This window comes from Mesoplodon mirus (genome assembly GCF_964341445.2).
Source record: "Mesoplodon mirus genome assembly, chromosome: 20".
NCBI classification, from domain to species: domain Eukaryota; kingdom Metazoa; phylum Chordata; class Mammalia; order Artiodactyla; family Ziphiidae; genus Mesoplodon; species Mesoplodon mirus.
In genome coordinates, this window is record NC_138996.1 from 9,059,009 (window position 1) to 9,186,521 (window position 127,513).

General features: G+C 54.1%; 2 protein-coding genes across 7 annotated transcripts; both read left to right on the forward strand.

Moving 5' to 3' along the window:
• Positions 1-3,277: 3,277 nt before the first annotated feature.
• Positions 3,278-103,775, forward strand: ANK1 (ankyrin 1; the record flags this gene model as incomplete). Of its 6 annotated transcripts, XM_082608495.1 has the most annotated exons (43): positions 3,278-3,639; positions 9,331-9,432; positions 30,271-30,369; positions 34,501-34,599; positions 35,141-35,239; positions 36,220-36,405; positions 37,441-37,539; positions 38,147-38,245; positions 38,521-38,619; positions 41,054-41,251; positions 42,669-42,767; positions 43,183-43,281; positions 44,207-44,305; positions 45,683-45,880; positions 46,422-46,520; positions 47,061-47,159; positions 50,960-51,157; positions 53,535-53,633; positions 55,450-55,548; positions 55,768-55,866; positions 56,871-56,963; positions 57,432-57,504; positions 59,140-59,236; positions 60,657-60,735; positions 62,738-62,835; positions 62,917-63,141; positions 64,099-64,253; positions 64,564-64,775; positions 65,275-65,479; positions 65,765-65,861; positions 66,072-66,303; positions 67,632-67,757; positions 67,884-68,003; positions 69,041-69,119; positions 69,381-69,455; positions 72,764-72,895; positions 74,164-74,310; positions 87,698-88,087; positions 88,184-88,256; positions 91,467-91,725; positions 95,702-95,785; positions 96,730-96,792; positions 97,098-97,199. In XM_082608495.1, 43 exons carry the CDS (start codon positions 3,601-3,603, stop codon positions 97,197-97,199), a joined length of 5,523 nt encoding a protein of 1,840 aa, XP_082464621.1. The 6 variants fall into 6 exon arrangements, with proteins under 6 accessions (XP_082464621.1, XP_082464619.1, XP_082464620.1 ...); XM_082608493.1 differs by lacking the exon at positions 97,098-97,199 and adding an exon at positions 103,156-103,775 and having other exon boundaries at positions 87,698-88,256; positions 96,730-96,867; XM_082608494.1 differs by having other exon boundaries at positions 87,698-88,256.
• A 4,384-nt stretch (positions 103,776-108,159) lies between these two features.
• On the forward strand, positions 108,160-112,325 carry NKX6-3 (NK6 homeobox 3; the record flags this gene model as incomplete). Its single annotated transcript, XM_082608710.1, has 3 exons — positions 108,160-108,541; positions 110,412-110,581; positions 112,104-112,325. The coding sequence occupies 3 exons, from the start codon at positions 108,160-108,162 to the stop codon at positions 112,323-112,325; spliced, it is 774 nt and encodes a 257-aa protein (XP_082464836.1).
• Positions 112,326-127,513: the final 15,188 nt, after the last annotated feature.

Consider the following 127,513-nt stretch of genomic DNA (forward strand, 5'->3'; position numbering starts at 1 on the left):
AGTTGCAAAACCTCAACCCGACTGAGGTCACAACCAGAGTCAAGAATTCTTGGCAGTCCTTGCGGAGCAACTGAGCCCGTGCACCACAACTAGTGAGCCTGCACTCTAGAGCCTGCGAGCCACAACTACTGAGCCCACGTGTCACAACTACTGAAGCCCGCTTGCCTAGAGCTCGTGCTTCGCAACAAGAGAAACCACTGCAATGAGAAGCCCGTGCACCGCAACGAAGAGTAGCCCCCACTCGCCGCAGCTAGAGAAAACCCGCGTGCAGCAACCAAGACCCAGCGCAGCCAAAAAAAAAACAAACACAATTTTTGGCAGTCCTGAGTACTCAAGTCCTCTGATAATACCTCAGTCCCTTTCCCATTCTCTCAACAGTACCATGGGTTGTATTCAGCTCCTGGTCCACTATGACTAGTTCATCTTTTTTCTTTGTGATTGTGTATAACCCATAGCACTTATGGTATAAAGAACCCTGGGCTTAGGAGTTGTACTACCTGGGTATCAGAATTAAGTTGGGAATTTTTGCTATTTAACTTTGAACATTTCACTATACGTGTAAGATCTCAGTTCATCTCACCTTTAAAATAGATGTGCTGTCTAGAAAGAACTCTCAAAATTCAGTAATCAGAAAAGAAACAACCCAATTTAAAAATCGGCAAAAGATTTGAACAGATACATCACCAAAGAAGTTATGTGGATGGCAAGTAGGCCCCTGAAAAGATGTTTAGCCTCATTAGTCATTAGGCAATGCACATCAAAACCACAGTGAAATACTCCTACACATCTATTAGAATGTCTACATTAAGGCTAACCGTACCAAGTGTTGGCAAGGGTAGGGACCAATGGGAGGGGCTACAAAGTGGCAGAAGGAAAGTTTTGGAGGTGATTTTGGAGGCACATTGTCTTGATTGTAGAGATGGCTTTATAGGGAGATATATATATATATATATATATATATATATATACTTACTAAACGGTACATTTTAAATATGCAGTTTATAGTGTCAATTACATTTCAATACAGCTGTTAAAAATGGTCTGTTTTTCAGTTCATCGTGTGAGTCAATTGAATTAGTGCTTTCGAAACTCTTATATGGTTCATATTGTTCAGCTGCCATTTGAGTAGGGCATTTCTCTCTCTCTAAATATTAATGTTGGAACAGTGCTTTGGAATCCCTTGAGATATTGCACTGGGCTATGAGCAGGGCTGTTCCAGTAACCATAATTTATTCATTGAAGCTCTCTATGTAGAGGCTTTTAGCAAATCTGAGAGGCAGTTTTAAGAAGCACAGAGCAAGAGACCTGCAGGGTAACCCGTGTCTTTAAAATGTGTGCATTTTTGTGCTCAGAGAAGGGGCCGTGGCGACTCCCCCAGCCAGACACCTGCCTTTGGTACAGGGGTGTGGCGTTTTCCACCTTTCAGAGGTTGCCAGTCCTCTGATGGTGTCGAGGGTCTCAGGCCTGGAAAATTCTGATGCCGCTGTCTTCAAATTCCAGTGTTTTCATCCACATGGGAGAGGTTAGTTGCATTATACACTTCAGATCACTCTTTTTCGGCAACATCCTGTCCTTCTCTCTTGATCTGTATTTATTCCATTTATTTGGGACGTTCCCCTAATTGTCGAATGGATTTGAAGAGCACCTTACTTTGTTTCTTTTACTTGAAGTAGAGCTAGTTTATAATATTATATTAGTTTTTAGTTTCAGGTGTACAGCATAGTGATTTCATATTTTTATAGATTATACTCCATTTAAAGTTATTATAAAATATCGGCTGTATTCTCTGTGCTGTACATTACATCCTCATATCTTATTTATATTATACCCAGTAGTTTGTACCTCTTAATTCCCTTCCCCTATCTTGCCCTTCCCTCACCCCTCTCCCCACTGGTAAGCACTAGTTTTCTGTATCTGTAAATCTATTTCTGTTCTGTTCTATTCATTTGTTTTATGGTTCCGTTTCCACATATAAGTGAGAAAGCATAGTGTTTGTCCTTCTCTGTCTGACTCAGTTTCACTAAGCATAATACCCTCCAGGTCTATCCATGTTGTTGCCAATGGCAAAATTTCATTCTTTTTCATGGCTGAGTAATATTCCATTGTATATATGTACCACATCTTCTGTATCCATTCATCTGTTGATGGACACTTAGGGGGCTTCCATGTCTTGGCTATTGTAAATAATGCTGCTATGAACACGGAGGTGCATGCAAATTGGTGTTTTTGTTTTCTTCGGATAAATAGCCAGGAGTGAAATTGCTGGTAGTCCTATTTTTAGTTTTCTGAGGAACCTCCATACTGTTTTCCACAGTGGCTCCACCAATTTACAAGAGCACCTTACCGTGGAAAACACTCAGTTTTTTTTCTAACCTCAGGGTATCCCACGCGTTGTCCCCTCCTGGCACTGGGCACACTTGGGCTGGACATCTTGCCATTGTTGCTAATGGAAGGGCTTTGGGTCAGCTGGCCCCTCTGTTTACTGGTCCTGACCTTCACCTCCCTGGGCTCAGTTTCTCCATCCACACAACCACAATAGCATCTTCTACCTCAGGAGGCGCCTGCGACGGTTAACTGAGGTAACGCAATATGTCCACCTAATAGGTACTCAGTGGGTTAATTCTTCCCAGACACACAGCTGTCTGGTGCCCCCCATGCTTCGGGGCAGGAGGGGTGGGAAAAGAGCATCTGGTGTCGTGTCTAAACTGCTATATGAAGAGAGCATGAATCTGGGCTCATGATACAGAACATCCATGTTGGGACAAGCAGTATCGCCAGCGGCTGTGACAATCTCTGTCACTGCTTCTGCTGGCTATTGTTCATCACTCAGCGTAATCCCTGGTGTCTGAATTGTCAGAATGCCCCCCCCACACACACACACACGCTCTTGACATCTGTCCCCGAAATGACCGCACGAAAAGGTGAGGGTGGTCCCGGAGCAGAATCTGGGAGCTTCCTCCGGCCTTGGGTGGCATTCCCTAAAACACCGTCAGACTGGAGGGATGAGGGACACGTAGTAACACATCCGCGTCTCAGCTTCACTCCGCCGCGCGGCTCCCGGCAGCAGCTGGAAGAGGCTGATGAGCTGGCATCTCAGGACACGCTGCAAGAGCTAGAAACATGCGGATCGGTGATGGGGCATAAATAGCCTCTGCTGAGCTCGCCCTGGCCGTCTCCGCCGGCCCCGGGGCCCACTCACCCGGGCGGTCGGGGAGGCAACAGGCAGGGCGGGAGCGCCATGCAGCGTGGGGCTCCCCACCTCGCCTGGACGTGTGCGCCTCCCGCCTGCAGCCGCAGGACGCGGCCCTCCACGCGCCCGCGCCGCGGGGCTCGGCCGCAGGCGCCTCGTCTCCGGAGATCGCTCCGCGTTACCTTTCGCGTCAGACGCGAGGATGAGGAGGAAATGAAGAGGCTCCGCTAGCGGCTGGCGGGCGGGCGCCAGGGTCCGCGCGCCGGAGCCCAGCCGAGCCGAGGCGAGCGGCGGGCGCCTGTATTTTTAGCCTGATGCCGCTTAACTTGCTGGCGCTCCGCGCGCCGCCGAGCAGATAACGGGGGAGGGGAGCCGGCCGCGGGCTCGGATTTCCGCGCCGGCGCCGGACGATGGCAGCGCGACCGCGCAGGTCGGGTCCAGACGCAGCGGTGAGTGCCAGGCCGGCCCGCGCCGGGCGGGGTCCCCTCCGCCGCCGCGCCCCCCGCCGCGGGCTCGCCGGGCGCCGGCCGCCAACTTTCCCGGCGCGGGCGCGGGCGCGGGCGCGGGCGGGAACGCGCGCCAGCCGCCCTTCTGTTGCCTCACGTCCGCGGGCGCTGAGGCTTCCATAGCGGGATCCGGAGGAAAATTCCTCTGGCCTGGAGGCCGCCGCCGCGGAGGGGCTGGTGCCGGGAGGCGGCCGGACCCGTTGCCGGGCGGCCGGGCGGGCGCGCGGAGGTGCCCGGTGGACAGTCCCGCCGGGCTGACTCTGCGGTGGGGGTCGACCGGCCGCCCCTCGCGGGGACCAACTCGGACCCGCGGGGATGCCCCGGCCTTGGCCTTGGCCGGAGAAGGGCCGCCTCGGGCGCCCGCGCCTCGCCTGAGTCCTAGACCTTAGAAACACGAGCGCCCGGAGGTCCAGAGTCAGCGGGCAATGAATGGGGGTGAGAGGGAGCCGGGGGGCCCCCGGCGAGCTGTGCACTGTCCCCATTTTAGCAGTGGAATTGAGGTCTGGGAGCTTGTTCGAGGCACAGCATCAAGTGGTGGAGCGGGGCTTCACGCCAGGTCTGTCCACCGTCAGGGTCCACTGTGGCTTTTCTCACATCCTGCATCACCCAGCCTCCCAGCATGAAGCTGGAAGAGCGCAGGAATGGACGGGGTTTTCTCCAAGGCCTTGTACTTGTGCGGAGAGGGCATAAGAGGACCCGGGACTCTGGCTTACACACCTCGTTTCCTCAGTGACACCTTTCATAGCACAACTTTCTGGAAAGAAAAATGAAAGAAACCTAATGAAAGCGCACACTGGGGCCCAGGGTTCACTTCTGTTTCTCTATCGTCAGTAGCCTAATGCAGGGGCCACACAGGTGTGTGCAGGCGGGCACTGCCTGTTCTTTCTTGGAGGCCCGACCTGGGCTCCAAGGAACAGCCGGGCGCTGAGTATGAAGGCACTCTCCGATGTGTAGGGCCACCCGCATGTACAGGCCAAGCACCGCCTGCTGTACTTGGACTTCTGGATGTGCTGCAGCCCCTCAGGAAAAGGTCCAGAACCTCTACTGGGAGTTCTGACAGTGACCCTGCCTTTTGCCCAAGCAAGACCCTTTGGGAAGGAGATACTGTCTTATCACTGTTTACAGGAATTAATGAGGGCTCAGTTTCCATTCATCTTTTGAGATGAGATTTTGCACTGGGAGACCTTGAAAAAGTCAGTCATGATTTGTCCTGGGAAAACTGAGGCCATCTCAAGCCCCAGAGAAGGGGTGAGGAGGCCCTGGGTTCTCCCACCTGGTCTAAACCTAGACTCCGCCTGGCTCCGGTGTTTCGGCAGCCTCCCCTGCCCCTGGGTGCAGGCTTGCTGACATTTAGCTCCCTGCTTCCGGCTCTCCCTCCCCGGACACTGGAGTCCCCTCTGCTACTTATCTATTGCTATATTCGTATCTGCCCCACTCAGGAAGTGCAAGTTTAATAATAGTCAGGCGTCTCAGGTAACCCAGGGTTCACCTCCCTTTTCCGAACGAGCAGCCCTGATGAGAACTTGAGTCCCAAGAGGAATTCCATTCCCTTCCTTTCCCCTCTGCTGCCTTCCTCCTGAAGCGAGGGCTGAAGTGGGCACAGCCTCTGAGTGCAGGCGGAAGGCTCCCTCCAGCCAGAGCTGAACTGGAGTGGAATCTCTGGGCACTAGGACATGGCTAGTGAGGAAGCACTGCTTAGATTCCTGCCCAGCCAGGATTCGCTGTGTGACCTCGGACAAGATGCTCAACGTCTCTGTGACTCATTTACCTCATCTGTGAAGAGGAGACAATGAAAGTACCTGCCTCTGGAGATGATTGGGAGGAGCCAGTGAAGTCGTTGGTGCAGGGGGCTTAACACATAGGAAGGGCTTTATAAAGGTAACTTGTTTCATTGTGAACAGAAGCTCGGGGACATCACATGGCTTCATCTGTAGGGATGTGGGCCGGGTGTGCAATGAGATGTGTGTGCTCCCTCCTCCCCTCAGTGCTGGCAGTTTCCTCAAGGGTAAAATTAGGTTAAAATAAAGCTCAAGATGAGGAAGGGGCAAAGGCGCAAGTGGGCAGCCTTGCTGTGGGTGCTCAGAGGGGTGACAGCTCTCAGTGGTGGTACAGGGTTTAGGGCCATCGTGGACTGATTTTTCTGGATGCAACGAGCAGCTTTCTTTAGCTCCTCTGGTCTCTCCGCACAGAGAGGCCTCTCCGAGGCTGCCCTGCAGGGACGGGGCACTCAGGGAGGGCCAGGGTCTCTGCTCCAGTTTATCCTAGCGCTGAGATAGTCTGGTTCGTATTTTGTCATTATTGTTGTTTTTCTGGTTGGTATTTACTCGGGTAAATATTCTAAATGGAGCATATTGGATTCTTTGGACTCTCTTTCTGCCCTCCTGGGTTACAGACTGTTCCTAGACGCACCAGGAAACGGCACCTGGGACGGGTCATTAAGTTGCAGGAAATTGAGTTAGAGATTCAGCAGAACAAGATGACGAGAGTGGGTCTCATATTCCAAAGAGGGCCATTTGCTCTGCAGCTGAAATATTCTCCGGCACCTAGGAGGTGCCCACTGCGTGCCTGTGGAATGGATCACTTTCTAACTCTGTCACTTTGTTTTTCAAATCACAAGGGCAGGGACCTATATTCAGAATTTTTACTCTCTCTCTTTGCCCTAGCCCGATTCTGGACTTGAAACAGGACCTCAGGAAATAAGTTGTAGAATTAAAACTGGGGGATACACAGTGGAATGACACCATTATTACCTACAATCCACCTGTAAGATACCCTGAGGATCCTACCTGGGTCCTGACGACTCTATGCCCAGAGAAGACAAAAAGGAAATGAAAAAGCCTTAGCAATTGAACTTCACCTCTAACTATCTAGGTGACCTTAGCTGGTCACTTTGTTTTTACCATCAGTTTTATCATCAGGGAAGGGAAGGACTGGGACTGGATGATTCCTTCCTAGAGACCTGTCTTGGCCTCAACGCAGCAGGTCAAGGTCAGAGCCAGGACCTGCCGGGGACCCTTTCTCTGCCATAGATTCACTGTTTAATTGGGAAAGGCATGGGGGCCCTCCCAGCCCCTACACCTGTCATGGCTTTCTGGTCACCCTCAGGTTTGAAATCGCTGAGAATGCACCTCGGGGTCAAGGGCAGTAGGAAGGTTTTGGCTTGATTCAGGGAGTCCTGGGCTGATCCCTGAGTGTTAACTAACACACAACTTGGGCAAGTTATTAACCTCTCCAAACCTCAGTTTTGTCACCTCTAAAATGGACATAATAATTATACCTGCCTCACAGGTTGTGATCAGGATTGAAAGATAGAATTGATTGATATTAGTATTATAAGTTCATGGTTCAATTAGACACACAACAGAAACTATTGAGCCTTCTTCAGCCTCATCCAGATTGGGCTTCCCCAGCCCTCCGTTTATCTGCTTGTCTGTCTGTCATAAATATTCTCCTTTGCTTCCTAGATTCAATGCTTTGAATCCTGACAGTGTCATTAGTTGGTGTTACATCTATTTGCATCCACCATGCTTAGGTTTTCATCCCACATCCTATGATTGTGCTGCAGAAGATAGTTTGGACAAGTGGGAGATGTGTCTCTCTCTAATAGTCTCATTTTGGGGAAATAATGTACTATATTTTTTTCCAGACAGCTGAGTGCAGACAGGCTTTCTGAACCAGCAGGCACAGGCAGACATTTTCAGAGGGACTGAACCTTGAGCCTGATTTTTCTGGGAATCCAGCTCATGAGGAACCAACAGATAAATCCTCGCCTGCGGTGGCAGGGACGGGGGCACAGGGCAGCCCTCCGGTGTGAAGATCTGTAAGGCTGGAGAATCTGTCCTGCCCTGGATTAACTGTTTAATTGGTGAAGGTGTGCAGGCCTGCTTTGGTTTAATTGTAGGACTCTGAGATTGTTGGCTGTAGATTCTGAATCTAACGTGTTTAGGGACCGTCATCCCTGTGACTGCTCTAACAGAGTGCCACAAACTTGGTGGCTTAAAACAGGAGAAATATCTTCTCTCACAGTCTGGAGGCCAGAGGTCTGAGTCAGGGTGTTAGCAGGGCCACGCTCCCTCCGGAGGCTCCAGGGGAGACTGTTCTTGACCGCTTCTAGCTTCTGCTGGTTGCCAGCTTCCTTGGCTTGTGGCCGCGTCACTCCGACCTCTGCCTACATCTCGTGTGTGTGTGTGTGTGTGTGTGTGTGTTCTTCTGTCTTTTGTAAGGACACTTATCACTGGATTTAGGGCCAACCTAGGTAACCTAGAACAATCTCATCTCAAGACCCATAACATAATTACATCTGCAAAGACTCTTTTTGCAAGTAAGGTCACATTCAGAGGCTCCAGGGGTTAGGGTGCAGGCGTATCTTGGGGGGCCACGGTTCAGCCCACTACAGCACGTTCTTGGAGGAGGGGAGCGTGGAAGGAGACAGCACCCGTGGGTGGAGCTTCTGGAGGAGCGGCATAAGCCCCCCAACCCTAAACTCCCCCCGCTTCACACGTGGCTTGTCACGTGACAGCTCTCACCTGTTAAACTCACCCAGAGTGTACACCGTGTGCAAGCACCGTGCTCAGCTCTTGTGCTGATGTAATAATTATAATCATGTATAACATTTCCTTTCAGCTTCACAGCCAGGGTGTGGGAAAGGCCTTGTCCCCCTCCCTCCCTGGCTTACAGATGAGAACACAGGAGCAGGGGTACCTGCAGACTGTAGGGCCCCCCTAGACGCAGGGGAGCTACTCGGAGCCCCTGCAGTTGTCTGCCATCCCCCCAGCTCTCACTCTCCGGCCATCATTCATCTCTAATACAAATCAATGTCCTGGGCAGGATCTGGATGTGCCTGTAGGTGGCTGAGCCTCAGCATACAGACCCCAAGTGCTTTATCGTCCTTCAGGAAAACTGGCGAGGGGCACCTGCCTGGTCAGATGGCAGAGCCAGACTGCCTGCTGTGCCTCTTCCCTGCGGTGTGAACCTGCACAAGTCACTTGGGCTCCCTGGGCCTCCGTTCCCTCATCTGTAAAATGGGGACGGCAATAGTGCTTACCTCTTGGGGATATTTTAAATGACGAAATGCATCTCTGTGTGTGTGTGTTGATACATATTATATGTCAAGTGCCGATAATGGTTCTGGGCACGGTAGTAAGTGCTACGCGCTGTTTACTTAAAAACAAAACCACAAAATAGCATCAGAGAGCTTGCGTCTGGTTCCTGTGGTGCCTCCATCTGTGACTCAGTGGGTGGGGCCGGGCCGTGTGCTTTGGGCTCCTCAGGAGGAAGGCGGAGCCCGTGGAAGCATCGAGGCAGTGCGAAGCCAGGCCTGCTGAGCGGTCACTGGTGGAATGGGAACCCTCTCGAAGGCCGGCCCCTCCCGGGTCCTAGCCAAGATCGCTTGCTCATAAAAACATCAAAAGGAAGGGAGGCTGGGCTCTGAAGGCCACCCTGCACGTGGGCCGAGAGCGGTCTGTCCAGGGGCTCCAGGCCCGTACACGCCTGGGGACCATGGTGGGCACCTGAACAGGAGGGTGTGCTGGCTGTCGCCGTGACCTTGGCCCTTTTTCACAGCTCTGGGCTTGAATGGTCGTGAGATCTTTGTCACATCTGTGTGACACTCACAGCTGCTCTTTCTCCTCACAGGCCGACGCTGCTACCAGCTTTCTGAGGGCAGCAAGATCAGGTAACTTGGACAAAGCTTTGGACCACCTGCGGAATGGGGTAGACATTAACACCTGTAACCAGGTAAGTGAGATGCAGGGTGCAGGCAGGCATGTGGTCTCTGAAGAGCGGCTCTTGCCTGGTGCCCTTTCCTGAAGGCTTGAATCTGCCTCTATTCACCTTTTCCCAGTGGCCTCAAACATCTCTCAGGGCTCCCGCCCGCTGAAGGCCCTAACCCTGGTGTTTGTGGCCCTGCAGTGGCCCAGGGCCCCATAGAGAAGCGCTGGTGCGCGAACAGTGTGGGCTGCACCCGGCTCCCTCCCCTGCGGCCTCTCCCCTTAGAAGCCTCGGCTGGTCCCTGCTTCGGTCTTAAAATGTGTGGCCTTTGAAAGTGGGCTGGAGGAAGGGCCTTTGAAGGATGCTGTGTCAGTGGTGACATTCATCTCCTTTGTCCACCAGCGGCCTTTGTGGGTGTGCTGCTGGGCTGAGAAGGAAACAGTGCTGAGGACTTGCTCCGTCCTATGCTGACAGAGACTGAGAACTAGTGCGGCTGAAAGGGCTTCTCTGGATGTTTCTGGTGCTGAGTGACAGGGCTTGGTTTGGGGAGGGGGAGGGGACTGAAAGTGTGCAGGGTGGACTGGAAGACAGAGAGTCAGGTTTGGGGCCAGAAATCTAGGCGCTGACTGAATCATCTTACTCCCAAGAAGGAGGCCAGGGGTGTGGCCAGGGCCGTGGATCGGATGACTCTTGTTGTGTTTGTTTGTTTCTGCCAGTTGTTCAGGTACACAGCTGATTCCGTTTCTGGTTGAGAAGAAAGTTACCGATTGTGACTTTTTAAAACATCATCTTAACCATTAAAAAAATTGTTTTAAATTGTGGTGAAAAGCACATAACATAGGATCGACCATCTTCAGCGTTTGTAAGTGTACAGTTGAGTGGCCTTAAGTACATCCATGGATGTCACCACCCTCCATCCCCGGGGCTCTTTTCATCTCGTAAAACGGAAACTCTTCACCCATTAAACAGCAACTCACCCTTCCCTCCTCTCCAGCCCCTGGCGACCACCAACCTCCTGTCTGCCTCTAGGAATCTGACTGCTCCGGGTACCTCATGCATATCAGTAGACACATGCAGTGTATGTCTTTTGTGACTGGCTTATTTCACGGAGCACGGTGTCCTCAGGGTCCATCCGTGTTGTGCTGGACTGGATGACTTTTACAAGCCAGCAGGGGAAATACCAGGAATGCAGCTTCACTTTTCCGCTGGCGGCGTGCCTCTGGCCCCGGCCCCTCAGCCTCACTTTCCTGGCCCTCATCCTACTTAAGACGAACACTACCCTGTGCCAAGACCCCTTTTGGATCCAGTTGGTCTTCTGTGGTCTAAATCCACAGCTGGAAGATCAGAGAGGATGGGGCGGGGGGGAGGGTGTGATGGGAAACAAGTAGGTGTGTGATATGAAGCAGCGGCCATGGCCGTGAACTTCAGAGGGGAGACAGGTGTGTGGACAGACTTGGGGGTGCAAACTAGATGGGGAGAAGCAAGCCCCTCTTGTGTCATCCCTCCACCCAGATATCCCAGCCTGCACGCGTCCACAGGCCTGAGGACATTCGAGGTGATTCTAAGTACATGTACAGCCCTAAAGGTCGCCTTTGGAGAGATTGACACTCTGGACCCATTTCTTTCTGGGGAGAAACAGTAGGAGCAAAGTCTGGGGGCCAGGGGAGAGTCCTGAGATCAGAGGGCTCAGGAGAGGGGCTGTGTGAGTTGTTGTGGTGTCGCCAGCCACCCCCGGCCCCGTGGGGACGCCCGCGGATGCATTTCTGGGCGGCAGGGATGCGCGTTCTGGCTTCCTTTGTTCAGGCCCAGAAACCCAGCTGAGTGTCCGCAGTGCGCCTGCTTGAGACGCACCAGCCCCTCAAAGGCCTGCCTTCCAAGGGTTAAGACGCCAGCTCTCAAACGAGCCACTTAGCAGAAATGGGGGCAACGGCATGTCCCTAAGCCCTGAGCCAGAGCTGATTTTCCGCGTGAAATTGGAAGATTCTGACGACACCGGGAGGGAGGGGCTCGGTCCCGATCGGGCAGCTGCTGGTGAGGCCCCGGTGAGGCCCCGGCGTGTGAATGGCCTGTCCCTCTGCCCTTGCTCCTCTCAGGCACCTCCTCCTCGGTTCATCTCAGGCTCCACGAGCGTGAGGCAATGTTTGCACTTCATGGACACGCTTTCCGATGGGCTTAGCGCCAGAGGAAACTGCTAACTGCTGCAGGCGAGGAAATAATGTGGCGGGCGGCTGTGTGAAAGGAGGGCTCCCCAAGGTGCGCAGCCCCTCCTGCTGGTTGAGCCCCGCGGCTCCTTCACCCCCTCCCCCAGATCTGGGCCCTGCTGCCGCTCTTTGTCTCGTGCCGCCGCAGGGGCGGGGCTGCAGACCCGCCGGGAGTGCCAGCGCTGCTGGGGCCTCCTTCTGGTGTGAACGGGCGATTTGGCTTTGGCTCTGAGTGGAGCGCGTTGGGCGGGGAAGGGGGGAGACGACTGAACGGTGGGGCGCAGCGGGGCCGGGACTTGAACCTTGGTTAACCTCAGCGCACCATCCGGGCAACACCCTTGCCCTGTGATGCGCACAGACCCCTCCTCCTTATGGGATGAGAGCTGCTTCTCTTTAAAGCGCGCGTTCACTGTTTTGAGGAGATAAAAAACCAGGCTCTTGTCCTGGGGTCATGGCTCGAGAATTTGCTTTTGCTTGAATCTTTGGAGCCAGTGGACCATGAGAGCAGTAATACGGCAAATGCTGATCCTTATATAAGCAAGACGCTTTCAAAGAGTATGTTTCGTGGAAAGGATAGGAGTTGTTTGCCATCCTCGGAAATAATTACGCTAAGTAGTGTGGAAAGAGGCTTATTTAAGAGACGTCTGAGTATTCAGGGCAGCTTTCTTACTGCATAGATTATGTCTACTGATTTTGATCACCATGATTACAGTTATAGAAAATTATAGAAAAGAACAAGTCCACACGCAAGGACACATGTCTACATGTGCCTACGCCAGTATCTTTCCATGAATACCTGCATCTTTCATTGATCCAAGCATTTTTCCAGCTTCAGACCCGGGGAGCCAGTGTCTTCCTGGATACCTCCTCACGTGTAGAGCTGGGCTTTAAGAATTTAGTGGTTAAAAAAAGAAAAAAGCCATCATCGTCATCGTCTCTGAACTATAGTCTACTGGCTGTGAGAGCTGTTAAGTCAAAGAATCACGCAAATGGATCTGCAGACCCAACTATGTTAGGAGCCATGAGGAAAGGCAGAGGGTATTAGGAGACTGTGTGAGAAAGATGTGGGGTAGGGCTGGAGGTCAAAGACTCCTAGAAGAGGAGATACTGAGCTGAGGGGTGAGACGGGGTTAATGAGGGAGGGGAGGGAAGAACATTCCAGAGGCAGAGAAAAGCCTGGAGAGTTTAGTGGCGGCCAGAACGGCTGCAGGCGGAGAGAACAGGGACCAGATGAGGCCAGAGAGGTGACCTCAGGGCTGTGCTGGACCCGAGAGGCAGGGGCCGTGGTCACAGCAGCCAACAGCCGGGTCAGCGTGCCCCAGGGCCCGAGCCCTGTGCGTGTGCATCACGAGTGTGGGCACGTGTGTGCCAGGGTTTCCTGCTGCGCCCCACGTTGACCCTCTGGTTGCCGAGTGAGGAGAAGGGTCTTGGGGAGGGACCAGAACTAGGAGCAGGGGACTGACCTAGAAGGATGGAGGGATTTCAGCCTTTGCCCACCTGCACAGCTGCATCCGTGTGTCCTGGTAGAGCATCCACCCGGCTTGTAGACCGGGGTAAGGATTCTGCTCTTTATCCTAAGAGCCGAGGGGAGCGACCACAGATTCAAGCACAGGAGTGACAGGGCCGCAGGTGCCCACTGTGAGCACAACAGGTGGAAGGGCCCACAGGTGGATACAGGGAAGCCAGTTATAACAACGGCCCCCAGCCTTTTTGGCACCAGGGACCGGTTTCGTGGAAGACAGTTTTTCCACGGATGGCGGTTCGGGTGGTAATGCAAGCGATGGGGGAGCGGCTGTGCAACCCAGTTCCTAAGAGGCCGTGAACCAGCAATGCTCCGTGTCCGAGGGGTGGGGGACCCCTGGGTTATAAGATGCCAGCAATAGTCCAGGAGAGACACATCGGAGGCCCGGATCAGGGTCGTGGCCATGGGGATGGATGAGTTGGATGGGGGTGGGAGAGGGGAAGGAGGCTTCAGCAGGGACCCTGCTGAAGGGTGTCTGGCTTGTGCGGGCTGTGGAGGCTGGCACCGCTCATGGACAGAAGAACCGGGAGCAGCCTCGGTGTGTGGAGGGCTGGGCGGGCATCCTCTTAGGGAGTCTTTGAGGAATCCGGTGAAATATACAGTAAGCAATTGCATATTTGAGCCTGGGACTCAGATGAGAGGTCCAACCCAAAGATAGACATTTGGAAGCCACTCAGCACTCAAGGAAGTGGAACACTGGCGTTGGCTGATGAGAACAGGGCTGAGAGGTGTGTTGAATCTAATCCCCCAGTGTCTTTGTGGGGGTCATTTCACACGTATTTATTAAACACCTTGTTTGTGCCAGGTATCAGGCACTGAGCAAGATAGACAAAAGAGACAAAGTCTGTGCCCTCGTGACATTTATAGCTGGTGAAGAAGACAGACAGTTAGCAAGAAAAGGAACAGATATATAACATCAGCTAATGAGACATCCCATGAAGGAGGGAGGGAAAGGGGTCTAATCTAGGGGGTAGTTAAGGCAGGCCTCTCTAAGGGGATGATTTAAAAAGAGGTAGGGGAGAACCACGTGGTTTCTGGAGGTGAGCGTTCCTGGGGGAGGGGATGTGCTAAGGTCCTGGGGCAGTGGTGAGCTTGGTTTGTTTGGGGAAAAGCAAGAACAGCGTGGCTGCGGTGGAAGGATGGAAGGGAGGCACGGTAGGCGTGGAGGTGGGAGAAATTGCCAGGGCGGAATCTTGAAGGGCTTTCGGGCCACAGTGAGGATCTGGATTTTGCTTCAAGGGTGATGGGACGCCTTTGGAAGGTGCTCCATCTAACTTAGGTATTTAAGAGATCGCCCTGGCTGCTGTGTGGAGAATCGACTTGGGGCACAGGGACAGAAGCGGGGAGACTGGTGGGGGGGGAAGCTGAGGCAGGGGACCAGGCACAATCCCGAGGGGGCTCTGAATAAGGGGGGAGAAGGTCGGGAGCGAAGCCCAGGGACTTGCTCCCCCAGGCTTGCAGGGTTGTCGCCCTGGCTGTAGTGGTCTCAGCACACATGGCATGGGGCATGTGGGGACCAGGGGCCTTGACTCAGCCCGGGACTGTGTCATTCTCGCACACGGCAGTGGGCTGGTTGGGTCATGTCTCAGCTCAAAAGCCATTGTGAAGACACAGTTGTCTCCAGGGCCTGAAGCAATGTCCGCTGTCGTCACCCCGATCCTCTCACAGCTCAGCCGTGTCCGACCGTACAGCATAGCAAAGTCGTCTTACCTGTCCTAGTAGATGCTAAGCGACCTGCTGGCGAAGCCCATGGCTGCCTCTGCCCCTCAACACCCGGCACACGACGTGTCATATGGTCGATACTGGCTTGAATAAATGGCTCCATAATTAGACACATGCTAACAGCAGCCTCATGTGTCCAACTTCCAGAATTATTGCTAGATTACTTATATCAAATTAAAATATCTTATTATGGAGGCCATAGCAAGAAAAAAACATACTTTCTGGGATGCACTATTCGACCTTACATGCTTAGCAGTTAACCCAATAAAAAGAGAATGAGAGGACAGCAAGTCAAGAGCCTCTGTTCTTCCAAATTCCTAGAATTGCCGGGTCTACATGGGGCTCCACTGGGAACGGCCAGCTCTAACTCCAGGGGCGAAAAGCCTCACTATTTTAGGTTTCTACTCCGTTCTTATGACGCTCACAAACCCTGGCTCATTGGCCTTCTTGATAGGAATAAAGGAAATTTCACTCCAACTGGAGAAGCCTTGTTGTCTGCAGCGCTGGCATAAGGCAAAGAGTTAGAAGAAGGGTTTTCTGGAGCATCCCAGGCAACCTCCATCCCCTTAGCCTGTCTTATTCTTCTCCGTGGTACTTACTATTGCCTGACTTGCTATGCGTCTGTGTCTCTCCTCATTACTCTCTGTCTTCCCTGCTATAGTGGAGGCACCTGGAAGGGAGAGGACTTTGCTTTATTCAGTGCTCCTTGTCAGGACTCTGCCTTGCGCATAGTAGGTGCTCATAAAATCAGTCGGCAGCTCTCCAGTCTGCTGTAACCACTAATGATGAAACCTTATTTATTTGATGCTTAACCCATGTAGGAACTCCATCTCAGCACTGCCACTTTTTCTTTTTGAGTTTTTAAAATGTATTTATTTATTTTTAAATTTTTATTGAAATATAGTTGATTTACAACATTGTGTTTGTTTCAGGTGTACAGCAAAATGATTTAGTTATACATATATATATTCTTTTTTTTACACTCTCTTCCATGATAGTTTATTATAAGATATTGAGTAGAGTTCCCTGTGCTATACAGTAGGCCCTTGGTGGTTATCTCTTTTGTATACAGTAGTGTGTATATGTTAATCCCAAACTCCTAATTTATCCCCCCCTCCCTTCTGCTCTGGTAACGATAAGTTTGTTTTCTATGTCTGTGAGCCTATTTCTGTTTTGTTAGTGAGTTCATTTGTATCTTTTTTTTTTTTTAGATTCCACATATAAGTAGTATCATATGGGATTTGTCTTTCTCTGTCTGGCTTACTTCACTTAGTAGGATCATCTCTAGGTCCATCCATGTGGTCGTGAGCAGTGCCACTTCTAAGAGCAGCGTGAAATAGTCCCTCTTAGGATGATGACTCTCCTGCCTGATGGTAGTTCTGGCACCAGCCACACTCATCAAATATGTGGCAGTGTTTGCTGCCGTATCCAGAAGCTCGACCATCTGAGCAATCACAAAAACATAAACAATTTCCGACACAGCCCACGGGAGCACGTGAAACCACGCTAGTTCAATCGATGTTCCCTGAATTTCCACGTGCCTTCCACGTGCACCCAGCGTTGCTGTGTACTTGTTTATCTTGAAGGTGAAGGGTTTTCAGCATTTCAAATAAATGGAGCACCTGAACAAGAGCTACAGAATCGTCTTTTCTACAGCAGCCAAGTGCCAAGTCTTTTGATCAGGATTTGTGATAATTGCTACCTTTCCAAATTATAGTCTTAGAACTTAGAGGAGATCTTGGCATTCCACTCTGTGTCACTTTATAGCTCAGAAAGCTGGAGTCTATAGAGGTTACTTCTGAATATCTTCTGAGCTTTATAACTTTGGATTTGGAGAGATGGACTGGCAAAGATCCCCTGAAGTTTCTCTGCTCATTCATGTACTCAACAAACATGTATGTTTACATTTTTCTTTTAATTCATTTTTTTCCTTTTTTTTTTTTAAGATGTTGGGGGTAAGAGTTTATTAATTAATTTATTTATTTTTGCTGTGTTACGTCTTCGTTTCTGTGCGAGGGCTTTCTCTTGTTGTGGCAAGCGGGGGCCACTCTTCATAGTGGTGCGCGGGCCTCTCACTATGGCGGCCTCTCTTGTTGCAGAGCACAGGCTCCAGACGCGCAGGCTCAGTAGTTGTGGCTCACGAGCCCAGCCGCTCCGCGCCATGTGGGATCCTCCCAGACCAGGGCTCGAACCCATGTCCCCTGCATTAGCAGGCGGATTCTCAACCACTGCGCCACCAGGGAAGCCCCATTATTTTCCTTTTTTAAAATGCATTTTATTTTATTGAAGTATAGTTGATTTACAATGTTCTGTTAATTTCTGCCATCCAGCCAAGTGACTCAGTTATACATATATATATATATTCTTTTTCAGATTCGTTTCCATTCTAGTTCATCACAGGATATTGAATATAGTCCCCTGTGCTACACAGCAGGACCTTGTTGCTTACCCGTTCTCTATACCATAGTTCTATAAACATGTACTGAGCACTTAGAACACCCCCAGGACCTTAGTAAACACTAAGTTCATCCATGCCCTGCTCTCAAAGAACTTGGAGACCAGTAAAGAAGTCCAGCTTGTAAATAGAAGGTTACACATCCAGCACCATCCAGCATGAGGCTGTTCTCATTCACTTATTCATTCACTCAACACATTTCTTGAGCTGCTCTACTAAGCCACGCGCTAGCCACTCAGAGTGAGGGCTCCCCCATCACTTCTAGTCTGGGGGTGGTGGCTGGAGTGAGCCAGAGAAAGCCCTGGAAGGAAGAGTGGGAGTTTGCCAGGGAAAGTGGGAACGGGGAACTGCAGCAGGAAGGAGCAGACTGTGCAGAGAGAGGCAGGGGTGGCGGAGGGCACAGGCAGCAGGGAGGTTGGTGAGCTTGGGGTACATGAGACGTAAGAGGGGAGGATGGGGTGATCAGGCTAAGGAGGGCACATCTGGATCAGGGCCAATATGGAGCCTGTTCGTCTTCTCTGGCATCATCTTTTTTTTTTTTTTTCGGCTGCACTGCTCAGCATGCGGGATCTTCGTTCCCGGATCAGGGATCGAACCCAGGTCCCCCTGCAGTGGAAGTGCGGAGTCTTAACCACTGGACCACCGGGGAAGTCCCCTCTGGCATCATCTCTTGCTTAGGAACTGCCGACAGGCGTAGAGATCATGTTCAACTACATTGTTCCCTAATTCTACCTGCACGCCCCAACTCACACAGAAAGCCTCTCGAGACACGGTGTACCATACGATCACACGGTAACATTAAGCCTTCTGGAAATGTGCTGTTCGTTGCAGCTCTGGAATAGTGAAGAAGGAAGGCGAAGGGTGTGTGATTGCAGCCCCCGTGTGGGAGAGTGGTGGTCCGGGGTGTGCAGGTGTACAAGGGGAACACTAGACGCCCCAGCGCCTGGTTCCAGGAACTCTCCTGGAGCTCCGGTTCTTGCTAGAAAAGGGACTAGTGAAAAAGACAGAACCTGAAAACCTCCTTCCCCTGAATTATTTTAAATAGGTAAATTACTTCTGCATCGCGGCAGAAATGAGCTATTTGGTGTTCCTCTTGCTAATTACAGTGGCTAATTTATGGTTGGAAAGGAAGTTGATTGCTTCACATGAATCAGGGTGACCCACGGTGTTTTAAGAATCACAGATTTCAGTTCTCTGGTGTCTCTGCTTTCCCAAGCCCTTCCAGGCACGGCCACTTTGAAGGCTCACATCACCCCTGTGGAGTGGATAGAGCAGGTGCTTGATAAGTGAGGTCGGTGAAGAGACAAAGAGTCTTTCTGAGCCGGAGCCAGGGCCTCCCAAACCCTAGCCTGGCCTCTGTGCACCGAACCCCACAGACGGGCTGACTGGTTTTATTTTCATTTCCCTTCTCTCTTGGTGAAGGGAGAGTTAACTGACTGCTTCAGGTATATAAAGATGTCCACTTGTAGCAACAGCGGGGACATCTCTGGGATCCGAGGGCATAGAAAGGGTGACAGCATCGTCAGGAAGGACCTGGAACATATTACAAGGAAAGCACACCCTCCAAAGTCCACGTTACGGTTTGATTGCTGTGAATTTACAATGTGAACACTAGATATGGCATTCTTAGTCTCAAGAGACTAAGAAGAAAGATAGCTGTGTGTGTGTGTCAGGTTGCATGTGTGTGAATTCAGTTCTGTCATCTCTTAGGCAACACACGGTGTGTGCCAGGCCCGTTTTTGTCATTTGTGACAACCATGTCCCTGAGTGTGTTTTGAGATTTTTCATTTAACAACAAAACGAATGCAGGGTAGTTGTTGAAAAATTCACACTTTGGAGCTTCCCTGGTGGTGCAGTGGTTGAGAGTCCGCCTGCCGAGGCAGGGGACACAGGTTCGTGCCCCGGTCCGGGAAGATCCCACATTCCGCAGAGCGGCTGGGCCCATGAGCCATGGCCACTGAGCCTGCGCATCTGGAGCCTGTCCTCCGCGGCGGGAGAGGCCACAGCAGTGAGAGGCCCGCATACCGCAAAAAAAAAATAAATAAATTCACACTTTACAGAAATACAGAAAGTCAGTCTTCTGTAAGTCTCCCCTTCTGCTCCCAACCCCCGCAAATCACTGTGCACAGTTTGGCAGGAGTCTTGTCGTATGTGTTTCTGCATCTCTATGTGCAAAAACACATTTTTTTTTTTATTGCAGTAAAATTGCTTTACAATGTTGTGTTAGTTTCTGCTGTACAGTGAAGCTACTCAGCTCTATGTGTACCTATATCCCCTCCCTCTTGCGTCTCCCTCCCACCCTCCCTATCCCACCCTCTAGGTCATCACGGAGCACCGAGCTGAGCTCCCTGTGCTATGCAGCAGGTTCCAACTAGCTACCTGTTTTACACATGGTGGTGTACTTATGTCAAACCTCATCTCCCAATTCGTGCCACCCTCCCCTATTTTAGTTGTTTTCTGAGAGTGCGTACACTGATTCTGGAATTGTGGAATTAAGAGAAGCAGGCCTGTTATTTTGAAGATTCACAGGCTGAGGCCTGGCAGGTGAAGTGACACGTCTAGACATCAGGAGGACAGTTTAGGGGCCCTTGTCCCGTGTCGGACGTTCTCGCCTCTAAACCCCACTGCCCTGCTTCTGAAGAGCTGGTTCTTTTTATCCTGTTAAAGGAATGCTGAGATCTCAGCCGTGGATTCTCTTTCTAGTCCACAGGAGATATTCTTAGCTGCTGAGCTGAATTTTAGAGTCCCGTTAGTCCCGTTGTCTCATTAACCTGAGCTCACACTTTGCTCTGTGTCCCCAAGGGCCTCCAGCCCCTGCGGCCGCTGGGCTGCTGAGTACAAGGGGGCTGCCCAGGTGTGTACAGAGAGGTGAGGGAAGGGGACGGGGTCGAGGCATCTCCTCCCGGAGCTCCCAGAGAGGTGTGGGTTTCTGGTTTTTTCTTTCTTTCTTTTTTTTTTTTTTCTTAAGATAATGAAAGCATTCAAGTGTTTTTCTCTCCTTGTGAATATCCAGTAACCTCTAAATCATAAGCGCTGCCGGGATAAGGAGGTAAACTTCGATTGTAATAAAGCAGAGCCAGGGGCACGTGCAGAGCTGGTCCTGTGCCTTTCCCTCTGACCGTACGCCCTCCTCTCAGTTCCTGAGCTTCTTCTACCTTCCCCGGCCCTAGACCGGAGACAGGATGGCAAAGGAGACGAGGGCTGATTTCCCGCCCGGGTGACAGCAATCGTTCAGCTCTTTCTGGCTTCCGATGTGTTAGATCCAGGGTCATATGTTTTTGGCACACCTTTCCCACCAAGCGGTCTCCAGGGAGCCACGCGATAGCCGGGTCAGAAGGAGGCTGCGGTGAGGTGTGCGGGGGCCCTGCCCTGCCCTCTTGTCAGCTGGTTCCCACGTGGGGCTTCGGCTGCTCTCCGTGGTTCTCAGCCTAGAATGGTCTTCTCAACTCCAGTAAAGGCCGCCCCTCGCGGGCCCTGTAAAATAGGAGGGATGTGCGTGCTCAGCCTCTCACTCTGGCTTTGATCCTTACACGCGCGGGAACCCCAACAGGCTGCCCATCCTCTCCCGCCAGAGCCAGAGCCCAGAGTAACGCAGAGCTCTGCGTCCGCTTCTCTGACAACCTCTTCTAACCCTCACACACGGCTCCTTCCTACCCCCCACTTTCTTTTTTAAAACTGTAACATTTCAAACCTATAGAAAATTTGCAAGAACAGTACAAAGAACCCCCCACTTTCTTTTTTAAAATTGTAACATTTCAAACCTATAGAAAATTTGCAAGAACGGTACAAAGAACCCCCACATCTCCCTCACCCAGATTCTCTGCGACCTTTCCTCTCTGTTGATCTGTAAGATGTACTACAGATGATGTAATTCCCCGTCACCCCTAAACAGCCGGCGAGTACACCCCAGAAGTCAGGACACTTTCCCATATGACAGAGTCTCTCCAAGAACACCCTCTGGGATCACTTGTCATGGCTTATCGTCCTCCTTCCACCTGGAATGCTTCCTCAGTCTTGGCCTGTTTCTCCTCTTTCTGACCGTCTTCCGTTCTGTAGTTTGAACCTCAGCTGCGTCTGCTGATGTTTCCTGGTGACCAGGCTGAGACAGTGCATTCTTAGCAGGATCCCATAGAAATCATGGTCCCTTTCCACGCCAAGGATGTTAACCTTGATCACCTGCTGAAGTTGGTGTCGGCCAAGTTTTTCTACTGTGACATCATCCATTTTTCCCTCTGTAGTTGATCAGTATTTTCTTGGGGAGGAATATTCCAATATAATGCCAATATCCTGTTCCTCATCAAACTCCCAGCCACCACTCCTGGCATACACTGATGACTTCTGCCTGCATCACTACCACTATGGTGGTTCCAAGGAGTGATTCTCCATCTCCATCATTTCTTCTACGTTTATTAGCTGGCATTCCACTGAAGGATAAGCTTTCCCTTCTCCCTCATTGATTTGCTTTTTATTCATTATTTATTTATAATGAGTCTGTTCAGACTCATGGGTTCCTGTTTTATTTGATGGGTTGTAATCTGATACTCTCATGACTTATTTTGATGTTCAGATCTAAACCAGGCCACTGGGAGCCCTTTCAATAAGCGGGCTCTGTGTTATGTGACATGTTTGCATCATTCTTGGTTTCCTTCCTTTCTGGCCTAAGTTATCCCAGCGGCATTTTGTACTTGTCCTGCCCCAGCCCTGGATCAGCCACTTTTCCAAGGCCCCCTGTTTCCTTTTCGTGGAGGCTGGTATGTAGACACCAAAATCTGATCACTCGGTGTGCCCACTGCTACTGCTTGTCATGTGTGTACACACATCTGTAACTATTTCTACATCTATCTGTGTATGTGTGTTTTTAAAAACCCATGAGGTCAAGCCAATACTTGTAGTCCTGGTCCAAGGCCTCAGGGTTCTTCCTAGCCTTTCCTCTTGCCAGGCTTTAAATCCCTTCAGACAGTGAGAAATCTGACTTCCACGGATTCGCATCATCCTTAACATGTTTGTTTATTCGCTCGATGTGCCAACCTCCCAAGCACTCCAGAGTGGCCCCCTCCTGCCTCTCAGATGCCTCTGCAGGGCACCCCTCCGGTTCACTGTCCTCCTTCCTCAGGGGCCGGCATCTTCCAGCTGGGAGGTGAGGGAAGGGAACAGGAAGAGACGGGAAGATGGGAAAACCCCTGTTCCCTTTTGATTTCATTTCTGTTTGGGCTGAAAATTTAATGCAGGCAATTTGAGGAGCAGACCCAAGATTTATATTGTTGTAGCAATTTCTTTGCCAGCAGCTTAATTCATGCCCTCCTCTCGTTGAGCCCAGAGTGACAGTCACTCCCTCCTTCCTTTCCCATCACCTCTTGTTGCTCGTCGTTCCCTCTGTCTTTGGTTTCCATGGCCTCTGCCTTTCCTTCTTCCCTCACTCTTTCTCTCTTTCTCATCAGTTTCAGGATTCGGAGTAGGGATGGCAACCCTTTCAATCCTTTTCTCTCTCCATAGATGTGTTTAGATTCTTATTTCCTACTCTGTTTCAGGGCTGCAGACCTGGAAATATGTAATGTCAGTGATCGTGCCCCACAGATAGGAACCAATAATAGAGCAAAGCTAGAGGTCACAAATGTACAGGTGGGTTGTTATTCGGGGAATTAAGCTTCTGTAACATAGAGTGTAATACTTATCTTCCCTGGACAGATATAACAAGCTAATAGAGGATCCGGACTGGATGGGAAAATAGCATATAAAATATAAGAACTAGGTGCGTGATCCTCCGTGTATACATCCTTGTCCTTTATGGGAGAGACCTTCACTCCTGGCTGACTGCCTGGGTAAAGTGGGTGTGGCCTGAAGGCAAGTTACCTGGAAACTCCTCCCCCACTACATCTTGTTCACCTCTGGGGCCCTCGGCTTCTTGGCCTTCTCTGTCACTGCTCTGGCTTATTCTTCCAGGACTGCACTCCTTCCCTTCCCCATCGAAGCCTCGCCTGCCCAAGGCTCCATAGCCTCTGATAATAGGGCAGCCAATTAATCTGCTAAGCAGAGCCAATAATAGGGTAGTAGGTGCTTATGAATAAAAAGGCCATGCTTCCCAGCTGCTACAGGAGCACACACTGCTTAGCTCAAAGAAAGGGCGTAGGGGCTGGAATCATGAGGCTCAGGGGCTGTGGGGTGGCAGGGGCAGGTGGGCAGGAGGGTCCTCAGGACACAGCCCGAGACTGCTCCAGGGCCAGCTGTGTGTGTGCGTGCAATCACTGGGTGTGAGAAAAGGAGTGGAACGGAGCATGTCCACACGAGAACGCCAGCAGCAGCCTCGGAGTTGTTCCTGGAGTTTTCACAGCGGCAGAGGATCTCCGGACACCAAGGCCTCTCGGTTTGAAATCGTCCTCTGCTCTGGACAGGATGAGGGTTTAATTTCCTGTGACACGTCTACTGGATTGGTACATTGAGAAATCAATTAGTGTAATTGGGGCGATCAGAGACATGAAACAGAGGGATCATTTACTGAGAACAAATGTCTGGAATTGTCTATTTTGCCAATGGAATTTCTCACAGTTGGTACGAGAAAATACTCCAAATTAAATCATTCAGGCTGAATGAGACTTTATTCTTCTTCTTCTTCTTCTTAAAAATGTTAAAAGAAACACAGCCTGGCTGAGATCTCCTCCCCTCCCATCAGACAGATTGCTGCTCAGAAGGATCCTCTAGATTGACGTTTTACCTGAAAAAAACAGAGCAAAGGCAGATGAGAAACTCCAGGTGTGCATGTTTGGCATGAATATTTTTGCCCAAAAGATCCTAAAATGGTTGTCTGCCGTGTTAAGACCATGTGGGACGAGATCATATGGGACCAGGTGGCCTCAGAAGCTCAGGATAGGGAGTTTCTAGGATGTAAAAAGCTTCGAAGAACATTGCTCCCACCCTAACAGAGAGAGGAAAGCTCGGATAATCTACAGAATTACAGTTTTCCCTGAGCCCATCAGAGAGCTGAGGCCACAAGGCAATGGACTTTTAGCTGAATTCCAAAAAGGGATGAGCCCTCCGAGGAGAGGGCCACCATTTCAGCTTTGGCAGATGCAGGAGAGAAAAGCAGTTGCCGTACAAGCCAAAGTCTTAACAGACTCTTGCAGGCCAGTGTGGCTTGAGTGTGTCTGGAACCCCAGGCCTCCACCAGGTGCTCCTGAGAAATAGTGGGGTAAATCGGGAGACCAGAGGACACGCATGGGCAGCACAGGAGAGCAGGTGACTGTGGGGTTGGGGCGTGGCCCCAGACTCTTCCCTTGTGTGAAGCCAAAATAGACCCTCTCCCCTTCAGACCTCATGCAAAATCCCTTCTCTGGAGGGGGAGTAGTGGCAAACTCCCTCTGCCCCTGGGGAGGGTAGGAAACCTTCCAGCCCCAGGACATAGGCAGAGACCCAGCGCTGCTTCAGGAAAGGGGGAGGCACAACCCCTGTACTCCTAGGGAGGGCGGGAAGCCATTTGGGGCCAATAACTAACTGCCTTATACCAATAAAAAGCAGAGGTCGGGCTTCCCTGGTGGCGCAGTGGTTGAGAGTCTGCCTGCCGATGCAGGGGACATGGGTTCATGCCCCGGCCCGGGAAGATCCCACATGCTGCGGAGTGGCTAGACCCGTGAGCCATGGCCGCTGAGCCTGCGCTCCGCAACGGGAGAGGCCACAACAGTGAGAGGCCCGCATACCACACACACACACAAAAAAAGCAGAGGTCTGCTACCACTGGGGGAGGAGCAAGGGAATCTCACTCAGCACCAAGTATAGAGACAAGGCAGGTTTTGCTGCTGCAGAGAAGAGGGGGAAAATGATGAAAAAAAAAAATCCCACCTTTGAGGTCCAGGAGCAAAGCCTGCCTAAGACTGAAGCTGGATCAGGACAAAAGAGAACCTCTGCTCCTACCTTGTAACAAGGAAGAGCATAGGACTGCTGGGAGGGGACAAGAGCGTGGAGAAAGACCCCGACCGAGGCACAGGTACATAAGGATGGCTGGAAGCTGCGCGGCAACCAGGAACACAGAACAACCCTCTGGCACCTTAGCTCCTACTCTGAGCTCCGGATGACAGCAACCGACCTCTGGAGTAATCTGAAGGCCGTGTGCACCAGTGGTCACAACAAAACCCAGACGCAGGTCAAGTCCTGACTAGATTGACCCAGCCCCCATCCCCAGCCCTGTGCTTACAGCTTCACAGAAGCAGAGGCATGTCCATTTCCAGGCACAAATTATTTCAGTCTCTACTGCTCTTCTATATATAGTGTCTGGCACTCAATTAAAAATGACAATACACACAGTAAGAAAACAACAACAACAAAGCATTGTCAATAGACAAAGCAATCAACAGAACCAGACTTAGAGATGACCTGGATATTGGAACTATCAGATGGACTTTGAAATAACTATGCTTAATATGTTAAAGGATCTAGTAGGAAAAGTGGATTCTGTTCATGGACAGATAGGGGATTTCAGCAGAGAGATGGCAACTGTAAGAAAGAGCCCAATGAAATGCTAGAGATTTAAAAAACTTTCATGGCAATGAGGAATTTCTTCAACAGGCTCAAGAGTAGACTGGACACAGCTTGAGGAAAGAATCAAAAAACTTGAAGACATGTTGGTAGAAATGAGCAAAATTGAAACAAAAAATAGAAAAAGAGTGATGAAAGAAAAACAGAAAAGAGCAGTCAAGGGCTGTGGAACAAAATCAGTTAGTCTAACATGCGCGTAACCGGAGACCCAGAAGCAGGTGTCTTCGGGAAGAAGAATTTGGCAAGCTGGCATTTTCCTGAGAAATGCGTGTGGTTTAAAAAATGCCCACAAGTAGCTACTGCTTTGCTCCCTAGCTTCTAATTTAGCCGAAGAAGTTCCTGTACTATCCCTCCACCTCCTTCTTGTTTATCTTCTACACCCAGTTATTTGGGGGAAGAAATATGTGATTTCTCCCCGTAATCCCCCTCAGTATTCCGTCTGCCATTCAGCGTGGAGTGGAGTGACTGTCAGGTTAGCGGGACTCACTGAAAAGGTGCGAGGAAGATTCAGCAGCCTGCCTTTTACTCTTAGCCAATACGTTAAACTTGATTTGACTCAAACACAACACACGGATCCTGATTGTAAAGAGGTGGTAGATTGCCCAGAATTGGCACCCCTCCTCCCTTCGCATTTGAGCAACAACAAGTCTGCTTAAAGAAAAAGAAAGTATGGGGCTTCCCTGGTGGCGCAGTGGTTGAGAGTCCGCCTGCCGATGCAGGGGACACGGGTTCGTGCCCCGGTCCGGGAAGATCCCACATGCCGCGGAGCGACTGGGCCCGTGAGCCATGGCCGCTGAGCCTGTGCATCCAGAGCCTGTGCTCCGCAACGGGAGAGGCCACAACAGTGAGAGGCCCGTGTACCGCAAAAAAAAAAAAAGAAAGAAAGAAAAAGAAAGTATGAAATGTAGTATTTATCCATGAAACGCTCTTTTGAAACACTGGAAATGGTCTCCTGCCTAGACTAGTTGTGCCTCTAATAAGACAGGTGTACAAGCTCCTTTGGGTACATATGCCCTAAACTTGTTTTCAGGCTTTCAGCGACTTCAGCCGTGGCCATCCATCCATCTGCTGAGGCCAGTTGCTGGAGAAAACTTGCAGAAGTGGGTCTGGATGTTTGTACGTTCCTGGAATCCAGATGCTTCATGGAAGAAAGAGGAGGGCACTTGATGAGAAGGGCCGGGAGCATAGTTTCTAAAATCTGAGCTCATGGGTTTAGAATTTAAACTCAGACATGTTTAAACTCACGTTGCCGTTGTTAATGGACTTGCACCCCTGGCTGTGTGCAGACTGCCCTGAAAAGCCCTCTGCGAAACTTTCCTGACCCCTTAACCAAGCAGCTCCTTTCTCCTCTGTGCTACTTTCAGTCTTATACCTGCATTTTGGGCATTTTTCACGTGATTTTGCATTTTTTTTTTTTTTTCTTTTTGCGGTATGCGGGCCTCTCACTGTTGTGGACTCTCCCGTTGCGGAGCACAGGCTCCGGACGCGCAGGCCCAGCGGCCATGGCTCACGGGCCCAGCCGCTCCGCGGCATATGGGATCCTCCCAGACCGGGGCACGAACCCGTATCCCCTGCATTGGCAGGCGGACTCTCAACCACTGCGCCACCAGGGAGGCCCCTGCATTTATTTTTATGCATCTCCTCTCTGTCCTAAACTGAGTTCTTCAAGGGTCAGGGTTTGTGTTTTAGGCGTCCCTAGCTTAGTGCCAGGCACAGAATAGCTTCTCAGTAAATGTTTGCTGAAGCGGATTAAGTGCATGCTCGGCGTGAGGTAACTGGAGTTGGGACAAGAGTTTGTCATAGCCATGCCCCTGTGTGATTCTGCTTTGCACTAGATTCCTGGGTCTTCTTGCACACCCGTCACAGCTGTGCCACATGGGCTTGTTCTGTGGCCCTGGTGAGGGTGTTGGATTCAGATCATCACAGTAGTGGAAGTAACTTAGTGTGACTATGTTGGAAACAAATCAAAGATAAAGTGAGCAAAATAAAGTCATAAAGAAGAAAGAGATCTTTGAACCAGGATCCGAGGTGGAAGCTGAGTAAAACTATTAGAGACACAGATCTATTGATATTTAGACGGTCCCTTGCCTTCTGCCAGAGTTCAGCTTTGGGACAGGGGTATGTGACCCAGGGAGGGAAGCAGAGGGGCTTCCTAGGGACCAGGGCAGCGAGTAAAATCCTGGGGACCAGACCCACACGGACGGTGATGGTGACTGAGCAGTCCCTCTAAGGTGCCTGGTAATCACAAAGGGAACCTGTGCTTTCATCAGTTGATGAAAAGAAACATACTAGTCCCTCGGGTTAAAAAAAAACAACCCAAACTCTTTCTTCCAGTGGCATCCAGGTTGGTTCTATATGTGGCTGTGACCTAGAAAGGCTGTGTGACCTGAGCCAATCATTTGACTTCTCTGGGCCTTGTTTTCCTCAGCATTCAGGGATCTCCAATAACCCTTTGGACGCCAGCATCCTCTGGGCAGACCGTGTGTCTATAATCCCTGTGGATTGAGAGCCTGACTCTGGCTCCAAAGAGCAGGGACAGCCACCCCTGGGGTGTTAGCAGCAAACATTAGTGTTTTCCTTGTAGACTGGCCACTTCCCCAGCTTTGAGGCATTCAGGACCAACGACTGCTCCTGGAAAGTGACTGCACCCCCCCAGCAGCGCTGAAAGCCCCGCAGTCAGCACACGCACGCTCGAAGCCCCAGCCGAGTCCCCTGCAGTGAGCAGACTGTGACTCCCACAGTGGTATGCCCACCCCGGGTTCCCACGTGACCACAGGGTGCCTGCGCTCAGCGCCCAGAACCTTCCAGACACAGCGCTGCTGGGTGTGAAGAGGGGATTGCAGATGGCAGCGCTGGGGAAGGAGGGGCCCCCTGCGGTGCAGACCCTTCCCCGGGGTAGAGTCAGGACACAAAGCTGGAGAGAGTGGCTCCAGGCCCCCCCCGAGCGGGTCACCTGACAAAGGCTTTTCTGCAAGTTTGTGTTTTGCAGAATGATTTGAGGGGAACTGGCTTCAGCCCCGAGCTCCTCCCCTCGCTCAGACTCCTGCAGTCACAGACCTGCTGTCTTGCCTTCAACCACTTTCTCCCTTTCTGGTATCAAAGCGGGCTCTGACCTAGCCTTTACCTGATAAACTCATTCACACTGGGGTGCGGATTATTCACACCGCTTTGGACCCTGCGTTTTCATGGTGTCCAAAATCTGCAAGAGGAAGAAATCTAACGGAGATTTTCAGGCATTGCATTGGCGAGAGGAAATATTGCAGCGGGCTCTCCCATCCCCTCCACATACACCCACCCTGGCAAGGCTGGCTGTGCTGACGGGCAAAGACTTGGCCAGCTGTACTCTGTGTGTTTGGGGCGCAGGGCGGGTCCGACTGAAATAGGAAGCAGGTAAAGTTCCCTTCAAGCCTACTGTGGCCTGTTCTCTGACAGCCAAGGCACCTGTTATATTTGCCCCGTCCAAGGCCCCCGACGTAAAGGGGGTCTTATACATGTTCCATTCTCCCATCATGAGGCACCTGTGTCACGTTACGGCAGTGATCACCCATTACTTTCCAGTGCTGGTTTTAGCAAAGCAATAGGACTAACCTGTTAATGGGTTAACGCACTAGCATTCCCAGGCAGAATATCTGTGTTTGGGTTGGAATCTCCTGAAAATGATGCCCTGATACAAAGGGAGGGTGGGAGTTTCAGGCCCCATGGTGGGGCTGCAGAGATATTTGAAGATGGGTGAGCCAGGGAACGCTCCATTCACACCATCAGGAACCAACCCCTCCATCTTGGTGATGAGAGTCTTTCTTATCAGCCAGAGCCCATGGTGGCCCTGGGGCACCCCCTGAAAGGGGACGTGGGAGAACAGAGTTGACCAGCAGAGGAGACGGGAAGGAGGAGACGGGAAGAGGGGAGATTGCTGGCGGGGAAGGAGGGGGTTGGAGATCACTGACTGATGAAAATCATTCTCTGTGTGGAGCCAAGATCTACTTCTCCATTGGAACTGAAAGCTAGTTCCATCGTGTAGTCAGTTATTTGTGTTCTGAGTAGCTCTCTTTGAAGGCAGCTTTTGCCAGAAAGTTTCAAGACATCTAAGTGCAAGGGTCAGAAGGGTCCAAAGCAGGAGGGGACCAGTGAGGCTTGCGCTGGCTGCTTTCTTTAGAGCCCGGGTGGTTGGAACTTTAACTACCCAGTGAGAGTTCTGCTTTTGAGGACTTAGTGGTTGGCCCTGGAAAATGTTTGCTTGGTTTTTTTTCCCCTAAGATTTAACTGTCAGACAAGCTTTGGTCACAGGCTGGCTCTGCCCTGCGCCTATGTCGACACCACTCGGGGTCTCCCCTTCGGGCCCTTGGCACGGCCCCTCGCGGTCAGGGACCTCGGTCCAGCCGCCTGGACCAGCAGGACGCACGGACCCTCTAACCCCACCGTCCCTGCCTCTCTGCTCTTCACAGAATGGGCTGAACGGCTTGCACCTGGCCTCTAAAGAAGGCCACGTGAAGATGGTGGTCGAACTTCTGCACAAAGAGATCATCCTGGAAACGACAACCAAGGTACGTCTCTTGGGGGGGCGGGGGTGGGAGGTTTCCATCAAAATTCACATATTGTCCCAAACCCTAAAGACATAGAAACCAGCCCTTCATGACAGAAACCCAAGCCTGCTTCTGAACTTCTCTCGTCCTTCCAGTCACTTCCTAGTCCTGTGAGCCCCTGAAGTCACCTGAAAAACACAGGACCCCATTTCCACAAGGATTCAGGGGGCCTTTATCCTGATCACTCGACTGTAAATCTAAAAACAAAACCCTTTGCCCAGTGGCTTCATGCTTTCCCAAGCTAAGAGGTCCACAGGCAGGTGCCTTGGGTCAAAATCCTTGCTGAGATGTTTCATACTCTGTGACCTGAAGCAAGTTACTCAGCCAGTGAGAAGCCTCAGTTTACTCATCTTTAAAATGGAGATTATAACATGTAGTTGCAGGATTGGTGTGAAAATCAAATGTGGTAGTGAACGTATAATGCCTATATAGGAAGAAATCAATAAATATTGGTGACTATGTCATTCGTGAGGGCTGTGGAAGGGTCCACATCCCTCTCATTTATCCTTCTCCAACCGTGAGTCTTCCTTGGTCAGCCCCAAACCCATTTCCTCTCCTTACTGGGTCCCTTGAACAGTGAACAGTGTTCTGTTTACTCCAAGCATTTGTGCGATGTCACACCTCTCCCAGCAGGACGGTTCTCCCCAAAGCAGTAGATTATAAACACCCGTGACTTAAGTCCAGAAACTGCAGTCATGAAATTGATGCACCTACATGTTGCAAAATCAGTTTCATTTCTTATGCATCTTATTTGTTTACTAAGCAACAAGCAGCCAGCATTTAAAAACAGAAAATTAAACCCCCCAAATCACCTCTGTTTACTGTGTCAAGTACTGTTTCCTCTTCTCCTCCTTCCTTCGTTACATCCCATGGTTTTCTTCCTGGGCTGGGCCCTGCAGCCTCTGATTTTCCATGTGCTGTTTATTCAGCGTGGTCTCACGCACAGCCCCGATTTCAGTTCCACGCAGCAAACGTTTTACCACCTCCTGAGCAGAGAACCAGAAGAACAGCAGATAGAGAACAGATATAATTTATGGTTATGAAGTGAACTACCAAAATATTATGAAGGTAGACTCTTCTCTCGAGGTAAAATTCTGTAATTTTCATGTCATTTCCCAAAGGTGAAAAGATCTCACGGATGAAATAGACTGACTTGCTTTTTCTGAATGTGTACAGGGCATTTTTTTTTCTAACCCCATGACAATTTCCACCCGGCTTCTTCTGTGGATGAAAGGGATGTGGTTATTTCTCATCTAATGCTGTCAGCTGCCTGGCTGCAAGCATGGTGCCATCTGACCGGCTGTGGTGGCCAGAGTGGCTGCCCTCCCCCTGGCATCCCCACAAGAGCTGCAGAAACACTACGCTTCAGCACGTTTACTATCTCTGAATTTCCCCCTTGGATCGGTATTCTGCAAGCGAACGCTTGGTGTGTCCCTGTTATTTATAGAAATTGTATAAGCCAACGTGGTTTCTGAGGGCCCAACAGAGGGAGGAAAAAAAGGGTGAAGCTGAAACTGTGGGCAAAGCAAGCGTCACAACAGATTGGGGAATTGTAATGGGTCTCGCAAGCAGGAGCGAGATTAAAAAAAGAAAAGACTAAAAAGCCAAAACCAATATAGGTTCCTAAACTGTGCTTAGCAAATTTAAAAGCGTGAAACAAATGTATTCTTTGCCTCCCCCTGCACCCCCCCTCCCCAGCCTGGGCACTCACTCAGCACCCACTGCAGCCACCCTCCCTGCTGTGAGCTCTGGGACTCCCTGGAAATGGAGAAATTGGGTCTTTGTGGATCCAAATATAGCTAAGTAATTTTTCCTGCTTCTTTGAGGGCACGTTCCTTCATGCTGAGGGAGGGGCAGAAAAAAACCCCATCTCCCTGTGACTCCGGACCTGAGGCTGGGGGTCTTCTTGAGCCTTGTGGCGCGTGCATGTGTGTGTGGAGGGGGGCATCCGTTCCTCACCAGGGCTGCTCTCAGCCCAGGTTCTGAAGATGTCACGTGCCGAGTGCCACGGCCAGGCCTCCACATCTCTCCCTGGCCAGCTTCCCTCCACGTGGGTTTATACGGGGTGAGTCCTGTCGTCCTGGGATTTCAGGCAGGAAAGGGCAGACGGAAAAAAATGTTCGAAATTCCCTTCTTGAGCTGGCCCGGTGCCTGACACACACATGCTCAGCGTGTGGCGAATGGATGGATGGACACGGCACGCCTGCTCCTAGGTGGGGAGGCGTGGAGGTCTGAGTCCTGATTCCTAGAGACGGTTCTGGTGCCAGCAGCCCTGTTCCTCCTGGTACAGCGAGTGAGTTGGACCCAGGTGCCAAGGTGTCTAAGTGGAGGCTCTTCGGACTTTGAAGAAAAAAAGATTACTTAGCATCTATATACGCATTTCTGGCACTTAGTCTCTGATGGATATTTGAGGAAGAACCCTTCTGCTTATCAAATGGGACTTAAGGAGAAATCAGAAAGACACATTTGGGAGGTAACGAGAGGACCCTCCTGCCTGAAACAGGCCACACTTTAGAGGCAGAAACGTGAGCCCTGGGGCGCCGGGTGGCCCTGTGATGCTCAGACCCTGTGATGCTCAGACCCCCTGGGGGAGGCGCTTGCCTCCCAGTGGCCGGTGGCCCCAGCGCACAGACTAGATTTGAAGTCCCTGTTTGGTGGGTTTCCTGAGATGGATTGGCAAGTGTTCATGTAGTTTAGTTAAAAACTATATGCCGGGGCTTCCCTGGTGGCGCAGTGGTTGAGAGTCCGCCTGTCGATGCAGGGGACACGGGTTCGTGCCCCGGTCCGGGAGGATCCCACGTGCCGCGGAACGGCTGGGCCCGTGAGCCATGGCCGCTGAGCCGGCGCGTCCGGAGCCTGTGCTCCACAGCGGGAGAAGCCACGACAGTGAGAGGCCCGCGTACTGCAAAAAAAAAAAAAAAAAAAAAAAAAAACTATATGCCATCTGAACTAGAAAACGTGAGGTCATGTGAGATCTGTGCTCCTTAAGTAGCAGAGGGACGGATGGGTCCAGCTGTGGTCCCTGTTGGATGGACGTTGTCAAGTGGGCCTGCCCCGCCTGCCCCTCCCGGAGCAGGGATGCCCGTGGGATCACATGAGGGAGAGGGACTTGGGAGGGAGGCAGGAAGGAACCTGGCAGGGAGGCGCATCCCGGAAACGGAAGCCACCTGCTGGACCTGAGCCCGCCCGTCCAGGAAGTGCCGTTAAATGCCCAGGATGGATCCAGACAAGAAGCCTCACATGTCCTCACCACTGCCACCACCTTCAGAGCCTGCCTGGCGTCTTAGTCTCTCTTACCAGTTCTCAGCTTTTGAAAAGTTTACCTTATACCAGCTGTGAATCTCATTTGCTTCTAGGGTTTCTTCTCTCCGGCCTTCCTCTGCTCTCTGACTTGGTGAACTCTGACTCACTGTATTTTACTTATTCGTATTCTTCCTTCGTGTTTTCCTCTGCCAGGTTCTATTCTGTTTATTTTTCCGCACTTAGTTTCAGGTTTTTCTTTACTTCTACCGACATTATATAGTTCCTTGTACTAACCGCCCCCCAACTCCTTTACCTATCTCTGCCCTTTCTGCTTCTATCTGATGCTTGACTACCCCTCACCCCGTGCCCCCTTTGGTCCAGCCTTTGGCCAGTGCGTGTTGCTGTAATGGCACGAGGGAGCTGGGCCCGTGGGATCTGTGGCCTCCTTTTCCCTGGAGCTCGGGGCCTCCACGGCCTGGGAGGAGCCAGACGTCCAAGGAGCCAGCTTGCCCGGCAGCCCTTCCGCAGGCGTCCTGGGGAATTCTGACTGCCTGTCGGCTGATGTCGGGACGCCGAGCCCAAGTGCAGCAGATCCGTGCTGAGAAGTTGGCTTTCTTGTTCTGGGGCATTCTTTTTTCAGGCGAAAGGGAAGAACTTCCCTCCCTGGGTTTCCAGGGCTGTTCATGATGTCTGATGGGTCAGGCACACAAGTGTGTGTGGTCCGCCCCTGGGGGCCATAAAGGAAGCCCGCTGCCTCCCCACAGACGACACCCTTATCCCGCACCTGTGACGGCCCTGTACCTGTGACGGGCCCCTGGGAACCTCCTGTCTTCCCTCCCCGTGTTTCAGAAGGGGAACACGGCACTGCACATTGCTGCCCTGGCGGGTCAGGACCAGGTGGTGCGGGAGCTCGTCAACTATGGCGCCAACGTCAACGCCCAGTCACAGGTGATGCTCAGGGCCCCGGGTGGTGGGGCTGCCCGTCCCCTTCACCGGGGTGGACACGCTGTGTGGCCGAGTCCAAATGTATTCAAATGTCTCCAAGCACCTTCTTGCTTTTTCCTGCTTCACAGTGGACGTTCTAAGCATGATGGGGTGGGTCATTGTGGACCCCGTCTCTGTTCCTTTAGCTGAAAATATATTTAGTTGTGGCTCATCTGTGTATGGGGGGGACATGAGGGGGGATGAGGAAGGGAGTGAAATTAGCGGGGGTGGGTGTGCGGAAGAGGCTGACCATTCTGGGAGGGGCAGAAACAGACTTCCGGAGAGGATCACCCCCACCTGGTGGCCTTTTGCAGTAACCCCGCTACGCCATTGCAAAGTGTCCGTGTGTTTTTATGCTGGAGACACAGGTGGGGATGTTGCCACAAGGGCTGGGTGGAAACAGGATGCAGGGAGAGCTGCCCGCGAGTTTGGAGGATTTTGCATTGGTTTTAGCATCTGTCAGTAACGTGGGTGAATTCCAATGGCTTTTTCTCTTGGCTTACAGAAAGGCTTTACACCCCTGTACATGGCAGCACAAGAGAATCACTTGGAGGTGGTTAAGTTTTTGCTGGAAAACGGAGCTAATCAGAATGTAGCCACAGAAGTAAGTATCTTGGGGACACGGCCTCACGGCTGAATGTCTCTCGGGGGGAGGACACGGTCCCAGGGGAGTGTGTTCCTGGGACATGGCTCGGGATGCATCCTCTGCCATGATCAGTGTCCTGGGTGCTGTCGGACCCTGCAAGGGGGCAAGAGACAAAGTCATGGCCGTTGAGGGATGCCCAGACACGTGCCAGAGAAGTGACAGCAAGGGTGAGCCTGTCATTCGCACTGTGACAAACACTGGAGGCCGGGCTGGGGTGGGAGGCGTGCGTGCACGTGTGTGTGTGTGTGCGTGCACGCGCATGTGTGGGTGACAGGTCTGCCTCGGACCTTAGTGAGAAAGGCTTTTGCTGGGAAGCCACGTACACTCTTGGACAAGTCCATCGACCCTGAGTTTTGTCACTGGTGAAATGATGAAATCGGACTAGATGGAGCCAAAGCTTCTCTTCACTCTTAGCGTCAGATGACATCTGCTTTGCCAGTTCAGGGGGCCCTGTGCCCCTAGTACACACCGAGGAGATTAATAACAGTAGCTCACAATTGAAACCTCGGTGCCTGGTGTGGTTTCCAGCGTTTGGTAGGCGTTCAATAATATTTGTGAAGTGAATGAAGGAATGCTGGTCGGCCGTCCGTTCACAGCACGGTCCTGACTCCGGGTGATGGGGTGAGAGGGAGGCAGAGAGATAGGGCAGTCAAAGCTCCATCAGCACCCAGACTAGGGGCGCGTCCTAAAGGAAACGTTAAATACGCGCCAAAGGGAAATTACTGGAGGTGCTGTGAGATGGCAGGGAACGAAAGCAGGGCCACGAACGGCGTCAGGGAGGAGGTGGCACCTAAGCCGAGCTTGCAGGCTGTGGAGGAGGGAGGTCCCCTCGGGCAGAGGGCAAGAGCCCTGAGCTTGAAAGCGCGTGTCCTGCCCTGAGGACCGAGTGCTCAGGACGGTCAGAGCACATGGTCTCTCCTCTCCCCCTCCCCGGTCAGGACGGCTTCACCCCTCTGGCCGTGGCCCTGCAGCAGGGCCACGAGAACGTGGTGGCGCACCTCATCAACTACGGGACGAAGGGGAGGGTGCGCCTGCCGGCCCTGCACATCGCGGCCCGCAACGATGACACGCGGACGGCCGCGGTGCTGCTGCAGAACGACCCCAACCCTGACGTACTTTCCAAGGTGAGGCGGCCGGCGGGGCCGGGATCACGCTGGGGCCCGGGCCGGGGGCCCTCGGGGCCTCCACCGATTCCCAGCAGTTACCTGGAACCAGCCCAGACCACAGAAGCTCCGGCGTGCACCCCAAGCACCCGCCCCACTGCGCCCGCTGTTCCACCAGCCAGCTGAGAGCCACAGGGGACGCCCCCCCGTTAAACCCCCGGGCAACGCCGAAGAACGTGTGCTCGCTGTGGCTCCAGGTCACCCAGAGCAGCGTCCAGGCGGGGCAGGAGGGGCCTCTGGCCAGAGGAGGACTTTGCAGTCCATCCCCCCCACCCAGGCGGTGTTCTAGAAGTTTATTCCAGCTCTTTCCCCAGCTTCCCCCCGGTTGGAGGGAGGGAGGGAAGGGTCCCCACATGGAGATGGGACCGGGGAGGGGCCTCCCAGGGGCCTGGACAGCCCGCTGTCTGCACACGCTGTCCGATGTTTTCACCACCTGTAAGTTTAGACTTAACGTCTCCCTCCCGCTGGGAATGAACTTGCACTGAGTCAGTCACACAGGCCCCTGCCCCATGGTCAGGGGTTCCGCCTGGAAAACTGCTGCCTGGATTGTTAGGCGTGGTCGGGGGTTAGGAACAGGATGACAAGGGGCCCACCGAGGGTCAAAGGGCCACCCAGGGGCCACCGCACCCCTATAGGGGCTGAAACCGTCCCAAGGATTAAGGTCATGGACCTCATAACACTTCCCACTCATTCATTAAAATGTCTTCATTCACTTCTGAAGTAACCGTTCAGAGGAACGGGCCCTGCCTGCAGGGTGGGAGGCGACCCTGGTCCATGGTTTGTCCACGTGAACCACGGAGACTGGGTGTCCCCAGAGGTAGCACCTCACTTTTGGATGTAACTTGCCGTGGGACATCTCTTGACCACTTCCGTCCGAGTCTGCCTGCTGTGTGAGGTCCTCTGGTCCTGCCGGCTTTCCAGAACCCCAGGCTGATCCTGAGGTAGAAGTGACAGTATGTGGCCTGTGACGCCTTGTCCCCCTCTGTTGTGTGCCAGACGGGATTCACCCCCCTCCACATCGCAGCTCATTACGAGAACCTCAACGTGGCCCAGCTGCTCCTCAACCGGGGAGCCAGTGTCAACTTCACGCCCCAGGTGAGGCGCTTTGGTGAGGCCGCCCATGCGTGCAGGGACTGGGCGTCTAGAACCCCGTGCCCCCCTCTCGTGGCACCAAGGGACATCCCCGCACTGCAGACGTGCCTGCGGGTGAAGCAGCCCTGGATGGGTTTCTGAGAAATTGCAGCCTGTGTTTTTTTTTGTTTTTTTTTTTTTTTTTGCGGTACGCGGGCCTCTCGCTGTTGTGGCCTCTCCCGTTGCGGAGCACAGGCTCCGGACGCGCAGGCTCAGCGGCCATGGCTTACGGGCCCAGCCGCTCCGCGTTATATGTGGGATCCTCCCAGACCGGGGCACGAACCCGCGTCCCCTGCATCAGTAGGCGGACCCTCAACCACTGCGCCACCAGGGAAGCCCGCAGCCTGTGTTTTTGATTCTGGGGGACCTGGGCTCAGCCAGCTTGCTTGTGATGAACCGAGAGGCTGGCGTGTCCTTAGAGGCTTTGAAATCTTTCTTAGGCGAGAAGAGTCCTAACAGTGGGCTCAGAGTGGCCGCTTGCCTTGGGCTGGGGCAGGGCCACAGGGGAGCAGGGCGCAGCACAGCTGCCTCCCAGGACGCACGCCCTGACCAGTCCCTTCCTCCCTTCCAGAACGGCATCACGCCGCTGCACATCGCTTCCCGCAGGGGGAACGTGATCATGGTGCGGCTTCTGCTGGACCGCGGGGCCCAGATAGAAACAAGGACCAAGGTGGGTGCCAGCAAGCTGCCCGGCAAGGCCAGGGGAGCGAGTGCTGCCTGCCAGGGCCCCACCCAGGTAGTGGGCTCCCCGTGATCAGCTAGGGAAGGGCATCCAGCCTCTAGAAGAGCCCACAGGGGCAGCTGGAGACCAGACTGCTCCATCGAGCAGGTCCTTAAGGCAGCCTTCTCGTGCCTCTCCGGCTGGAATGATGCCACAGGTGCCCTCTCTCCAGCGACCTCTGATGGGTGCCTCTGGGGCTTTCTCTTTTTGACTGTCTTTTAAAGGATGAATTGACACCTCTCCACTGTGCAGCTCGGAATGGGCACCTGCGAATCTCAGAGATCCTGCTGGACCACGGGGCGCCCATCCAAGCCAAAACCAAGGTGCGAGCTTCCTTTCTCCGAGGAGCATCTCTTAGGCAGGGCTCCAGGTCAGGCCGACCCGGGTCGAATCCCATTTCTGAGAAACAGAGATGCTAATTCTACTAACTCAGCCAGTGTGTGTGACGTTGACCCCAATGTCTGTCACACAGGAGGCACTCAGCTCTAATTATATCTAGATCAAGGTTGGCACCCTTTCTCTCTAAAGGGCCAGATAGTAAATATATTTAGGCTTTGCAGGCCCTGGTCAATGTCACAACAATTCAAGTCTACCACTGTAGTGGGGAAGCAGCTGTGGATAATGTGCAAACTAGCAGCCCTGTTCTAATAAAACTTTATTGCCAAGCACAGGCAGCAGGCTGGAGTTGTCCCATGGGCTGTCATTTGTCTGTACAGCTCTAGATGAGGCCTCATCTCTTTTACCCTGGCTCCAGAAAAGACAGGAACTAAGCCCTCGGGGAGTCTTCAGAGCCTGGGCCGGACTGGATGATGTTGAAAAGAAAACAAAACGGTTCTTCTCAAGGTCCTTTCGGGGCCAGAGCAAAAGCCCGGCCCTCAGTTCTAATATGAGGTCTTGAGTCTTACTGGGGCTAAAGCTGTCAGACTACCTGGTCTACACCGCCTCCAGACCCACTGCCTCGTTCTTGGGGTGAATTTAGAAGGTGGTCAGAGCAGAGCAAGGCAGAGACCAGACCCACCCATGGTCACTCCCGAGGTTTTCTGTGTGCAGCTCCCTGTCGTAAGATTCTACACCATAAAAGCAATTTATTCCCTGACCAAGCATCATGTGAGTGTTCAGTGGAGCTCTCTGAAATCTGGGTCATGTTCACGGCCCAGGCTGTCGTGTGTGTGTGTGTGTACATTTCCCCTTTTTATAAGGACAGCAGTCATATTGGATTAAGGTCTACACCAGTGACCTCATCTTAACTAACTACATCTGCAGTGATCCTATTTCCAAATGAGGCCACATCACGAGGTCCCGGGCTTTAGGACTTCAGCATGTGAATTTTGAGGGACACAGTTCAATTCAAACACTAACAATAGCCATCATGCAGCTTGATTGTGTTTCTCCCTCGCTGAAAATCCTTCTTTCACCTGTCTCTTGCTAAAACCTAACGTCCCAGTTTCCTCGCTCAGGGGCTTTCATGATGCAGCTCCTGCCTGACCCTGGAGTCCAGCTCTATGCCCGTGGCCTCCCGCGTGTTTACCTGCATGGAGCTCCCTGGGTCCCGGGGCGGCTGCCTCTGTGGCACTGCACACGCCATTCCCTTCTCGGGGATGCTCTTCCTGTGTCATCTTCCTGGCGAGGTCCTAGCTCAAGGATCACCTCCCTGGGAAGCCTTCTCTCCCCACGTCCCCCCGACCCCATCATGACTCCACACTCCCCTGCTCCTCTGTGCTTTATCACGCCTTCCTGATGTCACCACGCGGAGTGGCAACAATGTATCTCTTTCCCCATCTTTAACCTACTAGTCTGCCAGCTTCCTTGGCCTAGAATTTTGTCTGTTCTGTTTCCCCAGAGCCTATCCCATACCTGGTGCACTTTAATCACTTAATATTTGCTGAATTAATGTCTGAATGAATGAGTGAGTTAGTCTTCTCTGTCTTTAATTGTTTGAAATAAGTTGCTATTTAAGAAACAGTAAAATAGATAGCTAGTGGGAAGCAGCCGCATAGCACAGGGAGATCAGCTCGGTGCTTTGTGACCACCTAGAGGGGTGGGATGGGGAGGGTGGGAGGGAGACGCAAGAGGGAGGGGATATGGGGATATATGTATATGTATAGCTGATTCACTTTGTTATAAAGCAGAAGCTAACACACCATTGTAAAGCAATTATACTCCAATAAAGATGTAAAAAAAAAAAAAAAGAAACAGTGAGGATCCTTAACAGTTTTTTAAAGTGATGTGCACTTGTCAGGGACAAAGAACGGAGGGTTTTAGATCCAAATTCCATTTTAGCATCATTCATTCGTTCAAGACCACACTGATTGAGGACCACTGTGTGTGTTACATGCGTGCGTGGGGTGTGTAAGAGATGCTAGGCACAGTCACTGATCTTAAGAAGCTTCTAAGGAAGGAGAGAAGATACATACACCTGAAAAGTTAATTAAGAAAACAATTCGGCAAGTATATAAGTACCGTCTGAGTGAGGGGTACAGATGAGGAAAGCCCACAGGAATGAAAGGTGGCCAGGGGAGGCTTCGTGGAAGAGGTGGGCCTGGCTAGAGCTGGCCTGGAGGATTTGGCGGGGTGAGAAGAAGGAGGTTTGCAATCAGAGACCAGCAGGAACGCGGAGGCCGGAATGAACCAGTCTCACCTGGGAGCCACGTGGAAGCCCTGTGTAGGGAGGAGGTGGGAAGTGAGGTTGGAATCGTTGCCTGCCTTGAATTTCCTTGTTCATTTCCTTTGCAACTGGTTGTTTTCCCTCTTCACTAGAATGGCTTGTCCCCAATCCACATGGCGGCTCAGGGAGACCACCTTGACTGCGTCCGACTCCTGTTGCAATACAATGCAGAGATAGACGACATCACGCTGGACCACCTGACCCCGCTCCACGTGGCCGCCCACTGCGGCCACCACAGGGTGGCCAAAGTCCTTTTGGATAAAGGGGCCAAACCAAACTCCAGAGCCCTGGTGAGTGGGAGGCTATCGGAGAAGGTGCCAGAGGGGCTAGGGCCAGAGCTGCATGGCTGAGCCCCCGGGGGAGGTACCCACTGGTGCCTGGAGCCACCCTGGAGATTCAGGGTGGGCACAGTGTCGGGGGGCGGGGCGCTGAGGCCCGCAGGGCATGGCAGCGCACAGGCGGATGTGACCTTACTCCCTGCCACATCCCACACATGATGACCGAGCCCCCGTAACAGGCTGAGGTCCGGGTGGGTTTGGGCCCAGGACACCTGACTCACAAGTAGTGTGTGCGGTAGGTCTGCGGGATGTCACTCCCGTCCATGCCCAGAGCTGAGGGTTGGTGATTTCTAGCGACTGCCTGGCTTTTTGATCTGCTTTGGGGGCGAGTGAAATGGGCTCAGCTAAGCATCCTTCCTCTGCAGAGGGGCCCACGGTGGTCATGGTGCTTGAGCAGAGGTGAGTTCAGGCCTAAAGCAGATTCCCTTCTGGGACTGTGGTTCTTTTCGCTTGCCCCAGGCCAGGGGCTCCCGGGGAAGTTGCTGGCAGGGCCGGAGTGCTGCAAGGAGCCTGCCCACACCCGCCATCTCCCCTCCGCCCATTCCCAGAGGAGGAGAATTTAGAAGGCGGGACAGCCTCCAGGCCGCAAGGATGGCTCATTCATTCATTGATTCATTCATTTGTTCAGAAAGCTTTCCCCGAGCAGTCCCCACTTGCCAGGCACTGTCTGGGGTAGTCGGGGTTTCTCAACCTCAGCACTGCTGACATTTGGGGCCCGATATTCTTTGTTGTGGGGAGACTGACCCGTGAATAGATGTTTAGCAGCATCCCTGGCCTCCGCCCACTAGGCGCTAATATCATTCCTCCTCTCCTTGTGATAATCAAAAACGTCTCTAGACATTGCCAAGTGTCCCCGGGGCGGGGGGTGGGTGGTGAGTCAAAATCCCCTCCCCTCACGTTGAGAACCACTGCCCTAAGGGTTAAAGCACTGAAAAAAACAAGCAGACAGGCAAAACCCAGCGAACAAACAGAAATCCCTGCCCTGGTGGAGTTTATACCCTAGCGTATCATGTTCGAGCGGGGCTGAGGTACAGAAATCCATTTGACTAGAAACGCACGGCGGTTTCAGGGAACGTGCTGTGCTTCACAGCAGTTCTCTTTATTGTAAATTTCCCCTTAAGGAAACTTTACACGGCAGGGTCTTTCAGTGCCTCCAAAAATATGACTAAATGTGGAAAAAGGGTTTACAGACAACATATCCAGGACCTCGCCGGGTGCATAGTGAGAGCCACCCGCCTCTTCCGTGATTCTCACTGATTGACGTTTAGGCTGGGCAGGGGCTGCCTTTTCATCAGGAGGGTGGTCTGGGTGTTCCTTGGGCTTGAGTGTGAGCCCCCGCTTGCCTGTCTCCCTATGTGTGGGGCTGCAGAATGGCTTTACCCCCTTACACATCGCCTGCAAGAAGAACCACATCCGCGTCATGGAGTTGCTGCTGAAGACGGGGGCCTCCATCGATGCTGTTACTGAGGTAGGAGAAACTCCGCAGGCGAGTGGACGGTCTCCACGGGCCTTCTTCCAATAGCCATCTTGAGAGTTGTTCTTTGTGGCTGCGTGTGTGTGTGTGTGTGTGTGTGTGCTAGTCTAGAACTCGCAGAGGAATACATCAGGGGTCGCTAAGACTGGGAGCTGGTGTCAGATCTCAGGGAGCTGTCCAAGGTCAGATGCAAAATGTTTTGAGTTGTACATGTGGGTGGAATCACCCTGCGGTGGTTTTTTTCCCCCTCCGGCCATTTTCCTGGAAGCAGACCCATTTCATAGAACTCCCTTTCCTTGGAAGACTGTTCTGGAGCCCCTAGAGGCAGGAAAGCTTAAGATCCATCTGGCTGTGTGTCCGGAGGAGCGGGAAAGGCTCCCCCGTCTCACTCCTGTCTGGTCTGTTCCAGTCCGGCCTGACACCTCTCCACGTGGCCTCCTTCATGGGGCACCTGCCCATCGTGAAGAGCCTGCTGCAGCGGGAAGCATCGCCCAACGTCTCCAATGTGGTGAGTCCGTGGGGAGCGCAAGCCCTTCCTGTGGATGGAGGGCTCAGAGGCGAGCATCTGCCAGCGATCCCAAGCTCTCCTCTCGAGGACAGAGGTAGAATTCTCAGAATAGCAGGCGCTTCGGACTTGGGGGAGGACGACTGTATGTACTGACGCTTTCCCAGTTAAACGTGTCACCCCTCTGTAAGTCTTGGGGGTTTTATTTTGGACGATCATTTGGGAACTTCTGTGAGTGTTATCTGGGAATACATGTATGTTTTTAAACATTCCTTAGCTCTGGGGTTTACCTTTTTTTTTTTTTTTTTTTTCTTTTATTTTTTTTAATTTATTTTTATTTTTTTTGCCTTATAACAAATTTAATCAGTTATACATATACATATGTTTCCATATCCCCTCCCTTTTGCGTCTCCCTCCCACCCTCCCTATCCCACCCCTCCAGGCGGTCACAAAGCACCGAGCTGATCTCCCTGTGCTATGCGGCTGCTTCCCACTACCTATCTACCTTATGTTTGGTAGTGTATATATGTCCATGCCGCTCTTTCACTTTGTCACAGCTTACCCTTCCCCCTCCCCATATCCTCAAGTCCATTCTCTAGTAGGTCTGTGTCTTTTAGCTCTGGGGTTTACCTTTAAGTGTATCTTACACACACACACACACACACACACACACACACACACACACACACACACACACACACACACACACACACACACACACACACACACACACACACACACACACACACACACACACACACACACACCAGGCATCAGCAGACTAAAGCCTGAAGTTGCTTGCTGGGACAACACCACCTCTTGGATGAATGCCCGCCAAGCTACTCCAGTCTGGCACTGCGGAGCTCTGTGTGTGCCCTTTTGGAAACCCAGCAGGTGTTAACACTTCCATAATTTTGTTATTTTACAGAAAGTGGAGACCCCGCTACACATGGCAGCCAGAGCAGGACACACGGAAGTGGCCAAATATTTGCTCCAGAACAAAGCCAAAGTCAATGCCAAGGCCAAGGTGAGTTCTGGAGATGGGAGGGATCCCGACGGAAGCAATTCAGGCGCAGGAGGAGCAGTCCTCCCTGATCAGAGACCAGGCTGCAGGGCTCGTGGCTCCGAGGTTCCTTGTCACACCTGCTTGGCTGCAGCACACGCTCCGGTTCTGCTTTGCAAGGGTTCTGAGAAGCCCAGAGATGTGTTGGCATCAACAAAAGGCCAAGAAACAGTATTGGGGGGGGCGCTGAAAGGTTGCGTGGTGGTTACAGTCACAGTATCAGAAGAGAAGCAACTTTTTGAAGAAAGGGTTGCCGGTGAAAATCAAGATGCCCCCGCGATGTAAAAGGCATCTCTGAGGGACTGAGCGAGCAAAGGGTAAGAAGAGCTGCTGAGTTTGCAATCTGGCTTTGGCCAGGATCAGGCTTTCCTACCGCACAGACCACAGAGCCTCTGTTTAGTGTCAGGACTGTGGTTTGGGTTTGAGCCATGTGAGGCAGGCCCCCAGCTGGGCCCAGTAACACAGAGACCCTGCCCACTGACCCCCTCAGCTTCCGCAGGAAACTGGAAGGGGTGGGGCGGGGGGAGCGGAAGCTGGGATGAAAAGTCATCTTTCCCCAGGTCTGACCCTCCCATAGTCCCTGGCCTAGAGAAAACCAGGGTAGCCTTCAGACAGAAAGACAAGTGGACGCTTAGACAGGCCTCGGGAGACAGTACAGTTCTCCTCGTTTGATTGCCCTTCGCTTTAGTGTGCTTTGCAGATAATGTGTTTGTTAGAATTTGAAGTTTTGTGGCAACCCCGCGTTGTCAGGTGAATAACATTTTTCTAGCAGTAAAGTATTTTTTAATTAAGGTAAGTGTGTTTTTTAGACATAATCCTATTGCACACTTAATGGAGTGTAATAGCGTGTAAATAACTTTTATATGCACGGGGAAACCAAAAAAATTCATGTGACTCGCTTTACTGTGTTACCCAATTTATTGCGGTAGTCTGGAACTGAGCCCACAATGTCCCCAAGGTCTGCCCATAAGAGCAACCACAATGTATAGTTTGTGCCAGACGTGGTGTGAAACATCTTACACATGCTGTCTGCTTGATCCTAACCGTAGCCCTATGAGGTCAATACCATTATTCCCATTTTACAGATGGGAAGGCTGAGCCTTTGGGCAATTAAGTAGGAATAACAACTAACTTAAAAGGTTGTTATAAGGATTAAATAATATAGAACATATTGATTCCCATAACTCAGAGATTTGAATCTCAGCTCTTCCTCTTACTAGCTGTGTGGCCTTGAGAAAGTCACTTAACCTCTCTGGGCCTCACCTGCCTTCTTTATAAAATGAAGAGTTGGGTTAGGTGACCTTAGCATTCCCTGTTCTTTGTTTTTGCTTTGGGTTCCAGGATGACCAGACCCCACTTCACTGTGCAGCTCGCATTGGCCACACAAACATGGTGAAGCTCCTGCTAGAAAATGACGCCAACCCCAACCTGGCCACCACTGCCGGGCACACTCCCCTGCACATAGCGGCCCGAGAGGGCCACGTGGAAACAGCCCTGGCCCTTCTGGAAAAGGAGGCGTCTCAGGCGTGCATGACCAAGGTACAACATTCCTCCTCCCATTCTCCAGAGCGGCAGGCTGGTCCCAGCTGGGCCTGGGGCAGGGGAGGGCGTTCCCACCTGCTCCTCTGTATTGCCTTGACTGTGCTGAGGGCTGCTGGGAGGAATGGACCCACAGGACTGGCCGCCACCTGTGAGCCGGATGTGTCCCGTCCTTCCCCGGGAAGGTGAACTGTAGTTTCTCATCCAGCCACCAGCCTTCGTCTGTTTATCATGGAATGGCTCAGGATCTGCTCTGGCCAGACCAGACAGGCTCTGGGATGCGAGAAGCCTGGCGGCCCAGGCCCTGCCCTCAACTAGCTGGCTGTCAAATAACAGCACCAGTGGTTTTGACTCCGTCACGAGAGGGGCAGGTGGCAGCCCCCTGGGCTCTGGGCGTCTCAGCGGGATCACACCTTCTGTGCCCTTTATTCTACTGGCCTCTCCATGCCAGTCGGGGTGGGACGCCTCCTTTGCCGCGGGCCTTTCTCCAGGGAGGATGGCGGGCCTCCCCACGGTTCCGACGGCCTGTGTTTCTCCTCAGAAAGGATTTACCCCCCTCCACGTGGCGGCCAAGTACGGGAAGGTGCGCGTGGTACAGCTGCTGCTGGAGCATGACGCGCACCCAGACGCCGCCGGGAAGGTGAGCTTGACCTTCCCTCCCGCCAGGGTGGAGCCGGGGCAGAGGGGCAGCTGCACCCGGGTGGTCATCTCTGCCCGAGCCGACTGCGTCCCCCTTGCGAATGGGCAGCCGTCCAGGAAGAATGGCCTCTGGGGAGACAGATCTTTCTGACAGAGGCCTTGCCCTCCTAGAAAGACCCGGCGGCCCCTCTGAGCGAGGGTGCTGCACTGCTCCATCAGCCCCTAGGACCCCCAGGAATGGAGGTGACCCCCCCAGGACTGAGGAGGTGGTGAACCCCCAGGACTGAGGCGGTGACCCCAGGAATGAGGCGTTGACCCCAAGACTGAGGAGGTGACCCCCCCAGGAATGAGGAGGTGGCCCAGGTCCAGCTGCTTATGTTCTTTAGTGACTTCAGCTCAAGACTGGCTCTGAAATGGTGTCAAGCAGATTTCCTGTGTAACAGAAGTGATATGGATCCCCACGTGGTGCTGCCTGGGGCCACAGGCATGGCCAGTGGGATGTCCCCTGAGTGAAGGCTGTCCCCTGTCCATCTCCCCGCAGAATGGCCTGACGCCCCTGCATGTCGCCGTGCACCACAACCACCTGGACATTGTCAAGCTGCTGCTGCCCCGGGGCAGCTCCCCACACAGCCTGGCCTGGGTAAGCCTCCTGGTCCCCACCCCCTCCTCACCCTGTCCCCACCCCAGGACAGCAGGCGACCGCCACCCCTCAGGGAGGGCTGTGCAGAAGCAGCCCGATTACCTGCAGTGCGATGGCTGCTGACTGGGGACCGGAACGGGCTGGGAAGTGGGGAACACTTCTCAGCCACAGGTCACCTCGCAGATGTGGAGCTCGTTTTACACAACTAATGTGTACCCCAAACTGGTGTCAGAGGTCAGCATGTACAGCGTGTTCGTGGATTCCGGGACCAGGGCCACACTTGGAGAATATTCAGGGCTGGGGGTGAACTCACCAGAACCCTGGAAAAAGGAACCTGTCTTGAGTGCGAAGAGTCTCCCCCAAATCTGTTTCTCTCTGGAGTTCCGGCTCTGAGATGGTGCCGTTTCTGTACATACGTTACACGTTGAGGCGTGGCTGGCATGCACCCTCACACCAGCCCCTGAGATGCTCAGAGCCATGGGTGCATCGCCCCTGAGGGACCCGGAGTGTAGGGAGTGGATGGGGCTTATGTACGAGTGGGCTGAGAGGGCGCTGTACAAGGTACAGGGATAAAGCTAGACGCGAGGATCATTTTGGGAGGACAGGCCATCCCCTGTGGGGTGAGAAGGTGTGCAGGGTCCGTGAGGGGAGGGCGGCCAGGGGGCTGGTGGCCATGCAGATGAGGGGCGAGGAGAGGGGGCAGGGCTTGGGTGCAAAGGACATCGCAGTCCCTGAGCTCACCCCAGTGCTCAGCCCTGTGGCAGGAGGGAGCCATGGGTGGGTCAGAGTGTGATTCCAGCCGACACCTGCTGACTTCCATGGGGACGCAGGGAAAGTCAGGGCCGGGCTTCAGTTTGCCTTCCCCTCTCAGAATGGATGCTTATCTGAATTTTACAGCCTCACTTTCCTGCAGACACAGCATCTCCCAGGCACCCCTTCTCCTTGGGCTCTGGTCCCGCACTGTTGTAGCAGAGCCCACATCACCGTGTAGACAGCGTGCAGCCCTGCTGGGACGTGACTTACTCCTGCTTCTGAAAATAAAACGCTGGACTCCCCTCCTCCTCGCACCGCTCCTTATATAAAAGAAATCAGAGCCAGGCTCATGGTATTTAAAGGGAGCTTTATCCAAGCACAAACTCTGCACAGATGGGTTTTGTTTCCATGGCAAAAAATAGTTTCCAAAGCAGTCTGGCGATTTTGTAGAATTTCACATGCGAGTCTCTCTGCACCCAAACCAAACCCACCCCTTTCTAATTTTAATGCTAATGTTGTTTTAATGTTTAGGCAGATCTCTCTCTAGTGTGCACATTCCTTTGGACGAGCTCATTTCCTTGGGAAAGAGGAGCCTTTGACTGGCTCACACCGTTCCTGAATCTTTCCCCGCGTCCCCCCCCCACCCCCGACTCTCCTGCCTCCCTGCCCCTCGTCCTTGCACCTACAGAAGGTGATTCATTCCCTGTAGTCCCAGCTTGGAGAAAGCTCACAGGGGTTGGTCCTTGATCTGAGACTGATGGTTGTTCTTGTATCTTGGTTTTAACTGGGGGTCACCTGGCAGCCTGACCTGGACGGGATGCCGTTCTTCCAGTGCAGACATCCTCCATTGCCCAAGTGGCCTGGACTTCTGATAATACTAACGTGAATAAGTCCTCAAGTTCCTGTCCTTTGTTCAGTAAGAGGTCCTAATAATCCTTGCTTCCATGCAGGGAATGGAAGGCAGGCTGCAGTCAGGCACCCTAGGTGAGCAGCAGCCTCACCCCATTTCATCCTGACTTGGGAGCTTGTTACGAATGCAGAATCTGGGGCCCCCCAGTCAGAATCTGCACTTTACCAGGATCCCAAGTGATTTCACACACATTCAAGTTTGAGAAGCACGGTTCCAGCTAAAAGACCTGGGCTCTGGAGTCGGAAGATTCTCTGATACTCAGAGAGAAGGATCTCCATCTGGGGCTGACTCCAAATCTCAGGCCTGATCCACTGAGCCACACCTCTTTTCTTTGCTCGCTTTTGATACAGTACAAAACTCATTTTGTTTAATTAATTTTATTACAGTCAAAATGCCAATCTTGTCAGGGGAACACAACCTACGAAGAATTTAATGTTTTCTCATAACATAATCAAATTTAAAAGGAGGAACAGTAGGATGAATCATCTTACATAATTACTCAGAGAGGATGATTTTTATTATTCAATTTAATTCCTTGGGTAAATGACAGCTTTCCTTTCCCCAGAATCTACTTTGCAGACAGATGGATCTCACCCTGTCCCCCAGTGCTTTAAACTGGGATTTTACTGTATTGGTCAGCCCCTTTTTTTCTGTTTCTTTTCCCTGATCAGTGGATCCTGGCAGAATCAGAAATGTTGGTTTCCACAATAAGGCAGTGGCTGGCAAAGGAGATTCAGTTCTGTGGGATGGCCAAAAGGATGCTGGCCGTGGCAGGAGACCATATGCCTTCTGCCATCTGCTCTGGGACTGGGTGGGCATATGCTTGGAAACTCCTGGGTCCTCCTGCTCAGGGGTCCTCAGGCCTGGCATCCCCCTTAGCCCTGAATGCTTTGTGGCCGACAACATCAGCCTTACCCAGACGCTTGTTGGAAATGCAGAGTCCAGGGCCTCCCTATACCGTCTGAGCCAGAATCTGCATTTTACGGAGATTCCAAGTGGAATCTTGCTCCAGTTGAAAGAACCTGGAATCTGGAGTCACAAGACCAGACTCGGGTTCTCTGTTGTTTCACTTACTATGTGACACTAGAAAAGGCATTTAGCCTCTCCAAGAACTGGCTTCTTTATCCACAAAGCAGGGTAGTAATAAAAATGCCTGTCTTACTTGCTGTACGTGGGTTGCAGTGAAGCTTAAAAAGGATAATGTAGGTGGAAGTGGTTTCCAACAGTGATGATCAAAGTAGGCTGCCTGCAGTGGGGTACGGAGTTTGCTCCCACGCACTGCTTCCTTCATTGAGAAAGTCTTCCTCCCAGGACAAAGGGGAAAGGAAAGCCAGCTGAATAGAGACTACACAGTGACGTAGCTGATTTACTGTGGGACCAATCTCCTCATCTCATAACGGACTTCACAGATTTGTGAACCAGGGCACTGCAAAACCATACAAAGGTTTATTAATTTTATATCTCAATTTTGGAAAGCACCTTCACATATATTATCATATTTGATCCATTCAACAACTTTAAGAACAAGGTAGATGTTACTATCCTCTTACAATGGCTTAAGAAATACAAAAGGAAGTCTAGTTGACGATCTTGCCCCTAGTCACATGGCCGGTTAAAGTAGACCAAGGACTGACTCCACACCCCCAGGTCCCTTGCTGGGGACATGTACTCTTAACGCCACCTGCCTGAAGCCACCAGGCCCAGGGGGAGCTCTTGGCCCAACATCACGAGGAGAGCAGGTCTCTGTTCCTTTTCATCTATGAACTGTCTTTGGGGGGCATGTTTCTTACTGCAGGAAAGAGGGCATGGAAGCCTTTCATTTACTTGTGTGCCTAGCTTGCTGGGTGTTCTATAGGCCTGCTGCCTGGTTGAATCCTAGCATCTGTTGGGGACACAGCACCTTGTGCACAGAAGATAGATGGAGAGAATGGGCAGGGCATTTGCTGGCTCTGGGAGCCTCTCCAAACCAAGTGGACTCGGTCGGTTGGTTTGTTTACTGAAGTGGCCCTCCCGGGTGACACCAGCCCTGAACCAGGCCTCCTGGCCCCTCCTCAGAGGATCTAAAACATAAGGCATGCGCTAAGCTTGTCAACTCAGCACTCCTGTAACAAGGCTCCGGTGGCCCCTTCTCTTTCAGAATGGCTACACCCCTCTGCACATCGCTGCCAAGCAGAACCAGATGGAGGTGGCCCGCAACCTGCTGCAGTATGGGGGCTCGGCGAACGCAGAGTCCGTGCAAGGCGTGACCCCCCTCCACCTGGCGGCCCAGGAGGGTCACGCGGACATGGTGGCTCTCCTGCTCTCCAAACAGGCCAACGGCAACCTGGGCAACAAGGTAAACATGCATCTGCAGGTATCCCTATAGACTCAATCACATTGGGGGGTCAGCTGACGACACACTGCATCTCAGGATCGAGCACCTGCTGTGTGCCCAGGTTCTGAATCAGGTGATGCGCGTGCACATGTGCACGCGTGCGTGTGTGTGTGTTCTTCATTGCAGCGTGCGGGCTTCTCTCTAGTTGTGGCGCATGGACTCAGTAGTTGCCGCTCCCGGGCTTTAGTTGCCCCGTGGCACGTGGGATCTTAGTTCCCCGACCAGGGATCAAACCCGCGTCCCCTGCACTGGAAGGCAGATTCCTAACCACTGGACCACCAGGGAAGTCCCCCCGTGTAGGTTTTATCTCAGTTTTGTAAATGAATAAACGGGTTCAGAAAGGTTGCTTATTCCAAGATTGCAGGACCCCAAGCCTACCTGATGCCAAAGCTTTGGCTGGTCCTTTCTAAAGAGGTTGACTCAAGAATCTACAAAAAGATCACTATTGAAAGCCACTGCATGCTTTCCCAAATATAGGCCAGTGTCTACATTCAGGAATGTACTAAGTAAGCTGGGACTAAATATTCTTTTTCTGTGAGGAAGATATTGTTTTCAGTGCCAACCTGTCCCTTAAATGGAGTCTCAGTCCAGGGACTGTTGATGTATGAGCAGGAAACCCTCTATATGGTGTACCTGGCACGTGGGAGGATGGGCATGGGAGCCGTTTCCCGGGTGACATCCTCATGGTTTTCATCAGCTTCTCAAAAGAACGCATGACCCAAGAAAGACTAAGAGTCACTTCTTCTGTTAAACAACAATTTTATTTAAATATAATTCACGTACCATAAAATTCGCTCTTTTGAACTGTACTATTCGGTGGTTTCTTTGGTATATTTGCAGAATTGGACGAACACCACCACCGTCTAACTGTACAACCTTTCTATCACCCCCAAAGGAAGCCTCAGACCCATTAGCAGCCACATCCCATTTCCCTCAAGCTCCCATCCCCTGGCAACTAATCTACTCTCTGTCACTGTGAATTTGCCTGTTCTGGACATTTCGTACAAATGGAATCATACGATATGAAGAGTCACTTCTTTAGACGATAAATGAACGTAATACAGTTTCAGAAAGGCAAGCATTTTGAGGGTAACTTAAGATTTCTTAAAAGCGTGTGGATCCATTGGCTCTATCTGGACAGCTTTGGACAGGTGACCCCCAGGAGGGAACTGTTAGGGCAGGACCATTATGTTGGACAGGACTCTTGGTTTCTCGCTGGTGCCATTTAAGTGAGCCAGGAGGAGGACGGGGATGCCCTGCCCTGAGACATCCCCACTCATCCACATCCACACTCACCAGTCAGGTTACTGTGGATCAGGCAAGGCACCTGGATGCTTGTGACCGACCCAGGACCTGTTCTTATGTGGGCAGCCCCACCTGCCTGCGCAGGCTTCAGCTGGGGAGGACCACCACTGGGCCTCCCATCAGCCTGGGGGGAAGTGCAGACGGCAGGGGAGGGCGAGTGGAGTCTCTGGAGAGGGGGCAGGGCCTGCCCACTGGCTCCAATGACAAGGAGCTGCAGCCCTGTTTGCCCCACGGTTAGTAGGGCGTACTGAGCGGGCTCCGGGGGAGGGAAGCCCTTCCTGGCATTTTTGCGTGAATGCACACATGTCAGTCAAGATAGCTGGAGCATCACCAGCCTCATGAGAAAGCTGTGATGAAACCTCCAAGAATCTGGGGTTTTCGGTCCCAGCAGGATCCTCCACCCTGTTTACTGGCTGGGATGAGCTGATCACAGGCTGCATTTAAATGTCACGTCGTGGTTTTCAATGCATATTCGTCTGTTTTCTCAAATGAGCCTTCCTTTGCCCTTGAGATTCGTCAGTTATAATCCCGATTTTCTCAATAAGCAAACCAAGGCTTTGCAGCTCATCTCGAGTCATGGAAATAGGAAATGTTACCACTGGAAAGGATCATAAAGTTCATCTAGTTCAGAGATCAGCAAACTACGGCCTGGGGTCCAAATCCAGCCCACCACTTGTTCGTACAAATAAAGTTTTATTGGAACCCAGTCATGCCCATTCATTTACGTGTTGGCATAGCTGCTTTCTCACTATAACTGGCGGAGCTGGGTAGTTGCAAGAGAGACACACAAGCCTAAAATATTGACCATCTGGCCCTTAACAGAAACTGTTGCTGACCTCTGATTCAGTCTAAGCACTTCATATTTTAGTTAAGGATGCGGGGGTGGGGGGGGTTGCCTAGAAGAGCTTGCCTAAGGTCAAACAACTGGTTGGAGCGTGCAAAGCCAAGTTCGACTCCCAAACCTCAGTGCTCTTTCAGTGTCGCCTGGAGTTCTTTCCTGGCTCCAAGCTGATGAACTGCTTTTCCTTTCCAGAGTGGACTCACTCCCCTTCATCTGGTCGCACAAGAAGGTCACGTTCCAGTGGCAGACGTGCTGATCAAACATGGTGTCACGGTGGACGCCACCACCCGGGTAAGGCCAGCAGCCGGCGCTCTGTCCACGGGGACTCCCCTCTTCCCCCTGCACCCACAGGCCTACCCACTCCGGCCTCCCTCCCTGGCCCATCTGAGGATATTTGATACCCCGAGGACGCAGTGGCCCATTCCTGTCTGCCACTTCCTAGGGGCGGCAGTGGAGTTTGAGGACCCCAGGCCAATGGGCTCCCTTTCCAGTGGGGAGTCTAAAAAGTTGGCTAGACCTTTGATCCTCTGTAGTGAAAGGAACGTGTAATCATGATTACAAGCCCTGTCTTACATGAGCAAGGTGTCAAAATGTCAGGCTTCCCAGGATGCACTGGAAAATTCCATCCCTTCTACTCCGGCATTTGGCTAAAAGCAGGCCAGCATTCTTTGAGCCTCTGTGTGTGCAGGGAGCTCTGGGGGTGGGGGTGGGGGGGTGGAGGATGACCCAGTGCCCAGCACACAGTGCAATCTGCCTCAAGGCATGTGCAGATGACATAAGAGGCAGGAAGGGACAGCCGGTGTGATAAGCGGTGCAGGGGGGGTTCTCGTGAACCCACGGGGCACAGAGGGAGGAGAGGGGGTTTCCATTTGGTGGAAGGAAGAGGCTTCCTGGAAGAAGTGGCATTTTGTGCCTTTTCACCAAAAGGCAACTGTATTAAAAGGAAGGGACAAAGTGACACCCCTGTAGCTCGAGCCCCCTCCAGCATTCCTCAGGCACATTGGTCAGCAGTGTGACATTGAAGCCTCCCTGAGAAAAACCCAGAGACATATTTTATCCCCAACTGCCTATAGCTTCAAAAGGAACCTGCTTTAAACCCAAGAATGTTCTGGATTTTTGAGGCTTCTTTTGTGGGCCTGGTTTAGTCTTTTGGGGTCCTGCCCTGAGAGATCCTATGTTGTGGGTTAGAACTTGGGGGTCCCAAAGCCACACCATCACTCCAGGTCCAGCCTGCAGGGTCTGGGTCCAGGTCGTCTCTGGGACTGGGCTCTCCAGGGACACTTAGGAGCCCAGAGAGCCTTGGCTTGTTGGCGTTTGGAGGGAGCATTAAAATATTCAGCAGAATGGCTTTCTTGACAGTTACCTGCTCTGCAGACAAAACTCAAATGAACAAATGCCCAAAGCCACTGATTTCAAGCCATGGCCAGTTCCTATCAATTCCATTATGGTACAACTCTGTGACCTAGACAGCCTTTTGGGGAGTTTTTCAGTGGGATTTCACCTTTCTGGTGGAAATAAGTGTGCAAGGCAGGTCTTATCTGGGTCGGCAGTGATCTCTGCGCCGCTGTCTGTCTTCATCTGAGTCGGCTGCCCTCCCAGGGTCCGCTGGTGGTTCCCTCCTTCTGGGGGTGACCCCTTTTGGCTTCTGTAACACGGGCCTCTCCTGGCTTTCCTCCCTCCTCTTTGCTGCTCCCTCCCCGTCCTCTTTTCTGAGCTCCCTATAAGTACTGCCTCTGTCCGTGGGCCCCAGTTTTTTCTCTCCACACTTATCCTGGGGGACCTCTCTCACCTCCAAGACTTTCAACTCCCCTCAGGTGCCTCCTCGCCTTGCCCTCTTCCCCGGGGCTCAGTGTCAGGTTTCCAGTCACCTACTTAACCTCTCCGCTTGGGTCTCTCCTAGTCCTCTCACACTGCACTTGACTGACACTGAGCCCTGTCCCTCCCAGGCCCCTGGTATCCCACTGCCGACCTTGCAAAGGGCCTCCTCGTCCATCTTCTCTTTCGGTCACCGTTGTCGTGAGACTTTCATTCCCGTCCAGCTCAGAACGGCTCGTGGTGTCCCCTGAAGCCTTGCTGGTCACCCTCTCTCCTCTCTCTTGCTTTCCAGATGGGTTACACTCCACTCCACGTGGCCAGCCATTATGGGAATATCAAGCTGGTGAAGTTCCTGCTACAGCACCAGGCAGACGTCAATGCCAAGACTAAGGTACTGGGATGCCTGAGAGCAGTGCCAGATTCAGATGCAGCCAGGGTCACTCCGGGCACACTTGGGGCTCCACCACAACTTTCAGCTTTGACGCTGGAGGAGGAAATGGGGAAAGTGCCTTTCTATGTTGCACACAGAAGACGCACACGCTCTGTGGCCGGTGGGCAGTGCTTTCTCTCGTAGCTAGCTCATCCGGCCAAACGTCTGCCTGCTTTACAGCTCGGATACAGTCCCCTGCACCAGGCAGCTCAACAAGGCCATACAGATGTCGTGACACTGCTTCTCAAAAATGGTGCTTCCCCAAACGAGGTCAGCGCGGTAAGTACCCGCCTGATTTCAGAGACCTACTCTCACGGGCGGCCCCACGCGCTATCCCTTCACCAGGGAAGCTCGGGTCATCCTCCTGTGCGTCTGGGGCCTGGACGGGCTCCCCAGGGCGTGGGCTGTTGGGATTAGTTCCTCCTTCTGGAAGACAGAAGGTTATCCTGGTAGCACTGTTTCCCCTCCCCCCTTTTTATTTTTTTAAAAATATTGTCAAAACCCTTTCTGAAATCTGTGGGAGTGAACAAAGCCAAATGTCTTGAGTGGTGTGTGATGTTTGGGGGCCTCGGGGTCTTCAGCCATGTCCGTGGTCACTGTTCAGGGTGAACTTCCTGCTCTAGATGACATGATTGTCAGCTTTACTAGGTTATCTCAGCGGCCCCTTCCAGCTCAGCAAGCGTGCAGGCCTTTGATTGTAGGTGTGGTTGCTGAAACCATAACTGTGAATGGGGCTGAATCGGAGCGGGGCACACCCTGGGACCAGAGAACTTAGAAGAAAAGAAAGCCTCAGTATCCGTTTAGTGTCACTTAGCTCTGCCTTTTAAAATCAGAGTAGAAATAGACCCCTCCCCTGTTTCTGGTGACTTGTGATTTCTGATTGGCCTGAAAAGAGTTCACTGAAGTATGTGGATTACTTTAACTATTTGAATGCTCAGTAACTGACACCCAAAGAACCGGCCTTGGGAGCCATGGGCAGTACTACCCTGTGCCCTCCTATTCCTACAACTGCATCTGGTGCCCTCCCTGACCCTGACCTTCCCGCTGGCTCTCCTCTGGGCCACCCTTGACTTTGGTGGTAAGATCTCTCCTGCTCCTGTTCAAGGCTCGCGCACCCAGGGCTGCAGATGCGAATACCGTGGCCTCCTCCCGCCCTGCAGCATCGCTGCGGGCGTCGGCGACACACATCTGGGCCCACGCGTGTGCAGGGGTCTTGCTCTGGGTATGAACGGTTGGGGCGTGAGCCCGGTCTGACCTCGCCCTCCCTCTGCTGTTCTCCCCAGAATGGAACCACACCTCTGGCCATAGCCAAGCGCTTGGGCTACATTTCTGTAACAGACGTGCTCAAGGTTGTCACCGATGAAACCAGTGTCGCGGTACGTCTGCTCCTCCCCTGCACCCCTACCCCAGACACACACAGCCTGGCCGCAGGGCGCCCCTTGGGGTACCCCAGGAAAGGGAGCCTAAGGGTCCTAGGATTCCCGCGGGAAGCTCAGAGCCGAAAGAATTGGAGGCGGGTGCGAGGGGCGGGGCTCCTCCTTCATCAGGCGGGTCTTTACTGCCACCTAGCGGCCGGAGGAGTAGCGGCCGCCACCAGACCGGAGCGGGCAGCTCTGGGTGGGACTGGGGGCAGGGACCAGGCGCCGGGAAGCTGGGGTTCCGTTCATCCCTCTGCGGTTCCTGCCAGACCCCAGAGACCCTCTTAGCTGTCATTTTCTTCACTTGGCACAAACATCCTTTGCCATCTCCTTCCTGTCTCCACACTCATAACCAGGTAACTGCTGAATGGGTGAAAGGGCCCACTGCTGTGTTTGGGTTGAGGTCTTTGCTTTTTCTCGTTTTAGTTGGTCAGCGACAAGCACCGGATGAGCTTCCCCGAGACGGTGGATGAGATCCTGGACGTCTCTGAAGATGAAGGTACAGGCTGGGATCAACACCGCGTCCGGGTCAAGTCAGGCTGAAAGGGGTGCTCGGGGCTCTGAACACTCTGGGGGGGGGCCCCCTGCTGCTGCCCCGGGGCACCTCACAGCATGCCCACCTCTGCCATCCTAGTCGGAGCTGGACAGTACCACGCTCTAAAGATGCTGTCCGTTATCCAAAAGGCCCCTTTAATGTGGTTTTAGAAGAAGGAAATCTACATCGCAGGGATTAAAATATAAAATCCCACAAAGTTTCACAAATACATGTGCGTCTGCCTATATCATACAAGGACTGTGATTCAACTCAGTCAACTCTCAGAGCTGTAAGGAACTGTCATAGAATTCCACTTGGTGCGTTCCTTGTGCTTTGAACAAAGCTGTTTCATTTAAAATCTGGAAGAATTGCTTTTCACAAGTTGCTCTTCTGACCACGCACTGGGTCGACAGTCAGTCATTATGAAATGACTGTAGTTTCAACTTCTGTGGCCACGGGTACTTGTGGCATTTTTCCTGCCCCAGGCAAGCCTGCCTTCCCACTTAACTTGGAAGAGAAAGATTGTGATTTTAAAAAAAAGGGTGGGGCTGGATCAGATTTCTCTCTGGCCCCTTGCATATCGGTAACCCAGGGGTCATGTAGTTTTGTCAACTAGGTGATGAAAGCTCTCCTGTATCCCCTTTGATGTTATGCCTCTTAATTTAACTGACTTCAATCCTATCCATCCTTAAACTTGGCTCTTCTTTGCTTTCCAGGAACTGCTCATATAACTATAATGGGTATGAAACACTTTCTGTTCCCTGTGGTCCATTCTCACAAGTGCATTTCACTCTAAGCAATCCAAGATCTCACTAATCCATCCCTGGTTTTCATAACAATCAGAGCTTGACTAAAACAGGAAATTTCCATCCGTAAGATCCGTGCCCTGGCGGGCGGCTCCAACCTGTCCATGTCTGTGTCTGTGCCCATGCCACTGTGTCTGTGATCATAACTGCATGAGCTGCTGTGATTGCATCCTGTCGGCTCCAGATCACAACGCCAGGACACACACTGCTGAGGGGCAGTAAAGGACCCTGCAAGGTCCAGGGCTCCAACTCCAGTTCAAGGAGGCGAGAGAGACAAAGAGGCAGTCTGGTTTGCAGACAGACTTTGAACCTCCTGGTGATGCGCTTAGGAGATAATGAGGGTTCAGCCGCCATGGTTATTGAAGTTCCTAGAGCCTCTCAAAATGGATGGGTTTGGTTCCACGGTCGTTTATTCTTCTGTCGCGTGTGGTGTGGAAAAGAACAGAAGCACCTCTTTCTTTGGTGTCACTGCACACGCCACAAGGGCTGTTTTGAAGTGGAACTTATCAGGCAAAAAAAAAAGTTCTTTTTTTTGATGGAACTGTTTTCTTCTCCAAAGCCTGGTGCAGACTAAGATATTAGGGGATGGCTGCCCTGCTCCAGGTACCAGGGCTGGAGGGACAGGGTCAGGGCTGGTCGGAGACATTGCTATGGTCCTCCTGGAGCATCTGAGACCCTCCCCCACTCCTCGGGGGTGAGCGTTGAGAGGAGGAGCAGCAGATGCCCTCTTTTCCTTTGAAAAAGAAAGAGGGAATCTCCGTCCTGTCACTCACTTAAACTTGTGTGGTTTCAGGAGAAGAACTTGTTGGCTTCAAGGCTGAGAAGCAGGAGTCCAGGGATATAGATGAAGAGAAAGAGCTGCTGGATTTTGTGCCGAAGCTGGACCAAGTGTAAGAAATGCTCACGCCGGGGCAGGTCATGGTCCACCCCGGGGACTCAGAGTAGGAGGATTCCAGAGCGGGAAGGTTCCAGGAAGGCCGGGCCCGGAGAGAGCGCTGGTCCAGCACGTTAGGATAAGCTAGCCCTGCACCAGGGGTGCCAGGCAGGGGCAGAGGTCTCTCCTACTGCAAGCCACCCTCTCAGGGGTCCCTGTCCCCCACCGTTCCTCCTCTCCTCGCTCAGTCTCCGTACCCCTCCCCCTCTCACACACTCAGCTTCTCACCAGAAAAAATCCACCAAGGGAGATTGCCATTAGAAACCATTGCCAAAAAAAAGGGGGGGGGCGGTCATTATGGGATTATATGAAATCACATGTGTGAAACTTTTGAAAATTGCAAAGCACTACGGAATTTTTAAAAGCTTTCATTCAATTAAAAGAATTTAAATAATAAAAAAAAGAAAGGAACTTTTGCCAAGCTGGCCTCAGAGGCCGGCCATGTCCCTCCGTCAGCCTGTCCATTAGGAAAGACCCACAGAGGGTTTGTGTCTGCCTGTGTTTTTCATTCCTCCCTGAGATGCTGTGAGCTATTGCGATGTGGGTACATCGCCACACCTGGGGACTTTGTGAATGAATCTAAAAGTGACAACTTTCTAGGAACACTGAGCCCTCGGTATTTTCTGAAAAGACAGACGTGGGCCAGCTTGGTCCCAGGGCTTATACAAAATAGGGCAATGGACCAAGGAGAAGCAAAACTATGATTAGTATTTACTGAACTTCATTTAGAAAGAAACATGAAACATCTGAGAAACTACAGATGTATTGGTAGAATCAAAACACACACCCAGGGGCTTCCCTGGTGGCGCAGTGGTTGAGAGTCCGCCTGCCGATGCAGGGGACACGGGTTCGTGCCCTGGTCCAGGAAGATCCCACATGCCGCGGAGCGGATGGGCCCGTGAGCCATGGCCGCTGAGCCTGCGCGTCCGGAGCCTGCGCTCCGCAACGGGAGGGGCCACAACAGTGAGAGGCCCGTGTACCGCAAACACACACACACACACACACACACACACACACACCCAGTGGACAGATGGTGATGTAGAATAAGATGTAACGGCCAGAGCGGGGGTTCCCTCACCAAGGGGTCGAAGGCTGCAGAACGGGGGTGGTGCACGCAGGACAGCTTCCTGGAGGATGCAGGTCCTTCACTCAGGACAGTCGGGCTCTGGGGACAGGCATGGAGGCAGAGGGAGGAGGCTGGTCAGTGTGTGAAGGCCAGGATGTACCACACGTGCCAGCGGGGCTCAGGTGGTGGCGAGCGGTCGGATCGGATAGGTGATCCTGGGGGTGCGGAAGTGTTTCACTAAGGCCTTCCCTGGAAGATGGGGGCTACTCATAGGATCATCCCTTGATGTCCCAATGTTCTCGGCACACAGGGTGGAATCCCCAGCCATCCCTCGGATTCCTTGCGTCACACCTGAGACAGTGGTGATCAGATCTGAAGAGCCAGAACCGGTAAGAAGCACCCTTTCTCTTACCTCCCCTTGGCAGTGAGCAGGTCCCCTGGACAGTGATTGTTTTGAGATGGCCTGCAGGACCATAGGAGCTCATAGCTGAAAGCTGGCAGCATTCACCAAGCCCTGCAGATGCCAGCTTCCACGTGTTCTTGGTAGCACTTGTACTCTCAGTGCTCTTATCCTAGCTATTGATGATCTGGGTCTCCGAGAGCCCAAGGGCGTGTGGGACACCCTCACGCAGGTCTCAGTGGGGCTGAGAACCGACTCCAGAAGTTTTGGCTCCAAAGCCCGTGTTCTCGGGGCCACAGCCCCTGAGCACATGCCTTATGCACCTGTTGGGGCCAAGGGTCCCGGCGCCAGAGAGGGAGCCTGAGGCTGCATCTGCACTTCTGTGAAGCTGCGGGCGACTCTGGAACTCTGAACTTTTTTTCTTTCACATCCATAAAAAAAGGGGGACAGTTTCTGCCTCACCTTCCTCAAGGGATTACCGGGAGCTTAAAATACCAATACAGATGCAAAGAGGATGTCAAGGAGAGCTGTTCCCAGCGTGGGCTGTTACTCATTACAATACCCTATTTTGTGGCTTCCCTGGATGCCACCTGAATTTGTCTCCCAGATCGGTGGGATGGTTTAAAACAATGTAGTTCCTCTTGGCTTAATTTTAGGCCATTTGGCAATTTTTCACCTGGGCAAAGGGGTTTTCTAAGGTAAAAAGGAAGCAGTGTGGTATTTGAAGGTTGGGACTGGCCACCCTGAGGCCCGATCACCGAGCCGGCCTTGTCCGTTTTCCAGCCGAGGCTGGTCTCTTCCCCTGCCACTGAAGGCACGCGTGTCCCCTCGACCCGAAAGTGGCGCCAGGCGGAGGCAGCTGTGACGCCGTCCAATCCACCGTTCCACCCTCGGGCGCATCATAGTGGTGTGACGTTGGTGTCACGCCCCGGGTGGCATTTGGGAGACCCGGTCAAACATGGCCCTGGGGCTGCTGTGGCACATTCACCGGGGACCGCCGAAGACGGCAATGAGAAGGTCCAGGCGGACCCAGGTCTTGCTGTTCCCTGGCCAACCATGCCCTCTGAGTCCTTGCCTAAGTCATGAACCCGAGGCATGAACCCAAGTCTCCTGGCGTCCCGCTGTGCCCCGTGTGGGGTGGGAGGATGTGGGAGGAGACGGTCCAGCTGGGGAGGGGCTCAGAACGCAGGGAGGGTGACTACCGCAGGGCCCAGCTGCGTGGCGGGAGCCCTTCCAGATCAGAGTCAAGGGGAAGCCTTCGCACAGGAGGCGAGAGGCGAGAAATGAACAGGGGCGTCCAGCGAAGGAGAGGGACGTGGGTGTCTGGACCAACGGGGAGGCGAGAGCGAGGGCAGAGTTGAGGAGAAACCTGGAGGGGACCTGCTGGCTTCGCGAGGCCTCGCCACGTACGAGGCCTGGGGCGAGGCAGCCCTGTGGTCCCCAAGTCACAACATCCCTGCGAGGAAGGGGCTGTCCCATTTGCAGATGAGGAAGAGGGAAGCCCCCGGGACGAGGGTCTGTTTCCCTCGTGCCCCTCGATGCCCCAGGACACGTCGCTTGCCCAGAGCCAAGGAGCTCATAGGCAATGGTGTGGGGAAGTAATGCCAGCTCTAGTGTGAAACCGAGCTGTGCAGAGCGGAGGGTTCGCGTCAGGGCCGGAGCGGTGGGGAGGAACTGGAGGACGCGGGCAGGTCGGGAGCGCACGTGGTGTAGGAGCTGAGACCAAGGCCGGACGGGAGGGAGGACTCGCTCCATTGTCCAAAGCTCTGGCCCAGGGTCCTGAGCCAAGGAGAGGCCATCCGTGTCGGTACGAGGAAGCCCGTGCTTCCTTTTAGACTCCGGGTGAGGTCTGTCCCAACGGGTCGGTAGGGAGTGGGGAGCACCTCCTTCGCTGGGCCCCTGGGTTCATGGCTGAGCCTCCCTGACCTTGGCCGAGACCATCAGCCGTGGCCCGGGGGTGATAGGACAGCTAGCCTTTCTCCCCTCTGCAGGCATCTAAGGAGTATGATGAAGACTCACTGATCCCCAGCAGCCCGGCCACAGAGACCTCAGACAACATCAGCCCGGTGGCCAGCCCTGTGCACACAGGGTGAGTGGCCTGGGAGGGGCTGGCGGCTCTGGCCCTGCTCACCCACCCAGGAGAAGCCAACACGGACCCGCTGTGCCCTAGGTTCCTGGTGAGCTTCATGGTGGACGCCCGCGGGGGCTCCATGCGGGGCAGCAGGCACAACGGCCTGAGGGTGGTGGTCCCGCCCCGGACGTGCGCAGCACCCACTCGCATCACCTGCCGCCTGGTGAAGCCCCAGAAGCTGCCCACGCCGCCCCCGCTGGCCGAGGAGGAGGGCCTGGCCAGCAGGGTCATCGCCCTGGGCCCCACGGGAGTCCAGTTCCTGAGGTGAGAGGTCACTCCCATGCCCCCGACCTGTCCCTGCCGCGCCGCGACCACCCAGCCCCAGCCCAGCCCGGGCAGATGGGAGGCGAGTCTGCAGCCCGCACCCGTGCTCTCTGTGTCCTGACCGGTGAGAACCAGGAGTCCCTGTGTTTCTTCCACCGCTGTTGTAGTTACACGTAGGAGTCTGTTCCCCACGGGGAGCTTAACGCCCTCAGCGCCTGTGTGACACTAGAGGGGGGATGAAGATGGCCACTTTCGGGGCCCCCAGGGTTTGATTATTTAAGCTCTGAAACGGTCTTCCTAGAAGGCGGCCCTGCAGCATGGCCCCCAAGGACAAGACTGGTGGTTTCAGAGGCTCACTCCTCACCTTTCCCGCAGCAAAAGGGCTTCTCCTTGGAGCTCTGCATCCCTCAGGCACCACGGGCTCTATGTTGGAACAGGTCTTGCCCAGGAGGCCCTGCCCTCCCGTCTCCGTGCACGGCCTGTTCCCGCTTCCAAGCTTTCATCCACCGATTGTAAAGCTGTAAAATGCTTTCACGTTGACTTCCCCTTCAAATGTAGTCCTCAAAGCCGTCCTCCCAAGGAAATGTCCTTTCACACATTGCCAGAGGAGGAAGCTGAGGCTCAGAGGGGTTGGGTCCCCTGTCTAGGACGTCAGGCGGGCTCTCGGGGTCAGGTCCAAGGGCAGCTTTATTCTGCTGAGCCTCGGCCGTGTGGCCATGGCAGGAGAGCCCCCTGTGAACTGAGGTTGGGGCCTGGTGGGTAGCGAGAGGGTCCTGGGGGGCGGCGGGTCTCTGGAGCCTGAGGCAGGTCTGTCCATCTGTGAGGACCAGGCTGCAGACGGGACAGGCTCTTTCTAGGCAGGACCCAGCTGCTCTTCCCTACTGAGCCCGTGGCTGCCGCCCACAAGGCACGCACACCTGCGTCCGGGCCCCTCTCCACTGTCCCCTGTCCCCCCAGCCCTGTCATCGTGGAGGTCCCCCACTTCGCCTCCCAAGGCCGTGGGGACCGCGAGCTCGTGGTGCTGCGGAGTGAAAACGGCTCCGTGTGGAAGGAGCACAAGAACCGCTACGGAGAGAGCTACCTGGACCAGATCCTCAACGGGATGGACGAAGGTGTGCGCGCCCAGGGACCCGGAGCACGGCCCTCCTCCTGGAGGACGGGGCTTGGGGTTGCACTTCGGGGTGGGCTGTCGGGGCCTCCTGGAGTGTGGGGCCCCCTGAGAGGCTAGACACGGCCCAGCTCCGGCACCCGGGCCCCTGCAGCCTGGTCTCCTGTGCAGGACCCCCTGGGCCAGGACCTTTCTCCTTCCAGGTGGCCCAGCCTCCTGCCCCTGCCGCGGCCTGGGGAGGGGGTGCCAGAGTGGGGATCAGGGGCCCTGGGAAGCCACCGTGGTGACGGGCGGGCACGGGCCTGTGGTTGCAGAGCTGGGGAGCCTGGAGGAGCTGGAGAAGAAGAGGGTGTGCCGCATAGTTACCACCGACTTCCCCTTGTACTTCGTGATCATGTCGAGGCTCTACCAGGACTATGACACCATCGGCCCCGAGGGGGGCTCCCTGAAAAGCAAGCTCGTCCCCCTGGTGCAGGCCACCTTCCCAGAAAATGCTGTCACCAAGAAAGTGAAGCTGGCCCTGCAGGTGACACAGCCCCTCCTTACCTGCTGGGGCCCCATCACCTGGACCGGGTTCGGGGATGGAAGGCGTCAGCGCGCTCAGGGATGACCCTCCTCCCCAGGACATCTCCACCCGTTGGTCCAGGGCCTGAAAAGTCCCATTAGAGCCCTGACCTTAAAGCTCAGAAGAAAGTTGGGTGTGTGGGATAGGGCAGACGCTCCGGTGAGTTGCAGAAAACCCTAGATAACGTGTTAAACCACAGGCTTAGCGTGAGGGGAAGCCACTTGGCTTCCTGGAGAGGTGCCTGATGCTGAGCAAGGCCCCCGGGAGTGGGGAGCAGCAAGGAAATGGGGACGGGGGCTCAGAGAGGAGAGCCGGGCTGGCCGTCAGCAGGAGCGGGACACCCCCACCCCCGCCCCCCGCCCCGGGAGCCTTCGCACCTGCCCGGACAGCCGCTCTCTTCCTCCATCCGTGAGCCCCTCTGCTGCTCCGGGGCTGAGTGTACCCCCTGCGCACTTCGCAGGCCCAGCCTGTACCCGATGAGCTGGTCACCAAACTCCTGGGCAACCAGGCCACGTTCAGCCCCATTGTCACCGTGGAGCCGAGGCGTCGCAAGTTCCACCGGCCCATCGGGCTTCGGATCCCACTGCCTCCCTCCTGGACGGATAACCCGCGGGACAGCGGGGAGGGAGACACCACCAGCCTGCGGCTGCTCTGCAGCGTCATTGGTGAGCGGCGCCCCCGCCCCGCCCTGCCTTCTGGGCAGCAGCTCCTTCCACCGACACCTGGGGAGACGGGAGGACACACAGCTCGGGAGTGACGGGCTCCTCGGAGGGCTGAGCTGCTGTGTCCCAGTAGAGCCGCCTTGTCCCGGAAGAGCCCTCTGACCCCAGAGGAGGGCTGCTCCAAGGGGAGGGGCGGAGGGGCAGGTGTGCTCTCGGGGCCACAGCCAGGTGTGCACGTCCCGCGTTGGCCTCTGGAGACGGTCCCCCAAGCCCTGTCTCCTGTCACAGGAGGGACGGACCAGGCCCAGTGGGAAGACATCACGGGGACCACCAAGCTCATGTACGCCAACGAGTGCGCCGCCTTCACCACCAACGTCTCTGCCAGGTGACACCCCACCTGCCCGGCCCCATGGGTCCCCGGGGCCTGCATGAGGGGGCAGCGCTGTCCCCATGGGTGGCCATGCTTAGGCCGTCACCTGCCCCCCCCACCACCGGGGCTGTCAGAGAGGCCACCGCTCGGCTTACAGGCCGTTGGATGGGGGAGACGCTCCCCCTCAGGCATTTAGGGACAGGCTCACGGCTGCCCTCTTTTCAGGTTCTGGCTGTCGGACTGCCCTCGGACGGCTGAAGCTGTGAACTTCGCCACCCTGCTGTACAAGGAGCTCACCGCGGTGCCCTACATGGCCAAGTTTGTCATTTTCGCCAAGACGAGCGACCCCCGAGAAGGGCGACTGCGTTGCTACTGCATGACGACGGATGACAAGGTGGACAAGACGCTGGAGCAGCACGAGGACTTCGTGGAGGTGGCCCGGAGCAGGGACATAGAGGTAGGGCCTGGCCCCCTTGGGCTCCCGCCTCGCGGCCCGGAGCAGGGACACAGAGGTAGGGCCTGGCCCCCCTGGGCTCCCGCCTTGCGGGCAGCCGGCGCCTTTGGGACCCAGGGCTGTCAGGAGGGCGGCCTCTGCAGAGGGGCTCCTGGGCCGTGCCCCTTTAAGAAGCGTCAGCGGGAAGCTTCCCCAGAGCCAAGGGACACCATGTGGGTCAAGGAGAGAGCAGGCTGTCAGCCCGGTGATGTGCGGTGCTAGGAGCTGACATGTATTAAAGTTCTCACGCCCCAGGTACTTTGAAAAGTGCTTGGGTGGGGCTTCCCTGGCCTTCCCCTGGTTAAGACTCCGCGCTTCCACTGCGGGGGGCACGGGTTCAATCCCTGGTCGGGGAACTAAGATCCCGCGTGCCGCACCGTGTGGCCCAAAAGCAAACAGTGCTTGAGGGGCGTCATCTCCCCCGATTCTCATAACTGTGTGTCCTTTTGTTAACCGCCATGTACAGATGAGGAAACCGAGACTGAGGGAGGTTAAGCAACTTGCCCAGGGTCACACAGCTGAGTAAACGGCAGAGAAAGGATTTGTCCCAGGAGTCCGACCGCAGAGCCCGCTTCCCCTGCCACGCCGGGGGTCTGGCAGCAGCCAGATGAGGAAGCAGGGGAGAGGCCGGGCCGATGGGGAAGCAGGAAAGAACGGGGACTAGGCTTGAACCTGTTACCCGCCCCAGGGGCCTCACTCAAGTTAAGATGTGTGACAAAGAAGGAACTTCCTGAAGATCTGGCCTCAGAGGCTGTGCTGAGCCTTCTGGGGGCTCTGAGGGCCCAGAAGAAGGAGCACAGGGCTGGGACCTGCCTCTAATGCTGTTTTGGGCACTAACCAGTCTCCTTGGGCCTCAGTTTCCTCCACTATCAAATGGGTTCACAACAACTTCTCAGTTGAAAGAATTATATACACAGTAGGGATCCTTACATTATGGGTGAGATTAAACCACAACATGGCCCTTCTGGCGCTCATATGAAGTAAACATGGTTGGATGGTGTTAAAAGAGATACCTGTTTTTTGGAAGCCATATTATGATTTCCTAGTGGAGTTCTAGAGTACTCTGATAGCAATGCTGATCCACCACGCAGGGATACATGAAGATTCCTGCTTATTATAAAATCCTCTGAAGTAAGGAAGCATCCACCATAACCTTTCCGAAACACTCGGTGGGGCCTCCCAGAGCACGGCCCCTGGGGGGTCGTGGGGAAGCAGAGACGGGAGCTGACAGGCGGGACCGGGCATCTGGGCATTGCTCCTGACCAGCTGCATTCGCTTTCCCTTTCCTGCAGGTTTTGGAAGGAATGCCCCTCTTCGCAGAGCTCTCTGGGAACCTGGTGCCCATCAAGAAGGCTGCCCAGCAGCGGAGTTTCCTCTTCCAGTCTTTCCGGGAGAGCCGGTTGGCCATTCCTGTCAAGGTGCGGCCTCCTCTCGCCCGCCCCTCGCCCGGGTCTACAAGTCCGGGAGGCGGAGAGCTCTGAGCCGGCTGGGCTGGTGGCCCGTGGGGCGGCCCCTGACTCTCCCTTTTGTGTGATGGGGTCTAGGTGAGGGACAGCAGTCGAGAGCCAGCAGGGTCCTTGTCATTCCTGCGCAAGGCAATGAAGTACGAGGACACGCAGCACATCCTCTGCCACCTAAACATCACCATGCCACCCTGCACCAAGGTGAGCACCCTGCCGGGACTCTCAGCCCAACAGGTGGAGAAAGGCCCTGGGTTCTCCCCCCACACGGGCTGCGGCCCAGCCCTTCCCGCAAAGCTCGGGAACAAATGTCAGGGTGTGAGGGTGACACGTGTGTTCACACTGAGGCCCCGAGCTCCCCAGGACGCCCCTTCCAGGACGTTGGAAGGCGAGGCCTGACAACCGGGTGGCTGGTGGCTCAAGGTGTCCCAGCCACGTCAGGGCTTTCTTGGAGCCTCTTTTTCCTCTACTTGTTTGCTTGCCCAGGCCCTCAGAGAAGGGAAGCCTGGTGTCTCAGCCCTGTGCTCGCCCAGGGCTCTGAGCTCAGCAGAGGTGTGAGCACCAAGCATCACTGGTGCCTGGGAGCAGCTGGTCTCCGCTGCACCGGAGGGGGGGGTCTCTTTTGTGGGTGTCGTCCTGTCATTTTCATCATCAGCCTTTCATGCCAGACTAGACAAACAAGGTCACATCCAGACATCCGAGGCTCGTTTTCTCCTTTCTGTCTGGGGACTAGGGAGAACCTACTTCTCTTTCACAGGCGGGTTTCCCACAGCCTTGAACAAGCATCCCGGTGCTTTGCCACAGCGTGCGAAGGCTTGGGCATCAAAAACCGGTCTTTTGAGCAGAAAGGAATCCAAAAAGAAAAACTTCTTTTAAAATTCAAACTCCAGCTCCACCCACTTACTGGCTGAGTTACCTTGGGCGGGTTAGTCCGCCCTCTGGGTCTCAGTGTCCCCCTCCCCGGTGAGATGGGAGGAATGATAGTACCTACCTCATAGGGGGTTGTGTCCATCAGGCGGGGCCTGGCACGTGATAAGGGCCGTGTGAGCTTATTCTTAATAATAATAATAATAATAAAGTACGTGAGACTCCCTCTCGCGCTCCCCCACCCCCCCACCCCCCCGCCCACACCTCTACCCCGTGTGTCGAGGTTCCAGGCAGCGCGGCTGCCCATCGTCTGCCAGGCCGGGCGTCCTCCCTGCCTGCACCCACAGCGCCCTCTCCTGGTCTCTCTCCGGCAGGGCAGTGGAGCCGATGACCGGAGGAGGACCCTGACGCCGCTGGCCCTGAGATACAGCATCCTCAGCGAGTCCACACTGGGTACCAACCTCTCTGTGCCTCTCTGTGCTCACCCCCTTCCCGGGGGGCGGTGAGGGAGGCAGTGTCCCCTCACCCCGACGGGAGCTCCGAGCTGACACCATTGGCTCAGCCCCTGGCTGGGGTCTCCACTGACCCTCTCAGGCTCAGCCACCGATCGGGTGGACACGGAGCGTGCCCTGAGCGCCCTCTGAGGTCCCTCGCCCACGCCTGTCGGTTCTGTGTCCTGCCAAGGTACTAAATGGAATGCGATGCTTCCCCCAGGTGTCCTCAGCGGCGCAGACCGGGCTGACATGAAGATGGCTATTATATCAGAGCACCTGGGCCTCAGCTGGGCCGGTGAGTGGGGCAATCGGGGCAGAAGAGCGCTTTGCCTGTCTACACCTACCTCTACGCCGCGTCTCCGCTAAAGGGCAGCTGACGAAGGCGTTTCTAACCCTCTTCCCACCACCGGTGTGCACCTGATCTGGGATTGTCGCCATGGTTTACCAGTAGAGAGGGCTCCCTCCGTCCCCCACTTCTTTCTGGTTTTCCTTTTTAGAAACTCAACTTCGGACGTTACAGGAGACCTTAGAATGGATGCAGGCTGCCCATTTTACAGATGGGAAGGCTGAGATCTAGCTAACTGGGGTGACTTTAGTTGTGCAGTGAGTTAGTGACAGAGCCCTGAAAAGCCAGCAAACCAAGAACACACACACAAGCAAACAAAACCTGTGCGTCCCGGCTGCCTGCCCACCGCTCCCTGCACCGTACACGTCGCCGCCGTTCCTACAGGCTGGCATTGCTGAGGGAAGCGAGGGAGGAAGGACAAGTCTGGACGTTTGTCATTTGTCATCTCTGGCCGTAGCTGAAGTCATACACAAGTCCCGTCCACCATGAGGGGAGACGTGACTCAACTGAGGCAGTGACAGCTCAGGCTGTGTTTTACTCAGTTGCAGGCCCTATGACTTAATCCCCACTTTCCTGTGAGAGTTTGTATGAACAGACCCCCCTCACTCAGCCACCTGCAGAGAGGGCTTCAGACAAGCTCAGGAACCTCAGCAGTAACTTCTTGCAAGGCGGCGTGACGGAGCTCACAACAGAAGTTCAGAGACTGTTCCTTCTTTAAGCCAAAAACACATGTGCTGCTGCTTCTTGGTTTTGTGTGTGTTTGTGTGTGTGGTTTGTATGTGGTGTGTGTGAGAGATGTGTGTGTGGTGTGTATGTGTGTGGCTTGTGTGTTTGTGGGTGTACGTATGTGATGCGTGTGGTTTGTATGTGGTGTGTGTGAGAGATGTGTGTGTGGTGTGTATGTGTGTGTGGCTTGTGTGTTTGTGGGTGTACGTATGTGATGCGTGTGGTTTGTATGTGGTGTGTGTGAGAGATGTGTGTGTGGTGTGTATGTGTGTGGCTTGTGTGTTTGTGGGTGTGCGTATGTGATGCGTGTGGTGTGTATGTGGTGTGTGTGAGAGATGTGTGTGTGGTGTGTATGTGTGTGTGGCTTGTGTGTTTGTGGGTGTACGTATGTGATGCGTGTGGTGTGTATGTGGTGTGTGTGAGAGATGTGTGTGTGGTGTGTATGTGTGTGGCTTGTGTGTTTGTGGGTGTGCGTATGTGATGCGTGTGGTGTGTATGTGGTGTGTGTGAGAGATGTGTGTGTGGTGTGTATGTGTGGCTTGTGTGTTTGTGGGTGTGCGTATGTGATGCGTGTGGTGTGTATGTGGTGTGTATGTGTGGTGTGTATGTGTGTGGCTTGTGTGTTTGTGGGTGTGCGTATGTGATTCGTGTGGTGTGTATGTGGTGTGTGTGAGAGATGTGGGTGTGGTGTGTATGTGTGTGGCTTGTGTGTTTGTGGGTGTACGTATGTGATGCGTGTGGTGTGTATGTGGTGTGTGTGAGAGATGTGTGTATGTGTGGGGTGTGTATGTGGTGTGTGTGAGAGATGTGGGTGTGGTGTGTATGTGTGTGTGGCTTGTGTGTTTGTGGGTGTACGTATGTGATGCGTGTGGTGTGTATGTGGTGTGTGTGAGAGATGTGGGTGTGGTGTGTATGTGTGTGGCTTGTGTGTGGGTGTGCGTATGTGATGCGTGTGGTGTGTATGTGGTGTGTGTGAGAGATGTGTGTGTGGTGTGTATGTGTGTGGCTTGTGTGTTTGTGGGTGTACGTATGTGATGCGTGTGGTTTGTATGTGGTGTGTGTGAGAGATGTGGGTGTGGTGTGTATGTGTGTGTGGCTTGTGTGTTTGTGGGTGTACGTATGTGATGCGTGTGGTGTGTATGTGGTGTGTGTGAGAGATGTGTGTGTGGTGTGTATGTGTGTGGCTTGTGTGTTTGTGGGTGTACGTATGTGATGCGTGTGGTGTGTATGTGGTGTGTGTGAGAGATGTGGGTGTGGTGTGTATGTGTGTGGCTTGTGTGTTTGTGGGTGTACGTATGTGATGCGTGTGGTGTGTATGTGGTGTGTGTGAGAGATGTGGGTGTGGTGTGTATGTGTGTGGCTTGTGTGTTTGTGGGTGTACGTATGTGATGCGTGTGGTGTGTATGTGGTGTGTGTGAGAGGTGTGTGTGGTGTGTATGTGTGTGGCTTGTGTGTTTGTGGGTGTACGTATGTGATGCGTGTGGTTTGTATGTGGTGTGTGTGAGAGATGTGGGTGTGGTGTGTATGTGTGTGTGGCTTGTGTGTTTGTGGGTGTACGTATGTGATGCGTGTGGTGTGTATGTGGTGTGTGTGAGAGATGTGTGTGTGGTGTGTATGTGTGTGGCTTGTGTGTTTGTGGGTGTACGTATGTGATGCGTGTGGTTTGTATGTGGTGTGTGTGAGAGATGTGGGTGTGGTGTGTATGTGTGTGTGGCTTGTGTGTTTGTGGGTGTACGTATGTGATGCGTGTGGTGTGTATGTGGTGTGTGTGAGAGATGTGGGTGTGGTGTGTATGTGTGTGTGGCTTGTGTGTTGTGTGTGGGTGTGCGTATGTGATGCGTGTGGTGTGTATGTGGTGTGTGTGAGTATGTGTATGTGTGGGGTGTGTGTGTGTGGGGGGTGTGTGTGGAGGGGGTACATGCAGATGCTGGTTCTCACCATCACTTTCCCCTCCGGTCTTCCTCATCCTTGAAATGAGACTCCAATGCTGTTCCCTCATCTAAAGCACCTGCGAGAAATAACAATGAAAATCACGGGAGGGGAAGAGCTAGCGTTCTGTGTTATTGCCTTGCATTTAGATGGGAAACTGTGTTTTCATTTTAAATGTGAATAACGCCTTTCCAGGAAGAAACATAAACACAGTAATGCATTTCCATTATAACTGCTTCTCCCGGGAAGGGCAGTGGCACGCAGTGCAGCGCCGACAGCGCCGAGGGAGCCGGTGGGTCCGTCCCTCTCCCGCTGTGGCCCCAGCCTGTCCTGTGACCTTGGATAAGTGGCTCAGCCTCATTCATTCAATACCTATTTACTCTCCTGGGCACATGCCTCCTCCGGGCTCGTTCCCTGGGGATACAACAGTGTAAGTGTCAGCATTTCACTAGGTGTTCCTTGGGAAGAAGGAATACCGAATCCAGAGGGAGACTGTTCATTATCTCCTGGTCCCTGCCGGGCGCCCCACTCCACGCGCGGGCTCGGGGGCCGGGGCTGGGCTCTGGCTGGGCTCACACCCGGTCTTGGTTCTTTGTGTGCAGAGCTGGCCCGCGAGCTGCAGTTCGGCGTGGATGACATCAACAGGATCCGCGTGGAGAACCCCAACTCCTTGCTGGAGCAGAGTGTGGCCTTGTTGAACCTATGGGTCATCCGTGAAGGCCAGGATGCAAAGAGTCAGTACCGATGGGCAGGGGAGCCTTCTCTCCCCAAAGCCTGTGCCAGGACCTCTTCTCACCAAGTAGCTCTCCCTCCAAATTCCCTGGGTGGTGGTGGCCTTTGGAACCGATCTCTTCTGCACACTCTGTCTCACACATACATACACGCGCACTCACGCACACATGCACCTCTCAGGATCCCTGGTCTTCTGGGCAAGCCTGCCGGGAGGGGATTTCGGAGAATCTTGGCCGTGATCTCTTCCCATCCTCAGAATGAGTTCACAAGCGCACCAGGACCCCTAGAAGACGGCATCTGTGTAGGGTGTGTGCCTTCCGGTTGAATTTCTCAAACAGATGAGGATTGTCCCCTCGGGACACAGCCCAGTGAGGAGTCCCCCCTCGGATGGAGTTCTTCTTCCAGGATTTTCTCCAACGGGGGAGGGAAGATTTGCCTCACTCTTTTCAGCCCCTCCTCCACCCCATTCCCGAATACAAAGCAGTAAGAGGAAATTGAGTGTTTACGTTTGCGTGGCAAATCAACTGGCAAGGACCAAGGATTTCCAGAAGACAGAATCCAATCATCCTCACTCATCTTCTTGTAGTATTCCTCTTACGTGACAAACAATCACTTCCCATGCCTTGAAATTCGCCACTGTTAGGGTCTGGAAAAGATCCGTTAAAGGCTAACAAAACACAGGCCTACCTCACTTTACGGCGCTTCGCAGATACTGTGTTTTTTCCCAATCAAATTCAGCAGGTCTGTTCCAACAGCATTTGCTCACTTCATGTCTGTCACATTTAGGTAATTCTCTCAATATTTCAAAATTTCTCATTATGATTGCATTTGTTATGCTGATGTGTTGTCAGTGATCCTTATGTGACTATTCACTGAAGGCTCAGAGGACAGTGCTTTTTAGCCATAAAATGTTTTAAAGGTAAGGTAGATGCCTTGTCTTTCTAGACAGAATGCTACTGCACACTTAATAAGACTAGAGTGTAGTGTAAACATAACTTTTATATGCACTGGGAAAACAACAACATTCGTGTTCTCGCTTTACCGCGATTTTCGCTTTATTGCGTGGGCTGGACGGGAACCGCAGTGTCCCCAGAACTGCCGTCTTCTCCGAAGAGGTAGTTTGCTTTGACTTTGACAAAAGCGGGCGCCTGCAATCCCCCTCCTCGCAGTCTCCCCCCCCACCCCACCAGAGTTCAGAGCCGGGCGACCCGCGCGCCCTGCGATGGGTAGCCGTCCCCCCAGCGCCCTCCTTCCTCCCCTCTGCCCGCAGTGGAGAACCTGTACGCGGCCCTGCGGCACATCGACCGCGGCGAGATCGTGAACATGCTGGAGGGCTCGGGCAGGCAGGGCCGCAACCTGAAGCCCGACCGCCGGCCCGCGGACCGGGACTACTCGGCGTCCCCCTCCCAGATGAATGGTGAGTGTCTCCTGGACGAAGGGGCCGAGCCGCCGCCTCCTGACCCTCCCTGGAACCTTCTCTCCCGGTGACCGGAGGTCAGTCTCTCTCTGGACGGGCGGTGGTGAACACAGAGGTGGTGGGGGGGCGCCCGGGGCCCGGGCAGGACGGGAGGAGCCGAGGCCCCGCTCAGCGGCCCCGCGTGCCGCACGCCCCCCAGCTCTGCGCATGCGCGGACCCATTGGCGACCCAGTCGGCCTGGGAGACGCAAGGGCGCTAGATTCTGGCGCAGGTGCCGTGGGGACCAGACAGGGGGCGTCCTGAAGCCCTATTGCGGCCCCTTCTCTGAGACTAAGCGGGATCTTTTCTTCAGCCCGGTCTCTGCTTTTCTCTCCCTTTTTTCTCGCCCCATCTCTTTCCCCTGACTCGTTTTGATGTGGTTCTGCATGCCAAGAAGCCCCCATATGACCGGGCCCCAGGGGGCCCTGCCCTTTGCCCCCAGCACCCACCCCTGCGGCCTTTGAGGACACCTTCCTTTTAGCAGGGGAAGCGGCCGAGTGAGGAGCAGGGCCGGGACCCCCACTGCCCCTCCATCTCTGTCGCTGACCAGGGCCGCAGAAGCAGGGCCTCCCCTGCGGCGGGAGCCGGGAGGCTGGCTTCTATCCCTTGTTTCCTCCTGACTCCACTGCTGAGTCATCAGCCTCTTCTCTAAAATCAGCAAGTTGGGATTAGAGACCTGAGGCTCCTCACAGGCCTTGAAAAGCAATATGGTTCTGTGAACCGGCTCCCACGAGGCCGGCACGTGCCCCATCCCGCAGCTGCGTCGCTGTCCTCCCCCAGCTCCTAGGTCACCAGGCTTCCCGGCCACGCGCACGTGCGCGCGCCGTGTGGGCCCCCGTGGCAGGGGCTTGTGAGTGGAGGGTGGGGACAGGGGCCCTGCTCAGGGGGATGCCGCGCCCCTGACAGGGGTGACTCTCTCACATCCTGTGTCTCCTGAAACATGCCGTCCAGGGCCCCTGGGCACAGGGCTCATCTGTTGACCGCGTCCTGTGGCCTTTCTCTTCTGCCTCTGACCTCACCTGGCCTGCAAGTCCGCTCTCTCCCCCACTGCCTGTCTCCACGGTCTCACCTGGGCCAGGTGTTCAGGGGCCCTCAGCCTCCACTGATGCATGTCACCAAGGGCCCCCGGCCTGATGCTGGGGCGAGCTCGCCGCCTGTTGGGGCCTGTGTGCCCTCGGGGCTGTTCCCATGGAGGAGGCTTGCCCCTCAGACCCAGCGTTGAGGGCTCCCAGGCTGGCCCTCTCCCCGCTCTTGGGGGACCAGCTGGACACAGCAGGGACTGCTAAGTGACCAACTCCCTTTCACAAGGACCGAGGGGAGGGGGCTGAGTGCTGCAAACTGGGGGAAATCAAGTGACAGAACACTTCTCCCTTTTTTATGTGATAACCGGTGACTTGGTTGGGTTTCTTAACATCCCCAGAGCTGTTTCAATCAAGTCAACTCAAGTTTTGGGGGTTTTGTGCCCCAATTCTATGGACACCAGGCCCATAAAATTACATGAGTATAAACAAGGCAGTTACAACAATTAAAAATCTGTCAAGAGGCTAGATTCCATGTCAAGTGTTCTTATCACAATAAAAAAAAAACTGTTTAAAAGGGCAGTTACGGACCCAGGTATTTATGAATGTCTCTGCTGGCCTCAGGATTCCAGTTGGGCCTGGGGACTCTCATCTAACGCCTGAGCAGAGTTCGAGCCCCCGTGGGCCTGGGTCCTGTGCTCCGTGACTGTGGAAAGGCTGTACAGTTGGTCAGCTCATTTGGCAAATATTTTCTGAACACCTGCCATATGCCAGGGGCTGTTCTAAGCAGGGTAGATAAGTCAGTTCTCAAACAGACAGAAAAAAAAAAAAAGAAAGAAAGAAAAAGAAAAGTCCCAAACTCTGCCTTCATGGAGCTTACCTTTTGTGTAGAGAGGCAAACAAAAATATAATATGTAAGTGAATCGTATATTGCGCTAGCAAGTAGATGGTGGGAAAAAACAGACTCAGGCAAGGGGGATCGGAGTGCTGGGCTTGGGGGATTAAATAGTGTGGTGGGAGTGGGTAGCATCTGAACAAAGGCTGGAGGGAGAGAAGGGAGTGGGTGTGCAAACTCGGGAGAGAGCACCCAGACAAGCATCCCGGGCAGTGGCCCTGAGTGGATGTGCCCGGAGCATCCACAGAACGGTGAGGGGCCAGAGGGGAGGAAGAGAGGGCAAGGGCAGCAGGAGGGCGGCTCCTCCAGGCCATCCTGACGACACTGGTTTTACTGGGAGAGTGAGGGAGAGCCGCTGTAGGCTTGGACCAGAGGGGTCACAAGATCTAACAAGTTGACAAGGGATCCTCCCCTGCTTTGGTTGCAGACGTCACACTCTGAATGCTTCTGTGCTTCCTGGCTGCTCTGTCACCTGTCAGCCCTTCTGAACCCCCTCGTCCAGCAGGTGTCCCGGCAAACGCAGGCCGTGTGCCCTGTGTGCACGCTCCCCCAGGCCGGAGCAGACACTCAGAAACAGACGCCCGCTTGGTCCATCCTGCCTTTCTGGGCACCAGAGCTGGCTTCTGTGTATTTTTCCTGCCTTCTTTGCAGTCCCAGGAAGACCATCCCACATGTGGGTGCCCTTCTGGCCCGGAGAGGAGCAGGAGGGATCAGAGGTGGAAGGACGGGGGGACAGCAGCCTCCTGCGCTTCCTCTGGCTTTCTGTCCTGGGCCGGCCCAGGCCTCTGCACCGATGGCCACGGCGGTACCTTGCCTCCTCTGTGCTTTACCTCGTTCTCTGCTCATCTCAGCCTCCCTGTGGACACTCGGGGCAGTGATTCGTTGCTCTGTGGTGTCAGGAAGATAGGAACCTGAGGTCTCTTGTCCCTTCTGGCTCTTCTTGCTGTGTTTGCCTGGACTGGCCAGAGCAGAAGGGGCTTTAAGTCAAAAAGCCAGTTTGCTTCTCTTGCACAGGAAGGAACTACCCCAGGCCCTTGGAACAAACATGAAAAAAAAATTGCCCGTGGAGCAAAAAAAAAGCATGTTCCTAAAAATAAAACAGATTTCTCATGTAAAAGGAAAAAATGGACATCTCACATCCTGTTTGGTCAACTCCACTGGGTTTGATGAGTTGGACACAATGTCTACTTGGAAACACAATATGTCTCATTTCTACGGACTCAGTGAACCCAGCTAGTGAAGTGCGGCTCCTGCCTGAGTTAGGGTTGTCTGTCCACCCTTGTCTGGTTTGCTGCTGACATCAAACTAGTGGGGGCAGCGTTAGGCCTAGGTTAACGGAGACCCAGTGTGACAGCCCAGATGAGGGGAGGCTGGGGGACGGGCCACTGCTGGACGGTTCTGCTCCAAAGCTGTGTGTGTGGTATTACCTGGTGTCCCCAGAAGGCAACCCCAGAGGGGACAGCTCTAGACTGAGGGATGGGCTGGTGACCCAGGTATAGGCAGGGCCACGTGAGACTGCCAGAGAGACAGGCACTTCTGGAGCTCAACCCAGGGGACTCAGCAAACCTTCCCCAGACCGTATGAGATGGTCCTCGCTGAGCATGGCTCCTGTCAGCAGTAATCCCCGCTCCACTGAGTATGGACACCTACAGCCCCACATCCACGCTTGCGGGGGTAAGAGTGGGGTCAGCGGGGTCTTCTGGAGATTGAGAGGGAGCAGGGGCATAGCCCTTAAGCACTGCGACCAGGGGAGGGCCTCCAGGACAAAACACAAGGCAGAAAGAAGTCCTGGGGGAGGGTTGCACAAGTTCTCTTCATGGACACATTTTTGCTTGGGTGAAATTCCATTCACATGAACCCCAGGAAGTTTCAACGTGGAAAAGTCACCAAGAATGAGCCTTGGGTGTTCTGTGACCAGCAGAGTTACCCTCTCCCAGCCTTTATGAAGTCTTACTGAGATTCCCAGGAGTGAACATGTTTATCCGGCCGTATCTGAGGGGCTGTCTGAGACGCATTCCACTTCTGGCCAAGATGAGGCAACAGGGACTGAATATACGCTCCTGCTTGAAACAAGCAAAAAATGGACAAATTATACGAAACAACGGTTTTCGAGACATTGGACATCAGGCAGCAAAGGACAGTGACCTATGAGACATGGAAAATAAATGAGGTGAACCCTACAGTTGCCTAAATCACTGCCTCGAAAGAGTTTCTAAGTCATGGCAGAAGGAGGAGAAATCCAATAAGACTCCCTGGTTAAGGAGAAGTCGCTGGGAGTCCCAGGAGACCAGGGCAGCTAGAGGTCCCTAGAGAGACAGCTGCACAGAGAGAGCTCTGCAGACCTCCAGAAGGTCCCCCGCAAGTTTTGGTTGAATATTAATCATCTACTCCCGAGAGTCAGACTGATCGTTCCCAAACAGTGCATAGGGAGCACAGAATGGTCCTGTCTCAGAAATGAAGAGCGATTAGCCCTAGGTTGATCAATGCTCCTCCCTAATAAACCTTGAAAGCAAAACTCAGAAGGATCAAACTGTTTCCAAGGAACTCAACTACATAACGGAACAAAGTTCAAGAATTGTTACAGGGATACAGAAATACCCAGCACCCAACTAGATAAAAGTCACCACATCCAATTAAAGATAACCAGACATACATACAAAGAGGCAGGGAAACACAACCCATAATAAGGAGAAAAATCAATCAACTGAAACGGATGCAGCTATTAGAATTAGCAGACAAGAATGGTAAAACAGTTAATAACTATTTCAGATGTTTAAAAAGTGAAGTAGAGACTTGGAAGATTTTTTTTTTTTTGACTGTGTTGGGTCTTTGTTGCTGTGCGTGGGCTCTCTCTAGTTGCAGCGAGTGGGGGCTACTGTTTGTTGCGGTGCGCAGGCTTCTCATTGTGGTGGCTTCTCTTGTTGTGGAGTACGGGGTCTAGGCTCACGGGCTTCAGTAGTTGTGACACGTGGGCTCAGTAGTTGTGGCTCACAGGCTCTAGAGCGCAAGCTATGTAGTTGTGGCACATGGGCTTAGTTGCTCCGTGGCATGTGGGATCCTCCCAGACCAGGGCTCAAACCCATGTCCCCTGCATTGGCAGGCGGATTCTTAACCACTGTGCCACCAGGGAAGCCCTGGAAGATATTTTTTAAAGGCCCAAACCAATCACCTAGAGATGAAGCTATAAGGTATAGGATGAATGAAGTACACTGAATGGGATTAGACATTACAGAAGAAGGGAACTTGGCAACATAGCAACAGAAACTCCAAAATGAAACACAGGAAGAAAAAAAAAAAGCATCAGTGAGCTGTGGAGAAATCAAGTGACCTAATATTTGTGAAATTAGAGTTTCCAGCAGAGAAGGGGCTGAAAATGTATTTGAAGAATTAATGGCCCAGAATTTTACAATTTGACAAAAACTGTAAATACACAGATCCAAGAAGTTCAGTTAACTGCATGAAACATGGAAGCTACTATGCCAAGGCACATTTTAAACAAATTGGTCAGAACCGGTGACAGAGAAAGGTTTAAAAGTAGCCAGAGGCAAAAAGCAAGACCTGTTATATACAAGGGGATAAAGATAAGGATTACATAAGATTTCTCATAGGAACAATGGAAGTAAGACAGTGGAACAATACCTTTAAAGTAGAACACATCTTGAAAGAAACACATCTCTGAAGTAACCTAGACTTCTATACCCAGCAAAAATAACTTCCAAAAACGAAGGCAAATAAAGACTTTTCCATACACACAGAACCTGAAAATTCATCACCAGGAGGTGCCTGCTACAAGAAAAGTTTAAAACAAATCCTTCAGGCCAAAGAAAAACAATACCATACAGAAATACAGATCTACGTGAAGGAATGAACTGCCAAAAATGTTAACTATAAGAATAAATACATAATTTTCTTGTTATTTAAATCTCTTTAAAAGATAACTTTTAAACAAAAACAACAATATAATGTTGGGTTTATAGCATGTATAAAAGTAAAATATATTACAACAATGGCACAAAAGTCAAAAAATTTGAGAGAGAAATATGGAAGTATATTACTGTAAGGTTCTTATACTATATGCCAAGCGTTATATAACATCACTTAAAAGTAGACTGTGATAGTTTAAGGATGTATACTAAAAGCCCTAAAGCAACTACTAAAATAATCAAAGAGTTATAACTAATAAACAATCAAAATAGATAAAATGGAAAATTTCAATTAATCCAAAAGAGGAAAAAGAAAACAGATGGGATGAAAGTAGAAATTAGCAAATGACAGGTTTAAACCTAATCATATTAATGATCTCATTAAATGTAAATGACCTAAGTAACCCACATTAAAAGGCAGAGATAGGGACTTCCCTGGTGGCACAGTGGTTAAGAATCCTCCTGCCATTGCAGGGGACACGGGTTCAATCTGTGGTCCGGGAAGATCCCACATGCCACAGAGTAACTAAGCCTGTGAACCACAACTACTGAGCCCACGTGCCACAACTACTGAAGCCCGTGCACCTAGAGCCCACGCTCCGCAGCAAGAGAAGCCACCGTGATGAGAAGCCTGCGCAAAGCAACGAAGAGTAGCCCCCGCTTACTGCAACTAGAGAAAGCCTGAGCACAGCAGTGAAGACCCAAATGCAGCCAAAATTAATTAATTAATTAATTAAAGAAAAAAAGGCAGAGATAGACTGGATATAAAGGTCAATTTCAAATATATACTGCCTATAAGTAATGCCTTTCGAATATAAAAACATAAATTCCTTAAAAGTAAAAAGATGAGTAAATATAAACTGTGTTAACACTAATCAAAAGAAAACTGAAGTGGCTATATTAATATCAGACAAGTAGATTTCAGAACAAATAATATTACCAGGGATAAAGAAAAAAATTCATAATAATAAGTAGTTCATCAAGAGGGCATCACAATCTTTAACTGTTTAGGCACCAGTAATATAGCTATAAATACATGAAGCAAAAACAGAAAAGCACAATGAGAAATAGACAAAACCACAGTCACAGTGGGAGATTTCAATACCCCATCTTGATAGTTGATAGAGCAAGTAGAAAAATGAGTAACCCTATAGAAGACTTGACAACACTGTCATTCATCTTGACCTAACTGACATTAGGAATTGGAATGGGTAGAACATTCCACCCAATAACAGAACACACATTCTTTTCAACTGCTCCTAGAACAAACCAATATAGACCATGTTATAGACTCAATAAATATAAAAGAATTCAAGTCATTCAAAGTATGTTCTCTGACCACAGTGAAATTAAATTACAAGTCAATAACTGAAAGCTACATGGGAAATCTCAAACATATGGAAACTAAATCATACACTTCCAAATAACCCATGGGTCAAAGAAGAGAGCAAAAAGGAAATTAGAAAGTATTTTGAATCAAGATATCAAAATGTATGGTATGCCAGTAAAGCAGTATTAGGGAGAAATTTATAGCACTAAATGTCCACATTAAAAAAGAGAAAAGTTCTCAAGTCAGTGACCTCAGCTTTATAATATCTTAAGATATTGGAAAAAGAAGAGCAAATTAAACCCAAAGTAAGCAGAAGGGAGATAATAAAGATCAGAGTGGAAATCAATGAAGTTGAGAACAGAAAACACTAGGGAAAATCAATAAAACCAAAAGCTGGTTTTTTGAAATGATCAATAAATCGATAAGCATCCAGCCAGACTGAGAGAGGCAACATCACTAAAGACTGAAGAAAACTGTAATTCCAAAAGATACATGCACCCCAATGTTCATTGCAGCACTATTCACAATAGCCAAGACATGGAAGCAACCTAAGTGTGCATCAACAGATGAATGGATAAGGAAGATGTGGTACATATATACAATGGAATATTAGTCAGCCATAAAAAAATGAAATAATGCCATTGCAGCAACATGGATGGACCTAGAGATTATCATACTAAGTGAAGTAAGTCAGAAAGAGAAAGACAGGGGGCTTCCTTGGTGGCACATTGGTTAAGAATCCACCTGCCATTGCAGGGGACACGGGTTTGAGCCCAGGTCCGGGAAGATTCCACATGCTGTGGAGCAACGAAGCCCATGCACCACAACTACTGAGCCTGTGCTCTAGAGCCCGTGAGCCACAACTACTGAGCCCGCGCCACAACTGCTGAAACACACGTGCCTAGAGCCCGTGCTCTGCAACAAGAGAAGCCACTGCAATGAGAAGGCCACGCACGGCGATGGAGAGTAGCCCCCACTCACCACAACTAGAGAAAGCCCGCGCACAGCAATGAAGACCCAATGCAGCCAATAAATAAATAAATAAATTTATTTATTTATTTTAAAAAAGAAAGAGAAAGACAAATACCATATGATATGACTTATATGCGGAATCTAAAATATGACACAAATGAACGTATCTATGAAACAGAAACAGATTCACAGACATAGAGAACAGACTTGTGGTTGCCAAGGGGGAGGGAGGATGGGGGAAGGGTGGATGGGAGGCTGGGATTAGTAGATGCAAACTATTACGTACAGAATGGATAAACAACAAGGTCCTAGTGTATAGCACAGGGAACTATATTCAATATCCTGTGATAAACCATGATAGAAAAAAACTATGAAAAAGAATGCATGTTTATGTATAACTGAATCGCTTTGCTGTACAGTAGAAATTAACACAACATTGTAAATCAACTATACTTCAATAAAATAAATTTTTTAAAAAACCAATATTCCCACCAAGAAAACTCCAAGCCCAGAGGACTTAAGTGGTGAATGCTACCAGACATTTAAGGAAGAAATAACTCATTAAGAAAACTGTAAAGGACATAATACTTCCCAACTCATTCTATGAGGCCAGCGTTACATTTTTGGTCAAAAAAAAAGCCATTACAGGAAAACTACAGACCAACATCCTTCATGAATACTCATGCAAAAAAAATCTAAACTAAATTTTAGCAAATCAAATCCAACACTATTTAAAAGGATAGTGCATCATGACCAAGTGAGGTTTATCCAAGGAATGCAAAATGGTTGAATATTCTAAAATAAATCAGTATCTGGTTCTGCATGTAAGGAGCTTGGATGTCACCACTCCATGCTAACAACAAATAAAAAGCTACACGGTTTGAAAAATCAGTAACTCTTCTAGGGTCTGTAAAAGAAGTGAGGACTTAGGTCAAATCGCTGTCCCTGAAATTGGAGAGTCTGATAGCAGAGCCCTAAAAGGCACCTACAAAAAACCTGAAGCTAGCATTACACTTAATGTTGAAAGACTGAGTGCTTTCCCTCTAAGTGCAGTAACAAGCCCATGATGTCTGCTCCCCTGGCTTCTGTTCAAGCTTGTCCTAAAGGTGCTGCCCGTACAATAAGGCAAGTAAGAGAAATAAAAGGCAGCCAGATTGGAGAGGAAGAAGTAAACTGTCTTTGTTCACAGACAACATGATATATATAAAAATCCAATGGAATCTAACAAATGAGTTTGGTAAGGTTGCAGGATACAGTTTCAGTATATTAAGAAATCAGTTGAATTCTATATACTAGGAATGAACAAGTGGAAATTGAAATTGAAAAAAGAATACCCTTTATGATAGCACTGAAAAAAATTGAAACACTTGGAGCTGAATCTGATAAAAGATGTGAAAGACACACATTGAAAACTACAAAATGTTGCCCAGAGGAATTTAAAAAGACCTAAATAAATGTAGAGATACACCCGTGTTCATGGGTCAGAAGACTCGATACTTTGTCAGTTCTCCCTGAAACAATCTATATATCTGATGCAACCCCAGTCAAAATCCCAGTAGGCTTTTCTGTGGAAAGTGACAAAGTGGTTCTAAAATTCATATGGAAAAGACCTAGAACATCCAAAACAGCTTTGAAAAAGAACAAAGTTGGAGGACTTACACTGACTTCAAAATTTATTACAAAGCTACAGTGATCAATATGGAGTGGTGTTGCCATAAAGACAGATAAGTCAGTGGAACACAATAGAATCCAGAAATAATAAAACCACACATATAGGAACAACTGATCTTCAGCAAAGGTGCAAAGGCAATTCAGTGAATAATCTTTACAATATGTGTGCTGGAACACTTGAATATTCATATGCAGAAATGAACTGGGATTCACACCTTACATCACATACAAAAATTACCTCAAAATGGATCATAGATTAAATGTAAAACCTGTGACTATAAAAATTCTTGGTTAAACATAAGAGAAAACCTTAGAGATCTTGGATAAGGCAAATATTTCTTAGGTCCAACACCAAAAGTACAATCCATAAAGGAACAAATGGATAAGTTGGACTTCATCAAAGTTTAAAACTTCTGCACTTTAAAATGCACAGTTTAAAAAAAATGAAGAAAAAAAAAACCCAAGCTACTGATTGGGAGAAAGTATTGGCAAATAATCATCTGATATAGGACTTGTATCCACAATACATAAAGAACTCTCAAAACTCAATAATAAGAAAACAACCCAAGTTTTAGAGTGAGCAAAAGATTTGAACTTAACCCAGAAGATAGACAAATAGCAAATAAGCACACAAAAAGATGCTCAGCATCATTAATCATCAGAGAAATACAAATTAAAACTATAAGTAGATACGCTACGCATCTATAAGAAGAGCTAGAATAAAAAACAAAAAAAACCCCAACATACCAAGTGTTGAGGAGGATGTGGAGGAACTGGGAGCCCGTGCGCTGCTCGTGGGGATGTAAATGGGACAATCACTTTGGAAAAAACTTTGGTTGTTTCTTAAAAAGTTAAACATATACCTACAGTGTGATCTAGACATTCAGCAATAACAATGGATGAATTATCAATACATGCAACAACATGGATGAAATTAGGCTGAGTGAAAAAAAAAACAGACAAAAAGGATTCCACACTGTATAGTTCCATTTATATAAAATTCTGGCAAATGCAACAACTGTATAGTGACAGAAAGCAGCTTAGTGGTTACCTGGGAGTGGGGTGGCAGAGTGAAGGATCACAAAGAATCCTGAGGAAACCTTTCAGGGATGATGAATGGCCCTTCTCTTCACTGTGGTGATGGTTTCCTGGGTGTTTCCCTGTATCAGAAATGATCAGATTATCTACTTTAAATATGTGGCTTTATTGTATGCCAACTATACCTCCATGAAGCTATCTTTAAAATATATTAATGGCAAAATCTAGTGAAAGGACCACTCTCACTGTGTTCCTTAAGCAAGCTGCTAAATCTCTAGTTTCCTCATCTATAAAGTAGGAATAATGTTGTTGTGACCATTAAAAATAACATGTTGGATATATTTCATATGAAAGAGAGCTCAATTAGTAATGGTAATAATAGAATAATGCTTTCAAGAAGAAAAAAAGTTATGTGATTCTTAAATGTTCTGTTCGCAGATATCTGGAGAGATTTCTGTAGAGGGTTGGAAGGCCATTGCCCTGGTTTCCCAGTTAGGTCATAGTTTCACGTGCAGTGACTTGGTGTTACTGTCGTGGGAAGATCTGACCCACCCATTTCCCCCACCACCCTCCTCTCTTTGTCCCTCCTAGTCTGGCCAGAGCTGGAGGGGTCCCTTGGTCCCTGTCACTGCACAGCCCTACCCCCAGCCAACCCCCCCCCGCCATGGTCTGTTTCTCGTTCTCCTAATTTTGGAATCTGGAACCACGTAGACTTGTAGAGATCAGTCAGGAGAAAAACTCTCCGGAAAGATTACAAGGGAGAATGAATGTCAAGCACGTGGCCTGGCTGCCGGCACCTTGAACACCTGTAATTGTTGGCAATTTCGGTTTCACTGCATATGGGCTAGGTCATCGGTTCTGGCTCCCGTGTCCCCCTCACATCTGAAAGCTCTGCACTGGGACAGCATAGACAGGTTCCCTGTCCTTGGAGTTGACAGTCATGCGAACCAGGACAGGCTCAAGGATGGGGGAGTCCAAGGTGGGCTGGAGTCGTTGGGAAAACGTCGTGAAAGAAAGAGGACAAAGAGGACCTGTCGTGTGTGTGTGTGTCTGTGTGTTTATAATCCCCAACCCTTTAGCATGTATGGTACCTGGCATGGAAGCAGACCTCAGTTCATATTTTCTGGTTGAAGAAGTGAGTGAAGGAGGACAGCTGAGTTCTATCAGAAGCAGAGAAGCTGGAGGACAGGAGCTGAGGCCCAGCTGGGAGTGACGAGGGCCCCTCTGGCCAGGAGAGAGGTTAAGCCAGATGCAGGGGTGGGGAGCAGTGAGGGCTGAATGGCAGGATGAAGGTTGCGGACACTGGGTTAGGGGCCTCTCGGGACGTGGCAGGAAGGTCCCTGGAGACCCTGCAGGGGCAGCCCCACCCACGCCCAGGGTTCCCTTCAGCTCTGCTGGATCTTCAGGGGTTGTGGGCACACACCTGCTTCCGGGTCCCCAGACAGGCTGGGCCCAGTGGAGAATCCTGCCTTCTAGGCCCCCCTCAGACTGGCACCTGCTCCAAAGGGGAGGCAGAGGCCCTCTTCCGCTGCTGCAGGGACCGTCCCCCCGAAGCTGGAGGAGAGCAGAGGCCCCACCCAAGGGACCCCCGTCCAGAACACGCACACTGATCCCACACTTAAACCTGCTTTCTCCCTCAGCATCCTGGTCTGCACACCAGACCCAACCAGGAGACTATCAGGGACTCGTGTCCGAGCCCGTCCCCAGGGAACAGGCTTGGGAACAGGCTTTGCTGACCACAGGGCTGCGCGGTAGGGGCCTGGGCCCGCTGGCTCCCTTCCCCCGGGTCACAGCTGACCTGGTGGGACCGGCAGGCAGAGTTCTGAGGAAACAGCATTGTGCCTGGGACCTCGTGCGCCCTCTGACCTGGCCTCCTCCTGTGAGCCCTGAGGACCCTCCCTTGTGCCACTTTGGCTCATTCACGGTTCCTGGAACCCATACACCGCTTGCGGATAAGTGACTTCATCCCACACCTAGCGGTTTCCCGTTTGACCACCGCACGGAGGTCTGTGGATGCTCAGTGTGCTCGCCAGAACCCCCAGGGCTCGGCCCCCTCCCTTGGAGGTGCATTCCTAACAGAGCCCCCAAGGGCTGTGCCCAAGGGACGCTGGTGCAAAGAGAGAGCAGCCCTGCCTTCCGCGCGGCCGCTAAGCAGTGGGGCTTTCACGTGATTGCGGACGGCTCGAGCTCCAGCCTCTGGATCAAGACGTCTTGATCCCCGCTCTGGACCGGAAGAGAAAGCATTCCAACCTCTTCTCTTTGCGTCCAGCAAAGGAGCCCCCTCCCCGCCCTCACCCCTGGCTGCCCCCTCTTCCTCAGCCCCCAGAGCCTTGTTCTCTTGCCCGGGTGCCTGGGCAGAAGCCACAAGGCTTGGGAAGGCCCGCACCGCCGGAATGCGCATGCGCGTCAGTGGCCGTGCCTGAGCGCGCGTGACCGGCACGTGAGCGCGTGTGATGGAAGGTCACAGCTGGAGCATGTCGCCCTCTGTCTGCCCATCCAGGTTACTCCTCGCTGCAGGACGAGCTGCTGTCCCCCGCCTCCCTGCACTACGCGCTCCCCTCTCCGCTGCGCGCAGACCAGTACTGGAACGAGGTGGCCGTCCTAGACGCCATCCCCTTGGCGGGCACGGAGCATGACGCCATGCTGGAGATGTCTGACATGCAGGTGTGGTCCGCGGGCGTCACGCCCTCGTTGGTCACTGCTGAGGACTCCTCTCTGGAGTGCAGCAAGGCCGAGGACTCGGACGCCACCGGCCACGAGTGGAAGCTGGAGGGGGCGCTCTCCGAGGGACCCCAGGGCCCCATGCTGGGCTCTCTGGACCTCGTGGAGGACGACACAGTGGATTCAGATGCCACAAATGGCCTTATCGATTTGCTTGACCAGGAGGAAGGTCAGAGGTCAGAAGAGAAGCTGCCAGGTCATGAGAGGCAGGAGGACTCGACAGGTGCAGGGCAGGGCTCAGGGAATGAAGTGTCTCTTGTTTCAGGCCAGCAGAGGGTACAAGCCCACATCACAGAATCCCACACCGTGAGTCGGGTGATGGACTCCAGCCAGGACAGGTAAGGGCTGGGCCGCCGTGCGGGATGCCTTTCACCGTCCTGGGCTTCTGGCAGGGGATTACTGTGCCTGGCAGCGAGTACAGAGGGAACTCGGGCGCCACTGTCCCCTGTGTTCTAAACACACTGGAGCAAATAAATACAGTAAGGCGCCCGCTCGCTTCTGAAGCTGCCCAGCCCGCGCTCAGGCCTCTGTCTTGTGAGAGTGGAGCTTGTCTGCAAAGGCCAGTCCCTCCCCAAGAACCACGCCCCACGCCCCCCTCGCCAACCCCATCTTTCGGCCAGCGGGAGAGAGGCTGAGGGTGTTGGGAGAGGGGAGAGCGTCCTTGGGAGAGAGATTGTAAGGCTGGGAGAAGCCACGTCCCTGAAGTACAGCTGAGCTGGGTGCTCCGGGCCCCTGTCGCTGTTGTGTGTTGATTGCCGAAATGAAACCGTATTTGGAAACCTAGAAGCACCAGGGCCCAGGGGAGCTATGTGTGCGGTCACACAGCCTGCGTGTGACAGAGCTGACAAGGCTGCCCTTTCCTCTGACGCCCTTTTGAAGGAGTGAGGCCAGCGGGCTTATCAGGGGCAGCACAGAGCTTCAGCTGTTGAAGATGCTTATTCTCCTGGGTAGCTCTTTACCCCCCTTCCTGCGATGAGAAGGCCTGTGATGACAGGTCCAGCAGCAGGATGCCCGTTGGCAGTGCAGGCAGATGGCCTGATGCCCCTCTGAGACACAGAGGCCCCAGGCCACGTGCATGCAGTGGACATCCGCCACACTCCAGCGCTGGGCTGAGTGCAGAGGGGGGCTTGGAGCGAGAGAGACAGACAGTGACAGGTATGGCCTTGGCCTCCGGGGCCGGCACAGGAGGGGAGTGACAAAGGCCTTTTCCTCCGTGTTGCTTTGCTGCCTGAATTTCCCTAAGCAAGGAGATAGTTCCTGTGCTCCCAGAAGGCTGTGGCCACCCAGGGAGCTCAGATCCAGCCAGGCCGTGGGAAATCTATTCTCATTTCCTCTTCCCACCCGCATCCTCCTCCAAGAAGCCCGGGCAGACGGCCCTTCCCCAGGCTCCACTCAGTATGGCCCGCATCCCCCAGCAGGAGGGAAAACAGAGTCGCTTAGGAGACAAGACAGCAAGGATTCATGTAGTGTCCCAAAGTTATCCTTCGATGCATCGGGAAAATTGGGCACACTGGGCTGTGAGGATTCAAAGTGAAATCCGACCTTCCAACCACTCGGGCGACGGCCGTTCACTCAACAAGCACTGACTGGATGCTCCTGTGTGCCGCCCACTGCACCACTGACGGCAGGGTCCCTAGACGGGGACCAGAGGCCTGGGGGCCGGGCTGTGACCCGGGCCTCGGAACGTCACAGGACGGCTCCGTGACCCGGGCCTCGGAACGTCACAGGACGGCTCCGTGGCCCGGGCCTCGGAACGTCACAGGACGGCTCCGTGGCCCGGGCCTCGGAACGTCACAGGACGGCTCCGTGGCCCGGGCCTCGGAACGTCACAGCACGGCTCCGTGGCCCGGGCCTCGGAACGTCACAGGACGGCTCCGTGGCCCGGGCCTCGGAACGTCACAGGACGGCTCCGTGACCCGGGCCTCGGAACGTTACAGGACGGCTCTGTGACCCGGGTCAGCCCTCCCGTGGGGACAGAGGACTTTCATTCACTCACTCAACAGTGTGTATTGAATGCCTACTGTGTGCCAGGCCCCTGTATGAAGAGCCTCGGAGCCTGGGTGTGGCATTGAGCAAAGCAGATAGTCTCTACCTGCAAGACGTTGATGTTCTAGTGGGGAGACGGACCATAAAAACAGATAAAGTAAATGGAATTACAAGAGAGATGCTAAGTAATGCTAAGTGCTAAACAGAAGAATAAAGCAGGGAAGGGGGTGGTTGAAATCATGGACGGGGCGGGCAGGGACACCTGAGAGTGACCCGCGGGAAAGACCTAAAGGAATTCAGGTGATGAATGATGTGAACGCCTGAGCGGAGCCAGCAGAAAGCCCAGCCAGGGCAGAGGCCTCGGAGCAGAGTGCGCCCCGCACATTCGAGGGGCAGCGAGAAGGTGCCTGTGCCTAGAGCAGGGTGGTCACGGGAGATGAGGTCAGGGAAGTGATGGGGCCGGACATGTCAGACCTTGGGGTCCTGGAAAGACTGGCATTTCCTGGGTGGGATGGAGAACCACTGGAGGGTTTTGAGCAGAGGAATGAGGTGATCTGGCCACGGCTGGCCACAGCCAAGGGCAGAGGCAGGAAGATGAGCTGGAAGCAAGAGTCGATGGTGACGTGGACCAAGATGGTGGCAGTTTGGTGGCCAGGAGTGGTTGTGTTCAGGGTGTGTTTTTGAAAGTTGAACCAAAAGGGTTTCCTGGCAAATAAGATATACAGTGTGAGAGAAAGAGGGACGTCCAAGACGACACGGGTGTCCTTGACCTGACACCTGGAGGCACGAGGTTGCCATCTGCTGCAGTGGGAGGACGGCTGGAACAGGTCCGGGGAGAAGACCCTAAGTGTGAACTTGGCCGGGCTGCCCATGCGATGCCCGTCAGAAACCCCAAGGACAGACGTCGAGGGGGCAGTTGGACACGCACACCTGCAGCTCAAGGAAGAGATGCTGGGGACCCACATCTGGGGTTAAGGCCACGGGTTGAATGAGCTTGCGGAGGACGTGGGTGTAGACAGAGAAGAACTGAGTCTGGGGCCTTCCAGGGTCAGAAGCCAGGGAAATTAGGAGGATGCCACAAGGGATGCCGAGAAGGAACGGCCAGAGAGGGAGGGAAAAACAGGCAAATGTGTCCCGGAGGCCGTGGAAGAGCCTGCTTCAAGGGGGGAGGGATGATCATTTTGCCAGCTGAGCCCAGGCGTGAGGACCGTGCAGTGGGAGTGACCTGAGGAGCTGGAGGCTGGTGGGTGGGATGATGGGTGTGGGGACCCAGATGACTGGACCGTGAGCCACGTGCCTCGGGAGCCCAGAGCGTGGAGCCGTCCATTCACAGGGCGGGGCCCAGCACCACCGGTGTCCGTGGCCCTCTCCACCGGGACAGCAAGGATGGCCCACGTGGGCCTCTCTGGACAGGGCAGTCCCTGTGCGATAGCTCACGCTCTCCCGACCTCCAGTGGGCAGTACAGGATCCGTCCTGGATGGGCCAGGGCTCTGGAGGGGGAGGGTCTCTGAGAGCGGAGACTGGGGGTGACTGGTGTCCTTGGTCTCTTCCTGGGCCCCAGACTGCAGGACTGGGATGCGGAAGGCTCCATCGTCTCCTATCTGCAAGAGGCCACACGAGGCTCCTGGGGGGAGGAGGCCCTGCAAGGCCCACACTCCTTCCAGAGAACCATGAGCAGGTCTTGGGAGCACGAAGAGGTCCTGGGCTCTGCACCGGAGCGCACACACACGGAGCAGCCCGAGGCCGACAGGGACCGGAGACCACAGGGCCCCAGCGAGTGGATGCAGGAGGCTGTCAGCACCTTCTCCCACCACGTAAAGGTGAGAGCCCGCAGGGAGCCGCCACTGATGCTCCAGCCAGAGGGCCAGGCCTGGGGCAGCTGCTCACTTGCTCAGGCCCCTCGCCGGGCGTGTTTTCCGGCTTTAAAAATTGTGGCAGTGGCTTCTCTTTTTCTCTTTCCACGTGTCTGCCTCCTTGATCCCTGAGAGGGAGGGGAGGGGCTCACCTTGATGGAGCTCCAGAGACTTCCAGGCACCTCCCCTCCACTGCCCTCCAGATCCCAAGGTCACAGGGTCAGAGGTCGGCTTTGCAGGGCCGGCGCCAAAGCCGTAGTTTTGTTTGCTTGCTTTTTCCGTCGTGGTTTAGGAAGAAGGGCTTATTAGCCCAGAGACCCGGAGGCCAGGCTAACTCGGGTCCCACCGTGTCTGTAGGGACGAGGACCAGCCACTCTCCCACCCCGGGTTCCCTCGTGTGAACGAGGTAGAGAAAGGATTGTCGCCAGGGTTCACTGGGGACTCCTTGCCCGTGCGGGTGGGCTCCCCGGGTGGAACAGGCTGGGACCGAGGGCGCGATCCCAGCACAGGCTCCAGCTGCCTGCACCCTCCGCCCTCCAGGCCTCCCTTCAGTCCTCCCTACTTATTTATTTTATTTATTAGCTTTTATCTTCACTCCCCATTCCCACAGACATCATTTTAATGTGGTTTTGGAAACAGTTTTATTATGAAAGATTGCAAATAGGTACCAAACCAGACAGAAGAGTCTGTTACCTTTGCGCGCACCCAGAGCCCAGGCGCTGCCACTGCCTGCTGGCGGCCCCCTGGTTTCATCGCCGCCCACCCCCGAGGGGTCCCCCCACGTTATCTTGACGTTAATCCCAGACATCTTACGAACGTGTCTTTTTAATTCATGCGTTTTTATAAAGTTCGCGTCGCTGCTCTGTGCACGTGTGGTTTTAACACGTACGTGACAATGTACGCGCCTCCCTGGTTTCTTCTCTTCGGTCAGCATCGGTTCCTCATCCTCCCTCCCCTCCACTGCCCTCTCCTCCCCTCCCCTCACTCCTGTCCGAGCCCGAGCCTCGAAAACACTTCTGAGGACCCCAGGGCTCCGCGATGACCTGGGCTGCTGGCTGCCAAGCGCTGCCAGCAATTAAACAGGGTGGTATTTAGAAGGCGTCCCTGCCGAGTCCGCACCCCTGACAGCTGGGCGGCTGCACCCACTTTTTAACCCCAGGCCACCCCGTGCGTTCTTGGCCGAGGGGCTGTTCCGCGGGACCCTCTGCTGCCCCTCCCGGTAGTGAGCGCTTGTCCCAGAGCACAGATGGCCCCCCTCCAGGTCTGTGCCCGCCCTCCCGCCCGGAGTCCTGGGGAAGGAGCGTCTCTGCGGTTGGCTTTGGTGAGGGGAGGCCTGGAGAGGAAGCAGGACCACCCCAGGGGAGCGCGAGAGAAACCCTCTAGGTCATTGGGCCTAACTGCCTCATTTGCAAATGGGGAAACTGAGGCCCAGGAGGCCGACGTCAGGCCCAGGAGAGTCTGGGACCTCCTGATCCCCAGTCCCAGTGAGCCGGCACCTCCCTGTGTAGGGTGGATGGGAGGGTAGGTGAGCTGTTTCCTAATCATCTGCCGGGGCTCCAGGGGTTGATAATGAGCCCTGTTTAAGGTGACAGTTTGCAAAGCACCTATTTGCTAGTATTTCCAGTGAGTCTCAAAAAACACGGGGTCGGGGAGTGGGGTATAACTGGGGGCCTGAACCTGCAAGGCAGCCAGTCCCTCTCTGCGGCCCTGGTGGGCAGCATCTGACCTTGAACTCCTAGGCTGGGCTCAGACCCAGGGCTCTCGTGCCCCCTTGCACGTGTGGCTTCTGTGTCCCAGGTGCTCTCTTGTGGAGGTGAGGCAAGATTGTGCCAGGGTCGGAGCTGGAAATCTGACCCTCGTTTCCTTACTCTTTCACGTAGCAAGTTATCAACCTCTCTGTGCCTCCGTTTCCTTTGTGTGAGATGGGAAAATCAGAGCCGCGATGGGGGGTGCTGCAGGCATAACCGAGTTAGTGTGTGAAACGCACGCAGACCCCCTCCTGGGCAGCGGGCTGCGTGGGGTGTTTGCTGTCACCACCCCTAGCGGTGGGCTCACAAACCGTGCAACCCCCCGGCACTCTCAGAACGGGAGGAGAGCTCCTGAACTCGCCCCTGTTTGACCGCCGGGGAAACCGAGGCCCAGAGAAGGCGCCCCGCTTCCCTGAGCCCCACAGCGGGAAGCCGCAGGGTCAGTGTGCCGGGTCCAGATCCTGGTTCTTTCTGCCACGCCGGCTGCAGCCCAGAGAGGAACGGCCTGATCCCCAGAGGGGAATTCCTTTCAGCCGCAGCTGCTGGGCTGCATTAGGGAGTCAACTCTGCAAAGCCGAGTTTAATGCGCATGGTTCCTGCCCTGCTGTTGACAGCCCAGCCTGGGAAGAGCCTTTAAGGACAGGCCTTAAATAGACACACCCGTGACACGCTTGCATTTGGGGTTGCTGTGCTGCGTAAGCGGGGACCGAGGCCTGAGGGGCTGATGGAGCTGCACGGGCTCCCAGGGCCCTCCCTGGACGCCTGCGCTTCCAGAGCTGGGCCTGAGCAAATCACTCACTCGGGGCTATTTTTGAAACAAACCCCGCACCCTCCAGGGTGTTAGCCGGCCCCATCCCAAGAGCGAGCGGGGTGACATCATTCTGATCATGGCAGTAGCAGCCCAGGGACACACACAAGTAGCCACGTTCTGCAGATGTCTTATTTTCCCAAGTCCGAATGGGACAGTTTTCCTGGGCAGAGCTGCCTCTAGCTGTCACAGGGCCACCGGCCCCTGCAAGCTCTCAGGGCTGGTGTCGCACGCGGTGACTTTAACTCGCGCCTCCAGCGCCCAGGACACGCACACCTGCCTGTTTCCTTCTAGCCCCGCCGGACAGCCTGGCAGCTGGCTTGGGAGCTAAAATTACTGGAGCCTGACGTCACCCAGGCCGAGGGCAGAGCTGGGCTCTCAGCAGGAGGGCACTCTGGCGGCAGTTCCACTAGGGGCCCTGCATCCTCCTTTGCGGGGAGAAAATGGAGGGTGTCCCAGGGGGCCTGCAGAGTCCCAGAGGAGAATGAGAGGCCGGGCCCCCGCCTGGTGGCCCCCTGGCTGCGCAGGCCCTGGAGGGCCACACTGGTGAGGAGGTGAGGATGTGGGCCTTCATCACCCAGCTGCTGGTCACCCTGGTGCTGCTGGGCTTCTTTCTGGTCAGCTGCCAGAACGTGATGCACATTGTCCGGGGCTCCCTGGGCTTTGTGCTGACGCACGTCCACCAGGAGCTGGACAAGGAGCTGGGGGAGAGCGAGGGCCTAAGCGACGACGAGGAGACCATCTCCACCAGGGTGGTGCGGCGCCGGGTCCTCCTGCAGGTAACCCAGGCGGGGGCAGGCCGGGGCTGCGGGCGCCGCGCTGGGAGGTGTGGGACGCTGCTCAGGACGCCTGCTGGAGGAGAAGGCCGGGCGGGCCTCGGGTGGGACGTGCGGGCCCGGAGCTGGGCGGCACGCACCGCCCGGCCCAGCCCCGACTCCCCGACCCGGCAGAGGAAGCTCGGCTCTGGGGCTCAGGAAGCCGGCCCCCTCCTGCTTCTGTACCCAGCCAGCCCAGGGAGGCAGCAAGTCCCCTCCGGGCGAAGGCGTCTGGGGCAAGGGGTTCTTCCCCGTCAAGTGCCGTTGGAGTAGAAATCAGGGGCCTCCCTCCCTCTCCGTAAAGCCCGCATAATCGCCCCTGTTTTGCCCACCCCCGCTGCCGTGGCAGCGCTCCTGGGAGCCCAGGGCTCCCTCCTGTCCTCGGGCCCAGGACCCCCCCGGGGTGCCCCCCACGCAGAGCCTGGTTTGGCGGCCGAGTTGCAGTTTCCTGCCAGGGTGGGGACCTGCGGGACTGTGGCTACTGCTGGCGCTACTTGATTTCTTCATCCTCTCTCCTTATTCCCAAATTCCCGCTGATGGATCTCCAGTTTTCTCCCTTTCTCTAATTCCAGGGGAATGAGCTTCAGAATATTCCAGGGGAGCAGGTGACAGAGGAGCATTTCACGGATGAGCAGGGCAACGTCGTCACCAAGAAGGTGGGTGCACAGTCCCCCTGAGCTGGGCAGAGGCAGGCGGGCTGGAAGCTTACGAAGGCGGTGGACTCACCCCCAGCTTCTTGCTGCTGCCCTAGCAGAGGGGTAAGCACCTGCCGCAGTCCAGACGTGACATCCCTTACAGCCACTTTGCCTGATTCAGCCTGAATTAGCTCCTGCGACTGGGTTCCAGAAGGACCGGGCCCCGTGGAACACCCCAAACCTAGTCCTGTGATGCCTGGCCCTGAAAACAGCTGTACAACAGCAGTACGGGGGTCCCCGTGGGCCTCCGGAGATAAAAGGACGTGGGATTGCATGGGGTTGGCAGTAGGTTTACACCAGGAGACGTGATTCTGCCTCACAGGTGCTGGGCACGGGGCTAGGTGTGGGCAGCAGGCAGCCCTGTGTTGCTCTGGGGCTCGTGCTAGGTCAGAGCAGGACCCCATCTCCCCTCCTGCACGGGGAGCGTCATGCTGGTTTGTGTTCTCACCTCCCACTGCTCGCACACGGCACGTGCAGAGCAGACTGTCCTTGGAATATTTGGATGCGTGGATAGGGAACACGTGGATCCACGGGACAGGAACGCCGTGCCCTTCAGGGGCTCACGGTCCTGAGGGGAGGACAGGGGGCATAAACTTCCAGCACACCAGGAGGCAGGATGGACCGCCCTGGGCTAGAGGTAGAAGTCGGGGGGCGGGGGGCATGAGACCCCGATCATCCATGAGCCTCGCTAAGAACCCCCGCAAATTCCAGCCCCTCTGAGGCTGCCCAGTGCGAATTCCCCACCCGATGGGGGGTGAGAGGCCGTCCCTGATCTTGACGGCTCAGAGAAGGGCACCTGGGGACAAAGGCTGCTTCTAACCCCCCACCTCATTCCGGGGCCTGCTCTTTTCAAGGTCTGTCTGGACGGCTTCCCCAGCCCCTTCTCCCCTCCCTCTCTTCTGCAGATCATTCGCAAAGTTGTTCACATTGACCCATCCGGAGCCGATGGCACCCAGGAGCCCGAGGAGGTGATTTCCGGGGGGCCCCTGGAGGACCCTAGTGAGATGGAGGCCGATGTTGATTACTTTAAGACTCACGCCAAGGTACTGCCCGGGCTGCAGCCTCCCAGGCCCTCGCTCTTCCGAGGCGCCGGCCCGTGACTTCCGCTGCCCTCTGCACCAGCCCCCTTGGGGTTCACCGCTCACCTCTCTGCTCCCCCTCGAGCCTCCTGCCCCTGGGGGCCCTGTGCCCGCCACCTCCGTAGGGCGCCTGTGTTCTCTTGCCGTCCCTGTGTGTGATCTGTCCTGCCTTGTGTCTGCAATGCTGTCTCCAGGTGGAGCTGAGAGGGTACAGTAGCCTGCAGCCGGACCTGATAGAGGGCCGGAAGGGCGCTCAGATAGTGAAGCGGGCCAGCCTCAAAAGGGGGAAACAGTGATCTCGAGCCCCTCCCTGTGGAATGGCCTCTCTGGAGGTAATGCGGTCGTTCTCCATCTTCTCTGCATGGCCTGGTCCCCCGCGACGCCCCGCCGAGAGGCTGCGGACTTGCGCACCCCTACCCGCCTCCTCCTGGAACTCCCTCCCCTCCCAGCCCCTCCCCGCTGCCCAGCATGACGCAGGAGGTCCAGGCACTGCTGTGGGCTCCAAGCACAGACCCCCACCTGCTAACGGCGCCTCTGAGCTCCATTGCCTCTGAGAGAAAACAGCAGCATCTGCTGACCTGTTCCTCAGCAAGCGCAAAAACATATAGAGTTGAGAAAGTGCTTCCGTGAGTGCGAAGCACTCGGTACATCTCAGGAGGAAGTTATCCTGGAAGCCCAGCAAGGGGGTCTGGAGGGTGCAGTGGGGTCTGCTAGGCTGTGCTGTTTCAGTGCAAGTGGCCAGGAAGAGCTGGACAGGGGGAGGCCTGGAACCCAGCTGTGCCTTGAACCTTGAACCCTAGGCTCCCATCCTCCTTGGTATTTCCTGAAGCATGTCGAGCCCTTGCTTTCTAGGAAGAGGCGAAGTTATCAGGAGGCTTGGGAGCACTGATGGCTGGGGGGCAGGGGCGTGATGTGCAGTGAGGGAGGGAGGGAGGCCGAGAAGACGCGGCGAAGGCTCTGCAGCGGGCTGAGCAGTGCTGGGGGCTTCGGGGCCAGCTCGGACCTCCGTCCTCCCTGAGGGGTCCTGTACTGAGCTGCCCCGAGGCCCTTCGCTGTGCCCAGCTCGGGCCAGCTCAGTACCGGGCGCGTCGGGGTGGGAGTCGGCCGGAAGCAGGAAGCACGTGGCCCCAGCTCCCGCTGGCACCGGGCTCTTGTCACCTACACCCCCAGGGCCTGGCTCTGGGCCCGCGGCCAGCAGGCTCCTCTTCCGCATTCGGCAAAAAGCAGGGCCGCCGCCTCCCGAGCCCCCAGAAGTGCTGACTCCGGGCTTCCCTCAGCACTTGGGCAAAAGAAAAAGGTCTGGCCGATCCAGTTATGGGATAAAATTAGACCTGACTTCTCAGCAGCTTAAGGAGGTCACAGTGTTAACCCCTGCACTGCCAGGGGTCCGCCGGGCTGCTGGTTTAGGACATCAGCTGTGATCAGTCCTGGAAATAGTCCAAAGGTGCAAGTAATTCGGAAAACCACAGAGTGGGATGAAAAGTACACTCTTGGGCCTTATTTTTCTTAGGGCAGAGACAGAAGCTTTAAATTCCAGCTTCTGTTTGGCTCAGGTTCTGCTGATATTCCTGAACAGGAGAGAGGCAGCCCAGAAGCCAGGCGAGGGGAAGGGAGGAACCTAGACATTTTTCAAAAAAATGTTTCTGTAGGTGATCTGCAAAGTGGCTGAACCCCCCCCCCCCAGGGGATGTGGCTCCAGACCACCGGGCGTGGGTGTTAGGGGACGCCGAGCAGAGCAGCCAGGCTGCAGCACAGGGCCAGGGCCTCCGCCAGGAAGAGGCCAGGGGAGCGTGCAGTGGGGACAGTGGTGCGGAAGCCAGCGTTTGGGAGGGACAGCCCAGGGGACAGCCTGCCATGCTGTACCCTCTGAGCAAGACAAAGACCGCTGAGGGCTCTCTGGTCCTCCATACGCACTGCCTGCCACTCGCAAGCATGCACGGTCCCCAGCCTTGATGGATTCCAAATGACTGCAAACTTGCAAATTCGCCTACTAGCTCCTAGTTTATTGTAACCCCAAACGCAGCAGCCCCAGCACTTCCCTCCCGTGGCCTTTCAGGGACGCGCACACAGTGGTGAAGCACTGAATGCCCTGCGTGCCTGTTCCCAGCTGAGGTCAGACAAGGAGGCCTTCTCTCTGTCCCCGTTTCAGTTCACACTCTGAACAATTGCCCTTTTTGCGGTCTATTCAGTGTCACTTTTTTTTTTTTTTTTTTTTGCATTTTTGTGCTGTTTGTTGGTGATTTCGCTGTTTGAAATGGCCCTGCTGTCTAGTGTCCCTAAGAGCAGCAGGGCTGTGATGGGCCCTGCGTGGGAAGTCCGTGTTTAGAGGAGCTTCGTTCAGGCACGAGTTATAGCTCTGTCGGACATGAGTTCAGTGTTAATAAAGCAACAGTATACAGTTGACCCTTGAACAACTCGGGGAGTTAGGGGCGCCAACCCCCAGGCAGTTGAAAATCCCAGCACCGCTCTCTCTGCCTCAAAAGCAAAGGAATTGATGAATGACTCACCCCCAGGGCGGGAAGCTGAAACAGCTTGGATAGAATCCTGGGCTCAAACTCTAGTTCTTTTATTTCTATGTGTTGTGATCTGTAATCCAATACAAACTTTTCCCCACACTTAGTTCATTTAAAGATCTGTAAAATGAAAATGCAGATACTGTATTTATTGGAAAAAGAAACAATGTATAAGTGGACCCGTGCAATTCAAACCCACATTGTTCAAGGGTCAATTGTACATGAAATACGTTGTCTTTAAAGAGAGACACACAAGGTTGTGTGTTCATTGGTTGAGAAAACCGTTGGACCAGAGGCTGGCAGGAACCCTGTACTTTCCTCGGGAGCAGTGGTCCCAGGATTGGCTGATTCAGGGCTCCTGGCGACTTGAGAGAACGTGCCTCCTGCGAACAAGGACAGTTGACTGTTCCAGAGAGAGTGAAAGGGGGTTGGGGCCCAGGGTCCAGGCCTGGCTCCTCCAGTTCGCAGGTTGCCTTACATGTCGTTTCACTCCCTAAGCTTCCCTCTCCTCGGGGGAGGATGAAATCCGTCCCTCTGTGTGTCACACTGGTGTAAAAAGGCTTAAAAATAACCAGGATAACTGTGAGGATGGCTGAGAGGGGTTAGGAGAACGGTGTGTTCTGGCGCTCAGCCAGTTGCAGGTCTTCCTTGTAGCGTGACCCGGGGCGGGTCAGCTGACCTCTCCCAAGCCTCAGGCGCCCCAGCTGTAAAATGGCAGTAACGCAGATATTCCCTTTGTGCGGCGATCCATGGGTTTCTCTTCGTGAGACGGCTTTCTGAATTGTCAAGTCCTAATCCACCAATTCTCCAAGTGCCATCTGCATCCCAGTCACCCAAGAGTCTGGTTAGGATGCAGATTCCTGGCCCCTGACCCACACCTACTGCATGACAATTTTGGAGCTCAGGATTTGGCCACAGGCTCGAGTGATTTTGATGCCGATTGAAGAGTGGGTTACTAGGACCAATTCTGGTTTTGCTTCCCAAACCTCCCAGAGGTGCCGTGGCACAGTTGTAGCATTTACACCTAAAGGGTGAGCAGAGATGAGTCATGGCGACAGTGTTCAAAGCTGTGGAACACCCCAAAGGGCCGAACACCCCAATCCTAGGCGCCTGTTCCGATTCCCCTGCAATCACGCCCAGCCTTGGGAAGGAGTTTGCAGGAGTCCCGGCGTATGCGTGAGGGGTGCTTTCTGGTTGTCCTTAAGCAGTTAGAAAATAGCTGTGGAGTCAAGCCTGATGGGGTGCAGCAGACAGTAGCAGCTGGTGGGTTCTGCTCTGTGCCCAAGTACGTAGGTCCAAGAACCAGGGTGTCAGCGCTGCCAGAGGACAGTGGAGAACAGGCAGCCTGTGTCCTTGGGTTAGAGGCACCCAGCCGGGCGCTGGGGGGCACCACCCATGAGACGGCTGTTGTTTTTTTTGTTTCCCTTTTTAAGAGACACTTTCCATGTAGGCACTGTGGTTGCAAGACCTGTGTTGGCTCTGATTAAATAGAATATTTTAGTAAATTTGAAAATTCGCCAATTAGTAATCTCAGTAGGAGGAGGCCAGGAGGCCAGGGGTCGTGTTTTACTTTGCTCTTTTAAGCGACAGTCCACCCTCACTCGCCGGCCCCGGCAGGTGTATCAGAGTCTGGGGCTGCCGGAGAGAGGAGAGAGCCGCAGACGCTGGCGGGGGAGGGGGCAGGTGGCACAGCACAGAGAGATGACACGAGGAAAAAAGCCCGACCGCAGAGCCACTAGAAGCGGCAGGAGGCTATTTTCTAAGCGTTTATAGGGTGAGACCCTGTCCAGGGGCACCCAGGGCGGTGGCAGAGTACCGGACCCAGCTGGAGGTTGCGGCTCTATTAGAGTCTAATAGAGACGCACTGTATTCCCACCCCGGCTGCTGCCTGGATGCTCCCGCCGGGCCCGTCCCTGCTCCTCCTGGAGTCTCAGCTCACCCAGAGATGGGAAGAACGGTTACGCTAGAAAGATCTCAGCCTCGAACTTTCTCCTCTGCTCTGTGTCTGGGCAGACGAGTGGGAGGGAGACGGTAGCCTGTCTTCCCCAGGCTCAGGCTTTCATCACATCTCCTGTGTGGCGTGCTTAGCGCTGGGGTAGGCGCCGTGGGACTGGTAGGAAGGGTAAGGGCTTTGCTCTTGCCCTCAGAGTGTTTATACTCTAGCCAGGGAAGTAAGCAGACAGGAGAGAGGACAGACAGGACAGGGCATTTCTGGAGCCCAAGCACGGCGGCATCCGATACTGCTCAGTGTCCTGAGCGCTTCCTAGGTCGTTAGCTCTCTCACATCACAACAATCAAACGAGGTGCATCCTGCTGCTGCCCTCGTCTTACAGCAGAGGAAACTGAGTCCCAGAGAGTGTAAGTAACTTGACCGAGGCCACACAGCAGGAAATTGGCAGAGACAGGATGTGAATGCAGGCAGACCGGCTTCAGAGTTCATACTCTTAACTGCACGCTGAGATTACTCTGCATGCAAGGCAGCAACGGGAGAGAACAGATAAGAGGAAGCTGCAGTCTTCAGGAAGGCCTTGTGGAGGAGAGGTCTGCAGGGTGGTGGGCAGAATCTCAGCCAAGTGGAGACTGGATGGTGTCCTTGACGGGGGAGCCGAGGACAAAGGCAGGCAGCGGCGGGCCTGCGGGTTTGGACTTGGAGGAGGGGCTTGGCTGGCAGTGATGGGAGAGTCCCCTCCCGGGCAACCGCTCGCTCAAGCCACCGGCAGTAGAAGGCCTGGCCTTTTGCTCTGGGGAGGAGCTTAGCCCCACCCTCCCTCCCTGGGGAACCACTCAGGCTTGAGTTCCCCTTGATCACCTCCAGCCTCCTCCCCAGCCCTGGCACCTGTGGCACCCACGATGAGCTCCCTGTCCGGGGACACAGCTGTGCCTCAAGTGAGTTTCCAGCTTTCTGTGTCACTTCCCACCCCACCCAGGAGATTGTCAGCTCCTCTTAAGGTTAAGTCCCTGCAGACAGAACCCTGGGTGGCTGGGCTTGGAGGTGGGCTTGTCCCCCCCCCGGCTGGAGGAGCAGGCCCCACGGTGTGGCAGGAGCCCCATGGCTCTGTGATTCCCAGGCTGCAGAGTTGAACTTCACTCTGGCAAAGCTGCTGTCTTCCAGCCTAACATACATAGTCCCCTGGGGAGAAGCCATCTGGTTTTCAAAGATCCCTTTGCCCCAGTAGAGGTTGTCCATCCAAAGGGCACGGGGAGAGGAACCTGAGGCCCCGACAGTCAGGGCTGTGGACCAGAGCCAAAGAGGCGCTGAGGTCCCTTGAGGCCGTGAGCTCCCGAGGCCACGTCTGCTCCATCCCCGGGTCCCCAGGCTGGCACACAGGAGATATCAGTGCATGTTGGCTGAACCAAACCAGACAAGCCTGGGTGCTGCCATCCCCTAGCCTGGCCCTTGCTGGGCTCGAGCACGTGGCCCCTCTCCTAGGTGCTGGGTACACAGGGACCTCTCCCCAGGTGACCGCACGGGCACAGAGTACCCCACAGGAGGGTCTCCCAGGGAGCTTTTCGATGGGCATGGAGCTAGTGGCAGCCTCTGGGCAGTGCGAGAAGGATGGCTGGTATTTCAGGAAGGTCCGGGCCAAGCTCAGTGCCTTTCAGCTCCTGCCTGGCTTGGGGAGGCTGCTTTTCCTGACTCACCCCTGCCCGAACCGCCAGCACAAAACTCTGGATAGTGGGTTTTGGCTGGGAGTTGCGCCTCTAAATTCTAAGTGACTCCTCTCTGTGTGTCCCTCAGGATCACACCTCGACACCCAACCCTTGAACTCCACACACTCTGCCACGCACCCGAGAGCTGGACCGAGGCCCCGGAAGCCGCGCACACGTCCCTGGAGGCTTACGGCATGACCTCTGTAAGGGAGGTCCTTTAGTCACCTGTTCGCATGACCTACCGACTGTAGACGCATGACCTACAGTCCTCTATCCTGCCTCTGGCGATGGTGGATCTCTTTCGGGAGTCTGGATGGAAGCAGCAAGAGCGGGGAGAGAGAGGGGGGACGTAAAACAAGCGCAGGAGAGCACCGAACGCAACAGCAAACAAGGGCTCTTTTGTGGCTGGGATGAGATATTTTTTTAAATCATTTCAATTTCAACTTGTTACAGGGTACTTTTTTTTTCAACCTCATCTGTAAGAAATCCATGTGAGCTTCCTGGAAAGGAAAAAAAAAAAAGAAAACTAGACATGAAATCAGTTCCACACCTTAATCCCTTACCCTCATCCGCCAGCCTTCCCCACACCTCCACGCTCCACGTGTGACCAGCCCTGCCGCTCCCCCTTGGACCGAACCTTCCAGAACGCTCTACATGGCATCAGGACACACACACGCGCGCACACACACACACACACACACACACCCTCTCCCCTCTGCTCAGTATACACACAGATTTTACTGTGACATCCGAAGTTGTATAGACTCTCCTGTGGATAAACTGGAATTTTTTTTATGTTGTCGCTCTCTCTCTCTCTCTGCCAGTTTCAGTATTAATCATCTTCCAATGGAAAATCATTACCCTCAGAGTGCATTCGGGGTTCCTCGTGTTAGGGACTTAAGACTCTGAGGCGAGGACCCCCAGGCTTAGCTGTAGGGCTCCAAGGGAGCCACTGCCCATCCGAAAGGGTCTTCACTCTCAGCTGGGGGAAGGCCGGTGGCTGTCCCAGGATTGCACCAGCATGTTCAATAGAGAAGAGGTTTTCTATAACTTCAAGCACTTATATCATAGTCCGTGTTCAAAGTGTCAACTGTACAGTAATCAGCCTTGTGTATATGAAAAACAATAAATACTATGCAAACCAATAGAAACACTTTAGCAGTATGTACAAAGCACTAACAGCTCAGCTCCTGAGGACTTCTCCAGGCTGCGGGAGAAGGAGTACAGCCTGTCTCTCCGTGAAAGAGGAAGGATGGGAGTACGGCTAGGGAAAGCACCTGCCCGTTCTTAGGTCAGCCGCCGCCCCGAGGTCTCCCAGAGCGAACTTGGTGCTCTAAGTCCAGGCAGCCGTGGGATGCGGGGCCTGGGCTGGGCAGCCTCAGTGCCCCCATCTGACCAACACCCCACCCTGAACCCCCTGGAGAGGCAGCACAGGGGGAGAAACGGCGGACCACCAGGAGGCCCCAGCCTGGAAGGAGACCCTCCTGGGCCAGGGCCCCGTCAGGGCAGGACGGAGATGGCGGCTGGCTGTTCCTTGCCTCGGTGCCATCGGGGAAGAGCCTTAAGTTACACCAGAGCCCCCGGCAGAGGGAGGCCCGAATCAGCACAACACGCCGGCCCTGCGCGGCACCCTCCGGGCCAGGAGAGAGACTGCAGGCTCTTCTCGCCCGCCCAAGGGCCACTGTGTGTGGATGTCCGGTCACCTTCCTCCCTGCCTCTCTGCCGAGATGTCCTCAGAGCACATCCGAACCTTCCAAGTAGCACAGAAGCTCCCACGATGTCAGAGCCCCCCACCCCCCGAGGCCCCGGCCGGCCCCGGCGCACAAGTGTTCCGGTGGGTCCGGGGTGGGGGGCGGCTGGCCGGGCTCCCCGAGGGGCGGGCGGGGAGTGGGAGCCCGAGCGCGCCCGTCGGTCCACGAGCCCCAAACCCAACCCCCGCGGGGGCCGCGCGCAAAGCTTCCCCTCCGGCCGGTCCCTCCGCCCCGCCGCGGCCGGCCGGACTCAGTGAAGGCCGAGGAAGACAGGCGCAGGGCCGCCTCCCGCCGCGATCTGCCGCCGCCTCGCCTGGGCGCCGCCGCCGCCGCCCCAGTAGCTCCTGTAGAGCCGCGGCCCCGGCCCCGGTTGCGCTTTGGCTCGTCGCTCTGTCTGGCTTGGCTGCTTGGCCCGCCGGTCCCCGGGCCTCGGCGGCATGCTGTGTCCGCTGCTAGTAGGAGCTGTAGGGGAGAGGTTTGGGGGTCGCCACACAATGCCTAGAGAATGCTGCAGTCTGCACCTTAGACGCTGTTTAGGAGTTTTGGAATCACCTTGATTTTTTAAATTGTTATGAAAATGATTCTTTTCTTGACTCCCACACGCTCTGTGGGACCTCCCACCGCGCACCCCACTCCACTCTGATGTATAGACCATTCTCCCTACACCAGCTGGACAAATGTCAAAATTAATAAAGAACTCGACTCATGGCACAGGCCTCCATCTCTCCTTCCCGGCGCATCTTTGGGGAGTGTGGAGAGGGGGCGCTGGGGGAGTCTGGGGATGATCAGTCTGCAGGAAGGCCTGCGCCCCAGGGAGGCGCCCACCTTCTCTGGAAACTTGGACAGCCCCCTTAATCAGGACCACCCACTCTAGGAGAGGCACTCCCCACCCCGCAGATGGTAGAACAGATTTCTGTCCCACCTGAGGACCATGTGATGGGGGCAAGTCCAAGATGTTGGGAGGGGGGCGCGCCACAAACACCAGGGTATGCGGCTGAGCCCACAGTGGGCATACACTAAGGGGGACCCTACCCCCCAGTGCTCCCTGTGAAGGCATCTGGCCCCTGCAGGCAATGCCATTCAGAGTTCAAGAACTTCCAAGAAAATCGCTCTGTTCCTAACTAGCTCCTAACACTTCATGCAAGGCTGGTCACCAAGCTGGCCTCAGTTTCCTCATCTGTCAAATGGGGGAAGGGATTAAGCGATTGCAAAAGTCTCTTCAGTTTGTCATCCTGGGAGTCCTGAACACAAATGCCTTTGTCAAGCTTGGCGCTAAATAAGAATAAAATTATGTACTGCAGGTTTTCCTCCTCACAAGTTCCCATCATTGGTGGGGGGGTCGGGGGGTGGCCAAATCACAGTCACAGGGTCCTAGGAGCACTCTCCGCCCTCACTCTGATTGTGAAGCTTCTCTCTCAGCATCAGAAAAGACATCCAGATCAAGGGACCAGCCATGGCTGTGCACCAGCCTCACCCAGAGGGTTTTGTAAAGCACAGGTTCAGAATCCCAACTGCCTAGGTGATTCCTGCAGCAACACTGGGAACTGGAGTTCAGTTTCCCAAATGGTTGTGATGGGCAACTTTGGAGCACAGCCAATTCAGACCGATAAGAAATTTTCTCATTTTTAATCCAAACTTCCAGAAAAGCAAGGTCCACAGCCTTGGTGAGGTCTTTCTTGTGTTAACCTACGTCATCTACTCTACAGGGTCATGGCCAATTCCAGCCCGAGCAGATAACAGCAGCATGGGGAGAGCCGGCTCTCTGTGAGAGGGGAGCCTCCCCTCAGCCTGGGCCCTTGGCCTCCTACAGGAAACCCAGGAGCAGGCTTGTCTCCACCTGCCAGAGGGTGACCATGGACTGATCAGAAACGGCTTTGGGACTGCCAGGCAGAGGAGGGATAGAAGTCCATCTGTCAGGCAGCCACTGTTTTTCCTGTCATTTTGCACGTCCAGACCAGCGACATGCTGATTGCCATTTTTAAAAAAACTGCAGGAAAGGATGCTGTTCCGTGCAGAAATGACCCAAGTTATTTGCCGCATTTTCCCTGTTGGTAAAACAGGGGAGAGACCCCAGTAGAGCCTTGTATGTTGTAAAAATTCATTAGGAAAAGAAAGGCATATGGGTGCTCGGCGATTCAACCTAGTCTCATCCGTCAAATATTTACTGAGCACCAACCAAGAGCCCGGCACAGGCACCACCACGGAATCAACCGCCATCTCAGCCATCAAAGGTTTCCATCCCACGTGCCCAGCCAGGCAGAACATGACAGAGGCACAAATGAGTCCTCAGAGGAGGAGGAAGGGAGAACGGAGGGATCAGGGGAGGCTGCCCAGCGGCAGAGGCAGAGGCAGGCAGGACCCACAGCCAGCACTCCCGGAGACGCCCCACTCCCAGCCCCTGCCCCAGGCTGCCTGGCAGGTTCCCACCCCCAGGCTCTCAGGCCCCAAAGTCCAGCCTCCCCACTTACCCGGCCCAGCACGGAGGAGGGAAGGGAAGCATCCGTGTCCAGACTGCACACTCCCCCAGAGGCTTGGGCATGTGCCCAGAAAGGGGTCTGGACACCTCAGGACAGCATCCCCTGAGCCCACAGGGGGTGCAGCTGGAGGAACTGTGCCCTCCAGCTGCCCCAGGGGCCCCCCGGAGCGCTTTTTCCTAGATGCTCACTTGGGGGACCAGGAGCTGGTGGACCCTCTGAGAATGAACATAGGTTCCAGAGTACTCTCTCTTTTCTTTCTCCCCCCCCCTCCCCACCCCCCCATCTCTCTCTCTCTCTCTCTTTCTCTCTCTCTCTCTCTGACGCGCGCGCATGCACACACACACACACACACACACACACACACACACACACGCTGGCTGATTTTACAGTCAATCTTTCAAAGTGCAATTTGTCTAGGAAAAGCCAATGTGAGGCCCGTGAGGGTTTCCACCAATGGCGACGCGGCTCGAGCAGCTCAGCCAGTCTCGGGTCTGTATTCTAATGGGCCCCATCTTTATCAGGGAAATGTTGCTTCTCTGAACTTGAAACTTCTCATGGAGGGTCCCCAGACTCTGAGGCAGAGAAGGGGCCTGAGCTGAGGCGGGGGGAGCCACCTCTCCCCAGGCCGGGCAGGAACAGAGGGCAGGGGCGCTGGGAGGGCTCGCACCTGCGCTGGGAGCACCTGACTTCCCACGCGGTCCCGGCCCCGGGCAAGGACTGGGCCGAATGCCTGGGTGGGAGGGCGGCCTGAGGCTCGGGCAACTTTGACCCTCCGGAGCTGCCATGGGATTCTGGACCGGAGCTCGGGGGCTCTAGGAGCCTGGATTTGGGCTTCCCACCTCCCCTTGGCCCTTGGGGGGGGCCATGGAGTCCAACCTGCAGGGCCCGTTCCTGCTGAGCAACGCGCCGCTGGCTCAGTTCTCGGAGGTGAAGGCCCCTGTGTGCCAGTACTCTGCGCAGAACTCCTTCTACAAGCTCAGCCCCCAGGGGCTGGGCCCCCAGCTGCCCGCCGGGACCCCGCACGGGATCACGGACATCCTCAGCAGGCCCGTGGCCGCGCCCAACAGCAGCCTCCTCTCCGGCTACCCCCACGTGGCCGGCTTCGGTGGGCTTGGCTCCCAGGGCGTCTACTACGGTCCCCAGGTGGGGAATTTCTCCAAGGCGGGGAACGAGTTCCCCACCCGGACCCGGAACTGCTGGGCGGACACGGGCCAGGACTGGCGAGGCGGGCGGCCGTGCGGCAACAGTGAGTACGGGGAGGGGGTGGGGGGACGGGGGACGGGAACGGACGCTCACAGGGGTCCTCGGCCGCCATCCGACAGTCTGGGGCAGACCCCAGGGTCCGGCCCTCCACGTGGTGCAGCAGGGGCTTCCCCCCTCCCCACCCCCACCCCGGCTTCGCTCCGATGGGCGTCTTGACCTCCGCCCTCACTCCTCACCAGCTGCCCTCCTGGGGAAGCCGGGGTCCCGGGAGACCACACGGCTCACCCCCACCCTGTGTACAGTCCTGCTCACCTTCCGTCTCCCGCCCAGAGCACGTGTCACCACCTCGTCCAAGCAGGCACATGCCGTCCCCAGTGAGAAACAGCTACTGCATCACCTTCCCAAAGAGCCCCCTGCGCGTGTGCCGGCAGCACTCAGGGACACAGAATGTACCCTGAGCCCATCTCGGTCCCGCTGCCATCAAGGGGGCCTGCTTCCTTCCTCGGGGTTTATGTGAACAGCAGCACCCGTACCACCCAGCCTCTGGGAGCAGCTGCTGAGTCCAGTCCCACTGGGCCCTCGCTGTCGGGGGACCTCACCCACCCATCCCCAAACCGTGGTTTTCAGAGAGTTGGTCCGGGGCCCCCAGGATGCCAGAGGAAACTTCTCATGGAGGGTCCCCAGACTTTGAGGCAGAGAAGGGGCCTGAGGGACCAGAGGAGGTGGCAGGTTGTGCACAGGCAGGGGAGCATCACCCGGGAGGCAGGGGGAGTGACAGTGGCTGCAGGAACCACCCCTGGGCCCGGATCAGGGGGGCAGAGGGGCCCTCCACTTCCATCCCACCTGGGGGCTCCTCCACTGGCACAGGGGCTTGGGGCGGCCCAGGAAAGCCCGAAGCACACCTGCCTTCCGCCCGCTATGCTGCTCGGGACCCTCACACCCCTCGTCAGCCTGAAAAACAGGGAGTCCCACAGGGGGCCGAGACCTCATCTCTTGGAAGCTATTCTATAACCTGGTTTGTGGGTGCTTTAGGCCTTCAGCTGACCCTGTTTCTCACTTCCATGTCCCCCTACCCACACGCACCCCGTTTCCACACCCCTGCTCTTCAACCTCAAATGCACGTATACACACAGGGAAGTATCTGAGTCAGTGGCTGCATTAACACAAGGGGAGGGGACTGAGGGTGACAGCCTCTCAGGAGGCCTCATCTCCTTTTTGTGCCTCGGCTTCCTCACCTGTAAAGTGAGGACATGGGATATGAGGGTCGGCTGCACGGCACAAGGCCCTGCACGTGGGCATTCTGCTTCCCCTGGTCCCCATCCGCCCCCCCACCGCCCCGCCCCGCCGAGCTCCCGAGAGGCTGCCCTGGCCGGGCAGGGGTCAGTTCTTAAGGCTCCACGTCCGGACTCTCCATGGGGTTGAAGCCACATGACTCCCAGGCCTGGTGACAGGGGACAGCATTAACTTGGAGCTTAGGGTTCTAGTTTCCCGGAAACCTGGGAAATGGGATCTCAAGAGCAAGGAAGTGGAGGAACCCCCAGGCCCCTGGGGCCCTGACGGTTGGTGGAAGGTGCTAAATCCGTCTCTCGGTGACCTGAAAGAACGTCCCTGAGACCCAGAGGAAACTCCAACCACCCCTCGGGGTGTGGCTGCATTACTGCATAGTGAGGGCATTACACAAGGAGACCCAGTTCTAGGCATCCTCTGGCCCTAATCAGCTAAAACCTGGGGCAGGCGCCCTCGGGGTCTCCGCCCACCCAGACATGGCAGAGGTATGCTGCTTGGGTGAGAGGTGCCACCGTGCCCCCCCAACCCCAGCGGCTTCTCCGTACAGGCGCTCACCCTGTGGGAGAGGCGGGGCAGGGCTGGCGCCCCCCAACCCCGCGAACCGCACACTTCCTTCCTCCCACCAGCCCCGGACCCCCTGAGCGATAGCATCCACAAGAAAAAGCACACCCGGCCCACCTTCACGGGGCACCAGATCTTTGCCCTGGAGAAGACCTTCGAGCAGACCAAGTACTTGGCGGGTCCCGAGAGGGCGCGGCTGGCATACTCGCTGGGGATGACCGAGTCGCAGGTCAAGGTGAGTGTGTGAGGGACAAGAAAGTGTCTGCCTGGCAGCGAGGAGCCCCACTCTCCTGGCAACCGCAGCTCAGTGGGAGGCCGTCCTGGTGTTTGGGCACCGCCTGCCCACCTAACCCTGGAGACGGTAATAATGACCCTAACGCCAAAGGGCTGTCATCTCCTGAGCCCTCTTCTGAGAGCCTTATGTGTGGCAGCCCATTTAAACCTCACAGCATCCTGGTGGTGGGCCTTATTACCCATCTTACAGGGGAAGAAACAATCTCAGCTGAGCCTCTTGCCCCAGGTCACCGGCTGGTAAGTGAGTACCCTGGATTAGAGGGCTCTAACCTCATGACTTCCCCTCCTCTGCACGATCAATCGAGGCTAGAAGTCTCAAGAGCTGATGGCAGCCTCTGGGCCGGATCAGAGCTGGCTTCAGGCTTGTTCCGTTAGCCAGGCAAACGAGCCCGCCTTGGTTCACCAAACTCGAAAGTGAAGATAACTCCTCCCCACGCCTGCCCATGAGGTCTGAGCCTCTTTGCTCAGCTCGGGGCAAGGCTCCCTCTCAAACTGCACACCTCGGGCCTGAACTCGGGGGGTAAGGCCGCTTCTGTCCCCTCAGGCTCCCAGGGGGACCCCTGGCAACTCTGAGGCTCACTGTTCCCTGAGGGGCTCTTGGTGGGGGCACCAAAGAAGCAAGCTCTGGGCTCTGCTGTAACTGCCCGGCACTGTGAAAAGGCGACGGGCTTGAGGGGAGAAGGAAGCACAGGGGCTGCTGGGGACCAGGGCCTGGGCTCCCTCAGGGCGCTGCCTCTCCAGCTGGCCACCCCCCCCACCCCCCGGGCAGCTCCCTCCACCCAAGGAGAGGAAGCGCCGAGTCTAAGAGGAAGGCCTTTCCGCACCACTCCGCTTCTTTGGGTCCTTTCTGCAAGCTTCTGTCTCCAGTAATGAGCATGTGTTATTTTTATAGTTGGGGGGCAATGATTCATGAAGCTCAGTGAAGGTCTGTGAGGTTAAAATCATGTCAGCCCCTTCCACCCAAGTACCCAGATGGCAAAGGAGAGGCAGATACACCGCAGGGAGGGTTAGAGCTAAGACGAAAGGGCTGCTGCACTCACATTTATTTTTATTTCCCCCCTCAGAAAGAAAAAGTAGTGTGACTCTGACAGCCTAGTCCATTGCTGAACCATTTATTTTACGATCAAGATGAGGCGGGGGCGGGGGGGGGGGCTTCCCTGGTGGTGCAGTGGTTGAGAGTCCGCCTGCCGATGCAGGGGACACGGGTTCGTGCCTCGGTCCGGGAGGATCCCACATGCCGCGGAGCGGCTGGGCCCGTGAGCCATGGCCGCTGGGCCTGCGCGTCCGGAGCCTGTGCTCCGCAACGGGAGAGGCCGCAACAGTGGGAGGCCCGCGTACCGCAAAAAGAAAAAAAAAAAAAAAGATGAGGCTGGGGGGATACTTGCCACCGAGTGGGGCCGCCCTCCCCAAAGGGGCCCCGTGCGCGCTGCGCGCCCGCGTGACCCTCAGCGCCCTTCTCCCAGGTGTGGTTCCAGAACCGGAGGACCAAGTGGCGGAAGAAGAGCGCCCTGGAGCCCTCGTCCTCCACGCCCCGGGCCTCGGGCGGGGACCGCGCGGCCTCGGAGAATGATGACGACGAGTACAACAAGCCGCTGGACCCCGACTCAGACGACGAGAAGATCCGGCTGCTGCTCCGCAAGCACCGCGCCGCCTTCTCGGTGCTCAGCCTGGGTGCGCACGGCTGACCCCGCCAGCCTCCGCGTCCCCGCGGGTCCCAAAAGGCTAACGGGGGCTGCGGGGGAGGAGGGGGGAGGGGGGAGGATGGACAGGGAGAAGCAGGAGATGAAGGGGAAGAAAGGGGGGGGGAGGCCAGTCTCCTAAGGGAGGAGGGGGCAAAGAGGGAGACGTGAACTTGTCCTGAGACCGGGCACCCCTTCCGCCGCCTTGCACCTCTGTGGGCCCAGGCCTGGCGCTGCCAGCTCTGCAGATTCTAAGTACACAAGTAGATGAAAAGCGATCAGGCTCTGCGGCCGGGACACGGGCCGTGGGGTCCCAGACACGCCACCGTGGCAGCTGCGGGGGCGGGGGAACCTTCCCCCAGGGAAACCGTTGGCTCCGGCAAGGGTCCCCATGTGGGCTGACTGCAGAAGAGCTGGCATGTCCAGGGACCCTCCTCGAACCCCGGCACAGGAAGGATCCCACTTGAGGGGCCAGAGCCCCAAACCTAATCCAGGCGGGAGGAAACCCACCCGGGAGGGGAAATGGGTCCCAGCAAAGAAGGAATACCCCTGACACCCCAACTCAAGGATCATGCCCCTGGGGGGAGCTGTCCTCCTGTGATCCCCTCTCCACTCTGCCCTCAGAGAGGATCCCCCACCCCAGGACGGGAAGAGATTAGAAGCGCCCACTGGGGGGAAGAGGCAGAGAGAAGGTGAGAAACGCCAGCATCCATGCTGCACCCCAGAGCCTCCCACCTGGGCGGTGCCTGCCAGTGCACGGGCAGGACCCCCAGAGAGAAGGGAGCATCCCGCGGGGAGGGACTCGGGGCAGGAAGGGACCTCAGAACCCCCTGTTCCTCCAACGGGGTACCCCCGCAGGAGAGGACAGGACCTGGCCGGAGGGACTCGCGTGGAACCCACGACCCTCCCTTCCCTGGGGCGCCCTGCAGCCTGGCCTTGGAGCTGGTGCTGCGGAGGGCGCTGCCCAGCAGGTGGGAAGGAGGGGGCCTGCAGCAGGCGGGGTGGGTGAGGCCCTAGAGGAAAGCAGCGGAAAAGGCACCAAGCAGTCGCCCATCTTCACTGGCTTTTAAAAAATAAAGGGTAAAAATAAAAGTCCCAGAAACCTCCCCATGGCTCATGTGTTTCCGAAAAACTGTCTGTGGGGTCCCAGGCGTGCCAGCTGCTGGGGGGCCCCTCCGGAGGGCAGCGTCTCTGCCCCCAGGGGACAGGGCTCTGGGAATCAGGAAACCTGCAGGCATCGGTTAGTCTCAAGTCTCGGTGGTATGCGCCAGGCAGCGCCATAGTACAGAAACCCGAGAGGTGTTCAGCGGGGTCCTTGACCTGTAGGAGCTCACGGCCTCGTGGGGGAAATTATCTGTGGGGAATTCGGTACCGTAAGGAAAAGATCCCGGGGCAGAGAATAGCAACATGACAATGACTGAACACCTACTAACTCTTCCCATGTGGAAGGCCCGACTGTGTCACGTGACCCCACCAGAAACCCGGGAGGAGGGATTGTCCCTCTTGCATGGATGAGAAAACACAGGCCCAGAAGGTACCTACACCAAGTTCCAGAAGTGGGATGAGGCCACCTGAGCTGACGCCCAGGCCCTCACGTCTACCGCGAGGTGCAATGCCTTTTACAGGCCTCTCCTGTAAAGCCAGAGGCTGGGCTGAGATGTGCTTTTCAGGACCTTCCAGCTGTAACCGTCTATGCCAGCTCCAGCAAGCCCTCCAAGCTGTGAGCAGCCTGCCCCCTTTGCTGTCCCAGCAAGTCCTTCTGTGGTCCCTTGGGCCCCAAAGGGTGGGAGAACTGGGCTGGTGCAGTCGGCCTGGAGCGGGAAGGAGGGTGGGACGGAGACCCCAGCTCGGGGCCTCTTGGAAACGGAGGCACCGAGCCTTCATCATAACCCTACTGGACCCAGAGGGTGGAGGGCCATAACAAGAAGATGTAGGATGCTTTTGAGCCGTGATCCTCATTCCACAATGAGGCCCACACTCGGTCTCTCTCCACGTAAGGTGGGAAGGAAATAAGGAAGCACCTGCCCTGTGTGCTCCTGGCCACAAGCTGACACGGGGGTCCTGAGTTGCAGCAGGCCGGACGGCCACCTGGGAGGACCCAAGGACCCTCCGGGTACAGCCACAGAGATGAAAAACTCTGTGAGCCAGGCGGGGCCCAGGATTTCCTGAGCACTTTGAGGAGAGTCTGGGGCCTGCTGGCCAGAGGAGGCTTTCAACATAATGCAAGTGCAAAGTCATGAAGCAGGCGTGGGGAGAAGCCAGGGACAAGAAAACTGGGCTCGTTTGCCTTCTTCGTAAGTGTATTACAATCCTAACACTCTATTAGAGCTATAATTCTTGTATGTCTGATTCACATTGTTTGGGGTCAGTATTATATCAAGTGAAGGGAAAATTTTTTCCGCCAAGGAAACATTTGCTGAGCTAAACAAAACCGCCTCCAATGTCCAAGTTCTGGAACACCTGCCACTGGAACCTCTGGGTCAAGGCCTCCAGCCTTCCTGGAGTCCCCCTACCTCACCCCTGCTCCCAAGTATGGGGCCAAGCGAGGAAGAGGCACTGCTCAGGCCTCATCAAGGGACCAGATTCCCAGTTTGAAGGAGGAGAACAGCCACAGGTGAATGGCCCAGATGCCCAAGGGTAATTTGGGATAAGTTTTGCCCTCTGGATGCGTGCACACTCGTGTGTTGTGTGTGTGTGTGTGTGTGTGTGTGTAGCTGGGAGGAACTCAGGACTATTTCACTTCATTCATCATAAAGAAATCATAAGCCATAGCACCCCCCTTCTCCTCCTTTCCTGGTCACAAAGGGCCTTCTTGTATATGCTGAGTTAAACAAAACTACACAACTTTAAGAATATTCATGCTTCTGGCAACTTCCCTCTGACCACAGGAGAAACTTTTCAGGGATGAATAAAGAGAAAGACGCTCAGCCCTGGGCTCCTGAGAGCGACCGAGTCCTGCCCTGCCAGCAGCCCAGGAGGCTCCCAAGGCAGGCAAGATTCTGCCCCGTCCACAGCCCTCCCGCTTGCGGCTTCCAGTGTAGGAAAGACCTGACGTGTCCCAAGCAGGGAGGGGCTGAAGCTAGGGATGACAGTGTCTTAGCAGGTTCCGATTGGCCATATCCCGATGGCAACAATCAAAGCAAAGACTGGAGACTGAAATCGCACTGCTGGCAATCCCTCCTCCTTCTCAGCCACCCCCAGGATTTGAGCCCAGATACCAGCCAGCCCGAGACTTTGCCTGAGCATGGCAGAGGGGACTGGGTTCGGTTAGAGCTGGGCTCGAACACTGGCGCCACCACTCTCTGTGTCACTGGGCGAGTGACTTAACCTCTGAGCCTCAGTTTACTCAACTGTAAGATGGGAGTAATTATACATACCTCACACGGTCTCTGTAAGATCAGAACTCACGAGCATGCGTGGCATATACAGACACCCAACAGTATCTGCTATGTTATTTCAAGGGGGCTGTGGAGGCCGACAGTCCCGGGTCTGGGTCCCCATGTCACCAAGTAGTCGCTGGGTCACCGTGACCAAGTTAGGTAACCTCTTGAAATCCAGTCTCCTCATCTGTAAAGTGAAGCTGATATGGTTATCAGCAAGGCCCAGCAGAAGATGCACTGAAATCCCCTGCAAGGTGTAAACGGGGGTGGGCATTCCCAAAGCAGCGCGCTCACACCCTCTCCTTCCCTCTGCCAGGAAGCGGCAGGGCCAGTCCTGAGCGGGTCTTCTTCACAGTGGGTCAGGCAGGTTCAAAGTCACAGCTACCCACTCCTATAAGTACTCAAGCACCGGCAGGTCAACTGCTATCTGGAGGTTATGGAAGGCCTCGTGTGTGACCAGATTCATCTACCTGCCAAAAACCTGAGGTTCTGGACTCTGGGGCACGGAGTCAAGTCAGATGCTGAGGGCTGAATTCAGTTTGCAGATGTGTTTCTTTGGAGGCAGAACAGTGCATTTACAGAAACTGTAGCTGGTCTGTAGGCCCAGCAAGCCTGGTCCCGTGAGTGATCCTCACCATTTCCTGGCACATCCCCGGGCCTGGTCCCCACAGGGTCCATTCCCTGCTTGATCCCTGAAGGCATGTGGGTCTATACGTCCTGATCTGAAGCCTCGATACCCTAAGACATGGTCCATGGACGAGCAGCAGCAGCCTCCCCTGGGCACTTGTTAGAAATGCAGACTCTCAGGTCCCATCTCAAGCCTCCCGAATCCGAATCTGCATTTGTAGCAAGATCCCCAGGTGGTTTGTAGGCGCGAGAAGATGGATGGCAGGTATGACCGTGTGAGTGTGTATGGACAGCCCTCCTTTTCTCAGAGCACAGAGCCTGGCCCAAATTAGGTGCTCAATAAAAAACTGTTAGATACATAGAGATGCACTGACCTAAGTTGGGCTTTCTATCCCATCACCAAATGCCCACGGGGACCTGTGCTTCTGAAATCCCCCTTTCTCCTTTGTCAGCCACTGCTAACAGTTGCCGCCCTGCGTCTCAGCTCTGGGCCTCTCTGAGCCTAGTCTCGCACCTGAGGTGGCTCCGGCCTTGCCTAGGAGGGCTGTGTGTGTGCCTTGTAGCAGCTGCTCTCTTGTCCCCAGAATGATCTCTTCTTTTGCTCACAGTCAGGTTCCAGCTGTGTTTTACGGGGTTTCAAATGCTATGAATCTACACACCCAAGGTCAAAACTCCTTGTCTTTCCATTCTAAGGCCAGGGCTGTGTCAGCTGCCAGGTGTATGAGGACCTGAAAGTTACAGAGGACACAAGAGGACTAGATGAGGTCCCCTCATCAAAGGCTCACTGATCACGTGCACTGCAGGGCACGATTACAGTGAACACCGTTTTTCTTGGTATGGTTTCTGCTGCTTTATCACTGATGGCCAGTGTCCCTGGATGGAGCAGATACGCCACAGCCAGAGAAAATATTCATTTAGGCACTTTCCTAAGCTTGCCTGACGCTAGGCCTTGTCAGACATACAGATACCCAGGGCCCTTCTGGGATATTCTAACCCAGTTGGACGGGTATGGCCCTGGAATGTGCCTGGTTGACAAGTGCCCCAGGACTTGGTAGTGGACAAATTTGGCAAATGGTGATCTGAGAAGCCCAACTTGACTTAAATTCACGTTGGCTCTCCCTGAGTTGTTCAGTGACCCACGTTGAATTCTGCAACTTTTCCTTCCTGCCCAGGAGACAAAGACTCACATGGTCAGGGAAGGCAGCAGGGGTGCCAGAAAAGGTGCAAAGGGTCTGGATCTTCTTCCTCAGGAAGGACAGAGAGGTGGAAGGACCCTTCTGGTTTCCTGCTCCCACTGGCATCCGTCCTGTGCCTGTGATACTGTGGAAAGATCTAAGACACGCAAACCTCCAAGGGCTCTTGGGAGAGACCCTGCCCTAACTAAGGAATTTGCTAACCCGCTGCCTCTATGTTCTGGAAGAGAAAGCAGCGTTGGCCTTGCAGTTCCAGCGCTGCTTTGGCCGGGGCACCACATGCCACGGTGGAAACAGCCAGGGCAGAGGGCTCTGCAGCCCAGCGGCAGGAAAACTGTAGAGTACTGTGCACTGCCCAGTGAACAGCAGCTTCCGCTCTGCGAGGAGGAAAAGGGCACAGTGCGCTTCTGTGGTTTGGGCTCACCTGGCGCGGACCCCTGTGGTCTCTGATAAGGCCACCCTGGAAAACAACCTACCTGCCATTTTTGATTGATCTAATGTGGGCGGGCCGACCCAACCCCATCTCCGGGGGTGGATGATTGACACCATTCTAAGCCAATCAGCGAATGCCACCTCCCTGGTCACGGGATGGATTGGTCCAGGGATGGGCCGGCGGCTCAGTCCCGACCAATGAGCGAAGGACCAGGCTGCTCTGGGGAGTGCCCGCTTCCTTCTCTACCTGGAGCGCCAAGTGGCCTGGCCACTGGCCTGCCCGGGAAGGGGGCCAGCCCGGTGGAAAGAGGATCTGAGAGCAGGACTGAACTGGTGACAATGTTTCAGCCAAGCCTAGTGTTTTCAGGAGACAAGACACACCCTTTTGTCTTCAGTCTGGTTGAGCTGGGTTTCTATAATTTACAGCTCAAAGAACACTATTGGAGAAAAAAAATGTTTCTTTTACCCCTGTTGTTTGCTTGTAGGCTGGCCCTGCCAGGGAGCCTGTAGGGACCCGGGGACAGATGGCCAAAGGGGAGCTGCCCTGGGTTCGGGTTTCCCAGCCTTCCTTCCTTGACAGCTGTCCCCGCACTTCCTCTCTGTATTCCCCAGCTCTCCTCTCTCGGCTCTGGCCCCCGGTAATGGACCATCCTTCGTGACAGGAAGCGACTGCGTTAAACCTCCCCTCCCCAGCTTTTAGTCTTCCGAGCCGTGATCAGATTCCTGATGAGAGCAGCGCCCAGCCCTGGTGCAGAGCCACACTTAGGTTGCGGCGGGTGGGTGGCGGCGTGTCTGCCGGCTCAGGCTGCCTGGGAGGAGATGGGCAGTCTGTCTACCCCACCTGCAAGGCTGAGGAAATCCTCCAGAGACCCTAAGAGTCCAGGATTAGGAGTAGCAACTGCCTCCCACCCCCCGCCGTGCCACCCCCTGCAGCCTCCTCTATCATGTGTCAGGTGCTGCTGCTCTGCTGAGAAGAGTCGAGCTGCAGGCGCCTTCTTGCCATGTTTGAGCTGTGCTGAGCCTACGAGTAACAGAACAGAAGCTGCTCAGATCCAGTCTTGTTACCACGTCACTTGCAGGCTCAGGAGCCTTCTGCCCTAAGGGCTCAGAGCATCCTCGGTGGTCTTGATGCTTCTCTCCCAGAAGCCCCACCTCAGATGCCCTGACCTGGCCCCTCCAATACTCTGTCACTCTTCAGAGCAATGAACCAGAGACGGACCCGACCTTTGACGACAGCTTTGGGGCAGGTGGGGCGAGGACCCGGTTTGCACAGGTGGGAAGAGAGCTTCACAGGACAGGCGGGGGGTGCTGGGTGGGCTGACCTCCATCAGAACCCCCTGGGGCAGGACACATTCTTTTTTTTTTTTAATGTTTTGATATGTGGAATTTTTTTTTTTTACTTTTATTTATTTTTTAGCTGCGTTGGGTCTTCGCTGCTGCGCACGGACTTTCTCTAGTTGCGGCGAGCGGGGGCTACTCTTTGTTGTGGTGCACGGGCTTCTCATTGCGGTGGCTTCTCATTGCGGAGCACGGGCTCTAGGTGCATGGGTTTCAGTAGTTACGGCACGTGGGCTCAGTAGTTGCGGCACGCGGGCTCTAGAGCACAGGCTCAGTAGTTGTGGCACGTGGGCTCAGTAGTTGTGGCACGCGGGCTCTAGAGTGCAGGCTCAGTAGTTGTGGTGCATGGGCTTAGCTGCTCCACGGCATGTGGGATCTTCCCGGACCAGGGATTGAACCCGTGTCCCCTGCGTTGGCAGGCGGATTCTTAAGCACTGCACCACCAGGGAAGCCCCCCCCCCCCAGGGCACATTCTTAAACCAACAGTTGTCTCGTCCTCCTCCTTCCAGGGGGAAGGCAGTGATGTTGGCAGTCGTGGAGAGGCTGCTTGCCCCCCACGTAGAGCAGCTTGCCGGCCTCTTTCCCACAGCCAACCCAGAAGGCTCGCATTCAGGGCCCTTCATTAGGCCTCTCTTAGTGGGCAAACACACATCATTAATCTTGGTAAAGTGAGTGAAAGCACATTCACCTGTCCAAGCAGGAGAATTAATGTTGTGTCAATAGGAAATTCGTGTTTACCTCTGGCCTTTAGGTCTTCCCTTTGCTATGAACACCCCAGGGTGGACCAGCCCAGAGGCGGGACTGTAGTTAGAAGAGAAAGACAAAACCTCGCAGCCCGGGTGCTGGCCTCAGACAAGGGGGTGGTAACAGCGGTGCATCGGGGCAGAGACTCTCCCTGAACCATGGGCCTAGGGACACATGCTCCCCCCTGCGGGGACACAGTGGCTGCCAGAGACACCTGTTTCTTTTCTTCCCAGCACACAAGGCTATGATCTCTCACAGCAGCACAGGCTGACTGGGGCCACTGTTTCCTGAGCACCTACTAAGTGTCCGGCACTGTGTGTGGTGACTGACCCATATTTCCCAAGAATCCTCCAAAGCAGGTATGCTGCCTTTTTCTCAGATAAAGAAGATACGGCAAGCTGTACAGCAGAAATTAGCACAACATTGTAAATCAACTATACTTCAATTAAATAAATAAATAAATTTTTAAAAAGGGAGGTACTGCGGTGCAGAAAAATGCAATAGGTTAGCCTCAAGGCCACACACGGAGAGCAGGTGGGTTTGAACCCAGGTCCGACTCCAAAGCCAGCATTTCCCCAGTAAGCCTCACACAGGCAGTTTCACCACAGACGGGATCAGGTACAACGCGTGAGGTAAACTGTAAAGACGGGAAGCCTCCAGAAGGCCCTTCTGGGTTGTTCGCCACCGCCCCGCCCCAGGAATGGCTCACTGAGGGAGGGGCGGGGAGGGGCCGGGCTGGGCCACTGACCTGAGTGTGAGGGTGTGTGTGTGCCCGTGTGCCCCAGGAAAAGAACCCAAACAGGCTGATAAGATCCCTCCTTTCCAGAGCAAAGCACCAATTAAACACAGGGCAGATGTGAGCAAATAAAGCTGTGGCGTCCAGAGGGAAAATCAATACGAGATTATATGCCCGAGCCCAATCATATACCAATTAATAAGCATGGGTGCGGCCGGGTGCTGGGGGGAGATAAGTCCCCCAGCCACAGGCAGGCGCTGCCTGTACCTGCCCCCGACCCCAGCTCAGCTGGGACTGCAGGCCCCGGTTCCAGAGGGGGCCCCAGACTGAACGGTGAAGGGTCGGGGAAGGAAGCGGGGAAGAAGAGAAAGAGAGCTTCCCTCAGTCAGCTGGGAGTAGAAGGAAGAGGGTGTGGTGGGTGAGAGATGCTTGCGACAGTGGTACCCACTGCAAGGGAACAAGCAACTCAGACCACGCAGACAGGCTGCTTGATACTTCATTTGCCACAGAAGACATAAGGCACTTGCTTTTGGAAAGAGCGGCAAAAAAATGGCAAAAATGGGAAAACCGGAAAACAAATTTCTACCCCCAAGAATTGATTTTGGAAGCCCCTGGTTTATTCGGTCCACGTTTTATTTAATTTAGAAAGTACAAAAGAATCTAAAACAGAATGAATATATGTATATGTATAACCGAATGGCTTTGCTGTGCACCTGGGACTCACACAACCTTGTAAATCAACTAGACTCCAATAGAATCTAAATTTAAAATAAATGAACTTTTAAAAAAAGAAAGTACAGCCAAACATTAATCAGGTGATAAAAGGCAAGTGGCAAAGATTTGCCGCACAGGACCGGGTGACCGACGGGGTGGGGCTGTCCAGAACATTCCATGGACAGACTTCAGGCTCACTGCCGGCTGCCAGGGACAAGGCGGCGTGACACGCAGTCACCTGCCACAGAGTTTACCAAGTATAGCAGAGCCGCTGCCCCAGAGAGGTGGCTTTGGCGTCATCGGGACAAGTTAAAAGTGCCGGGGAAAGGGACCCTGGCTACGGGCCTGGCGCCCGGCCGGTCGCAAGGGCAGTTACAGATGGCGGAGTCCTGCCCATGGGGGTCCAGACATGGGGTCCAGAGCGAGCACCGCGTCCCCGAAAATTCCCAACCCTCCTGGGGAAAGGAGATCCAATGTTGTTTGGGAAGCAGAGAACAAAAGTGGAAGGAAAGATGCAAATCAGTGAGGAAATGGGCACCTGCGTCCGTCCTTCCTACGGAAGCCCCCTGCACCCCGAATACTCCTGGACTCGAGCCCCAGAGGCAGAGACCCCTCGAGAGTGGGAGTTGTGCGGCCCAAGGGCTGCTGCGTGCCAGAGAAAAACGAAGTTTGCTAGCCGAATATTTTTTAGACATTTTGCAAGATGCACGGCCTCCCTGACAATTTTTAATGTACTAACTGCCTGGTCCAGTGAGCTGATTAATTGGTGCTGGAGAGATCAATAAAAAACAGAAAATTAAAACAATTTTAAAGTGATTAAGTAGTTTAACACCTGTCTCCCGTCACGTCAGCACAGGAAGAAAAATAAAGCAGGTGTCGCAGGGGCTCCTGAAGCAAGAGAAAACAGCGCCTGCTTCGGAGAAATGACAGATCACGGCTGGGGGATCAATCCGAGTGCTCACAGCCCTTCCCAAGCCCGGGTTGCAGCCACCCAACCAGGCGCCCCAAGAGCTGGGCGCCCTCGGCCCCCCTGCAGAGCCGCTCCTCAGCTCGGGAGGGGCGGTGTCTGTCCAGACCCCCAAAACAGGGCAGGAGGGGCCGGTGGGGGGGAGCAGAACATCTTGCCCCAGGGCCCCGGATGGCATCAGATGCGAAGGTACCAGCTCGCCTCCCGACCCCAGTCCCCCACCCTCGGCGCTGAGTCTGCAGTACACGGAGCATTACGTGCAGTGAAGTGCAGTTTGCGGACCCTGGGGTCACAGGTCTCTGGGATCACCGGCTCCTCCATTCTAGAAGCTTCAGGCCTCCACTCTTACTCTCTAGGGAAACAGAGCCTCCCACCGTCCACCGTCCCGCGCCGCCTCCTGCCTGGCTGGGCCTACAGGAGCGGCAGGTGCCTGCCTGGCGCTGGCCAGATGCCCCTCTAACTCCTTGTGCCGACCTCGCTTGCCCCCGACCCCCGCCGTCAGCTGGAACAGAAGCCGGACAGCAGGAGTCACTTCTCTCCCAAGTTAATGTACTTGACTCAGAAGCCCCGGAAGGAAACTCACAGAGTGCAAGAAACCCTAAGATGAATCTTCTCCAGCTTCCCCACTGAAGTCCTAAGGCAGAGTTGAATGAACAAGGACAGGGGAGGGAAGTCGGGGAGAATTAACAAAGGCTAGAAGTGAAGCCCAGGTGAAGCATGGGCCACGTCTCCAGTTTCACCTTGAAAGTGGACTTGAATTGTGCACGTGTAAAGTGCAGAATATACTTACTGTTACTCACGTTCTAGACAGCTCTCCTGTGGCTTCCCGGCCTGGGCTCACCTCTACGCTCCGCTAGGGGTGGGTGGGACCAACCCCTAGGGACAGGACCCAAAGCTCCTCCGGGGAGAGGCTGGGCATCTTGGGCGACCCCTCAAAATGGGGCAGAACGGGCCATGCTCCAGGACAGCCGTGTCACCACTCACCTGCCCTGCGCACCTGAGTCCTGCCCACCTTCAGGGTCCCTGATGCCGCAGCTGTCGCCCCCAAGACCAGGACAGAAAAGGAACTCAAGCAACAAGAGAAACCTTGCAGCAGGTTTAAAATATTAAAATTTTAAAACATCTTAACGTGTGATTTAAACGTTTTGTAATAGGTTTAAAAACATTAAAGCCCTCAGCTGAACTTCTTACTAGCCACCCTTCCCGTTAACACCTGTCACGCTGGTTATGAATGGAAAAGAGGGTGCAGCAGTGGCCTGGGTCAGGGCAGGGTTGGGGATAGCCATCAGTTCTAATAAGAGCATTTCCCAGGTCTCATACTTCCCTCCGGGCTGGGAGTTCTGGTTCTGTACCCAGGGGTTGGGCCTCTCTGTACACAAGTCTGTTTGGGACCGTATCAGTCTCAGTGAAAACTTGCCAAACCCTTTACAGCAAATTAAACCCTTTACAGTGAATTTTATGCCAATGACAAGCTCACCAAAAAAAAAGACTCCAATCTTCAGCTCTTTAGCCCACTTTGTAAGATAATCCATATAGCCAGATCTCCACCTAACCCATGAACCACCTCTTGGCATTTCCTGCCACAAGATGTGACTTTGGTGATTTGACCAGGGAGGAAGCTAAGAGGCCCCGCCGTCCAACTTTTCTCATGGATCCCAAACGTCTGTCCGTTCAGGGTGACTACTCCAGGGTGCACGGCGGGCCGTCTGCAGCACGAGGGTCTGTGCTGCCCAGAGGGCAATCGCGGGGGCCCAGCCCCGGCACCTTGCCCCTCTCAGAAGCAAACAGCAAGTTCTTGACTCGGCGCCCCCAGCCTGCAGCTGCTGCCTGCAGAATGAGCCTCAAGGTTGCTGGAGATAAAGTTTCCCCGAGCCCAAGTTCCAAACTCGGCTGTTTGGTTTCTGTTAAAACGCAATTGTTTTTCTCTGGAGTGTGCCGTGACTGCTCGGCGTCAGGAAGATGTATGAAAGCCTCCACTTCAATTCAGCATCCTTTTTCTCCCAGACAAACACGGTCGGATTTTAATAAATCAAAGAGCCACACTGTTTAATAAAAATTTATTGACTTACAAGTGATTATTTATCAAAAGACCATTAATAGCAGGTACCGGAATGATGTGGTTCTGGGTGGTGCTGGGAGACTAATAGGAAATCAATGCCGCCCGCCGGCTGGAATGCATATAAGAAGCCCCACCCCCCCCCCCCGACAGCTAGTGCAATTTCACCCGCAAAACACACCTGACACTACCTCTGCTGCGATGAAAAGCCCCCCTTTTTATTTATCGTTTACAAATGAAATGATCAATACTTTTAATCTAGAGCAAAATTTATTAACTTTCCCATCAGAGAGAGACATATTGACTGGGGGAGAGGAGGGTTAGCGCAGCGCAAGACGGATGGCGGGATGGTGGTCTCTGGGCCCGTCCAGAGGCAGTGTGCGTGCAGCTGCCCGCCCGGCCCGGGCGGCGGGCCACTCAGGGCAACTGCACCCAGAGAAATCAAGTCTGGCCGCCCGGGACGCAAAGCAGGTGGATGGGACCTGCCACGCCGTGGACTCTGGTCATCAGGGACCGCTGGAAGCGCCATCCCCCAGACCACTGAGGTTTCGGTCAACTCCAGGAAGGAAACGGCAGGGTTTACAGACCCGGAGGACTTCCACAGGACAGCAGGGTTAATGCCCGTGGCTGGGGAGGTGCTATCGTGAAGGGCTGAGCTGGGGTGGTGCCCGAGGGCTTGTCCCGGCCTGGTCTGGGCACTCAGGCCTCTGCGGCCTGTCCCCCCAAAACACACACACACACACACACACATTCACATCGGGCTGCAGGGTGGCAACCGACAGTGGGGTCTGACCCAGTAAAGAATCATATTCTGAAGTTGGACGTCACCTCAGACTGCTCGGCCAAGCTGAGCTCCCTGAGCCCCGGCCTGGAGACAGCCTTCTACAGAGCTTCCCGTCAGGGGGATTTTACCAGCCTTTTCACAAAGTTCCTTCGCCAATTAGCTGGGAAAAAAAATAGCTCACGTTTCAGTGAAAAAAGTCTTCCCAAGATGCACAATCAAATCCACCCAGCCCCACGACCACCTAAAACCCTGGGGACTCTCACACGTTGTGACACCCTCCAAAGGAGTTTCACTAGCCCAATGTTCTGCGGGAGGCAAAAGGATTCAAACTCATTTATGTCTGAACCCAGATGACTTTAGAGCTCAAAGTTGTCTGAACTAGGGGTTTAAAAATTACAGACATCTCAGATGTGGAAAGGCCCTTAGGGGTCACCTAGCCCAAGTCCCAAGTTATGGATCAGGAAATAGAAATGAAGCCCAAACGGCAAATGAGTAGCAGGTCCGGAAGGTGATTTGATGCTGGCCAGTACTCATACCACTACTTAATACCACTTGGTTTCATTCCAAGACAGCCCTCCTGGGTGCTGGGATCCCAGAAGTGAGCGTATTTTGTACATTACATTGCTTTACCTGCTTCATTGTTATTCCTAGATGTCGGGAGGCTTAACCATACAAGACCGACTCAGTTATCCCAAACCAATTATGAATAACTGGGAGCCTGCAGGGTCCCCAATTTAAAAGGATGGAGTGGTCTGATGATTCTGTACGCTTGTAACAAGCACTAAATACAAAGTTTAGAGATTTCTATTTATAGGGGTGTAATTCACATCCCTTCTCAGCTGGTAACAGTGAAAAGAATCATTACTTCATCTCCACAAGTATTTCTTTACACAGCAGCAATTCTAGACCAGGTTCTTGCAGTCCTCTGCTATGTCATCAGCAACAGACAGATGTGCTGAAAAGAATGTGAGAAAACTAAAACCAAAATGTTTAAAAGTACCTATGAAAATTATGAAAGAAACATACTGAATGGCAGAAAGAAAAGGGAACTTTTAAAAATGGAACTTGATTTTTAAGACCAGTTTGTAAAGATCATTCCAGATAGCTTTTTTTTTTTAATGGTGTTTTTGTTTGTTTTTTTAAATTTATTTATTTTTGGCTGCATTGGGTCTTCATTGCTGCACGCGGGCTTTCTCTAGTTGCGGCGAGCGGGGGCTACTCTTCGTTGCGGTGCGCAGGCTTCTCATTGTGGTGGCTTCTCTTGTTGTGGGGCACGGGATCTAGGCACGTGGGCTTCAGTGGTTGTGGCGCATGGGCTCAGTAGTTGTAGCTCGCAGGCTCTAGAGCGCAGGCTCAGTAGTTGTGGCGCATGGGCTTAGTTGCTCCGCGGCATGTGGGATCTTCCCGGACCAGGGCTCGAACCCGTGTCCCCTGCACTGGCAGGTGGATTCTTAACCACGGTGTCACCAGGGAAGTCCCCAGACAGCTTTTAAACACTGAACAGTACTGCCTATAAAAGAATAAAAATCACTATTTATTCTTGCACATTTTGTAAAACAGTTCATAAGAGGCTGTTCTTACTGTCCTAACAGTGTTTTAGTTTGAGAGAAATGGAATAGAAAGAGAAACAGAGTTTCCCGCCCATTGGCAGGGGCGGGATAGGAGGAAATGAGAGGCTATCCAGGGGACAGGAGCAGCCGGCAGCTGGGTGGAGACTCAGACTGAGGTCAGAAGCCCAAGCCCCTGGAGCCAGGCTCACTGCCACCACCTCCCCACGTCCAGGCCGGAGGGCGGCTTGGACAGCTGACCCTCCCCGCAGCCGCTGCAAAACCCTGAAGGGTGTGGTGGCTGCTCTGCCACAGCAGGGAGCGGGGAGGGACGGACAGACAGACGGAGAAGTTGGGGGAGAGGCAGCTCTCCCCTGAGGGATGTGAATTCAGCCGAGCCTTGAAGCCGTAAGGGGGAGGGGCCTGGCTTCGGACCTGCCTCCAGGTGACCACAGGCTGGCACAGGCGGCCAGTGGTTTCCCTCTGCTGCGTGAAGCCCACAGGGCACCCAACCCCCAGAGCCCCCGCTGCTGCCCTGTCCGGGGATTTTCTCGTCGCTTCCCCCGCCCTCACCTCCAGACCGTCTTGCACGCCCTCCACCCGCCGTCACACACCTCCAATCCCACGGCACCCGTGGGTGGGGAATCCCAAATTACCCAGAGCTGCGCAAATACCT